Here is a 144,179-nt window from a genome sequence, read left to right as displayed (position 1 = left end):
TTTAGGTGCACAATGGCTCTTGCAAGCTCTTTTATCAAACACGCTAACGCTAGCTACGTAAATATGACGCTCTATGTATAAAAACAAACAAAACAAAATACCTTCTAATATCTTTCTCCACTTAAAATAACTTTCTTTCCTCTTGTTCGTTCTCTCTATGTCTGGTCATACATCAATCTGTTCCACGTAGCACACCCCCTAGAGGCCTGGAGCACTTCCGGAATGTTTTTTTTTTGTAATGTCTTTTTTTGTAATGTCTTTTTTCAGGGTTTGTTTGTTTTTCATTTCATTATTTGCAGGTGTTTCCTGCTTATGTGTGTGTTTTTGGCCGTTGTTTAGCGTTTGCACCTGCTGGCCACCCTACATCAGCGCTATAAACCAATTAGGTGACAGGAACCAAGCAAACATTAACACAAAGCAATTGAGCAATTTCCTTCACAGCATTTTAGAAGCCCACAAAGGAGATGTCACTTTGTTTTGGGGTAATTACTACTCTTTCAATTATCCTTGATGAAGGGAAATTATTTTATTTAATAAATTACTGTAAACAAGGCTGTAAGTGTATGCAAGCTTGTGAATATAAAATGCCTAATAAGTGGATTTATATATCTTGCCACTAATTGTTTTAAGTACTATCTCTGCTGTTGTATATTTAACGTTTCCACAGTTTGAACAGGCACATTGTCTTTTCAATCAATAGAAGTGATGAAAAGCAAAACATTAAGTGTGGTATTGCAACTTGCGTACTAAATGAGGTCAATACTACACTTTATATTTAGCCCTACAGAACTAAGTGAAGTTAAACATTTTCTTCTGTTTCTCTCTTTTTCTAAATGGAAGCTAGAGTACTCTGCACATTGTTGTCTTCATCCGGCTTCAGAAACTCCACAGCTGTCTGCCCATCAAAGTGCCATCACCATCTACAAGTCAACCTACTTTCCTTGAACAAAGCTGACATCTTACAGCAAACCACTGAGACACTTCTCCCACAGCTGTTTATACTCACACAGGGGATGTCATCTCCTGAAAGTTTTCAGTTGGCACTAGTCCCATGGGAAGTCACATTGTTGCTTTTTTTTTTTCCAAAACAAAACCAATTTTATATAACTCACAATCACTATTTGCCTCAATGAGGCTTTTCAATCTGTAGGGCATCCGATAGCTTTTGTCCTTAGACCCTTGGAGGGGACAAGGAAAAACTCCACCCCCACCTAAATAATGGCAGAAAAATTAGAAGACACTTCAGGGAGAGTAACTGAGGAGGGATCAGGACAGACATGCATATTTTGAGTAAAAAATAAACAATTTCACATCAAGGACCCACACATAGATCTTTGCCCTTGTTGTTCAATATCACTGTATAGAATTTACCGTCCTACGTGAAGTTTTTGGTTTGATGTGATTTAATATTCAATTTCATGTCCTTAAGAGCATGACAGTGATACAACTGTGCTATTAAATTGCCAGAGTGATACAGTTGAATGGACCTTTATTAAATAAATCTATTAGTCTCCAGTTTCTATTACAATGTTATTGTTCTTCCTGATTCAGTCAGTTTAATAGTAACATCAATATCAGAAAATAATAGCAAAATATTCCAGAAGGCCAGGTGTAATCCCAACAGCCTATCACAGTTTGAGTAAATGTTATTATCATTTAATTTGCACTGTGTCACAGTTCAGAATGAGGGATGATTGCCTACCCTAAGCTGAGAAAGATAATACTCCACCAACTTTCATATAATCTTCCTCAGTGTCAGAGTAACGTGAATATAGATAGATCATTACACTGTATGTGTTCCGGGTTAAAAATTGAATTATGTTGATACACAATATCCAAGTAATTTACATGTCAGATCAGGTCAGGTCAGTCAGAGAATGAAAAAAACACTTACACAGTGTATCAGCCAATAGCAGCCCATGGGGAACTGGCAGTTAATTGTGAAACATACAGAAAATAAGAGCAATACATACACTTTTAGATACAACCAAACCTCTGAATATAAATATTGAATTTATATTGTTAAAATATATTATATTTGTAATAAACCATTGTCCAAACGATAACACCAGGCATTAATGGTCAAAGGTTCACAGTCAACAACAATACATCATGGCATCCTGTGTGTGGAGGAACACCATTATCTATTAAATAAACTATATATACATTATAAAGTTTTCTGATGACACAGCCATACTTAGTCTACTGACTAGAGACTCAGACATAAACTTGAGATTGAAGAGGTCGTGAAGTGGTGTGAGGCACACAACCTGGTGTTAAATGTTAAAAAAACAAAGGAAATTATCTTTGACCCCAAGTCAGTAGATGATCACAGCCCCGTCCTTATCAACAGGGAGGGAGTTGAGCAGGTTTCACGTTTTAAATATTTGGGGATTTATTTTGATGCTCAGTTAGGCTGGGCCCATCAGGTGGATCAGGTATGCTCAAAGATAAGCCAGCGCCTGCATTTTCTGCGTAGGCTCAGGGTTCATGGAGTGGATACATGTATCATGTTAATGTTCTACAGAGCAGCAATTGAGTCTATTATTCGTTATGGCATCACAACATGGTTTGGTAACTTGTCAGTTAAATCTAAATCACAACTCCAGAGCTTGATAAAAAGGGCTGGAAAAATAATTGGCATGCTTCCACCATCCTCTCTTCAGGAGATATTTGAGGAGATGATGAGAAAGCAAGGCCGTAAAATCCCATGCGACCCCAAACACATCCTGTATAGAGAGTTTGAGTTGCTGCCCGAGCTCGGGCAGAAGGTAGATTACCAAACTGTAAATTGAACAGGTATAAGTTTTCCTTTGTTCCGCTGTCAATTAAGCTGCTGAACAGTCAGAAACAATTGTGATTATGCTGTGTTAGGAGTTGTTGGGAGGTGCAATGTTTACAGTGTAGTTTGTGCAATCGAGAAGGTTATATAGGGGAAGTGCATTATGTGTAAATAGGTATTGACACAATAGGGATATGCGCAATTTGACGGACACTATGCATAGGTGCAATAGGGAAAGTGCAATATTGATTTGTGTATGAATACAGTAGGGAAGGTGCAATATTTGATTTATGTATAAATGCAATAGGGAAAAGTGCAATATTTGATTATGTATGAATGCAATAGGGAAAGTGCAATTTGATTATGTATATGCAATAGGGATATGTGCAATAGGGAAAGTGCTGTACCTGTATGTTTCTTGTTTGTTTCTTTGCCATGTGATATGTGATCTCTGTTCTGTATCTATGACTGATTGACCTGAATGTTTTATGTGTATTATCTCGATGCCCAAGACACATTTCTCCTAAACAATAAAGCTCTATCTTATGTCAGAGCATACAGCAAAAATACATATAAATAATATAAATACATTATTATCTAGTAGGTTGTTAACAAAGTAAAACCATTGGCAGATGAAAACATACCTACCATAAACCAAGTTATCTATCCAGCCTGCAATCTTTATCCCAGCACACTCTGACAGAGATAAACATGTTTTGTTGCTCAGACAGCGCGCAGCGTGAGGCCTTCATTAGGCCCTGTGTAGCTGTGTCCATTGAAGCACTGGGATCTATGTAAGATTGATCGTAGCAGAGCACAGATCAGTTAGGAGACCTCCCCCACTTTCTGCCGCTGGTCCAAACCCAATAGTCCTTGCTATGGAGGAGCTGAGGGACCCCCACTCTACACAGAGGCAATATCGCCTGATAAATTGCCTTTCCTGGCACGATTACACACCGGGGTGTTCCCCACGGTCTTTGGCAGCAATGTTTTAGAGGTTCAGTATTGAGGGACAGTAGGGAAAGTGGGGCAATCTGTCATGAGAATGGACAAGCAATAAAAGGCTATACTCACATATAAAATGTAAGCACCAACACCATACATTATATAGTATATTATGTAAACATCATATGTCTGTATACCATGCCTGTGCTGGAGTGCATTTTCCTTTGTTGATATGTATACTGTTGGAAACCACGGAGGGTGCTCACTATTTTCCCAGACAATGCCCAAAGGAGCTGAAAGTATGTTTGGAGTGAGTTGAGGTGGAAATGTGTTTTTATAGATACAAATAGCCAAAAAAGCAAATCTGATACTGGTTTTTCTTGAAAGATGCCTATCTCATGTGGCCACCCAGATACTGTAGCATTACTTCAAAACATTGGACATGGTGTGCAGCTATCATTCAGTCTTTGAATGCTTCCTCACAGTGAACGTTGCAGTGTTTCTTTGCTTGGCATACTTTAAAAGAGAATACCCAGATTGTTTGAAACCAAACGTCCTGCTACAATGTGTTTTGCCCTCAGAACGGCTTGTCTTGTTTTTCCAAACCTGAAATAACTCAAGCCCTGAGCATGTGAACTCAAGCTGACATTCAGACCTTGGAGTATCTCGGAGGTTCTCCAAAGGGTTGGCCTGTACACTGGTTCACTGAGACAATGCAAAGTGATGTGGCTATGAGGGGAATGTCTGCCAAAACTGTTGGGTGCACTTTAATTATGGAGAGGGATTGTGTAACCCGCCTGACTGGCTTGACATTATTCAAAAGTAATTAGTTGCTTGTTATTTTAATTATGGATGAAAGGACACAAGAACAAAATTAACTCTGAAATAGAATTGCTGTGTGGCCAGACAGAGAGTCAGAGAGAAGAGAGAGGGGAGAGGGATTTTTGTGCACACTTCAGTATTTTCATATTTCGGTCGCAACCTGCATGAAACATGTCTTTGTTATGAAAGTCTCCCACGCTATTTTGTTCGAATCTATTATTGATTGACATTTGACAGGTAGGACAGGGAAGAAAGGATACATATGAGGGATGTTCTTGGTCCTGTGTGACTTACTTTGTTTTGATTGATTCGCTTGTAAATGTTGTGTTGCATCACGTCCAAATGTTGCTTTTGAGGTCACGTATGCAGATATTTCCCGCTCAATGTGACACAAATGTTTGATTGTTTAGGAATTGAATATAATTAGGTAAACATTTCACTGCAAATGTTACTCTATAGGGATTTGCAAGGTGTTTTTAACAAGCAGTATTCTCTCCTGGCTGAACATAATTGAACCCTGAGGGGACTGTATATAGACTTCCTGATGCTCCTGATACCACTGATCTTTCCAACAGCATCTTGATTCCCCTCTGGAGCTCCAGATAGATTGCGTTAATTAATCACCAACATACTCAATGTACACGTAACAAGTGCTAAGTACCGGCCAGGTCAACTGTTAAATGCTCCGGAGGGAAATATCTGGGGAAATCTTGGGACGACAGAGGTAGGCTTCACCCAAGGGAACATGAGCAATTGCTGATGGCTAATGCGCTAAATAAGCTTAGTGATGTACTTTCTGCTAACGACTATATGTGTGCGTGTGCATGTGTGTGTGCATTTGTCTATTATGATAAAGATGTGATGTAACAGTTTACTGCAGGAGTGACCAATACTTTTGTGACATTTTATCTATACGTTTTATAAGTCATACTTTCTCAATCAGGATATGCTAAAAGGAACACTTATTTTCTCTAAATAGAAGTCAAGTATGTTGTTAAATGAAAAGCAGGCTGAGCTAATGCAATATGTAATTAATGAGTTACTAATTAGAAGGAGATCAAATCATTGTAAGAAATGACTGAGTAACGTGTTACAAACCACCACTATAATCATAAGCAACAGCTAGTACTCCGATCTTATGAAGTAGTTCCTTGACAATGTAGCATATGCAGTAGCTTGACATGAGATTGCTAATGGTCTGCAGCGTTACTGTTTATCCATCTGTGTAGTAATGGATTTGTGTGTGTGTGTGTGTGTGTGTGTGTGTGTGTGTGTGTGTGTGTGTGTGTGTGTGTGTGTGTGTGTGTGTGTGTGTGTGTGTGTGTGTGTGTGTGTGTGTAAGCGTGTCTGGGTTTGTGTACATGTGGTCCCTCTGAGGCTCATGAAAGGATTGTCATTTGACCCACGCTGAGTTCTTTGCTACTGAGCCAATAATGGAAGTGTTTGAGAAAGTCATCGTTAATGGGCCTGATTATTTGCTCTGCCTGTTCAAGCATATGAAACACAGAAATCATACACAGACTAGAACACACACTCAACTATCACATACTCATTTGCACACGCATACGCAGAGTGGTTTAATTCGTCCTCAGCGTTAATCTTTTAGAAGGCAGCGGTTAAGGCATGACAGCTCCCCGGGGACCCTCAGTGCAACTCAGTGAGAGCTCTTCATGACTACAGATTACCTCTATTGCATTTCAACTCAGGTGACAGAGAGCCTATCTTCACATTGTCTCATTCTCATTTCTATAAATATGTCCATAACCACACAATTCTTATTCACCCTGTGGGAATTGCTCAGTCCAAAGATTTCTCCTCAAGCTACTGTTGACGTCTGGCATGAAGGCAATGAAGTCAATCCCCTATGCTTTGCCTGAAATAATTAGGACTTTCATTAGCATCGGGGAGCTCCATTCTTTACCTGCTTAGCAAAGGTTTCCCATAATTGGCATCTAGAGCTTGAGAGACTCACCTCCCCTGACACCAGTTTCGGAAAACTAGACGTCTTAGATGCCATGTTTTCCCAGGCCCCATCGAGCTTACACGGGAGAGCTGCTCTCCTTCATTCTGTCTTTTCCAGCTAGCATTTAAAAAAGGTTGATTCCACTCTCTCCTTCATCCTGCCACCCTGTCTCTCAGTACCATTTCCAGCAGCCACTCAGAAGGAAATCTACCTGATCTGTCTTTCGGTAGTCTATTCTGTCATTCAGCAGACATCGGTGTTAAAAAAAGAAAAAAAGGTACACCAAGTTTCTTTTTGACATGCTGCAAGTGAAGAACTTGAAACTTTGCAGGTGTTGAAAATAGAATAGAGATCCTTTCCCCGCTCATCCGGTTAGCTTTGTGTTATGGAGAAGTCACTAATATTATATTGTATGTTGAGTTGTTGGTAGAGGAAAATAATAAACAAATAGTTTCATCCCATAGTTGGAAATAGTTGAGTTGTTTTGATGTGTTGGTGTTGCAAGGATTCTAAAAATGGCTTTTTATTGCTGGTTTGACTTTATAATATAACAAGAGATGTCATACATTTTTGATTCGCAATGCGCCTTTGCAGCCTAGTAGCATTAAGAAACAGACAACATAGCCACAATGTCCACCAACCCAGTCTCACGGCATTTCGTGTTCACCAACACGATTTTTAATCTATTGATTCGTGTTCACCAACACGATTTGCCCCTTTTTTTCGTGTTGCACAGCACGATTTGAAAAGCAATGTATTTCTACTGGTAACGTGTTTCGTGCCTGCAGGCTGAAGCACGTCTTTTTCTCCGGTCGGGTCGTGGGAGACCGGAAGCTGTGTGGTTCATAAAAACATGTTCTTACTCAATATCAAGCCACAATTATTGCTTTTATTTTAAATCGTATAATTTCGGACTTTTGTTGCCGTCTGTGAGGAAAATAAATGGGGCTCAGAGCCTCAGGATACTGAAATCTGTATTTTTAAATATTTGTTTCCTTCTAATTTGTTATTATTTTCAAAATAACACACTGTTATTTACTCACCAATAACACACAATTATCCTTGCTTTTATCTATTGGTTTAATTCCATAATCTCTGGCTTTTTTGGTGTCCGTCAGGAACTGAATTTCAAAATAAAAATAACCGGAAACAGACGTAGGCATTTACCCAAGGTCCTCAGCTATGGTTTTAAGCTCGCTGATTGGATGTGTTAGCCGCAATGCATGCTGGGATTTGGTGTTTATATTATATGAAATCCGGAAAACATTTTAAAAGAATAAAATAATACTTAATTCCGAGTGCTCTTGCTTTTCTCTTTGAAAGTCATCACATAACGGCATTGTAATACACGGTTCGGCTGCATTACATATTACAGATCTGCCGTAGTTCTTTATTTAGAGAGCCCTGATGAGAAGACCTTTGGAAAAACTGGAAGAAATGCCGCCGAAACTGAATACTTGACGTGGATCATAAATATATCAACAATTAAACAACATCTTCAATTTCTCTTCACACAATACGTCTCCTTGCAGTATCAACACTAATTCGGCTGACTTTTACATTTGATCTAATTCATAGATAGGTTATATTTACACCATAACGGTGCACAGCTGATAGAAAAGGACTGTAGTTTTTAAAGATATTACTGATTTTCTTTGAATGTAAGAATGTAAATACTGAGTCTGAAATAGTATAGCAATATGCTGTAGAATGATGTGAAAGCATGCATAAAACTATACATCTTCAGATGTTGTACATACACACTAATAATACAAAGTTATTATGGCTGTGTGCACCTTGTGTGCACCTCCTAGTGGTTAAAGCACGTTATTGAATTATTGTTTTTATCTGTTATATTTGATTAAAAAAATATTAAGAGTACATACTTTCATAGGGGGAAAGTATAAATATAGAAATATAGAATATAAAAAATCAAGAAGATACTATAAGTGATCTCTACAATAAAACAGTTTAGTGCAGGATGTACAAAGATAGGAGGAGGTGCAAAACAGAAAAACGGATTAACCTTTATTTAAACATTAAATATTAAGCCTGACAAAGTAATTAACGTCTAATATATTGCTTTCCTGCAATGTTAACTATGTTGAAGCACTTATTTTAACTGATATTATACACATTAATTATACTCTTATGTATGTAGATAGAATAAGAAATGTGCAGAATATGACAGTTTAATGGTGGAGGTACACACATATTGATAGATGTCTTGTAATGCACTGTTGAGGAACCTGTGACCCAAGTTTTTCATTCATTGCATAACTACACCGTAGTTGTGTATATGATATGTCAATAAACCTTTGAACATTTTGAAAGGGATGTGCAAAATAGCCATAATATACAGTCTTTAAAGAACTATTAGTTGAGAATAACGAGTAATGAATATACTTTATTACTTGTTTCCATTCATGTCAATTGCAGATACATGTTTAGTCTTCTCAAGCACCAACTATCAACTATCTCTCCTGATTGTTGGCACTTGACAATCACCTTACCTGAATTTTACTCAGGTGTAACTAAAGTCTGATTTAAGGGTTGTTTATATTTCACATAATTAATCAGAATCTGCAAAGTAACTCAAATAAATGCAGTGGAGTAAAAATACCAGGTTAACCTCTGAATTGTAGTGGAGTAGAATTACAAAGTAGCAATGAGCTGTCATGTGGGTATATTAATGCTGCGCATTATGGACACAAGTGATTTTCACCCATTTATTAATTATATGTTTTACATTTGATAACACCAATGTGTTTAATAATGGCAACTTCTAATTGTGGGGAAAACGAAAACGTTCAGTAGAGACGTCCCATAGAACATTTTGCGAAACACAATAGCCAGCATGTGTAGTTCTGGGGGGGTGTTCGATTCCAGTTTTGGATAGTCTGGCGTGTTTTCGTTCCATTTCACACAGCTGTTTGACGCTCTGCGTAACCTTACGGGACTGTAGTCCTAAACGATAGCTGGGGATTATGGGTAGTGTAGTGTCTTCGGCCATCCTAAACTCAGAAATGTTGACAATCGCAATGATGCTCGAAATGTCCCTTATAGGCCTACGTCTGTTTCCGGTTATTTTTATTTTGAAATTCAGTTCCTGACGGACACCAAAAAAGCCCGAGATTATGGAATTAAACCAATAGATAAAAGCAAGGATAATTGTGTGTTATTGGTGAGTAAATAACAGTGTGTTATTTTGAAAAGAATAACAAATTAGAAGGAAAAAAATATTTAAAAATACAGATTTCAGTATCCTGAGGCTCTGAGCCCCATTTATTTTCCTCACAGACGGCAACAAAAGTCCGAAATTATACGATTTAAAATAAAAGCAATAATTGTGGCTTGATATTGAGTAAGAACATGTTTTTATGAACCACACAGCTTCCGGTCTTCCACGACCCGACCGGAGAAAAAGACGTGCTTCAGCCTGCAGGCACGAAACACGTTACCAGTAGAAATACATTGCTTTTCAAATCGTGCTGTGCAACACGAAAAAAAGGGGCAAATCGTAATGGTGAACACGAATCAATAGATTAAAAATCGTGTTGGTGAACACGAAATGCCGTGAGACTGGGTTGTGTCCACGGTTCAGTTCTCAGTCATACAGCGGTCTCTCTCCATATGTTGTGTATTATTTCACAGTGAGTGTCAAATAAAGCAACAATTATGTTGATTTGCATTTTTCAAGGCTTTTACAATGGACAATGATACAACTACTATAGTATGTGTTGGGAAACTCAATCTATAACAACAGCTACAGTGATCGACATTCTGTAAAAAGCTTCACTAGTTGTTTTACCATGATTTTGCCATCATCACACATTTGACAGATGCTATTCCTGTGCATATATCCTGTTAACAGTGTAGAGATGTATTCACTTATTCAGTATAATGTACAATGAACAAAAATATAAATGCAACACTTTTGTTTTTGCTCCCATTTTTCATGAGATGAACTCAAAGATCTAAAACATTTTCTATATACACAAAATAACCATTTCTCTCAAATATTGTTCACAAATCTGAAAAAATCTGTGATAGTGAGCACTTCTCCTTTGAAGAGATAATCCATCCCACCTCACATGTGTGGCATATCAAGATGCTGATTAGACAGCATGATTATTGCACAGGTGTGCCTTAGGCTGGCCACAATAAAAGGCCACTCTGAAACGTGCAGTTTTGCTTTATTGGGGTGGTCTGGGGGGGTCCGAAAACCAGTCAGTATCTGGTGTGACCACCATTTGCCTCACGCAGTGCAACACATCTCCTTCGCATAGAGTTGATCAGGTTGTTGATTGTGGCCTGTGGAATGTTGGTCCACTCCTCTTCAATGGCTGTGCGAAGTTGCTGGATATTGGCAGGAACTGGAACACGCTGTCGTATACGCCGATCCAGAGCATCCCAAACATGCTCAATGGGTGACATGTCCGGTAAGTATGCTGGCCATGCAAGAACTGGGATGTTTTCAGCCTCCAGGAATTGTGTACAGATCCTTGCAACATGGGTCCGTGCATTATCATGCTGCAACATGAGGTGATGGTCGTGGATGAATGGCACAACAATGGGCCTTAGGATCTCATCACGGTATCTCTGTGCATTCACAATGCCATCAATAAAATGCACCTGTGTTCGTCGTCCATAACATACGCCTGCCCATACCATAACCCCACCACCACCATGTGCCACTCGATTCACAACATTTACATCAGAAAAGCGCTCACCCACACGACGCCACACACGCTGTCCGCTCACTATCACAGATTTTTTCAGATTTGTGAACAATATTTGAGATAAATGGTTATTTTGTGTATATAGAAAATGTTTTAGATCTTTGAGTTCATCTCGTGAAAAATGCGAGCAAAAACAAAAGTGTTGCATTTATATTTTTGTTCAGTGTATTTGAAATGACCTATATAGAACGTGATAATTATGTTACAATTTGTTTATTTCTAATTCCCACTTTAAAATGCTGTAGGAACCCTTAATGGTGCTGGGTGTACCCATTGTCATCCACTTAAAACTTGTGTCTCAGTTGTTTGGTTTTGACATGGATGCTGCTGGTTCATGAACTGAGACTCACTGTTTCTTCCAATACCCATACGACCATATTTGGTATTACTGAAAGAAAAACAACTGTTTGTCCTTTTACAAAATATATCAAGTACATTAAGCTGAATATACCAAGCTTGTTGCTTCAGTGTCTGCTGCTCACTGTTTCACTCTTAACTGCCCCCCACCCAGCCCCTAGATCCTCGCAAAACCGCAGTAAATCAAATCAAACAAATAAACTCCCATGTCACCAAAAGTCCAAGTCCATCTGTCATCCAAGTTAATTGAATTTATAGTTGCTTGGGGTTGCTGGTTTCTGGCTGACCATCAGTCAACATCTTTTGTAATAAAAAGTATTTCTATGAACATCTAATATATAGCCACATCTGAATTCAGTCCAACAAATACATTGTGTGTTTTACACTCAAACACAATATCACGTTGCATCATTACATTATAAAAATATATATAATCCTACAATTCAAACCAAACTTTCTTACTCACCCTGTTGTGAAACAGTGAAGAGAGCGATCATGTATCACATGAAATCACATTGAGGACAGCTTTTTTTTTTACCAAAAGTCATTTCACGTTGGGTCTCTGAATTCTCAGTCCAGACAACCCATCAAACGTCTATCATTTATTAAAAACGAAAGAATGGGTGCTGTGAACAGAGGAAGAACAGCAGGCACTGGATCTGCACCATCATGCAGCCTAAACATTACAGCCTCCTATAATGTTCTTTCACATGGGGAAATTCAAACTGGGATGTTTTTTGTTTGACACATTCTAGCTGCAGTGCATTAGCTCATGATCTCTCTATATCGGCTACTGCTGAAGTGACTGCAGCTGAGGATCTTTCATGAATAGAATCATACTTAGAACATGGTGTGACTATCATTTCTATCACCATATGAAATAATTAGATGCACAGACTATCATTTCTCATTCAGTCTGATTGAGTGTTAAAACATGCACTGATTTGTTGAGATATATTCCGTCATTGCACATTGTGTATATTACATTACATTACATTACATTGCATTTAGCTGACGCTTTTATCCAAAGCGACTTACAATAAGTACATTCAACCAGGAAGACACAACCTTGCAGAAAACAGAATCATATAAGTACATCAGGTTTCATAGAGCCAAGCATTTCAAGTGCTACTCAACTGGCTATAGATAAGCCAGTCCTTTATTAGTATATAAGTGCTCTGTTAGCAGTTCTTTGTTAGTAATTATATCGCTCGAGGTGGAGTCGAAAGAGATGAGTTTTCAGTCTGCGCCGGAAGATGTGCAGGCTTTCTGCTGTCCTGATGTCAATCAATCAATCAATCAATGTTTATTTATATAGCCCAATATCACAAATGTTACATTTGTCTCAGTGGTCTTCACAGTTTATACAGAATATCAGTATGACAATACGACACCCTCTGTCCTTAGACCCTAACATCGTACAAGGAAAAACTTCCAAAGAAAACCCAGTTTAAAGGGAAACATGGGAGAAACCTCAGGGAGAGCAACAGAGGAGGGATCCCTCTCCCAGGACGGACAGACGTGCAATAGATGCCGTGTGTAAATTGAAAAGATAATACATTTGCAACATAGGTAGTCCAAATGTTTGGAAATGCATGTGTGTATAATAGGAAGATGAATCCACGAGGATATCCATCCAGGACCACAGCCACGACTCAAGATCCAGCGCTAGCGATCCAGGACACAGGACCGCAGGATCATCCATGACTCCGGATCCCAGCGTATATAGACACCAAAAAGAAAGACATTTGGGGAAGCTGGGTTAATCGGAACATGAGAGTACACAGGTATAGACAGAGAGAAGGAAGAAGTAAGATGTCCCCCGACAAACTAAGCCTATATCAGCAAAACTAGGGGCTGAATCTAATCAGCCCTAACTATAAGCTTTATCAAAAAGGAAGGTCTTAAGTGCACTCTTACAAACGGATAGGGTGTCTGCCGCCCGAACACAAACTGGAAGCTGATTCCACAAATGTGGAGCTTGATAAGAAAAGGCTCTGGCTCCCATTGTACTTTTAGAGATTCTAGGAACAACCAACAACCCTGCATTCTTGGAACGCAATGCCCTAGTAGGACAGTAGGGTATAATGAGTTCTTTAAGGTAAGATGGTGCCTGCCCATTAAGGGCTTTGTAGGCGAGAAGAAGAATTTTAAATTATATCCTGTGTTCTATAGGGAGCCAGTGTAAGGCAGCCAGAACAGGAGTAATGTGGTCCCTTTTCCTAACTCTGGTTAGTACACGAGCCGCAGCATTTTGAATCAGCTGAAGCGACTTGACTGACTTCTTGGTACTCCCTGATAATAAAGAGTTACAATAATCCAGCCTAGAAGTAACAAATGCATGGACTAGTTTCTCTGCATCGTTTTGAGGCAAGATATGCCTGATTTTTGCAATGTTACGTAGATGGAAGTAGGCGGTCCTTGAAATTGATTTTATGTGGGCATTAAAGGATAAATCCTGATCAAATATAACTCCAAGATTCCTTATAGTCTCACTGGAGGCCAAATTAATGCCATCCATAGTTATTATATCTTTAGATAATTTGTTTCGTAGATTCTTCGGGCCAAGTACAATAACTTCAGTTTTGGTCGTGTTTAACATCAAAAAGTTTAAGGTCATCCACGTTTTTAAGTCCTTAAGGCAGTCTTGAATTTTATTTAGATGATTAATTTCATCAGGCTTGATTGATAAATATAGTTGAGTATCATCCGCATAACAATGAAAGTTTACAGAATGATTCCTTATAATATTGCCTAACGGAAGCATATATAATGTGAACAAAATAGGTCCGAGCACTGAGCCCTGTGGCACTCCATGGCTAACTTTGGTTTGCGTGGAAGATTCATTGTTAACACGTACAAACTGAGAGCGTTCAAATAAATAGGACCTAAACCAGCCGAAAGCAGTTCCCTGTATGCCAACTAAGTGCTCTAGTCTTTGCAATAGGATATCATGGTCGATAGTATCAAATGCAGCACTGAGATCGAGCAAAACAAGAATAGAGACAAGTCCCTTGTCTGAGGCTATTAGAATATCATTTGTGACTTTAACCAGAGCTGTCTCTGTGCTATGATGTGTTCTAAAGCCAGACTGAAAATCTTCAAATAAATCATTGTTTTTTAAGTAATCACACAACTGTTTTGCGACCGCTTTCTCAAGAATTTTTGAGAGGAACGGAAGATTAGAAATAGGTCTATAGTTGGCTAAAACCTCTGGATCGAGGTTGTCCTTTTTAAGAAGCGGTTTTATCACTGCTACTTTGAATGATTGTGGAACATAGCCTGATAATAAAGACATATTCATAATATTTAATAAAGAAGTGCTAATTAATGGAAAAACTTCCTTCAACAGCTTAGTTGGAATTGGGTCTAACATGCACGTTGATGGTTTAGAAGAGAGAATCATTGAATGTAATTGTTCAAGGTTAATGGCTGAAAAGCATTCTAGTTTACTATCTAGTGTAATATTAGAACTTACGTTTCCGGGAGCTGTTGATAACACTATACTGGTCAAAGGCAAGAGGTCATTAATTTTGTTTCTAAGAGTAACAATTTTATCGTTAAAAAAGCACATACAATCATTACTACTGAGTGCTATGGGAATAGAAGGCTCAATCGAGCTGTGGCTCTCTGTCAGCCTGGCTAGAGTGCTGAAAAGAAATCTTGCATTATTCTTATTCTCATCTATTAATGAAGAGTAGTAGGCTGCTCTCGCTTTACGCAGTGCTTTCTTATATTCATTGAGAGTAATATGCCAAATTAAACGAGATTCTTCAAGTTTAGTGGAACGCCATATCCTTTCAAGTTGTCTAGACTTTTGCTTTATTTTTGCGGGTTTCGGCATTATGCCATGGAGCTAATCTATGTTGTTTTATTTTCTTCTTTTTCAAAGGAGCAACAGAGTCTAATTTTATTTGCAGCGCAACTATAGCACTATCAACAACATGATCAATTGTTGCTCAATGGGGAGCTCATTCCACCATTTTGGAGCCACGTGTTTTTGCTAATGGGAACTTGGGTCCCCCTCGCAGCGAGGGTGCAGCAAGTCGTTTGGCTGATGCAGAGCGTAGTGCACGCGCTGGGGTGTACAGTTTAACCATGTCCTGGATGTAAGAAGGGCCAGATCCATTCGCAGCATGGTATGCAAGTACCAGTGTCTTGAAGTGAATTCTAGCAGTTACCGGAAGCCAGTGAAGGGAGCGGAGGAGCGGAGTGGTGTGGGGAAATGTAGGAAGGTTGAAGACCAGACGAGCCGCTGCATTCTGGATGAGCTGCAGAGGTCGGATGGCACATGCAGGTAGACCAGCCAGGAGGGAGTTGCAGTAGTCTAGGCGTGAGATGACGAGAGCCTGGACCAGAAGCTGCGTCGCTTTCAGGGTCAGCTGGGGACGTATCTTCCTGATGTTGTAAAGCGTGTATCCGCAGCAACGGGTTGTAGCAGCGATGTTTGCAGTGAAGGACAGGTTGTTATCTAGGATCACACCCAGATTCCTTGCAGTCTGGGTCGGGGAAACAACAGAGGTGCCGATGTTGATAGTCAGGTCAAGAGTGGGACAATCTTTTCCCGGAAGGAAAAGCAGTTCAGTCTTGTCAAGGTTGAGCTTGAGGTGATGAGCGGACATCCACTGAGAGATGTCAGCTAGACAAGCACAGATGCGTGCGACGACCTGGGTCTCTAAGCGGGGAAAGGACAGAATTAATTGGGTGTCGTCAGCGTAGCAGTGGTATGAAAAACCATGCGGGCTAATGACAGATCCGAGCGAGTTTGTGTACAGGGAGAAGAGGAGGGGACCAATAACAGAGCCCTGAGGGACCCCTGTAGTTAATTGACAAGGGTCGGACTCGGACCCTCTCCAAGTTACCCTGTAGGTACGGTCTTTGAGGTATGAGGTGAGGAGGGAAAGTGCAGAGCCTGAAACTCCAAGTTCTTGGAGAGTGCGAAGGAGGATCTGATGGTTCACTGTGTCGAATGCAGCAGACAGGTCCAAAAGGATGATGACAGAGGAGAGGGATGCTGCTTTGGCAGTGTGCAGTTCCTCAGTGACAGCAATGAGAGCAGTTTCTGTGGAGTGACCTGCCTTGACACCAGACTGGTGCGGATCCAGAAGGTTGTTCTGATGGAGATAACAGGAGAGTTGTTTAAAGACAGCGCATTCAAGTGTTTTAGACAGGAACGGGAGTAGAGAGACAGGCCTGTAGTTTATAACATCAGACGGGTTGAGAGTGGGTTTCTTTAGGAGAGGGTTTACTCTTGCCTCCTTGAGACTGTTTGGAAAGTGACCAGAAGTTAGAGAAGTGTTGATGAAATGGGTGAGAAACGGTAGAATATCAGGAGTGATAGTCTGAAGGAGGTTTGAAGGGATAGGGTCCAGAGGACAGGTGGTAGGGCGGGCAGAGGTAATGAGGGTAAGAACCTCACTTGGCCTGAGAGGGGAAAAGGAGGTTAGTGTGCGGGTGAAAGGAGGGTCTGGTGACCCAGCGGTGAGTAAAGGTGAGTCAGAAAAAGAAGAGCGAATATCATCAACCTGTGGGGGGAGGGGCTTCGGGAGGGTCCAAGAGGGTGGAGAAGATGGAAAATAGTTTTTTGGGATTGGAATAGGAAGATTGGATCTTATCTTGAAAGAAAGAGCTTTTTGCCTGAGAGATCGAAGCAGAGAAAGAGGAGAGGAGAGCCTGATAGGTTAGGAGGTCGTCGCGGTGTTTGGATTTCCACCGTTTTCGCTCTGCTGCCCTAAGGACGGTTCTATTAGCACGCAGTGCGTCATTTAGCCAGGGAGCAGGAGGGGACTGACGAGCCTGCCGATATGTGAGAGGACAGAGAGAGGCCAGAGAGGATGAGAGAATAGAGAGGAGAGTTTCCGCAGCAGAGTTTGGAGGCAGGAGTTGGAACGAGTCAGAGGAAGGGAGGGCTGAGAGCACCGCTGAGGCAAAGGTAGAGGGGGAGAGGGAACAAAGGTTACGGCGGACAGGTGCAGGATGAGAAGAGATTAGTTTGTTATGTTTGGAAAGGGGTAGAGAGAATGAAATGAAGAAGTGATCAGATGTGTGGAGCGGGTTTACAGAGAGGTTAGAAGTAGTGCAGTTCCTTGAGAATATGAGATCAAGGACATTGCCAGCTTTATGAGTTGGTGGGGATGGAGACAGTGAGAAAGCAAAGGCGGTTAACAGAGATGTTAGTTCGTCTATCTTCCCTGTCTGGAGGTTGAAGTCTCCGAGAAGTACAGCGGGAGGACCAGTTTCAGGGATGTGTGAGAGGAGATTATCTAATTCCTCCAAGAAGTCCCCCAAGGCGTCTGGTGGACGGTAGAGAACAACAATGGTTAATTGTATCGGATGGGTTACTGTGATGGCATGGAATTCAAAGGTGGAAGGAGTGAAGTTAGGTAGCTTGAAGAGGGAAAAGCTCCATTTGGGAGAGAGCAGGAGACCAGTGCCACCTCCTCTGCCAGTGGGTCTGTATGGGAGAAGGAATATGCTGTGGAGAGAGCTGCTGGGGTGGATGTGTTGAATGGAGTAATCCAGGTCTCAGTGAGAGCAAGGAAATCCAGGGTCTGCAGGGAGGCGTAGCCAGAGATGAAGTCAGCCTTAGGAACAGCTAACTGGCAGTTCCACAGGCCACCTGAAACTAGATGTTGGATCTCAGTGGAGCACGTGGCATAGACGAGAGCAGGCCGGTTATAGCGATTAGGAGATACACAGGGCCAGTGATAATTGCGAGAAGACACATGAACAGGAATGGAGAAAATACACATGATTATAGCATGAGGGGCTAGAAAAGTAAAGAAAATAAAACACCATGCGGTAATTAGCTCAATCAGAGTAGGATTTGCCTCCTCTTTGCCACCCTCGTGACTCCAGCAGGACTCCAATGTCTTTATATGTGTAAGCGTGTGTGTGTATGTACATGTGTGAGTTGCAACGCACAAAAACTCTTGCACATCTTCTTGTTATGTAGTTACTATTTTTCTCTTTACTTACCACCACTAAAAATCACTTTTATCGGTGTATAATTTGCAGTTTGTAAGAACAGCTTTAGGGTTGTCCCATTGGGCTGATTTACTTGATATCCTCATGTTGGATGACTAGCTTTATATTTCTCTCTACCTCTTAACATTATCAAAAAGACCCATCAAATGGAAGCTTTGATCACTTACCTTTTGAAAAAGTGCTGCAGGGCTTTCATTCATCACAAAGAAAAAGTGTTTTCTGGTGTGTAATGAGCTCTCCAATCCCACAGTGTTGTTTCATTGTTAAAAATAGCAATAATTGGGGAAGAAATCATATGTAATTGCCCTTAGGACTAGCAACCTCGCACCTCTTCATCACACATGCAGTGTCTTGTGATAGCTCAAGGATATTTTGTTAGTGTTAAATAATTCATGATCAACTGTTCGATGATACCAAAAGCCAGGAGTCTCCATTTTAAATTGCATGTCTTCAAACTCAAACACTTGTCTGTACTGAAAATAAAATGGCTTCATACTAAACTAAACATACCAAGACATAACAGTCTTTTTGTGTTTTTGTTTGATATAGTTATGTCAAACTTGCTCAAAAGTTGTCTGATAGCCCTATTTCATTGAGTTGTTAGGAGATTTTTAGACTCCGATTTGAAATGACTTAGTTGTTCATGTAAAAGGCACCACACAATTGCACATCTTCTTGTCATAACAAGGTCCTAAGGCATGTTAATTTGGATAATGTAACACTTCTTAATTTAGAGCTGAACACTTGTTGGCCTCCCTGGCACGCAGCACACTGCCATATGGGCCTAATTCATTTTTGGGGCGATCTCAATTCTCACCTCACAAGATTTGGGACTCCAGGGCAATGCAGGGCCAACGTAATCAAACCTCTCTTTCACAAGATTTCTGGTCCTGATAACATGAAAACAAGATTAAGCATACATTAGGACACAGTCGGGTAGGAGTCTGAAACATGTAATGTAGTTAAATAAAACACATTTGCTTTAATGAAATAAAAAGCCAATTGGGTTCCTGTTTGTTAGCCAGAAAAACCTAAGCAATTGATTTAGACAATGTGTCTTTGGGAAGTTATAATAGTGCCCCAGAAATGGCACAATCCCTTACCACACAGTTTCTAACCACACCATGAATGTTAGCATGTTCCCTGTGAAAAAAAAAAAAAATCCCCCAGTAGAAAGGATTGAGTCAGAATGTCAATGCAATTGTAATGTATGTGTGCTTCTTGTAACCACATGTATTGCCTTTTAGTGTTCTAGTACCAGTCCCTATGCATTTATTTTCAATAATTCAGTGTTGAAGTAAAGGTTTTAGATGAAAAAGAAAATCAATAAACATGTTTGTTACATTAAAGAGCATTCCATGACATGCCTTTAGGGAAGAGACTGAAACATGAGCATGACACAACTACATGAGTTCCTCTCTGTACAGCTGGTGGAGAAGCAAAAACATAGTCAGAACTTCTGAAATGCTTCTTTTTTTATTATATAGAGACTTTCTCCGGGTATATTTCAAATGTATGGGGACTACCCAAAGAGATCAGTAGATAGATGGATTAGGTGTCACTATGATTATGCTGAATGGAGTAACCATGAGTTCATATACTGTGAGAGACTATGTTTGTACCCAGCTTCCCCTCATCAATCCAACCATAAGAGTGCTGGAGTTATTCATTCTCTCCTGGAGTGTTAGTCTTGTCTGCAAGGCTTTTGAAAGCGGATGTAGTGGAGGTGCATATCCACCACATGCTGAGCAAAGCTAGAATTTGGTTTCTCTCTAACTGTTTGATTTTCTTCGTCTTTAGGACATATTTTAGGCCTGGTATATTGCCTCAGCAGAGGGCTCATGAGGCTTTGGTTTACCCCTGATTTTACTTATTGGTTTGTCAGACAGAAAGGGCATTTGTGGGGGGTCTTTAGCTGATCCGGTAGTCTTCTAAATTGCTGAAGTCTACAGGTGCTCATAATCCAGTTAGGGACTGTGAGTTATGGACAACTATTTTTTAATTCGTGTTCATATTACCCTCCATGGGAGTGGCCTTTCCTTCACAATTCAGCTGGTATGTCTGTAACATTGACTGATGTGTATTCTCAGAAATGCTAAGCCCTCTGTAAATCCAGATAACCCCATTAGGACAGGCCAGGCTCTCTGGTAAGCACAGGTGTCTTTGTCATACTCACAAATGTTTGTGTCACCGTAAGAGAGCACATATCCAACTGTCACAAAAAAACACAACATGGGCTAATATCAAGAACTTCTCCTGTGATGTAGACTGGATAACTGTAAGAAAAGAGGAGAACGTAGGGGATAAAAACATTGTTTTAAGTGAAGTTAGTAAGAAAGTGTTTTTATTACATATTTGAAAAAAGCATGTTGCACTATAGAGGCCTTACAGGAAACATCATTTTGTTTCAATATTATTTACCTCTTATATATGACATACACCTACCTTCAAAATGATGTTATGTATGAACCTTATTTTATGCTATTTATTGCCAATAATAAGAGTTACCAATGTTAAATAGTGCCCAAATAAGGCAATCTCGTCATTAGGCATGGCACATATACTATCTACGAAGAAAGTTGAACATTCAAAGTCATCCAGGGTCCTGTATTGATTAGGAGGATTTCAGTTTACTGCTGCTCAACTATCTATCCATCCATCCATCCATTGTGTGTGACCGCTTATCCCTCTCAGTGCCACATTGGGCAGGAGGCGTGTACCACCTTGGGCAGGTCGACATTCAATCACAGGGCATGTTGCACCACTGGCCCTGGCTCTATCTAACCTTTGCAAAATTACTTTGTATATAGTGCTTGTGATATCCATTGTACCTTCCTCACTCTGGCATTAGGACTCCAGCCACAGCTCACTGCACTGCCAGCCCCTCCATTGATGTCCAACATGTCTGCCTTCTAACAGACAATGGCCAAATAAGGTCATCCATCTTTTAGCCAGGTTAGTGGCATCATTGACAACCAACAGGCTGCTCTATTTAGATAGATAGCACCAGGAGTTACTCTTTGATCTAACTTTCAAATCTGTAGGGTGGAGCAAGGCTTCTGACAGCTTGAATGAAAAGGCAGTATCTCTGTGCTTGCTGGCTCTATCTTCAAGCCAGGACAGGTGGAGTTTGAATGTGTGTCTTTATCTTAAAGGATTTTTAGGAACTCTCTGTTCTCTGATGTCTGGTCTTTCCAACCTAATATCTATCATTCTGCATAACCTAAGGTCTTATGAGATAACACTCAAAGATAGGTAAAAGTTTTGCTCGCTAAATGGAGCAAGCCAGACTACTGAAAAGAATAAGTACATCTGGTTCATTGGGGTCAATCATCTTTCAGCTCATCTGCACTATTTTCCCAAAATAGTTTGTACTAAAATCCTCACGAATCATGAAAAAAGGCAAAAATGAACCGCCAACACACACACACACAAGTTGTTTTCATTGAATAAGCAGGTTGTTTTGGTTAAAATATCTCGGTTACATAATGTGTTTTTGATTGGATGTTGTTTCCCTTGTTGCTTTCACACTTTCCACAATCAGAAATCATCCACTACAGATCCCATTAAACTTTCAAGGATTCTAAAGTGGTATCATTTCCAAATATACAAATTGATGTGAAATTCAGCCACATTTGTATCTATGAAAACATATTTTAATTATGTTTCTGTTGGTCAGAAGAATAGTCTGGTCAGAACAAGCTTTTTAGTGACCTATGGTACACATACTGTAGGTGAGGTTAGTTTAAGAGCTTTAAAGGACATACTGTTATTCAGTTTTCCCACACATCATGATACAGGACAATATAAGGTCAGCTTTAACAAGACTGTTGGCTTAGGTTAATCATCGTGTATTTTCCCAAATGCCCTTGCCTCAAGCAATAACACGTTGTTAACTCGGATACCTACCAGCAGCTGTAGCAATGGTAGCCCAAGAGCCGGAGTAGCAACAGCACTAAAAGGTGTATTACTCAGATAAGAGCCATAGCCCGCCTTTGGGTATGCTGAATGTCGTTCCCAGAGGGCCGGCTGTGAATGCTGGAAACAAATGCCCCTCCACATCTCCAGCCTTAGCTGCCAGCAAATGCATGAAACCATGATATCATAGATTTGGCGGCTTTCTAGGGGATTTAGTGTAAAGCTAGGCTATATATTGAAGGGATAAGGTGTACAATATTGCTGTTTGTAATTGCTCACTTTTTGTAGAAACCCACAGAGAGTTAGTGATGAATAAATCATCACTAGAAATATACTGTAGTGCGTAAGAAAATGAACGAGGTATTAGATGTAAGTAGCCATTAGCTGTTAGTGTTATGATATCATGTTTCAGATGCCAGTTTGTGATTTTTCCAACAATTTCAGATTGGTAAAGAACACTTGAAGTAAAATAACTTGATTTTCTTGAAATATGAGAGCTTTTTGATGACTTTTAAATAGTTTTTGCTTTTCCTTTGATATGAAGTACTTTATATTATATTTATATGAGAGAGTTTATAATCCAGACTCGCTTGCATGAGGACAAATATCCACCTCAATGTTGGCAGCAGCAACAAAGCAATGTATAACCAATTACAGCCAGAACAATGTGTATTCAATGTAGGGAGAGACACACTCCAGGTAAAACAAATCAAACCACTATTAGTGATTCCCACTGAGATAGAAAACGTTTTTTTAACAATCTCCTTTTTAATTAGTGTTAGTAAATGTTTCTGTGGAAAGTGTTTATGTTGTCACAGAAGGAGAAACACACAGAATGGGGTTCTTTGAGGATAAACAAATACAAAAAAAGAGTGTTTAATCACTGGCTTCACACTCCCTCCATTGAGAAAGTCAGCTGAATTCTTGTGTGAGAAATAAAAAGTCCATTGCTTCATCTCCCCACTTCAGTGTTCTCCTCCTCCTCAACACCAGAGATGAATAAGGCAAATAGAGAGGAGTAAAGTGGAGCTTTGACAGCCACCTGGAAACCAGCGGGCAATGTAATATATGTAAGGAACGAAAGGCGTTTAAGGTAATTAAATGGCATCCTCTACAGTATTACCCAAATGGTGTTCTTTACAGCTGACAGTTACTACTGCTTTTGTGCAGCATGTGAGCTGCATTGCTGCTTTGTTGTACATGAAAGCAATATGTTGGCAATCAATGTAGGGACATAGAACCATTAAAGAAGTTTAAATGAATTTCAAGTGACAAAAGCATTGTCCTGTTTGTTTTATCTATGACCATAAAGTAAAACATTTGTTCAGCTTTAGTTGTGCCCTTGGAAGAGCCATGTCATATATAATGCAGTGAGGCTTGTTAATATCTGCCAATAGAAGATATGTTTTCCATATTTTGTGTTATTGGTAGGTTATTGTTTAATGGCCTAGTTACTTTTAAGGACTGTCAACATGCTATTAAGCTCAAAAATATTTAATTTACATGCAAAAAAAGTCCACAAAGTCATTGGTAACACTGTATCAGTTTTCAGTATTTTCTTCACTGAAGTTGTTTTGGGTAGTAGGATAAAAGGTCGCTTTGAAAAGAGGAACAGGTCCGAAAAATATCAAAAGAGAAATCTACAGACTCCCCAGGAGAGGTAACATGTAAGTAGATGTGACAAAGGAAGAATTCAATGCCGAGAAGATTAAAAGGTATTTCAGTCTGCACCTAAGGGGCCAGAGTCCACCGTTACCATAAAGACTCGTGGTTGAAAAGGGAATGTGATGAGATAAAAGGGAGAGTCGTGTAGCATTGCAATGAGTCTTGCATAATTCCCCTTGCTCTGGGGATGACGAGGAGCTTGCACAGGTTATGATAAAAAAGCAATGCATCAACACACATGTCTGATTCCACAGTGATGCCTAACTTCAGTCTGAAATGTGCCATTTGACATCAGGTGTTGTGTTCATACTTTGCAATGTTACAGCGATGATTCTTTGTTGAAGCCTATAGTCAAACGATGAAGTCATTACTTAGTGTAGCAGTGCGTATTTCATTTAGATTTTTTTGTACATGCAGTGAATACTCGGTTTACTGTATCAGTCTGTGCAGTCAATTGAATTTGTCCTCTCTCCCACTCACTGAACGCAGCTGAATTGGGCTGCAGTTTCACTAAGTTTAATTGGGGACTTATGTCCAGCCAAAAATGGGTTTTATTTGTTACAACTGTAAGTTTATTTTTTGTTTTATCAAGTTGTTAAAGAGGTTGTCGATTCAGCAAATCTGGTGCCACAGTTGGAACTGTAAGCTGGCAAAATTGTCAAAACTGCCACACATGCCATTTTGAAATGTTCGCGAGCCAATCAGTCTTTGGCTTACATTTACTGTACTATGAAGATGCACAAGAAAAATATAAATAATTGAATATTATATTTGAAGGGTTGTACCTTTGAGCAAGGGATTTAACCATACATTGACAGTACATACATACTTAATTGCACTTTGCAACTGCTGGCAGGGAAATATAAATCCCAATTAAATATGAGGCTTTATATCTATACACATTAACCAACCTTCACTCCTACGCCTTGCCAAAATGAAATGAAAAACACATTGTAAACAGTGTGTTTTTCCCTGACAGGTGGGTAGTTTTTTCCCTCGAACAACTCTTAATTGCTGCTGCTGGACATTTCAGCATCTGATTATGTATTCACATAGTATCTTGCTGATTATATCTAGGTAGGAAGTCAATGTTTCAGGCGTCATTTTTACGAGGGGGTGAAGCAGGTCGGACTCAAATGCAGAATTTAAGGCGAGACACCCCAGGTGAATAGGATAATTTTTCTAACTTAAAAGTATCAGCTAGACATTTCTCCAGTTAATTACTTACAATAAGGCAATTTTTTTTTGTATTACAAGTTTTCTGAAATAGCATGTTTAAATATGCAAATGATCTATTATCTCATTAAATACGCACCCATTTTAACACATTTCAGGAATCGAAATCTGAACTTTGGATAAAGCCAGGTTCAAAATTCTTGTTTCATTTTGTAGTCATATTAGTATCTAAGGCTTTTACAGAAGGGATATTGGATATCTCTTTTTATCACTCCATAAATCAGAAAATACTGTCAACAGCCCTAAAATATCAATTTTCTCCATGTTTTTAGGTATACAATGTTGTATAATTCAGGCTATGAATGATATATGAACAAACCCTTCAGTAAAAGCCTTCATAATATTGATAGGAATATAACTGGAAGGTTTGGTGTATCTACGTGCTACTGAAGTTGACATTTCGAACTCAGAGTAGGAGAAAAAACTAATTTTGAGAAAACGACCTTTAAAGATTGCAGTGAGGCGCTAGCTAAACCCTCCTGTTCTTTGGATGACAGCTTGCGCCTCGACGCACTCCGTGAAGGTATTTCATGTTCGGGGTCATTTGTTTTTTGTATAACCTTGCTTCGTGCAAGTGACAATTGTTGTCGTCTTCTCTGTGAAAGTTTTTTTCGCCGTTCTTTTGCTATTTCAATTTCTAGCGGAAAGCTAACCAGGAAGTGTTTTAGCACACCACGTGACGCATCTGAACGAATCACGTTGTCAGAAATTGACACCAGCCAATCAGATTTCGTTTTTCTTGGTTTACAGTAAGACCCCTTTGTGCTTTCACGATTGGTTGATGATACAAAGGAAATAACCATATTTGGATCTGATGAGATTGTGCAGGAGAGACGGAGCTTTCCAGCGATACCTCTGATCACATGGTGCACACAGCGGTCGCGGTACTTTATGTTACGTTAGAATGCTAACTTTTGGTGAATTTAGGAGAAATCTACAGACGCAAATAGACAAACTATAGTAAAATAAACACTTAAATGTGTATTTTGTACGTTTTCCTTCCAAAAGCCTGAAAGAAAACATGTTATGGAATCAAAATAGCACAAAATCTCAAAATTGGCCAGTACTTGAAAAACAATGTTTTTGCCTGCCGTGTCTCGCCTTAACAAAAAGCGAGCTTTATTAAATAATAAAAGCTGTGTCAAAAAGGCAGTATTCAAAATATCCAAAAACAAACGAGCAGCACAAGGAACATGGACCGTGGAATAACATGGAGGGAAAACAATGGACCGACATGGAACACAGGGGAAGACTAGACTAAATACACAGAAGGGTAATCACAGGACAAGACACAGCTGGGCAGAAGAGGGAGAAACACAAGGGCAACATGTGAACACAATGAGACACACCAGGGAAACTAACGACAGGGAGGAGGACCAGACAAAACACTGAATGAACAGACTTACAAAACCCATAACCAGACAGACAACACTAAAACCATGACATAAACCTAGGAGTGTGACAGAACCCCCCCCTCAAGGGACGGATCCCAGACGTCCCAAAAAAAAAAGAGTCCAGCAGGGTGGGTGGAGGGGGACCGGAGGAGGGACACATAACTAGGGCCAAGAAAGGGTGGGTGGAGGGGGTCTGGAGGACGGGTCTCGGGCGGACGGCCCGGGGGCAAGGCAGAGACCAAGGAGGGGTTCTCGGGCGGAAGGCCCAGGGGCAAGGCAGAGTCCAAGGTGGGGAACTCGGGCGGACGGCCCGGGGGCAAGGCAGAGTCCAAGGTGGGGAACTCGGGCGGACGGCCCAGGGGCAAGGCAGAGACCATGGAGGGGCGAAGGCCACAGCGGGCGAACTCAGGGGGCCGAGCATGAGGGCGAAGGCAGCAGCAGGAAGAGTCAGGGGGCCGGGCACGAGGGCGACGACCACGGCTCTCAGGGGGCCGGGCTCGAGGGCGAAGACCGCAGCTCTCAGGGGGCTGGGCTCGAGGGCGAAGACCAGACAACTCCGGAGGCCGGGCAGAACCCGGTGTCGGCCGAACAGGAACCGGAGCCAGTGGGACAGGCTTCGGCAGGATCCCCCACGGAAGAGGACCAGGAGTTGGCAGGACCCCCCGGCGAGACAGGTGATGATGGGGCCTCCCACGGAACAGGACAAGGGGTAGGCAGGACCCCCGGCAGAAGAGTTGTCGGCGGGACCCCCAGAGGGACATAGGATTGGCAGGACCCCCGGCAGGAGAGTAGTCGGTGGGACCTCCGACGGGACTGTACGTAGGGTTGTCAGGACCCCCGGCAGAAGAGTAGTCGGCGGGACCTCAGACGGCACAGGACGTAGGGTTGGCAGGACCCCCGTCAGAAGAGTAGTCGACGGGACAGGACATAGGGTTGGCAGGACCCCCGGCAGGAGAGTAATTGGCCGGGCCTCCAATGGCACAGGACACAGGGTTGGCAGGACCCCCGGCAGAAGAGTAGTCGGCAGGGCCTCCAACGGGACAGGACATGGAGTTGGCAGGACCCCCAGCGGAACCTTCAACGGGACTTGAGTACGGACTTGAGTGGGGACTCGAGAGAGGGCTTGAGAGGGAACTCGAGAGGAAACTTGAGAGTTGACTGGAGAGGGGACTCGAGAGGAGACTCGAGAGAGGGCTCGAGAGGGAACTCGAGAGGTGACTCGAGAGGAGACTCGAGAGGAGACTCGAGAGGAGATTCGAGAGTGGACTCGAGAAGGGACTTGGGTAGGAACTTGTGGGGACTTGAGAGGGAACTTGAGATGGGACTTGAGAGAGGACTTGAGAGGGAACTTGAGAGGGGGCTTGAGAGGGGACTTGAGTCGGTCGGTACGCCGACAGGACACGGGGAGCTGGCGTCGGCTGGAGAGCCAACAAGAGACGAGGTGCTGAGTCGGCCGGTACGCCGACAGGACTCGGGGAGCTGGCGTTGGCCGGTACACCGACAGGACTCGGGGAGCTGGTGTTGGCTGGAGAGCCAACAGGAGATGAGGTGCTGGAGTCGGCCGGTATGCCGACAGGACTCGGGGAGCTGGCGTCGGCCGGTAAGCCAGTCCTGGAGCCGGAACTGGAGTCCGGACCATGGCTACTGGAGCCGGTACTGAAGCCGGGACCATGGCTACTGGGGCCGGTACTGTAGCCGGAACCATGGCTGCTGGGGCCGGTACTGAAGCCGGAACCATGGCTACTGGACCCGGTAATGGGACCTGAACCATGGTTGCTGGGGCCAGGACTGGGGCTGGAACCATGGCTGTGTGGGCCGGTTCTGTAGCAGGAACCATGGCTGCTGGGCACGGAACCGGAACACGGAACACGGAACCATGGCTGTGTGGGATGGTACTGGAGCACGGAACCATAGCTCTGCGGACCGGTACTGGTGCATGGATCCAGGGCTGTGGAAACCGGAACTGAAGCCGGGATCATGGCTGTTGGAGCACGGGCTGGAATCCTGGCCCTGCGTCTCCTAGAGGCTTTTTGGAGACTCCGTGGACCTCCAACAGGACAGTAGTCGGATCCCAGGAAAGGGTTAGAAGCTTGTGACAAGTCTTCAGGGCTACTTGAAAAAGTTTGTAGCCACTCAGGCAACAAGCTCCTGAGCCAGGGCTTGTGAGCAACCTCCCGGCGTGCCTCCTTCAGAGCAGCCTCTTTACCCCGTCTAGATGAGGCGTTCTTCCAGGTGTAAAAAATGTACTCCAGAGAGTACCCAAGACATTCCGCCTGTGAGGCCAAAACATTAAAATCTGCTGAGTCCAAATTTGGTCGGTCCATTCTGTTACGAGGGGGTGAAGCAGGTAGGACTCAAATGCAGAATTGAACAAAAAGCGAGCTTTATTAAATAATAAAAGCTGTCAAAAAGGCAGTATCCAAAATATCCCAAAACAAACGAGCAGCACAAGGAACATGGACCGTGGAATAACATGGAGGGAAAACAATGGACCGACATGGAACACAGGGGAAGACTAGACTAAATACACGGAAGGGTAATCACAGGACAAGACACAGCTGGGCAGGGGAGGGAGAAACACAAGGGCAACAGGTGAACACAATGAGACAATCAGACACACCAGGGAAACTAACGACAGGGAGGAGGACCAGACAAAACACAAGGAGGAAGACAAAACACCGAATGAACAGACTTACAAAACCCAGACAGACAACACTAAAACCGTGACATAAACCTAGGAGTGTGACAGTAATCAGACAAGTGCGCTTGTTAAAGTTGCAACATTATGGATGGCCTGGAAAACAAGTATGGGTTTCTAAAATGAATCACCCTCCCCTTTTTCAGTTTGCCCTTGAGTGGAGTACAAAAGCCCTAACTACTCCCACTGAGCTGTTCATCAACCGTATGAAAACTGCAGCTGTACTGGCAGCTTCCAGGTGTGGATGTGGACTTAGATGAATGTAAACAGAGTTGGCAGAAGAGCAAGCACGCTCTATGACTTTCAGCCGAATTATGTTACCCTCTCTTATATAATGTTGGCTGTTATATTCATTGCAGTTGTTCTAAGCAGTGCAAATATGAGCTGAAGTTTAATGCGTGTTGGTTGTGCATGACAAAACACGCTTTAACAGCTGGCTCAACTTCTTTTGGTTTAGTTGTCTTTCTCTTTCATTTTTATGCTTGCTTCCAGGCTATATTTTGTCATCACGCACATTTTCTTTTGTGATCATGTTTTATTGCATGAGGATAATTTGATTTATATGGGTTTAATGTCTGTGTTTGTATGTTCATTGTTTTATCTTACAAAGTTAATATTAGTACAGTCTAATGGGGAACAGCTGTTCCAAAGTCCAACGTTTTTTTTAGCACGCTTTGATGGATTTTTCACTCTTTTTCACATCCGAAAAAAACCCAGCAGATGGGCATATTGTAGAGCACTGATGTTACTTAATTAGACTTAGTCATGCTTAAGTCATAGCTCCATTGTTTTCAGACTTGTGTAATGCTTTTTTTGTTACATATAACAATTTCAATTTCCATCTGCCACTCAGTTTCAACAGGTGCAAAACAGCCCAGGTCTACCTATAATCTTTATTCCATCAGTTGTCACTGTTCATTTCTATTTTATTTTTTCCACTTGGCTCTTCTCAAAGTTCAAGGGACATTTATACTTTTGACATTGGGAGTGCCTGGCGTGTAATACAACACGAGGGGAAAAAATAATCACAGAAGAAATCAAAACAAATCTAAATGCTATCACATTAGCATCTAGAGGGATCTCATCGATCAATGCCACCTTGCTGGGCATACTCCTAAAGGCCATCTAATGCCCAAGGACCGTGGATTTAATTTCAGGCTGAAGGTAAATAATTAAATAAAAAAGCTCCCTAAACCCTTGACCTTTAGTCAATGCCTGTGATTTATCTACTGACTTGACACGGACAGTCATTTGAATTCAATGGCTGTTCTCATCCCATCATCTGTTGTGACATTTATATTTATAAGTGATTTTATGAGACAGTTGACAGCGTTTTTCACTCACATACTATACGTATGAGTGGGTTCAATATGATGCTATTTTAATGAGGATGACATTGCTTGTGATATGTTGGCCTTGATGTTGATGCTGTGTCATCATTTAGGCTTCACAAATGTTGGTCTTTGCCGCTCTTTTAGTACCAAGCCAAAAGTGGTATTAAAGGGCCACAAACACATGGACACATGGACACAAACTCATAACATAAGCACACATTGTTAGGTCAAAAATGGTTCAATGCTTCGATTATTATGTATTTCCTTCAGGCTCATGCTAATCTTAACCAGCTGACTCAATCATTAACCTTCTGCCAATGAAATAAATCCATCTATCCATCCATTTTCTGAACATTTCCAGTCAAAAAAGGGATTCATCTAACATGCATGTTTTATGACTTCAGGAAGAAACTGAAGCAGCCAAATTATGCAATCTTTCTTGCTGTTATTTGAAAAAGTTACTACTTAGCCACGTTAACACTCCAGAAAAGGTTAAACAAGATTAGCATTTTGCTGATAGAAATGCAACCAACACTTTGGATGGCAAAAATGGTGTCTATGTTTAGGCAAGCTGTTATCAACAGGCTTCTATTCTAAATCAGTCCCCATATGTCAGATTGTTCAGAATCAAACACACGTGACAAAAACTCACACTGATTCAACAAAGCAGGCTCAGTAGTGAATAGATGATCCAGCTGTTATATAAGGAGACAATGTTGCAGATGTCTTCCCACTCACATCTCTCCCTGCCAGGCCAAATGGAAGGACAGGAAATTCCTGGATGATTGGATGGATCCAGTCTACATTTAAACATCACATACTGTACAGTAGCATGCATCAGTGCTTTATTTATAGTTTGTGTGTGCATGTGTGTTCACGTACAGTACTGTGTATATGGGATTCATCCTTGGTTTATGGAGTGTGCTGTGCAGCCATAGATGATGTCCTCAATGTAATAGGAAAGCTGATCATTCACTATGTGATGCTCATTAGGAAATCCACAAATGGTCATACGTTACTGTGTGCATGTTTGTTTAAGCTAATGTACCGTATGAATTGTCCATATATCCATGTAGGATTGCCAGCAGTGTGTATAGTTGTCTTATCATTTCCCCTCCGGAAAGGGGCTGCACTGTTTCCCTTTCATGCGTTGATTATGCCTTTGCCAAAGCACTTTTGGGTTGGTTGGAACGGGTCCTTTTTTCATGCGAGGATTTCTGAGTTCCCCTTGAAAATACTGAGATCATTGATACAATGGGCTGAAATTAGTTTTCTTCATACGATGAGAGGATTGGAGTACAACTGCTGCCCCATAGGATTATAATAAATCATCTGAGGTGGATCCCTGTGGCGGGGCACAGAATGGATGGATTTTTATTTGCTAAGTCTGTTAAAGGGGATTTTAGTATATTCCTGCCAGAAACACCACAGGCATCAATAAGCCAGTGATACATCTATACATCTATAAAAGAGAAAATATCATGATAATATATAGAAACCTAACATCTCAAAGCTTTGTTCCTGATGTTGACATTACAATTCCATTCTGCCATCTCCCTTTTTGTTCATGTCTAACTCTGTTTTAGACTGTTATATCTGCACTGTTGCAAATACAGTGAGGCTACACTGATACATAGTAATATACAGTACTGTATAGAAATACAATGCAGTGGTGGCTGCATACAATTGTTTTACGAGGTGTCCAAATCAGTAATCCAAACCTGTATCTATACCTCCAGAGCATTTTCAAGTAAAATGTACTTCCAACCAACCCTGTCTCCTAAAAATTACGTTCCCACAGAACTAAACTGCATTCTCAATTACGTTTAGCTAGAAACGTATTTTCTCCCACGTTACGTTTCTTATGAACGTATCTTAACTACGTTTATTTTCTACATATCTTTGCCATTTATTGTCTTGCTTATAATAATGATAATAGTCATTTATAAATATAATTTTAGAGCACACATTTGAAATCAGTAGGCGAGGCTGTAACATGCCAAAAAGCTGCTGTGTCGTTTATTGCACCTCAAACATTAAAATAAATCCAGAGTTACGTGTTTCTGTACTTCCTCTAAGAAGAAAGGACAGTAACAGAAGATCTCTGTGACGCCAGATGTGGTGTTGTTAATGCGATATGATATCCAAAAAAAACATTCAGTTTAGGATGGCCGAAGACACTACACTACCCATAATCCCCAGCTATCGTTTAGGACTACTGTCCCTGTGATTAATCTTCAAGCTCTGGGATTGGATGTTGGAGTGGCAGTGCGCCAAGGTTACGCCGAGCGTCAAGCTCTTTGAAATGGAACGAAACCACGGCAGACTATTCAAAACTGGACTCGAACGCCCCCCGAGAACTACACATGCTGGCTATTGTGTTTCGCAACATGTTCTCTATGGCACGTGAGTCTCTACTGGGAATTGTAGTTTTAAAAGACGTTTTCTTTTTTCCCAAAATTAGAAGTTGACAGTATTAAACTGTGTACAGCCCTGGAGGTTTAGGCGATAGGAAACACATTGGTGTGTACACATTTAAAACATGTAATTACTAAATGGGTGAAAATCGCTTAATGGGCAGCATTAATATATACCCACATGACAGCTCATTGTTACTTTGTAATTCTACTCCACTACAATTCAGAGGTTAATCTGGTATTTTTACTCCACTACATTTATTTTAGTTACTTTGCAGATTCTGATTCATGATATAAACAACCCTTAAAGAGCCTGTGACACCATCCCAACAACTGTTGTGCAATGAAATATTGGGCTACTAGTAATCTCGAACCGTCAGTTTAAAAAAGAAAAAGCGATACCGTTTCGTTAAATATCAATAATTTCGAACATCGCGGGGAAATTCCTTCACTCATTTTGAAGTTTGGGGGAAGCCGGAAGTGACGTCAATGCGGGAACGCTTCGAGAGCCAAACACGGACAAAGTGTGTTGTGTCATGCGTAGAAATGGTGAATTACTGAGTTTAGGCACGTTAATAACGTTTTAATGAAGTTGACTACAGTATATTCATATTTGTCAGTGCTTTCATGTCAATTCGGCGACATAAATATACATGATCATGTTGAAGATGATGGTTACATTAGGATTACAAATCGGGAGTGAGAGCTGCTGAATTTCCTCCCATCGGATGTGATATAAAAACAAATCGATTATTTTTGTGGTTATAAACTCAAGTGGATGAAACTACATTTATTAGTGCTTTCATGTCAATTCGGCGAACATATGATACATTAAATGATGAGTGAGGATGATGATTAAAAATCGTTTGTTTGAGCCGGTCTGCATTTACTGATGAGAAAACAAACCGATGCTTTTTGTAGTTGTAGTACACCAACAACGTGGATTAAACGTGTGGTTTTTTACCACAATGTTGGGGAAATTAATGGATAAAATGCACGGATTATTATTATTATTCCCACTCCGATCGGGACACTAGGTCCACCGTTTCCCCGCAGCGAGGCTACCCCCGTTGACAGTTTACGTGGGCTGGGTGCAGTGGCGGACTGTGGATGCAGTGGCGGACTGGCCATCGGGACGAATCCCGATGGGCCGGTACCGAAGTGGGCCGGTCGGATAAGTAACTAGCACATCCCCCATAGGCGGCGCGTGAGGCTCAGGTTTGAGAAGGCTAAATAACTTCTTTTACCTGACGCTGCCCGCCTCCGGCGTCTATAGAAAAGAGATCCACTCAGTGTGCGGAGTTTAAATGTCTCAAGTCATATTACAGGATAAAGAAAATACAGTTTAAACTGCCGTATGCAGAGAAGACGTCGACGTGTCGCACTTATCATTCATATTACATCATCAATCAGATCATCGATCAGATAATATCATAATATATCATATATTTCCTTATCTGAGTCAGCTTCTCCAGCCTCATCTGGCCGTGCAACACTCACAGTGTCACAGACTCGATGCAGAAGTATTATTTAACACATTATGTTGACGAAACACTCGAGACAAATGTAATTAAAGTCAGATCCACTCGTGTCTTAGACGTGAACGCGCTCTCAGCTGGAGAGAGAAACCCTGGCTTGATTTACCGAGTTGATAACCAGCGTCGTAGGACCGCTTAGCGAGATCTCGTTTGTTAGTTTGTTGTTGTTAGTTTGTTTGTTACTCAAACATATCCAGGGTCTGTTGAACTGGCTTCGTAGTACAGGGCACAGGTGGCTAGCAGCGCTAATGTCAAAGACACAGACATTATACATTATATTTGTATTTTACATCCCCCGCTCCCCCCGTTGACAGCTCGGTACCGAAGTGGGCCGGTCGAGAGTCCCGGGATGATTTTTAGTCCCAGTCCACCACTGGCTACATGACCATATGATCGCCCATATTGACGCACCTCATTCTTAAACTTAGAAGATACAACATAAACCGATCCTTCAGCCTCATATGAGCTCTCAGACACGTTCAACATTAACCTGTCATCGCTGTCTGAGCTTGCTGCTGTGTGCGCCGTCGTGCGTTTACATCTGACTGTATATATATAAAGGTTTACATGCAGATGCTGGGATCCTGGACGGTGCAGCTGGAGCGCTGTGCCCGCAATGACGTCACCCATCATTTGGCGGGACTTGAAGAATCCGCGAGAAGATCCAGAAAATTGTCAACATTGAAGGCAGATTAATGGTTATCAAAGTACAAATATCCAAAATCAGTTCAGTAACGGTTTTCAAGGGGACAATATGTACTCAAATTGATGGGTTTGGATGATGGGGGAAAACCGTGTCACAGGCTCTTTAAAGCAGACTTTAGTTACACCGGAGTACAATTCAGGGAAGGTGATTGTCAAGTGCCAACAATCAGGAGAGATATTTGATAGTTGGTGCTTGAGAAGACTAAACATGTATCTGCAGATCTTTATAAAGTATATTAATTACTCGTTATTCTCTACTAATAGTTCATTAAAAACTGTATATATTTGCTATTTTGCACATCCCTTTCAAGATTTCAAGATTTTCTAAGGTTCATTGACATAATATACACAACTACGGTGTAGTTATGCAATGAATGAAAAACTTGGGTCACAGGTTCCTCAACAGTGCATTACAAGACATCTATCAATATGTGTGTATACCTCCACCATTAAACTGTCAAATTCTGCACATTTCTTATACTATCTACATACATAAGAGTATCATTAATGTGTATAATATCAGTTAAAATAAGTGCTTCAACATAGTTAACATTGCAGGAAGGCAATATATTGGACGTTAAGTACTTTGTCAGGCTTAATATTTATCTGTAGATAGATACCCCCAAAGCTTTTTTCTTATTTGAAAGAAGACCTTAACCTAAAGTATTCTTTAATGTGTTAATAAAGGTTAATTAGTTTGTCTGTTTTGCACATCCTCATATTAATATCTTTGTACATCCGGCACTAAACTGTTTTATTGTAGAGATCACTTACATTATCTTCTTGATTTTTTATATTCTATATTTCTGTCATTGACCTTCTACTTTTCCCCTATGAAAGTATGTACTCTTAATATTTTTTTTTCATCAAATAACATTATTCAACAAAAATAACATTATTCAACACAAATAATTCAATAACGTGCTTTAACCACTAGGCGGTGTGCACACAAGGTACACACAGCATACTAATAATAACTTTGTATTATTATTAGTGTAGGACACTTGTATGTATAACATCTGAAGATGTGTAGTTTTATTCATGTGTTTACATAATTGCACAGGATATTGCTATACTATTTCTCATGTTTTACTTCTACATATTAATATCTGATTTGTAAAACATCACAGACAGAAAGGTATATCAGTCATTTAATGGTAAGCTATTGAAATTGTGTGAATGAAGAAGCTGAAAAAGAAGGACAAATAATATGTTGTATTCGATTGGGATCTTTGGGGACCTTTTGTCAAAAGAACCCTATTTTATTGAGTCCTAATTATATTGGTTATAGCATTGGTTATTGGTATTTATGGTAAATAAGCTATACAGTACTGTAAAAAGGGTATGGTTAAGCATATAAAACAATTAATTGAAGTGATAGAATGGTCGATGGCATTGTTGGCATCAGATGTACACTGTGAAGTACTTAGTCGTCCAACATGGACATATCTTCGAGGGATAATGGGCTGGAAAGACATGGAAAAAGTGTTACATTGGTGCCATTGGTCAGTTGTACTCTCTCTACAGAACACTCTCTTTCTAAACATTGGAAATAACCTAAACCATTTTTTGTGATTTATTTTTGCTAAAATGCAGTTACATTGGGATGTTGTTAAGAATTCATGGACAAGCTGTCCAAGCATCTCAATTTGTGTAAACTGGCTATCAAGCTGCATGTCCTATAGGACGACATTTGGAAGGGTCAGTGCACCATGTTTACTATTGCAATTGTACACTTGTATCATCATCTTTTTTAATCAATGTGTGTGGTAGGGTGAATAAACAATCCTAATGCCTTCCCTGTCACAGCACATTTGACACTCCAACAATTTATATCCTAGCACAAAGTGATGAGGATTTGTTGGGGTTGTATGTGTGTGTAACATTAAGTCACTCCTGTTTGCACACTCCATCAATCCTGTCAAAGCTCATCACAAAACCAAACTGTGAAGCCGCCCCGGTAATGGTATTGGCTCGACTTATCAGGCTTTGATTGCGTCTGATAGTCGCTCGATGCAGAGCAAACAATGATGTGAGGGCCCTGGGTCTAATGTTCACTACAGTAAGTCTTATATTATTACTTGAATACTAAAATGTCCCTTTGTCTCTATGTCTGTCCTTATGATTTTCTCAACAACTCTTCATAAGATCAACTTTACATTTGGCAGGTGTAATGTTGAGGACCTAGGCAAGGAGAGTGTTGAGTGATACTCTTGAGATCTAGAGGAACTATTTATTAGAAAAGTAAATAGCTTGCAGTGTATTAATAGAGGACCCTGCTGTTACACCGCTGAATAGTGGGCTGAGTACATATCAAGCTCCATTACTTGCTCAGGGACAGATAAAGAAAGACTGGAGAGACTGGAGGTCTGTGTGACACTTTTGTACTTAGTATTTTTCTTGACAGCCCATCATCCGATCAACTTCACACTTAGTGAGTGTATCGCTCAGGACCAAAAAGAGTGCAGTGTCGAGTGTGAAGTTCTTTGGATGAGTGGTTCTCAAGAAATCTGCAAGCAGCAATCCCTAAGGCCAAACTATTGGCCCATCTGAACAGACATGAAAGGCACTGCACCAGTTAATATCGATGATACAGAAATGTAGTAAGCACAGGAAAACAACATGTGAGAATACCGACAAGAGCAGAGAGTCTACAGTAGGTGTAATGAAACACCAGAACAGGTGGCAGCCTCACAGGAACACCATGAGCTTATCTGTGTGCGCTGCATGTAAAGCGTATATCATTTGAAATCACAGCAACCTCTGAGTTCTTTCATCGTAGCTGTGGAATTATTTTTTAAATAGGGAATGGAAAGTTGTTGTAAAGAAAATAATTTTTTTAACTTTCAGCCAGACTTTACTGTTATCTGCAGAGTAACCCAAAGCATCACAGTGTCCTAATTTCACAGATTTAGTCACCAAGAAGAAGTCCGTGACTGTGAGAGATTAGAAATTTAAACATTTCTACACCTGCAGCCTTTCTCCCTGCAGTGGCAGCATGCTTAAAGGAACAGAGTAGAGGCTCAAAATAAGTGGAAAGACCTTTTAGTTTTGCCAGTATATGGTTACTAATCGTTTTATTGTGACCAAAGACAAAAATAATGGTTCGTCCCATTGTCTTTACTGTTTAGTCTCTGTAAATGTTGGTTGTTTGTACAGCAGGCAGATAGTGATTAAGAATCTGGATCTTAGATTGTTACAGTTTTGTGCAAACTATTTAGTTGTAAGCCCAACACCTTTAAAAACTCTGAACTGAGATTAGGTTTTGTGTATCCTCTCATCCCATCAGTCTGCTCAGCCCACAGCACTAACAGTAGAATTAGTGATGTGATATCTTACTCAATTGGTCCTTTTATCAATAGATTACGAGTCAAGATTTGTTATCATTTAAAACCCGAGAAGGACAACAACAAGCAACTGCCAATTTTTGACATAAATGTACTGTATATAAAAAATCCTACCTGACAGAGCTGCTATCTCTGTTATATACATACACATATACAGTATGTAGAGCTTGAAATCCCATCTGGGTGTTGGTCAAAGCGAGCCAACCATTCATCTGGTATAATCTGAAATAAATGCATGTTTTCCTGCATCTTGCCGCCGGTGTTTTTCTGTGTCAAAACAACACCTGAGGCTTCCTTGACAGAATTGATACATTTAACAGCCTTATTTTGTTCTGTATGTGAGATGGTGAATACTTACCCGCACCTCATACTTCAGATATGATGAATGTTTAATGACCCCTGAGGAGGAACTAGCTCAACTGCATCAGCAAATAGCAACAAGATCTAGCAAAGGAAGACTACAAATGGATAGAGTGATGATACATAGAAAGATAGCTATCTGCTGGAGGGAAGGCTATTAGATCTCGCTTCCTAAAAAGCTTACATTTTTAGAACCAAACTTTTCCGAGTGCCATACTGTGTGTTAAAGAAATATCCAATGCAAAGAACTTACAATGCTTGAATTGAAACTGTTATCTGGCAAAAGTGTGAAGCGGAATGTTGCGCCTGGGAGGTATGAGAAGCGTGACAAAGGTGACAGCTTTAGAAGGTGTGGGTGTTAGATACAATTCTGCTAGAATGGAGTACCTTGTTCTCACCTCTGTTGCTTTCTGCAGGATGGCTTTGTTTTGTGCCTCTATTTAATAAGTAAAACAGCAAATGTTTGCTGTAAGCAGATCTGTAACATTTGCTAAGAGAAAGCTGTTGGCATTTGGCTAAGCGCTAAGCGCTGGTGGTGTACTGGCCAATATTTATCTGCTTGGCTGTCGGTGACCAGATGCACATGACCTTGTTTTTCAGTGGTTGGGTGTTTACCAATTCAGCATGAAGTGTAAATGCTCTACTTCGAAAATTAGACACCTGCTTATAGCGTTGCTGGACCTGAAAGATCATATGACTTGCCATATGGCAGTGTTTTTTTTTAATTGCAATTTAAATATTTTTCTTAGAATTTACTCCAGTAATCCAACCCAAATGTAAACATGTCCAGAGATTTAGGAAGGTCAGATTAACATCAAGGTGTACTTTATCTGAAGGACTATAGGAAGCCTAGTTTGCAGCTCCAAGCACCAAGGGTCATTGAACTCAAGTTTCCCATAAAGCCTGTGCTTTATGGTGCTTTCACTATATGGTAAATGTACCTTGCCCACAAACACACATTGTTCAAAGAGGCCATACTGTGTTAGATCTTAGCTCTTACATTGAAAAGAACGGGATCAAATACTTTTTATGTGGATCCGATATGTGTTCAGCAAATGGGGAAATAGGAAGTCAAGTGCGTATGGTAATTTCTTAGTCTCAAACGATTGCATTTGTAATGCACTTCTGTGAAGACTTCAGCCGTTGTACACTTCAGATGATTTTTTTTAAAGGTACAAGTGCTTTCAATATGGCTTGTTTTTTCTTTACTCACCAGTTAGTCACCAGAGGCTCAATTAGCTGCTAAAAATAAAGTGATTTTCAAACCTGAAAACACAAAAGGGATTCTCTTTCAATTTAGAACACCTAGATGGCATTTGAGATTATCATTATACCAAAATAATAAGCAATGTAAAATAAAAACAAATATGCCTCAATGTTACAATATGACAATACTACTTTAGACACTTTTCCCTTTTGACACAGCATGTGCCTTAAATAGAGTTTTGCCAATACAATTTGCTGTTGTTTGAATGGGCAGGATGTTACAGAAAGCATATTTGTTGATTTACAAAGATAATGTTATCTTTTCAAGACAATTTAAAGGATATATATACACTGTAGAGTGGTTTGGGATAGGACATGAATACACTACTCTTTCATTACTGCAGAATAGTATAATAAACAAATATATTTTTAGATCTGTATTATCTGTAAGAAATCCCAGCTGGCATGTGTTTTTTATGAAGGAAACTGCAGGCAGCTGCAAAGGAACAAGCTGAGTGGGAATTTAGAAAGCACAAATGTCAGAGGTCTCTACAGACATGCTAATTACCAGAAATGAAAAAAAATGAAATATTCTTTTTTATCTTTTACATACCCTCAATGTCCTCTTATTTGGCATTTTGAATTTGGAGATATTTAACACACAAGACTAGGTATTTTACACTGGAACAGTCATTTAATAATGTTTGCATATCACATCTATTCAATTATAAACTTATATTATTGTTTTCAGAAGTAAATCGATAATATCAATGTTTAAATTATCTGATACTTTAAACTAAGTGTGTGTGTGTGTGTGTGTGTGTGTGTGTGTGTGTGTGTGTGTGTGTGTGTGTGTGTGTGTGTGTGTGTGTGTGTGTGTGTGTGTGTGTGTGTGTGTGTGTGTGTGTGTGTGTGTGTGTGTGTGTGTGTGTGTGTGTGTGTGTGTGTGTGTGTGTGTCTGTCTGTGTGTCCTAATAGCACTGATGCATTTAGGATCCTATTTATCTGCCTGTGATGATTGTGGTTTGGAGTATCTTGAAAGTAAACACTGATAATGAATCCCTGTTTATACATTGTCTTAGTCTAGGAAGAAGTTACACAACCATCCCTCTGTTACCCTGCTCACACTGTTACTGAGCCCAGGCACTTACAATTGAGTTGTTAATGAGTGGTGCAGGAAACCAGGCAGGCACAGTTTAATACACATGGGGAAACCTGAAAAACCTCAAAAAAACCTACTTGGACATGATTACTCCCACCAGCCCTCAGTGGCAACACGTTACATGAATGTGAAAGGTCAAACTATTTGATGACTGACATTTAACCACGTGAATCATTGATTGAACACTTCAAAAGTCCCTAAATGTCATCTCTAATGAAGTATGTGGTGTATTGATGTAATGGTTGTATTGTTACTGTCATGAGTAACATTTGAAAAAAGACATTAGAGAAATGAAGTGTCTTAGTGGCTGTAATGTATCTGATTGGTGTGAGGAAATCAACAAAGGTTTTTGTAAAATGCAATTTAACAGTAGGTTTATTAGAGGAGTTTTATGTTCTAACGCTAAGTCTAAGTGCTATAATGTTAATTGACAGAAGGTCTGCAGAGATGTATTTGTCCCTTTACTTGAACTCCTTTTTTAAATTCCCACAGTCAGTTACATTCATCTTTGTTTTGTCATTATGTCAGAGATGCCTGTATGATCTCCTCTGAGAGCCTGCTGTATATCAACTGCAGGTTAAATACATGTCAACCCTTGTCACGTACTGGACAGTATATTCATGAGGTATTTTTCATGCTTTTCCTTAATCAGTTTGAAATAATGGTTGAGAGAATTCATCCATCAATTTTCACCCGCTTTTCTGGGCCGGGTCGCGCAGGCAGCGGGCTAAACAAGGTATTCCAGACGTCCCTCTCCTAAGCAAATAGCTCTGTCTAGAAGCCCCTGAGCTGTTCCTATCCTGATGTGATATATTTATAATAGCACTGTGTAATAAGAAGGAGTCTTTAAATACATGTACTGCCAGAAACGGCAATTAAGTGCCTAGGGTAATTAGCAAGATCACAGTGTGTCTGGGTTCATGCTATATGCCTCTGCCAGCTGAACATGTGAAAATGTACTGTGCAAGTTATTAATTCATGTAACAACCATAGGGTCTTCGTCACAAAAAAATAAGCTATGTCAGGCATTGAAGACTCAGACAACAGGTTTATTAGGATCAAGTCATTGTTACTTTTTGGACTTTGTTGATGTTGTAAAGAGATTCTGAAAGTTTCAGGAAAAAGGATTGGCTCACTTTTTGTCCTGATCCATTTATATAAAAACCTGTCTGAAAATGAGGTGATCAGATTTTGGCCACTTTACGATGTCATAACGATTTGTTGGCTTGTGTAACCATTAGCCAATCAGCAACCAGGGTAACCCCCCCACCTTATCACCTGAATCTCCTCCTAGAGCACCATTGTGTTATTTTTAACCAAATATCTCTCGTTGGGAGTGGCACTTTAATTTTCATCTAAAGTAAAATACCCAGAATCAGCACTTTTGAAACAGGGCTGAAACAGAGGGGTTTATGGGATGCTGCAATGGGTGATCTGTTTGGTATTTTGAGCCAAACTCTTCAGAAACATGTTTTGTATATATCTGAGACCTATAATATATCGATGAAAAACAGTATAATAGGGGACCTTTAAGTATATTCTCACCTCTGTGCAGCATGTTGCAGAAAACATTTGATCTTTCCGTAGATAACCGTTTTGTAAGTCATCATTTTGAGTTTACTGATCTTTGTCAAGACCAAAACAGTACATTCTTACTTTATCGGAAATAAAGTAGCAGTCAGTGCATTCATATTCTGGACGTCTCATTGCTCACAGTGATGAAAGCAGTAGGGTGAAGTCCTAAGAAGCGAGCCATGTGCAGACTGCATTATTCATGCAGGACTCCCTGCACTCCCAGCTCAGTCCGCGCTGAAGAGCCTGCACCTCTGCTGATGAAAGGGCTGGCTGCGATGGCACGCTGCAGTGCTACATTGCAGACGGTTGTGTAATAATCAGAGGGATTCACATGGCTGTCCTCTGCAGCTGCCACACTGCCCTGTGGATGGGGGGGGGGGGGGGGGGGGGAAGAGCAGGGCTCCATCAGCCAACTGCCGCTCTGTTTGAAGTGCACTTTCCTGGAAGAAGACAGTCACAGGATGAGACGAGAGCAGGCTGTGATATATAACTACATGAAAACTGTCCTGAACAACTTGAAAACTATCTTCTGTCATGCCTAAACTAATGTCCTTTTTTCAGGTTAGAACTTAAATTGCCTTTGTTAATTCGTTCATCATATTTCTCGTTGACTCGGTTTGCAGTTGTGCTTAAAGATTTGAAGGGCTTTTCTGATATTTAACAATAGGTGCAGTACATTAATTCATTTTAACATCCACCATCTGCGTCCTTTATACATGTGCTGGCTGTATGGATGCTGCTTAGCCTTAACTAACATTTGCATTGTTCAAATTGCATTAAGATTTGTGCTTAGTGATGAAGCGTAATGTGGATATCCGAAACGAGGAGGACTGGATTATTAAAATCTTTTGCTTCAATAAGGATAATATCAAACCTTTGCTTGACTCGGCATGTGACTTGTAAGATGTAATTAAAGTGAATTATGGACAGCTTATCAAATGGCTGTTTATCCCAGTCTACTTGATTTACAATGTGTTCAAACACATTGCCTGAAAAAAGGATAACATATCAATTTTGTAATTGACCATAGTAGTGTAGGTGTAAACTCTCTGTTCTGCTATTATGGTGAATATTTTAGTATCCATGCCAGGAATTTTAATTGCTGCATATTTTGTTTAACCCTGCTTGATGAAATGAACAAATATAGCCATACCAGTGTGCACTGTTCTCACTGCAGAGGAGGATATTGTGTTATATGTGTTATATCTGCTTATCAGCAGTTGTTTGCCTTTAGGGAAGGCAATGAGTAATGCACTTTACTAATTATCACCACATTGTGTGGCGTACATCGATGTAGTTCTAAAATCCTAGTTTCCGCACTCTCAATATTTGGATTTCTATCTACTTTCAATCAATCTTCTATTTACTTAAACCTCGTCTTCTCATTGTACTCACAGACTGCAGTGCTAGACTCCTGACAGGTTGATGTGATCAGTCTATGGCTTGACCTTTTGAATTGCAGGTCAAACCAATTTACAATTACCGTTCATGGTGACGAAAGGATGGTCTGTTAATTGAAAGACTGTCTTCGTCCATTAGCTAAATGTAAAATGATATTGCTTCACATACAGTACAGCCCGGATTCCTTCTCGAATTCAAATGTTTTTAGTCTAATTACTTGGCAAGTTCTCTCCTGCTAAGCAACCTGAGTGTATGACGACAAGTTGTCAAAAAAGTGATGGGAAGAACATTTATTCGAGCGCTAAACTTAAATAAAATGGTGAGGCTCTTACTGTAGGAATTTAACTGTTTCCAGGAAATGAATCCACTACATTCACTTGAGATATTCAGCCACTGGATTCAACTGCATATACAATATTCAAAAGTTGCTCCACCTAAACAGTTAAATGTTTCCAACACATTGATAAATCAATCATAATTCAATACAATAGTATTATTACTTTAAGTACATTGGCTAATATTTCTACACCTTTAGCAACATATGACTTTAAAATAAATACTTGTCTGTGCGTAATATTACTTATCAAACAAGAGTACCCAAACATAATAATGAACTTATGCACACTGATAAATGCAACCATTTTATTGTAAAATTTCACAGCTATGTGCAATTTCCTTATGAAAAGGATTTTTTTCCAGTACATGTATAGCATATTATGCAGACCCTAACATAATTGATCAGTGCCCCTTTTATACAATACTCAAATATACATAAATGGCAAACAACAAACATAATGTATGAGGATCATATGACATTTATGTTGTTCTTGGATAGCTTGAGCTCTGTAATACCAGTGCATATTATTTTGTTTTCTGCAGTTTGACAAAATACATAACAATAGAAAATATCTACATGTGCTGTTCACATAAATGTCTCATGTGTGGGTCCAGACATAAATAAAAGTACTTTGTCAAATGTACAGTGTAATAAAAGTCCATTTCAATGCAGGCAAAAGACTGCAACCAGATGAAACATTGAATTAGTCCAAAATCTGAACACATATCCAACATGCACACTACTGAATATAACAGTGTCTCCCATACTCCTTTATACCTCTGCTTTTACAGTAGAGTGCACAAACAATAATGAACAGAAATGAAATAAGCTTTTAACATCATGGAGAAGTAAAATAGCATAAAGTATGTTGTTTTTTTGCACCACTGTTCAAACACAAGACATGCTTGGTTATTTACAAACCCAGCAATCTAATAAAGTCTGAGTCAGTCTGAGTCAGAAATGTTTAGCTGTTCATCCTGTTACAAAATGTATTTCTTATCAATCTGGTCTACATTCAAATAATTGTACTCATGCTTTTGGTTGTGTAACGTTTCCAAAAAGAACAAAAAAACATACAATATCTGAGAGAATAATGGTGTGTTCAACTGTCATCGTATAGCATTTCCTTCACGAAAACACTCACTTTCAGCACATGTTTTTTTTTCCATTTCTTCAAGGCATTAAAAGTGGATTCACAAATGATATTTCAGTTTGATATTCTCTATTGCATGTGTGTCACTTTGGCACTTGATAAGATGTAATCACTCTTTTACACTTCTTTAAACTACAGAACACAGATGATGACCCGTCTAAATTGCTATTGACACACTTGTGTCTCTAAAGATGTGAGAGATAGAGTATGTGCACACTGAAGACAGACTACTAAGTGGCAGCTTCGGAACACAACAGGACCACCGTTAAATACAAAAGGGAAGAAACTTCAGGAAATATGAGATAATCTGATAATAAATGCATATGGAAGTATCATCACTGATACTTTATTAAATATGGCAAATATGACCAATGACTTTGTGAAGGTGGACAAAGTGGAAATAACCAATAGTCACCGAGACAATGTTCTTCTCTTCTGGTGGCTTGGGAACGTTTTTTTTGTGTTTCCCCCCCCCCCTGAAAATATTCAAGTCTACTACTCAGAAGCTGCAAAACAGGTTATGTTGCAACTCACTAATTTAACAGATATAACAGTTTGACGGGCCCTTGTGAGAGTAGTGTACATCAATCACAACATAGAAAACACAAGATAAATAAGCTCAAGCTCCATTGACACATCAAACAAAAATGCATCTTTGATATAAATGACAGCATTCTATGTTCTTTTTTTTCAGGGACTATATGAACATAACATACTTTTTTTTCTCTCGATAAAATAAATAAATAAATACAATAAAGGGATAAATAAATAAATACCCCGTTACCCCCAAGTATTCTACATGGTCAGTCCAGCAATAGGTATAATATACAGTCGGATGATATACTGTAACAATGCTGAAATTACAAAATATATTCCCTTTTACAAAATCCCAAGGGCTTGACAAGTGTTTTCTTCCATTAATAATATATGTACATAAACAATGTGATTTACACCCATTCCTTGACAAATCATACTGAAGCACTGTCTCCATTTGTTGCATACTGGTGTCTATCAAAAATTGTAGTCTGTAGGGTTTGTAATTAATGTGTGTTACATGTTTATCATACATGACATTTACTCTTCAGATGCTTTCACTGTGTTCTCCGCTCTCTTCACACACTATGGCATTCAGAGCTAATTTAAATGGAAAAAATACAAAAACAAGGACATTTTGCCCAGCCAGTAAATCAGTTTCCTCACTAGGTAGTCATTTACATTCTCAACGTGTTTCTTCTCAAAGAGACAGGAAGTTAGATGCTTGATAATAAGGCTTGCACATCTCTTTCAACACAATGCTTTTTTCCCCCTTGAACAAAGCTCATTAGTTGATTTCATATAACATTTGTGTTGTATTTTGATATTCGTTTCAATCAGTTTGAATTTATATTTGAAACATCTGGTAATGTAGATGCCATTAACACTGTGTCTTGTAAAAGCTTGCGTAACCAAAACACAACAGGAGTGTGTCATTATGTATATGCATGCTTTTAAAAGCAAATATAGGAGAGGAAGAGAGGTCGGGGTTGTCAATACTGTTAGCTAATAGCTGTGAGGAAAATGACTAAACAAGCTGTCTGGCCTGTACGCAGAGATGATTCCACAAATTAAAAAGGATAAATCGGGCACATTTTTATAATTTCATTTTCCAATTTTCCTAGAAAATAGTATAATTCAATCTTGAATGATAATAAACAGTGCTTTTTTTTAATATTTCCATAGCCAACAATAGAAGACCATAAAATATGTTGATTTTTGGCCTGAAAGGTGCATGCAATAAATGTAAACCACTATGTAATAGTAAAATATATACAGTGTCTGTACAGTTGAGCATTGTCCATAAACAGCATTGTCTTTCTCTGACCGCACCTGAAAAATGCAATGTTTAATTGTGCCAACACTAAAGCTAAACAAACTAAAAATAAATTAGCATCACTGTCTAAAATAGCTCTATTAAAGTGCTTTAGATTGTGTGATATAGTAGGTTAAGTGAAAGGAAATAATGAAATTAATGTCATTTAGATTTTTCTGATGAGTGTTTGCTGTCAACTCAATTTCTATTTATTTGAGTTGCTTTATACATCAGGAAATTATTTATCAATTAGCAATTAGCTAAAGTCTAACTGAGAATTAATGAATGAAAAGAAAAAAGAACTAAACATAATTGGTCACACAATCTACAAACCTCCTCATACCAGTTAAATGTAATGCTACAACTTTTGCAATGTGTGTTAACGTTTTCAAATAAAATAAACTACAATTCAGCGGGACCAAATGTATGGATATAAAGGAAATGCATTGTATCGTTTTAGTGGGTCCCCTCCTTCATATTGTCCCTTGCTGGCACAGAGCTTATGTAGAATGTAATGAGCTGTATGATAGGGCTGGGCACACACCCAGGCCTAGAGATAGAGATATGACACCCAGTAGACCAGGTTGAATAGACCAAATGCAGTGGGGAAGAAGATGCGTGCATACGAGTCTATCTTTGCAACGTGGATGTGCAACCTGCCGTGCCGCCAGGCTCCGGAGCGGCAGTCCTCGAAACAGCAGAAGAAGCTGGTGCAGTCCTTCCCGTCCAGGCACTCGTAGCCGTACTCTTCGTCTCGCTCCTGCATGTGCGTGGCGTTGTTCATCTGGATGGCTGTGGCCGAGCGGGGGCGGATGTCAACCGTGGGTTTCTGCTTTTAACAGGACAAAAGAGTTAGTTAGCTATACCAGAGCCCCAGCATGCCGTAGCAAAGACCTCACTGACATTACAGGGGATCTAGTTTGAGCTGCCATGTTTTGGGTCGCTTGCTTCAGTTTAACTTTAGTCAGTGAAATGCAAATTGCACCTTCAACTCGCTAATGGACCCTTTTAATGCCAAGAAAACTCAAATTGACTCGTAGCTACCGACTGTGGTTGCATTAGTGAGGATTATAGTGACACCTTTGCCTGGGGATAAATTGGGCGCTGACCAAGTTATAAAATGTTTAGCACAGTAGTTCATATTTCTTTATTTTGCAGATATATAAAGCTAGTGCTGGGCAATGCCCCTCAATTTCATTTTGATTCTGACCATGACATCTAAAAGTGCAGTGAAAACACTGTAGCAAACACACGAGTGCCTCACTTATTCCATGTAGAAAAACAAGTTGAATGCTCAGTGACTGAACAACATGTCATCATTTGGACCTGTATTGATTTTGTAAGCATTGTTTTTTTTATATTGTTAATGGCTTATGATGCATCATAAAGCTAAGCTTGGGGAGGAGCATGCGTTGGCAGATGTTCAGCACACAGCTCAATCATTCTCCAGCCCACTCTCACTGTCACCAAATCCCAAAATAATTAAACCCCTTTTCAAACTGTGCTCACCACTCACTGGAGGGCACATGCTATTTATTTGTGAAGAGTCCCAAAATAGGACAGTGATATCAGTGAGTACGTGGTCCTGCCATTATACAGCGAGACGATTAGCATGCACTGTTTTCATCATGTTTTATCTTGAAATGCCACCTTTGCACAAATTGGAATATTGGCTTTATGGCAGATGAAATACTCTTCCCCCTTTGGCAGAGGTTATTTGACCTTGCTGATATATCCGGGTGTCAAGCTCATCATTTAAAAAAGACACCGCGATTCAAGCACACTCCAAAGCTGAACCTCTGAAGAATTGCACATTACTTCCGATTAAAAAAAGTGCCAGTAGCTGTCATTTAAATGTTCTTTATGCTTATTCGTTTAACATAGGAACACAAATCTATAAAAAAAAGACTTTGCTAGAACTCGCAATATGTTTTACAACTTATATGTATGCTCTGTGTCAATATGTTCTTTTTTAATTGCTTAATCCATCACAAAAGTGATGTTTTTTCTATCTACAATAGACATGCTTGCTGAAATAATACAAAAAATGGTCATTGCAGTTTTAGTTTGAACATAACACTATCTGCTGTGCACATGCATTCTCAAACAAGCTATAAATACATTAATTGAATTAAGCTGTTCATCCCCACAATTATAATCTTGCCCAGCACTAGTGCACAAACCTGCGGTCCCTTTGAAAACGATACATAACCACAAACAAAACAACATACGGGTTAGTTTCAGCCTATTTGTCCTTAATTATTAATGGGCAGTGTGTTGAGGTGGGGATAAGCAAAAAAGACAAAGGTTATGACTCAGTTCTCAAGGGGATTGGTTGCACTTGAGGAAGCGCAGAAGGAGCATTAACAGCATCCTGCCGCATGGCCTGGTCAAGCTGGGCTGTGCTGTGTCGGTGTTAGCAAAAACTAAATAAAAGAACAACAAAGAAACAACACAGTGGCATTGGCAACTTTAACTGGCTGAAATTAGACAACCTCTCATCGAAGGCAGACGGCGGAAACATTCATTAGAGGAGGATGCCCTTGTTATCTAGCCTAAGTTAAATATGTATTGGTTGTAGACTCATGTCTTTGCTGGAAATCCAACTGATAATATTATTCCCCCGAGTAAAATATCTGAGGACCACTATGTGAAAAATATAATCTTGTCTTGTGTGTTAGGTTACATTTAGACCTTTGACTGCTCCCACTCTACACATTTTATAGGTGTTTAAAGATTAGCATGTGTTAATGTTCTGAATGGACCTCCAAATCTAAATTTGACTCAGCACAGAGCAGGGGGTTGTCTGTTTCAGTCTGTTAAGGCTCTGCTGACTCTGTAGGAAGCGTCAGGTTGAGAAGCCCAACAAACACACAGGTATAGATTTACTGGCAGGAGAAGGGAAAAGACCGGAAGCTTTTGCAGCGGCTGCTGGGTCACTGTGGTTACAACAACAACAACAACAACAACAAAGAGTGAGACAGGACAGAGGGAGCCAGAATGAGTCCACACTGGACCTGTACTATAACATTCCTCTGGATGCTTATTTTCATTTTAAAAATGGAATAAGTACGTCTGGCTGGCTGCCTCCGCACTGTGCACTGCAGAGCGCCCCTTTTAATGTCATGTATGTACAGTTAGAATGCCGGTAGATACAGAGGGAATAGAGAGAGGCGTATCTGCTGTGGAACAGACAGAAAAGGCAGTGAGGTGCTCGGGGCTCAAAGAGGCAACATGCAGCAGACACATGCAGTCAGACACAGGCAATATACCTTTGAGGAAAAGAGCCGGAGGAGCTTTTGTCCAGACAGGATACAAAGAATATGTGAAATTGAAAGAGAGAAAACAAAGAAGTCATGTAAACAGAGGACACAAAAAACATAAACCATAAAATGAGAAATATACACAGGATAATGTGTGAAACTTACAATCACTCTATTGTCTAAATCAATAATGAAAAGAGAATACATATACAGTAGAACATGTTACAATTAGACATAGGAGGAGATGCATGGTGGGAAACATGTATCTCACATGATTATGCCAGCATTACCTTCGGATAAATAATACAGATACAAAACTATAATACAGTGTTCAAATACTCCTTGTGCTTGTGACATCATTACGTTTAAATTCGCCTTACATAGCAGCTCGTTGACAAATTTGGTTTGTGACAGGCGTTGTGGTAATATATGCTGGTAATATAAGAACATTAAAAAAAATCAAATCACATGGCTTAACAGAACAAAGAGAAACATTTCATGTATTTACATTTCCTCGATGACCTGTTCTTTCGAATGCACTTTAACAATTCATGAACAAAATAATTGCACTAAAAGAGCTCCTTCTTATAGCATACTTCCTCCTTACTGCATTTAGACCTACTTGTAAAAGCGCCTCTGAGATGGCAGACTGGCAAACACCTTCCACTTCATTACTCATTCATTCGTCCATTGGACAGTTTCACCATGTGCACATCCTTAGTTGCAGAGGCTGAAACTAGAGTGCTCCACTTTCCCCAACATTCCAGTTCAATACTGCGGTTTACCCGAGCACATCATACTTAGAGGTTTAATTTGATATCTTCCAAGTCCTTAGAAAAGTCATAACTTCAAAAAGAGATTTTAGTAATCCTAAACATTTTCTGACTTAAAACACTAAACTTTGTGCCATTAAGTAGACCTCAAGAAGTAGACTTAAAACAATTGTCATGCAGACATTCATATGTAGAAACATAAGCCACCTCTAGCTGATTAGGGACAACTGCTGGTCTTGCTGTTGAGGGTTAGCGTTCTCAGCTCATATGGCGAGGGATCATGGCTCTCCAACATAGCTGCCATGATCTCTTGAGGGATTTAAAAGCTCACTTGACTACTACTCTCCTGTCACGTGACATTGGTCTAAATTACAACTGTAATTGATATCTGGTGGATCAGGAAAAGGATGGAGCTGCACGCCTCGCTCATTGAGTAATTTGTGGGCTGGCCCCTTGGGAAAATGCTCCCTTAGGAAATCAGTGTTTCTCTTTTTCCCGAAGGCTTAATCCCTGTGCTGCTTTAAAGTGTGTGGGGGGGGGGTGGACAGATGCAGGACTTGACTTTTCACCTAAATAAAGGATACTGCTGTAAACACTGCAAATATATAATACACAGGATTAACCCCAAAACATGGTAAATACATTAAAATCACTTGTCTGTAGCTACATTGGGAAATTGAGCAATGTTTCTGTCACACTGAAACCTAAAGAAAAAAAATCCTCACTTTAATTACTTTTAGAAATAAACTCACCGGGTTTCTCTTCTTCCTGTCCTTTTTGGCGCTCTGCTTCCTGTTGCTGACAAAGTAGTGCAGCGTGCCATACTCTATAAGTGCGGCGAAGACGAAAATAAAGCAGACTGACACAAACAGGTCCATGGCGGTCACATAGGAAACTTTCGGAAGGGATTTCCTGGCTATGGTACTCAGCGTGGTCATGGTCAGCACCGTGGTGATGCCTGATAATGAGATTGAAGACAAGAGAGACAAATTAAATCAGCTCTGAATCAAGAAACATTAGAAATGCATGAATGAATGACACTGTACTCTTTTTGCACTGCTACATAGATCGCAATGGTTTGTCATATTCACAAGTTGCTTTCCTTTTTCTTATATAACAGTGAATGCAGTGCTTTATTTGATTGTGTCTAATCTGTAAACAGAAGCCTGATATATTTTGTATATTATAATGTCAAAAAATGCAATACAATTACATAATATACATAACATTTATACACGCATTTTACATACGCTCTTAAATCGGTCATGATGTTTTAATTGTTTTTAAAGATATGATTGAATAAATGTCACAATAAGGATATTCTCCTCAAAATAGTGTCATAAAGGAAGTAATCTGAAACTGGGAATAGATGTTTTTTAATATTTTGCATTGATTGCATCCTTTTTTGTTCAGTGTGTTAATACATTTTATAATTCATTCATCAATGTTCTCATACATTTTTCAGCCCAAAACCCCCTTAATGTTTTAGTGTAGAAGGTACATTTTACATTTTGGAAAATATAACAATTGCTGAATTAGAATTACAGCCTCATTCAAATTGAACTGAGTTGCATATGTGAAACTCCATGTGATGAAAGCTGTCAGATCTAAGATTAATTATAAAAAGTCATGCTAGAGGTTATCAACCAACTGATTATAACTATATATATTATAAATATATATATATAAATAAATAAAAGAGGATAAATGTTGGCTTTTGAACTGAAAGCTGTTGCTGTTGTTGCTCCATGCGGATGGAGTGAGCAGCTGTTTTTACTGTCCCTATGATCCACATACTTTACTGGTTTAGCTGCCATTGATCACCACCCTGACATACAACAATTCTTTATCCACCATCTGGTTACGCTCTCCCATTTTACCCGCTCTATTAGTCTCTAATGATGATGTAGTTCTAGGCTGGGTTATGGCACATGACTAGTAAATGCGTTTATAAGTAAGCTGATACACCAGACTGGAGACAGCACACAAACACACAAGACGAACAACAGCAAACAAGCATTAACAACGCAGCCTCTTTCCTTTTTAAATCGACCATACTTGATGATTTATGTCTAAAACACAGAGTGAAAGACATCAGTGTGCGTCATGATTAACATTGCAGTATTATGAGTGAATTGATATATTTCTGGTTGGCATTGAAGGATTAAGAAGTATGTCATCTGCATTAATCCGTTCCTAACCACCTGGCTTCCTGTACCTCCGACTTCATCTTTCAAAGGAAATTAAGATTTGTGACTCTTGGTACAATTTTAGCAATGATTTGATGTTGTTATTATTTCAGCCGGAAATCATGTCAGGAGCTGCATAGCAGGAGGAACAAAAAACAACCTATTTTGAGATGGATTAATGCTGGGCAAAGTGAGGATCATAGTGGGATAGAATATGGGCTTCTGCCTGCAGTGATTGCTTTACATTCAGTTATGCTCGCTAATGATCACATCACATTGACTTGAGGTCAGGGTTTAGAGCCTTAGGGGGCCGGAAGATAAGCTGACTAAGGAATATGTATGTTACTGCACCATGAGTGAACTTCTGAGGATGTCCACTGGATGCCAAGGGCAAGTTCAAAGCTGACAAATATCCTTCAAATCCTCAGTCTTGCCCACGTTTTCATTCAGTGTCCACTTATTGCATTCAGTGAAGAGGCCACCGACATCATTATTGTGCTGAGGCTGCATCTCTGCAACTTCCCTGCTGTACTGCATAATTAATGCCTCATTAGGGCATGCATGAAAACATATGTGCCAGGATAGGCTCTTCTAATCAAGATGGACTAGATTCCTAAGCAGCTGCCCTGTCTCAGAGGGGGTAGAGAGGAGGAAGATGAAGGGACGGCAAAACGAAAGGAGAGATCAGCAGGAAGCAGAAAACTTAAGCCGACTTATTTTGTGTAGTTTGGTGGTGTATGACCGCCACAGGGTGCTAGTTGTGTTTCTCAGCAGAGAGTAATCAGGGCTAGGCTGCCTAATGAACCTCAATGCAGCATAAGTGCGTTCGGGAAATGTAAAATTCTGTTTTAAAATGTGTTCCGCTAACTGACTTTTACATGATTCCAGCATGTACAACACATGGTCGACAGCTTGCAACAAAACAGGTTTACTTTATATTTACCCAATGATGTCCTGGCAGGTACTGCGTCCTTGTTGATCCAGAATGAGACCCATGAGAGGACAACAATGAGGGTGCATGGGATGTAGGTCTGAATGGTGAAGTATCCCATTCTTCTGCTCAGGTCAAAGAAAACGGTCAGCACCACATAGTCACCTGGAGAGAGAGAAATAACAGGAGAGAACATTGATAAATTAAGGGCATGTGTGACCAAACATAAGGGATAGAAGGTTTAAATGCAGGATATACATACACTGCATCGTACTTAGCCGTGAGTATTAATGTTCACAGTCCATAGTAGAAAATACAAATTATCAAACATGTAATGCACTGAGAAAGTCAGTGGCACATTCACTTCCTGAAACGAAAACAATTCTGTCAACACAGAAACACAGAGCTAAGCTAAAACAAACTGCTAAGTGATGGGCTGATCAATGCGTAATGTTGTGTAACCAAAAACTCCACAGCATGTTTGCCCAAGGCAACTGGAGATCTTAAATGAAACAGAGTGTTTCAGAGAGCCAGAGCAGGACTTGCTTGAACACACACACACACACACACACACACACACACACACACACACACACACACACACACACACACACACACACACACACACACACACACACACACACACACACACACACACACACACACACACACACACGTCTCCTGCCAGTAGTTAACTTGAGCATGAACACTAGCATCCAGCTGATGATGAGCCCTCCCTGGGCTTGGCTGTCTGACCCCAGCAGATGTTCGGTGTTAGGAGGTTGAGGTTAGCTGAGTCCAGATAGCCCTAACCCTGACAATACGGATCATTCAGCCTGCCTGTTTAAAATGCATTCTAATCATGAATGCGTGCACCTTCTTGTGCCACATGCAGACACAGTGTGCTTTCAAAACACTTGCAAGGAGAGGGAAATAAACAAGAACCAAACAGGAGGATTGACATGTACAAGAACAAACGCACAATTCCAGTCCTGACAGCTTGACAATGCAGACAAGCCTGCCAATAGTTACTGTCCTCTAAAGTGGTGTGCCCATGTACCTGCCTGTCTGTTTCCCTTTAATGGCAGCGCACTGCTGGCCTCCAGCTAAGTCAGTTGTCTGCTAATTGATTAACATCAGACTGTTAACAGTGTCGGAAACCTCCGCTGGCCTCTCAGTGTGGCACGTAACCTGCAGGGGGAAAACCTACTCTTGCATGTATTGGATGTGTGTGTGTGTGTGTGTGTGTGTGTGTGTGTGTGTGTGTGTGTGTGTGTGTGTGTGTGTGTGTGTGTGTGTGTGTGTGTGTGTGTGTGTGTGTGTGTGTGTGTGTGTGTGTGTGTGTGTGTGTGTGTGTGTGTGTGTGTGTGTGTGTGTGTGTGTGTGTGTGTGTGTGTGTGTGTGTGTATAGGCACCCACCACATAAGGAGTAGTCACTGCAGCTGTGGATTCAACAGCTGGCTAATAATCGTCCTCATGCGCACAACACATACTGCCGTTTATTGAAAAACAGCCAACATTTGTGTGTTTTTGTGTTAATCAGCGACAGAGAGGGAAAGAGATGAGACTGTCAGTGTGTATTATGTCTTTGAACATGTTCACTCCGTGTGTGTGTGTGTGAGCGAGTTCTCGTAGTGTCTGGAGAAGGACGAAGTATTTGTGATTCATCCGACCCAGCACCTCTGTTCACCCACCCATGCATAGCATCATTAAATAAAGTGCAATAACCACAGCAGCAGAACCATAACTGTTCATATCGCCATGTGTGTTTTCTGCTGATGCAGGCAGGTGCATAGTGAATTACAGTGTGCCGCCTTGGTTTGTACGAGTACGGAAAACACAAGCATGCTTCTCTCAGGGATCTCGCAGCCCACTATTTTGTTTTTATTAACATTACATTAGTGAGGGCCCAAAACTGAGACCCCTGACAGCTGAGAAACTGCCTGTTAATACACTTATTCCAGCTCGGTCAGCAGCACAAAGCCTTCTTCACATTTCCTCAAACCCTTAATGGTAATGGTTCCACCACAGGGGTGAGGTCGGATGGTGAAACACCCTCCTGCCGTACGCCTCTCTCAGTCCATTCTCTAGTTTCATTACAGGCCACAGCCCCTGCCAGGAAGACTCTTTGAGGATGTGTTATCGACCTCTGCCCTCCTGTCTGGCAGGCTGATGTATCTGCTTTGGCCCTGCCATTAGGAATCTGTAACGTATCAGTTTGTTAATGACTTCCTGATTACACTAAAACAAAATGGTTTCCAGTTCCCTTCCTGGTTTAACCGTGTGGTTGGGATATCACAACATAACTGCACGGGGGAGCAGGTTGGTAAATGATCCAGACAAGTAGTCCCACAACAATTAGTGTGAACATGTTACATTACAGTTTGTTTGCATGGTTATTTTTAGAAGATTGCCTGCTGGAGTGAATTTTTAAATCAATTTCTGATTGTGTTTTCGGCCACATTTTACATTATTCTAATGGAACATAATAAAAAGGTATACAATCCTGGTGAAAACTGACGCAGTCTTTGTTTCAGGGTGTAGCAGTATGTGCTCATTGCCACTGCTAAGAGATATGTTAATACCCTTCACATAGGAGCTTCAAATATTAATACAATTTATAAAAGCACATTATGGAGCTAGCAACTCTGAACAATATATACTGTTTCCTGTTAAATAAGAGTTGAACAAATACAAGTTGAATCTGATTGTTATTGCTTCAAACTTAACTTCTCTTGATATGTGTACATTTTGTTCAAGTAGCACTTTGTGTGGGTGTGTGTGTGTGTGTGTGTGTGTGTGTGTGTGTGTGTGTGTGTGTGTGTGTGTGTGTGTGTGTGTGTGTGTGTGTGTGTGTGTGTGTGTGTGTGTGTGTGTGTGTGTGTGTGTGTGTGTGTGTGTGTGTGCGTGTGTCAGTCGGTGTGTTGAAAGGTCACTGTTTATTTCTCATAGGACTGCAGCTGGAATACCAAAGCATCCACGCCTTCGTGCCAGCTTTCCTCCTGATGGGAGGCCTCAAACTAACCTCAGATAGAACTCCCCATCTGTCAACGCCAGCAGATGAGGGCGTGTTCGCAAGAGTGGTCACACATCTTCACAAGGTCTATATAAAGCTCTCTCTACAAACAACGTTAGCTCTGAACTGAAATGTACCTTGCTGTTTGTGGATGAACGAGGATTATAAAGAAGCTTTCATACATGAGATGCTATGATCTTACTGTAGTTTGCTTCTATCCATCAATGCCCACATCTTCTGTAATCCTACAGACAGCTTCAGTCATTACTCCTTCAATTCTACAAGTTCATTTCTCTGTTAAGGCTTCTCATTCAGCGTCTTATCTAGGGTTTACCGGAACATTTCCGGTACATTTCCATGGGAAGTTAAGCTTGGGAATTTTCCATGGGAATAACCCTTGTGTGGTGTTCGGGTCCCAATTTGACCCAATTTCCATTTTCAATGAATACAAAAATATATAAGGATATTTTTGTTCAACCTGAAACTCAATGGCTGGGGCTTATTTATTGTGAAGGACATTTCCACTTATGAAAAAAACACACAGAAACACACACACACACACACACACACACACACACACACACACACACACACACACACACACACACACACACACACACACACACACTTGTATGCATAGAGAAGCTGTTTGATCCTGTTTTCCCTTGATCTTTACCCTTTGTAGTGTGTACACAAAACTATCCTAGAACATTATAAACATTTTAGATCTTCCAGAAATGTATAAACATTTTACATTTTCTTGCACTGTCCCCCCTCGCACCTGCATGCCGGAGGAGGGACTAAACAGAGACATAACCTCAGTGTAGTAACAGTGTAGTGCAGAACTACAATTATCTACCAGCAAAATGGCCAAAACATATTCTGCTCAGAGCCTTGGAGCTAATGATGGATGAGAGTGAGTGGAATGCATTAGAGGAACACGGTGAAGTGGAACAGGAAGACATTTCTGAAGATGAGGATAATGTGGAGGTAAACTCAGAATTTGACAGCAAAATGGAAAATGAACTTGACTCATAGCCAGCTGCTGGAAGACCCCCACAGCCTCAAAGGACTCCAAGACACAGACTACATGCAGCAACTGCAACAAGTACACCTGTGCTATACACACGAAGAAGTTCTGCACATCATGTGTTTCCTAAACGGACTTGCCCATTGACTCACATGATGTTCTGCAGCGTCACTTCATCAATATAGTTTTCGGATGTATTTTATGAATAGTGACTGTTAATTGTTTTTATTTGCTTTGTGTTTATATCTGTTCTATGTCATTTATATGGATGTTTCATTCTCTCTATATTTCACAGCCAAATACTTTTGGATGTGTGGTTATTGTGTTCCAATTGCTGCTAAATTGCTTTATTTCCTTCAGGGCTTTCATTATTATATGAGTAAAAATAATAAACATTAATGAAAAAATGATTCATTTACATTTGTCCTAGAAAAGCATGAACAACATGTAAACCTAGTTTTTATTACAATGTATTTTTTTTAACATAAATTACATTTTTATCACAAAAAACGATGGACACTTCCATTGTTAAATTTGATCTAGCAAAGGGTATTTTCAAAAACTAATCATATATTTCATTTATATTGTTGGGGAATGAGTTATAAGACAATATATATAAGGAATTGTGCATGTTGAATTTATTTCTGTATTTTTTTTAAACCCTGAAATATGTCCCGGGTCTATTTGACCCAAACATTACCAAAGGGTGCGAAATGTGAACATAACACAAGGGATAATGGGAATGTATGGGAACTAACTGGGAATTGAGTGTAATGTAATCGAATTGTATCATATCCAAGCATAAATATAAACATTTTGTTTTGTCATAAGAAAACATTCACAATAATTTGTTTTCATTGAAGAACAAAAACATGAATGTTGAGTTAAATACTACTTCTAGAAATGATCTGTGCATGTGATGGACAGTGCCTATAGGGGGTGTGGTCTCAATAGCCATGCAGTAAGCAGTGTGCTATGTGCATGTGATTGAGGATTGGCATGGATTGGCATGGATATTCAAGTGTACTTGAATGGCATCTGTTTGTTTTAGTCAGATAGATTATGCTAACATATACTTTCCCCAACTATATTTAAGTTCCATATGAAGAGCCAACCTTCAATTTAGAACATTCCCAGTTTATTCCCATAAATTCCCGTTTATTCCCATAAATTCCCGTTAATTCTCATGTAAATGTTCCATCTTTGAAAATTCCCGGAATTTTGTAAGCATAGTCTTATCTTTCTACTTTGTTATTAAAATTCCTAAATGCTCAAATTTCTCAAATCCTATCATTCTATCTCTATAATTACTTTCTATTCAATCTGCTTCTTTTGTGTTTATCATTTGTGAATAAAGAATGCTGATGACACCGGGGTGACACATCAACTATGCAGACAACAGCTCAAAACTAATGTTTGCATTAAGATATGGTTTGAAGTATTTTTATTAGGATCACATATTTCCTCTGCAAAAGCGATTTGCTACAAGCTGATGTAATCTACAAAAAGCAATACAAACTTGGCGGGGATGATCATTCATCACAAAACAGTGTTGCTTTGTTATTAAAAGCCGCAGAGACAACACACTCAAAATAATTACACAATAACACAGCAGTAAGACCCTTGTACTCTAGAGGAAATACACAACATTGTGTTTTTTTATTATTATTATTATTATTATAATGCAGACATTGTTATAACATTCTGTATTTGCCAGGAGAGTAATGAACCTGAGAGAACCAATGTTGATCCGATGGGGCTCTACATTATTGCACAATCGGCACAGGGGAGTTCATAGGAAGGAAATGGGCTAATTCAGGATTGCTGACCATGAAGAAAAAGAAAAAAACCTGTCACTTGGGAATATCATTCTGCTGGCGGCTAGGCTGTAAATTGGTGTGGATATGGATGGGCAGGAGAGACCTGAGGCACATGCTGGCCTTCCAATGAAGGGAAACGAAGCAAACACATTGCAGAGCGGCTGACAGCCTGTCTCACTGAGCTCCTCTCCTGTCAAGGGTCATCTATATCAGAGGTGACAGCAGATGTAATTGTGCATGTGTGTCTATGTGTCAAAGACAGAAGCTTTGCTATCGACCATGGTCATGCCATGGCTGGGCTTCCGTAGGGTCAATCATACTTACAGAGGATGTTAACTCACCACTTTCTGTGACACGACTAGGGGCAATATGCCACTATTTTTAATTTATTTTTTGTCTCCACAGGCTGCTGCAGCTATTCCAGCCTGTTGGCGGGTGGCAAGATGATGTCAGAGGAAAAAATGCTCAACATTGTCTCGGTGAGTAACTGTGGGAACAAAGCAGCATGATTAAACCACAGACAGGAGTCTGCCGAGTTTGATTGCCTTGTTGTTAATGTTCTGTTGAATGTGACTCAGAAAGATGATTATCCCTCTCTCGGACGCACTAATGGCTCTCAAATTATTGAGAGCAAGGCAGTTTACAGGATTTATGACAGGTTGGAAGAAACTGTTTTCCTTGCCATTATTTTAAGAGTTTAGTAGACTGTGGAAAAGTTAGAAAACCACGTTTCAAATTGAAAATTGAAAGAGTTAAAAGGTGCCACTTTATGGCCCAATTTCAATTGTAATTTACTGATGCCTAAATTGAAATGGCCCTAGAGAGGAAAAAGGTTCCCCACCCCTGGTTTAGACCATGGAACTGTCCAATTCCCGGTCCAGCTACGACTACCATCCAAAAAAAACACCATGCTTTGTGATGTAACATCCTATTTCAGGCCACAAACAATTCTTGTTTATTTCTTGTCCTCACCTAAGCTGTTTTACTTGTCAACAGAAGTTTCAAGACAACATCATTAGTGAGTTTATTTCCACCCCGTTGGATAATTAAAAAAACGAGGCAAACGCATTCACAAGCTTTTTCAGTCTGTTCCAGCTTACCTTGTCTAAACATTGCTTCATTATTTCTTATTGACACGCTGAGGAGAGATGCTATTCACACTGGTTACATAAGCTCCAAGTTCTAAGAATCCACTCTCACCATCTATTCTCGCCATGTTTAATATATCTCCTCTTTTTCAGACCCATTTTCTGTTCCAACTATTTTGGCTGGGTGAGAGGAGTCTCTGAACAGTCACGTCAATGATAACTTGACCTATTTTAGCTTATTTAACAAGTACAGATAAGTTGCCTACAATTAAGATGGAATGCAGCTCAGTAAAAGTTAGGAGAGGAGAATGTAGTGCAGTGTGTGATCATCACGAATGTCCTGATAAACACAGAAGACAAAAAGCTTTCGAGGGGCCTCTTGGTAGTTAATATGTTAAGATGAGCAATCGAAGGAGAAGGATGGACAATATTTGCAATGGTTTTCAGTATTGAAGGATGAACATGAATTTGTTTGGAATACAAAGAAGAAGTGCTAACTACTTAGCTTACATTATAATAATCACACTTTCTCAGTTGAAAAGCCAGTAGAGTTCCAAACAGATAATCAAAGGGCTAGAATGTCACGCGTTGGCTAACTATATATTGTTTTTTGTAATAACTGAGTATCTATCATTTGCCACCACAGTCTATCATGCTTGAAACACATCCTCACCTGCCTCTCACATGCACCTTTAAGAATCACAACAACAGTATATCAACTTTGTGATTGAATGCTGTGATGTTCAGAAACAGTTGAACTGTTAATCAGATAAATCATACAGTAACATCAACTTTGTCCAATTTCATTATAATGCTACTTTAATTAATCAGAAATGCTGTCAGATTAAAAAGGGAATGTACAATTCCAAGATAACTCTGGGGTGATTTTCCAGTCCTAATAGCATACTGTAATGGTCTTTACAATAGCAACAATGTCATTTAAATCTAAATGTGATAGATGAGCTCAGACAAACGCTATGAGCCAAGACAATCAGTCCCCACTTCTCTGCCATGGCTTAGTGCTATTAAAGATTATATTTTTGGACCTTAGTTTTTTAAGCTTTGAAATCAAATTAATCATATTCAACTAAAAGAATGAATTTCCGCAAACTACAGCACTGACATAGGCCTGTGCATATTCAGAGTATGTTTTATTTTAAACACCTCAATAATAACAAAGCTTTTCCAAAACAGCACTCTCAGAAAAACACAGCCATGTACACTTAAATAAATAAGCCTTATAAATAAATGTACTGCTTTTTTCTTAAATTCATTCATGCATGATACTAGATATCAAGCATGAATATTAACAATGCATCTTCAACTAATATTAGATTACATGAAATGCCTTTTCCAAATAGGCCTCAGATGTATTAGCGTAACATGCACACATAAAATGCTATTTTAAAAGCTTCTCAAGGTAACAACATGTGCCAAACAGAACATATAGTTATGGAATCTGCAAAGTTGTAATATCACAATAAAACATGTTTGTTAAGTGCTTGCTAATGTGAAAGGTGATGTGTTGTAAGTTGTCATTATGTTTAACGGGAAACAGCGTTTTTTATTGGATTACTAAAATTCATCCTCTTACAGTATGCCATAACACACCAGACAAAGGATGTTCCACAACTACTCTCTCCATTGTTCTTATGGCTAATTACTTTGAAACCTTGGGTTGCAGAATATTACGTAAGGCCAATAAGCTGAGTGAGAACAGTATCTGGGATCAAACTTTATTATAATTGATTGAGCACTGAGGAATTGGCCCAGCAACAATTACTGCTCCACTGAGTGGTATCAACTTTGAGCACATGTAGCCTCTAAACCAGCTCTGTACGTCTCAACAGAGTACCAAGAAGAGGCTGTTTATTTTGCAAGGGCATGCAGAAGCGTAAATGAAGAAGAAGATGGACCTTTATTAATCCCCCGAGGGGGAAATTCAGTTTGGGGAAATGCCTTTTTTATACAGGTACACACAGTACACACTTTTTACATCATGCACATACACACACAGCTTTATGCACGCATGCAGTTGAGAGGTCAGAGCGGAGGCAGCCAGTCTAGCCGGTGCCAGTGAGCATTTGGGGGTTCGGTGCCTTGCTCAAGGGCACTTCGGCAGTGGCCCAGGAGGTGAACTGGCCCCTCTCCAGAACCAGTCAACACTTTGTATTTTTTGGTCTGATCGGGACGTGAACCGGCAACCCTTCGGTCCAAAGCCCAATCCCCTACAGACTGAACCACTGCCGCCACGGCAAAATTATTGGCACTTTGATCAATAATACTGTATACTTTCTAAGAGCTACTAGTTCTGCTACTAGGCTTACTACATTGTTTTCAGTGGTGGAATGTATTTCTGAGCAATACTGAAGCACTTTGTGAGGCAGCTGTGATTAACCTCAGCATATTGGTCATGCTTCAAAAGAAGATGTGTTTTTTTTATTTGACTTATCCATTATTTCACAGCTATACTGTAGGTACTTGTGTGCATATATTTTATCTGCAAAATATATGATAAATTAGTAAAATAGTACAACTTGTTATGAATACACTTTCAACAGCTGCAACAGCAGAAGTCAAGGACACTAAACGTCTAGAAACTTCATGTCTTAACAGCTTTGACCCGTTTTCTGTTTCGCTATTGGCAAAACAACCTCTAATGTCATTATTCTCTCCCTTCGTTCTTTTTAAATCCATTGCAGATGTCCACCCCATGCCCTCCATCTTTGCCTACCAGCATCAAAACGGAAAAACAGGAAGCAACAACATCCTCACTTATTTACGTCCACTCCCTCCTTTTTCACTCTCTTGCAAATTAGATGACTTTCATTTTGTAGTCAATGTATTCCAGTGTCCTAGTTTAACGTCCTCAAGCTCATGTAGAAACTACAGTTGTGCTTCGGAAAGGTTTGCTGCCATTAAGGATGATGGAGAAATACTCACCATGAGGACCGTTCTAAGGTGTAACACGGCTGCAGGAGTGGAGAAACGACACTGAATATTATTGACTGTATTGGACTTAACCCTCACAGACAAAACACAGAGCACTGACAACACTAACCAGAAGGACACAAACAAATAGTTGCTTCTTATAAGCATGTAGGGCTGTACCCGAATATTCGTTCGTTGGAGTACTATATTCGTTTTATCCCCGTTTAATTTATTGAAATCTCCAATATCAACGTACGAGCTTGTGCCTCTTTGGGGGGTGCTAACACTTAACCATAAACGTTATCGTTTACTTTCTCCGTCTTTATATATAGATATTACTTTTCTCCGTTAATCTCCTTGTTTCCAAAGCAACAACAACTTCCTGTCAACAGCGCTAACTCTCCTTCAAAATAAAAGCATGTCCATAAATAGGAAGCCAAGCCAAATGACACTTAAGACATATACAACTGTAATGAAAGTAACAAACACAATGCGATATCCTTTTCAATTTCGAAGAACACAAATTGGGTTACATTAACAAATAACTATAAAACAACAATACTGTAGAATAATATACGTGTTGAAGCTACCGCTAACCCCCCCCCCCCCCCCACCCCCACCCCCCCCCCCCCCCCCCCCCCCCCCCCGCGCGGGCCGAATATTTGCTGCCGATTACTACCGAATATCCGGAGCCCGAAAAAAATGGTATTCGGGACAGCCCTAATAAGCAGGTGCTGTCTTATTTTCCCAAAGCAATCTATTTTCCTAAGGTCTATCACTATTCTCTGTTTCCAGGTTTTAATTACCAGCTTATTAGACTGCCGATGGGCGAAGGCAGAGAAAAAAGAGGAGAGAGGGAGAGAAAGCAGGGGGAAGGGGGTTGTGAAAAGTAGGACACAGGAATGCAAGGCTGCGAAATACAAAAAATCATCCCCCTTGCGAGAGTAAGGAGGGAAGAAAGGAGAATGGCTTGTAAAGAGTAGACACTTGTTAGTGTATAAGGTGGGTTAGGATGTGTGTGTGAGGAGGGGAGAGGGGATGGGGAGGAGTGTACATTGGTATTTAACTTCACAAAAGGAGGATTCTGGCTGAGTCAGAGCATTTTTCCTCCCACTCCTGCCCATCATAACTATCACCCAGAAGCAAAGAGGGAGAATGCGCAGAGAGCGAGAGAGAAGGGGGGATGCAGGGGGGGAGAGATTAGAGAGAGTAGCTATTATAGAAACAGAGTTGCACCATGGCTAATGGATTGTTTCAGCGCTTCTTAACCTTTTTCCTTCAGCAAAGATGGAGTGATCCTCATCTGAAAAAAAAACTGCATGGATTATTACTGTGATTAAATTACTGTTTTTATATACAGCACATAGTCATGGTAACTGTGTTGCACCTACAGTATTGCACACCTATTATTAATACTTTCCAAAAATAAAAGGGATTTTTTTATGATAAACACTTTCTTAAAATAAATAATTTCGAAGAATCAAATCAAGACGTATTGTATAATAAAACCGGGGGAAATATATTAGAACATTTTCCTACTTTCTTATTATTATGGAAATAGGTGCTACTCGTAGAGCAATTTCCCTTGACCTTTCACCAGTGTTGATGCATTGTTTCAGATACAGTTGTAGAGAGAAACAAATAAAAAATAATATATTGGCATTTTGGTTTTATTGCTTTTTGTCTCCCTCCATCTTTTTTTGATTAAACCAGACAGGTGGTGACAAGCACCATTGCCTCTGAAGCATCATGTTTCAAGGAACGTGATAACATTTTCTCTTTAATTTGCTTTGGATTCCTGCTATTGAACTCATCATTTGTGGCGTGCCTGTTACAACACCACAGCTGCTGGATTTCACAAACCTCCAGAAGCCAAGACAATATTGTCACATGTCTGCCCAGGGTACAGCCTTTTTGTTTGGCAATGATATTTCAACACAACCTCAAAGAAACCCAAATAACCATCACATACTCCAGACAGAAAACTAAAATATTATCCAAGGACAAAACGATTTTCTTCTACAAAAACCCCTATATAAGATAAATAGACCTCAAATTGTCAGAATGAAGGATGTAAGAGATTGTGTTGCATCAGGAATGCATTTACTGTAGTAGTGTGTGAGAGTGTATTTTTGTAGCTGAGGATTATGGGATCCATTGGCAGAATGGAGCAACGATGCACTCTGCCATGCTAAAAGGGGAGTCCTTTGGCGTGTCAGCGAGTGACTGATCTTACACGAGTGTGTTTATATATACCGTGTGCATGGGCGTTCATGTGTTTGTTTGGCTGACTGTTTGCCTCTCGCTGGGCCACTTCCTTTCAACCACAATGCCTCAAGATTCGCCCCATCAAAGAATCATCTGCAAACTGTGGAGCTCCGTAATCGGGAGAGGGCCACTGATGTGTCCCTGGGCTTTCTCCACTCTAACTGAATCACACGGGCGGACGCACACAGACAACTGGGCTGCACGGCTTGGCTTTTGGAAGGTCACTCTAAGAATAGCATTCAATATATACAAAAATAAGACTTGGATCCAGTGGAGAGCACAACCTTAAATGTGCATGCAAGCAAATGGACAAATAGGAACATGCATTAATTCATGGGACCCGGGCGCACACCAAAGCACTCTGAATAATGTCTAACACACACATATATGTACCACAGGCTGATGCACATAGCGTACATTTGTGCTCACCGAAAAGGAAAGCAAATTAAGCACTTCACGTCCTGCTTAAACCATCCCATGATTCACTGCTGAGAAAAGTGAGGCTAATAGCAAAACCAGATAGATAGACCGTAAATAGCATTGATTCTCTTTATGCTTGAAAGGAAAGGCTTCTTGGCAAACCAAGCGATGGTCTTCTAAGCTAATTTGTTCCTCTAATGTGCTGGGAAGATGGTACACGCCCTCGGAGAGATCCCTGTATTTGATAGTTCATGGAAATGCATCACACTTAATCACCAGTTTCTTGATAAAACAAATGAGTCATTTGTCCTGGTTTTCTTTTCACAATCTATCTTATTTGACATCCTCTCTATCAATCAAACACTTGCACCACGTATCCACTAATGTAACCACAAAGCTGTTGTTGGATGCACATTCATGGCTATTGATTTTGACAAACTCTGAAAGTGTTTTGGTACATTTGAGTAAATACCTTTATCAACCAATAATAGAGTCAAAGCTATAGACAGAAAAATGGTAGTTCATATGTTGCTGCTCATAAAATATGTTCCATGTCATTTAGCTGACACTCCAGTCAAAACCACTTACATTTAGTTCAGTACCATATACTGTACATGCCTACGGATGCAATTTGAGGTATTTTGCTAGGGGCTGGGGATTGAACCACTGACCCGCTGATTGGTAGACGCCCATTTACTACCTAAGCCGGAGCTGTCCCAAATATAATAACCCCAATTACATTTATATAAATCCCCAACATATAGCCTCAAATGCAGTAGGTCAACACATTTCACTCTTGTAGACTAGTAAAATGTATTGTTTTATTTTATTTCCCTTTTGAAGGACCAAAAAAGCGCCATAACCATCATCCCTTTCCATGTTGGTCCCTTCTATAATCCCTATTTATGATTGGTCCGCTCCTCCTCTCCCCTGCTTTGTCGCCTCTCTGTCCTTGTCTGCACTCTGATGCTCATCCCTGAACTCCAGCCTGGCAGATGGATGAGAACACAGCTCCCAGCTTTAAGCATAGCCAATTCACTTAGGTGTAAACTTTGAGGTTAGCTTAACAGCAATGTTAGCTGTCTACCTAGTGCTTTGGCCTACCTTCAAAATCTTCTTTATGTCTTTTAGCTTCTCTCTATTCTATCCACTAGCATCCTTTCAAGGAGTCCTTGCTTGTCACAAGCATCAGTGAATATTTTGTTATTGGCCTAAAATAGTGTGCGTGCATGCAAATGTGTGTGCCTCTGTGTTTGTAAATGCAGGTATGAGCTTCCAGGCAGTACAGCTCTGATGTGAAGTGACATGTTGAGAGACCAAGCCCCTTGGACACTGGCTCAGAGAGGGAGGAGAATCAAAATAAAAACAGACATATCCTTTATAAAAAGCTACAGCACAACTGGATAAGAGCAGCAGATGGCGTGTCACAACACTGGCCTCCTTTCACTACGATGTCACTCAATCCTTCTTTAATCATGCATAACTTGTTATTATAAAAAAAGATACTCAGAGTATACAGATTCATTAAAGCTGGAATCCTGTGACAAGCTGAGCCCACAGAGACTAGCCTGTCTCCTAGAATGAGAGGACATCTCTTCCTCTGACTATTGCCTGGTCTTCATTGTCTGGATTTGGTCAATTCACCTGTCTGCTCAGCTTACCATTATGTGTCACTCTCTTGCCTCACCTGACCTATTTGTACTCAGTTGTAATTGAGGGTAATTCAGCAGAGTCCCTGAACTGGAATACTGTGAAAAGGTTTTATTTCCAAAGAATAACTATACCATATTAAACCTTTCAGGCAGGACAGAAACCCTTTAACCGGCAGGGATGCAGGGACTTGATGGTGACCAACACAGTGTGTTATAAAACAGAAGATGATGGAATGCAAATTTGAGTCCAAGGTCTTCACTGTAGGTCAATGTACCAACAACAACACAAATCCCTGTGATTATTCTTCTTATCAAACATATTAGAATGCTATGTTTAACAATATTGCTTTACACAACAAGATTAAAGCAATAGTGTCAATATACGTTTAAAAACATCTAAATCACCAGTACCTATTTACTCTCAAAATGTACAAAAGCTGCAGATTATAGCTATACCATAGGGAATATTTCTACATCTCGAACAAACCTTTAGGAGGCCTACCCACGCATGGCGAGAACATGAGATGACTGGGTAATTATAGGGCCCTAACTAACTGTTTTTTGAGACAGATGTTTGTGTTGTGAATCTTGAAGCAGGTCAGACACCCAAACTGACTGCAAAATGAGACAAGAGGTCTCTTAGCCACAGCCAAGGTTCTCTGCTCTGACAACAGAGCAGATGGCTGCTTGTGGAAAACCAGATCAGAGAGAGTCAGAGGGACGCTGCACATTCTCCACTCCGCTCATCCTCCTACGCAGATTGCCGTTCATGTTGCCACTAGACATATGTTTAGATTTGAACAGAAAGGTAACTTACTTAGAAGTTTTTTAACATATTAATCAATCACTTGCACCACTCATTTTGTCTTAAAAACGTGGTTATACTGTACACACCACAACATGCCTCTGTGTATGTGTGTCTGTTAGCATGATGTTGCAGTGACACTGTTGAACTGTGGTGGAGAACAGAACAAGTGGGTGAATTCAGTTATTCCCATACACTACTCTGTGTGGTAGTGCATACAAGTGGATTTTTTACACATGTCTGATTGAGCTTTTTTGTAAACTTATTTTATGGTATCGTGTTTCCAAATGAGCACAATAATGTAACACTAGTTCTTCATGGTGCTCTCTTGCAACTTGTTTCGATGCTGTTAGATTGGATACATCATAATGGAGTTGAGTCTTGGCTTGCCTGAAAAAAAAAACTGTTAAGATAAATGTAGTTGGTTCAGGAAATGGAGGGAATAATACATTTGTGGCACACTTCTTAAATAACATGATTTTACATGTGGTTGGCTATGGGTAAGATATTTTGTAAAGTTATTTTTTACTATGTTGAGTTTAAGTTATCTGATTGTGAATCCAAACCTCTGCGCTGTGTAAAATTCTGAGAGATCCTAAGATGCAAATGATCACAATATTAATGCTACCGTATAAAACAATGACTTTACTTTCTGTAGCCTTCCAGCCTATCGTAGTATATTCTAAACAGATGGAGCACAGCCAAAAAGAATGCATTCCCCTGATGAATACTCACACAGCAGGACAGAGTAGGATAAATGTAATATTTCATCAAAAGAAGATCGAGTTGAATCTTAGAAAAAAAGATTCACATTGGCGATGCCTTCATAGGGAACTTGTAATCACCTCTAAAGCTGCACCTTTAGTTGAATACTTGCTGAAATGGTTATTTATTTCTGATCGATTAACAGTTTATATTCATGTGGGAATGTTTTACTTATACATAAAATATAATACACCCTTATTTAATTGTTTAACATAAGTTCTCCAGGATGCTGAGCTGATCCAATGAGAATAAACTCTCCTCGGGCTGAAGCACATTTTTGCTTGCAGGCTTTCTTTAAATCACACCAGAGACCAGCGTTAAGAATACATATAATTCCTTGCAGAATATTACATACATTACTTACCGACAGCTCATGAATATAAACATGGACAAACAAGCATATGCATGCAAACATAGAGGCTCTCCTCTCAAACATCAACACGGTATGGGGAAAGCAGCTGTTTTCCTCAAGCAAACATTCATATTCCTGCATCAATCTGAATGGAGTCTGGCTGGTAAACCATGAATATACTGTTGAATGTCAGTGAATTACTTCACATGTGGGATGGGATGAGTCTCTAGAAAAAACCTATTTTTTAAAATAAATATATATACAGTATATTGTATTTTTTCGGTACTGTATCTCCACTATTACGCTCTACCTAAGTTGGTTTAAACAATGACCGGCAATTGTAATTGTTTTCAATTGATTAATGATTGATAAACCTTCCAACAGGCATCTGCACCTGCCAATTTTGGAGTAGCAACCATACACTGTAGATCAGCTCATGTTTCGCTAAGAAAGAGTTGAATATGAATTGCTGGAGCAGTGAAACTAAGGAGGTTCACAGTCACCACACACTGACGTATGGTCCATAAAATGAATGCAATGAATGGAACGCCATCCGTGATGTATTGTTCTTACAATACATCACACTCTGCAAGCAGCATCTGTATGCCCATGGCACACAGGAGCTGATATATGAAGGAGGTGCATTTATGGACCCTTATGGATTTTACTTCAGGCAGTGTGAACTAAAAGTGGATAAAAACATCCTGAGTCTCTGTTTCTATAAAGTTTATGTTATAACCCCCTAGCAACAGATACGAACCAATAGCAGAATGGGAAATCTGATTCAGCGTGAAAGTTGAAGAGTCACCGGCATTCGTGGTTAGGCTGGATACAATTAATACCCCTCATATTTTCATTATGAGATTGCAACAATATCATCATATTATTGTGATGTTGAAGTCACGCTCGCGACTCCATCAGATTAAATCTATCATGCCCAACATGAATATTGTGTCGTGCAGCGCCTGTGGAATCCCTATTCTGCTGCAACATGTTCAAGAAATCACTTCTGTCACACACACGACATAATCAAATGACACCAATCTGGCAAATAACGTGAATATTCAGTCAGCCTTTACAAAGTGAGTAAGGAAGAATAGCAGCGACTTGGTTTAAAACAATTAAAGAAGTTTTCTTACCTGAGACAGTCCTGACAATCTCAGAAGTGTTCCTCAGCCCACAAAGGAGAACTGGTAGAGCCTCCAGAGCGAATGTCCCCAACCTCCACTGAGCTCCTCTTCCACTTGTACACAATCTCCTCCCTGGGGTAGCCATCTGAACAGATAAGAGCACAGTTACAGTGAGCTCTGTTCAAACAAGCACAGGAGTGGAGTTTGGAGCCAAAAAAACACACCACCTTTTCAACATGTATCTCTTTAAGGAAATATGTTGAGACTTGACCCCTTAAATAAGCACCGAGTGCTGGAAAGCCACATTTTAAGTGGGAGTAATCCATGCACAAACGCCAGCTAGCTTGCAAACAAACTGTTCCAGGAAAGAAACATTATATAACAACTTCTTACAATAAATGTAGTGATCAGTGGCTTGGGAAAAATCCAATATTGATCTACTTCTTTCCACAAGTTGGATTCCAGTAATCCTATCACCTCAAGAGGGAGTTCTCCAGTTGTTTGAATCACAATAACACTCTTGCTAGCCTTACCCTATTCACTTAGACGATGCAGATGCATTATCAACATTGAATTATATTGAATGAATTTCTTGTATCCACATTTGTATTAAATAGGTACAGTTATTTTCCTTTAAAAGTATGTTAATTTGAAACCGGGCTATCTGATGTAATGCTGTCTTCAGTGTAGTGATGATATGTGTACAGCTGATTGAAGAGTAGCTTGAATAATGCACATAAACTTCCCTCAGTTCGAACTTTAAATGGCTTTATTACTAAAGTGCTCTCAGACATCCAGTAATGAGGAGCAGCGATGGAGGGCTCTGGCCATTTGCCACATTACAGCCCGGCAGGCTGGCAGTATGCTTTCTGCTTGCAATGCATCCAGGACAAATGATTGATTCAGTGTACTGTTGGGAAGCCAGAACAACAATGCTCCTGCAGCTCAATGTCGTACATTCTAATTTGAAAGTGTTCGTCTTGTTGAATCAGTTGCTGTGATTAACATACTACTGAGAATGCAATTTTGAAAGAACCTAAAATGATATAGTGCATCGTGTGTGCCGATAACACATTCTCAGAAACCACTGCGGAAGAGTTTGAACTAGAAAAGCTACAATGTTTTGTAGCATTTTGGCACATGTTGAGAAAATTGCTGCAAACTGCTCCGCCTGCTGCCTCTGAGATTGAGCTCATGTAATGTACATCAAGCGATTTTCAAAGTTCTGAAAACATCCATGGCTTTCATCAAATTTAAATGAATGCTACTGTTCCATTTTTAGGCCTGCTACCCCCTCACTTCCTCTTTCTTGTTGCTCTGGAGCTATTTAGGAAGCGTTCTCTCCGGAGAGTACCCCATGGTGCATTTCTATGTAGATCTGAGTGGCCTCATTAGCATAACTTACCCACACCGTCTTCTAACATACAGGAACTGACTCATTTGTCACGTTGAACTGTATTGACAGAGTGCAGGAAATCAATCAGTACTTTGCCTCCGGTCATTTAGCAATAAGACATCTAATATGAGATCCCTTTACCAAATGCCAGTACATACAATAGAAGTATGAAATAGTTTGCCCAATGTTAGTATTTTTCTTCATATTGTGACACTTATGCACACACTGTACAGTACATCCATTCATTGTTTTTCATGCATATTAGGGCTGTCCCGAATACCATTTTTCGGGCTCCAGATATTCGGTAGTAATCAGCAGCAAATATTCGGCCCTCGCGGGGGGTCGACGTGGCTATCAATACCTCCCTCAGAATAATAACTGGATGCTTAAAGCCTACCCCTGTGTCCCTCTTGCCAGTCCTCGCGGGAATAGCACCGGCCGGCCTCCGACGGGAGGCTGCCCACCCTCGCCCTGGCCAGGAAGGCACAAAAGTATGACTGGCACATCCTGCACCACACCACAATAACTCCAGCACCTCCAAACAGACTCAAGTCCGGCAACCCCTACAACATAGCAGCTCAAGAGATGCTCAACTCCACCTCTGAGGACATCTCCAGAGATGCATGGTTGGCAGCAGCTTGGAAGCAGGAGTGGGTGTCAGCCGGGCCCTCCCGAATCCACCGTTACATCTGGGACCCAGGAGATGGCACCATTGGAGGAGACGACCTACCGCGCCGGCAGTGGTCCACTCTAAACCGTCTACGAACTGGGGTCGGTCGCTTTAAAACCTCGATGAAGACGTGGGGCTTGGCGGACAGTGCGGCATGCGAGTGCGGTGACCTGAGCAGACCGCTGTCCATATAATCACCATCTGCCCCTTATATAGACCACCCTCGGAAGCCAGCCTCTTCGACCTAGGACCAGAGATGCGGGCATGGCTACACGACACCGAGTTGGACATATAACGTTATACGAAAGAAGAAGAAGGGGGGATATTGAAAAGGATATTGCATTGTGTTTGTTACTTTCGTCGCAGTTGTATGTCGTGTAATTTGGCTTGGCTTCCTATTTTGTATGGACATGCTTTTATTTTGAAGGAGAGTTAGCGCTGTTGACAGGAAGTTGTTGTTGCTATGGAAACAACGTAACAGAGATGAATGGAGAAAAAGTAATATCTACATATAAAAACGTAGAAAGTAAACGATAACGTTTATGGTTAAGTGTTAGCACCCCCCCGAAGAGACACAAGCTCTTCCGTTGATATTGGAGTTTTTCAATAATAAAAAAAAACGGAAAAAATAAACGAATATCCGAATAACGAAATTCAAACCCGAATGGTACTCCAACGAACGAATATTCGGATATGCGGGTACAACCCTAATGCATACGTCTATTATATTCACACATGACTCGTATTTTTATTTATTTTTATAGTGGTCTGATGGAATTCAAGAGCTTGGATTGGTTGTTTTGGCTTGTTAGTTAATTATCCCGTAAATGATGTTTTTGTTAGGCTCATATGTTGCCTGTTCATTGCCACAGCGTGTGTGTGTTTGAGATGAAACAGAGGAAGAGGTAAAACAGTAGGGGAACAGCATATGGCCAAACTTACAGCTTGAGAACTCCAGGGGACACGAGTGCTCATCCATTGGGAAGTTGTTCAGTTTAAGCTGGCATTCTGCATCAATGGTCAACCTGCCAAGACACAATATTTGCATCCACTTAGTTACTATAGAATGGTGAATATACTGTACATTTTAAATACAAATAAAAACATTATATTACAAACTATAATTTACATGTGTTAGAAATGCAGGCACTAGCCTTATTATGATCAACAGAAGGAATTATTCATCAGAATTGTGCTAAACCAAATTGATGTTTTGCAAGGGAACACACGCTTCTCTTCTTTTCACACTTGAGGGAGTTTGCAGGTTTTCCTAAGGTCTATCACTATTCTCTGTTTCCAGGTTTTAATTACCAGCTTATTAGACTGCCGATGGGCGAAGGCAGAGAAAAAAGAGGAGAGAGGGAGAGAAGCAGGGGGAAGGGGGTTGTGAAAAGTAGGACACAGGAATGCAAGGCTGCGAAATACAAAAAATCATCCCCCTTGCGAGAGTAAGGAGGGAAGAAAGGAGAATGGCTTGTAAAGAGTAGACACTTGTTAGTGTATAAGGTGGGTTAGGATGTGTGTGAGGAGGGGAGAGGGGAGGGGAGGAGTGTACATTGGTATTTAACTTCACAAAAGGAGGATTCTGGCTGAGTCAGAGCATTTTTCCTCCCACTCCTGCCCATCATAACTATCACCCAGAAGCAAAGAGGGAGAATGCGCAGAGAGCGAGAGAGAAGGGGGGATGCAGGGGGGGAGAGATTAGAGGAGTAGCTATTATAGAAACAGAGTTGCACCATGGCTAATGGATTGTTTCAGCGCTTCTTAACCTTTTTCCTTCAGCAAAGATGGAGTGATCCTCATCTGAAAAAAACTGCATGGATTATTACTGTGATTAAATTACTGTTTTTATATACAGCACATAGTCATGGTAACTGTGTTGCACCTACAGTATTGCACACCTATTATTAATACTTTCCAAAAATAAAAGGGATTTTTTTATGATAAACACTTTCTTAAAATAAATAATTTCGAAGAATCAAATCAAGACGTATTGTATAATAAAACCGGGGGAAATATATTAGAACATTTTCCTACTTTCTTATTATTATGGAAATAGGTGCTACTCGTAGAGCAATTTCCCTTGACCTTTCACCAGTGTTGATGCATTGTTTCAGATACAGTTGTAGAGAGAAACAAATAAAAAATAATATATTGGCATTTTGGTTTTATTGCTTTTTGTCTCCCTCCATCTTTTTTGATTAAACCAGACAGGTGGTGACAAGCACCATTGCCTCTGAAGCATCATGTTTCAAGGAACGTGATAACATTTTCTCTTTAATTTGCTTTGGATTCCTGCTATTGAACTCATCATTTGTGGCGTGCCTGTTACAACACCACAGCTGCTGGATTTCACAAACCTCCAGAAGCCAAGACAATATTGTCACATGTCTGCCCAGGGTACAGCCTTTTTGTTTGGCAATGATATTTCAACACAACCTCAAAGAAACCCAAATAACCATCACATACTCCAGACAGAAAACTAAAATATTATCCAAGGACAAAACGATTTTCTTCTACAAAAACCCCTATATAAGATAAATAGACCTCAAATTGTCAGAATGAAGGATGTAAGAGATTGTGTTGCATCAGGAATGCATTTACTGTAGTAGTGTGTGAGAGTGTATTTTTGTAGCTGAGGATTATGGGATCCATTGGCAGAATGGAGCAACGATGCACTCTGCCATGCTAAAAGGGGAGTCCTTTGGCGTGTCAGCGAGTGACTGATCTTACACGAGTGTGTTTATATATACCGTGTGCATGGGCGTTCATGTGTTTGTTTGGCTGACTGTTTGCCTCTCGCTGGGCCACTTCCTTTCAACCACAATGCCTCAAGATTCGCCCCATCAAAGAATCATCTGCAAACTGTGGAGCTCCGTAATCGGGAGAGGGCCACTGATGTGTCCCTGGGCTTTCTCCACTCTAACTGAATCACACGGGCGGACGCACACAGACAACTGGGCTGCACGGCTTGGCTTTTGGAAGGTCACTCTAAGAATAGCATTCAATATATACAAAAATAAGACTTGGATCCAGTGGAGAGCACAACCTTAAATGTGCATGCAAGCAAATGGACAAATAGGAACATGCATTAATTCATGGGACCCGGGCGCACACCAAAGCACTCTGAATAATGTCTAACACACACATATATGTACCACAGGCTGATGCACATAGCGTACATTTGTGCTCACCGAAAAGGAAAGCAAATTAAGCACTTCACGTCCTGCTTAAACCATCCCATGATTCACTGCTGAGAAAAGTGAGGCTAATAGCAAAACCAGATAGATAGACCGTAAATAGCATTGATTCTCTTTATGCTTGAAAGGAAAGGCTTCTTGGCAAACCAAGCGATGGTCTTCTAAGCTAATTTGTTCCTCTAATGTGCTGGGAAGATGGTACACGCCCTCGGAGAGATCCCTGTATTTGATAGTTCATGGAAATGCATCACACTTAATCACCAGTTTCTTGATAAAACAAATGAGTCATTTGTCCTGGTTTTCTTTTCACAATCTATCTTATTTGACATCCTCTCTATCAATCAAACACTTGCACCACGTATCCACTAATGTAACCACAAAGCTGTTGTTGGATGCACATTCATGGCTATTGATTTTGACAAACTCTGAAAGTGTTTTGGTACATTTGAGTAAATACCTTTATCAACCAATAATAGAGTCAAAGCTATAGACAGAAAAATGGTAGTTCATATGTTGCTGCTCATAAAATATGTTCCATGTCATTTAGCTGACACTCCAGTCAAAACCACTTACATTTAGTTCAGTACCATATACTGTACATGCCTACGGATGCAATTTGAGGTATTTTGCTAGGGGCTGGGGATTGAACCACTGACCCGCTGATTGGTAGACGCCCATTTACTACCTAAGCCGGAGCTGTCCCAAATATAATAACCCCAATTACATTTATATAAATCCCCAACATATAGCCTCAAATGCAGTAGGTCAACACATTTCACTCTTGTAGACTAGTAAAATGTATTGTTTTATTTTATTTCCCTTTTGAAGGACCAAAAAAGCGCCATAACCATCATCCCTTTCCATGTTGGTCCCTTCTATAATCCCTATTTATGATTGGTCCGCTCCTCCTCTCCCCTGCTTTGTCGCCTCTCTGTCCTTGTCTGCACTCTGATGCTCATCCCTGAACTCCAGCCTGGCAGATGGATGAGAACACAGCTCCCAGCTTTAAGCATAGCCAATTCACTTAGGTGTAAACTTTGAGGTTAGCTTAACAGCAATGTTAGCTGTCTACCTAGTGCTTTGGCCTACCTTCAAAATCTTCTTTATGTCTTTTAGCTTCTCTCTATATCCACTAGCATCCTTTCAAGGAGTCCTTGCTTGTCACAAGCATCAGTGAATATTTTGTTATTGGCCTAAAATAGTGTGCGTGCATGCAAATGTGTGTGCCTCTGTGTTGTAAATGCAGGTATGAGCTTCCAGGCAGTACAGCTCTGATGTGAAGTGACATGTTGAGAGACCAAGCCCCTTGGACACTGGCTCAGAGAGGGAGGAGAATCAAAATAAAAACAGACATATCCTTTATAAAAAGCTACAGCACAACTGGATAAGAGCAGCAGATGGCGTGTCACAACACTGGCCTCCTTTCACTACGATGTCACTCAATCCTTCTTTAATCATGCATAACTTGTTATTAAAAAAAGATACTCAGAGTATACAGATTCATTAAAGCTGGAATCCTGTGACAAGCTGAGCCCACAGAGACTAGCCTGTCTCCTAGAATGAGAGGACATCTCTTCCTCTGACTATTGCCTGGTCTTCATTGTCTGGATTTGGTCAATTCACCTGTCTGCTCAGCTTACCATTATGTGTCACTCTCTTGCCTCACCTGACCTATTTGTACTCAGTTGTAATTGAGGGTAATTCAGCAGAGTCCCTGAACTGGAATACTGTGAAAAGGTTTTATTTCCAAAGAATAACTATACCATATTAAACCTTTCAGGCAGGACAGAAACCCTTTAACCGGCAGGGATGCAGGGACTTGATGGTGACCAACACAGTGTGTTATAAAACAGAAGATGATGGAATGCAAATTTGAGTCCAAGGTCTTCACTGTAGGTCAATGTACCAACAACAACACAAATCCCTGTGATTATTCTTCTTATCAAACATATTAGAATGCTATGTTTAACAATATTGCTTTACACAACAAGATTAAAGCAATAGTGTCAATATACGTTTAAAAACATCTAAATCACCAGTACCTATTTACTCTCAAAATGTACAAAAGCTGCAGATTATAGCTATACCATAGGGAATATTTCTACATCTCGAACAAACCTTTAGGAGGCCTACCCACGCATGGCGAGAACATGAGATGACTGGGTAATTATAGGGCCCTAACTAACTGTTTTTTGAGACAGATGTTGTGTTTGTGAATCTTGAAGCAGGTCAGACACCCAAACTGACTGCAAAATGAGACAAGAGGTCTCTTAGCCACAGCCAAGGTTCTCTGCTCTGACAACAGAGCAGATGGCTGCTTGTGGAAAACCAGATCAGAGAGAGTCAGAGGACGCTGCACATTCTCCACTCCGCTCATCCTCCTACGCAGATTGCCGTTTCATGTTGCCACTAGACATATGTTTAGATTTGAACAGAAAGGTAACTTACTTAGAAGTTTTTTAACATATTAATCAATTCACTTGCACCACTCATTTTGTCTTAAAACGTGGTTATACTGTACACACCACAACATGCCTCTGTGTATGTGTGTCTGTTAGCATGATGTTGCAGTGACACTGTTGAACTGTGGTGGAGAACAGAACAAGTGGGTGAATTCAGTTATTCCCATACACTACTCTGTGTGGTAGTGCATACAAGTGGATTTTTTACACATGTCTGATTGAGCTTTTTTGTAAACTTATTTTATGGTATCGTGTTTCCAAATGGAGCACAATAATGTAACACTAGTTCTTCATGGTGCTCTCTTGCAACTTGTTTCGATGCTGTTAGATTGGATACATCATAATGGAGTTGAGTCTTGGCTTGCCTGAAAAAAAACTGTTAACGATAAATGTAGTTGGTTCAGGAAATGGAGGGAAATAATACATTTGTGGCACACTTCTTAAATAACATGATTTTACATGTGTTGGCTATGGGTAAGATATTTGTAAAGTTATTTTTTACTATGTTGAGTTTTAAGTTATCTGATTTGTGAATCCAAACCTCTGCGCTGTGTAAAATTCTGAGAGATCCTAAGATGCAAATGATCACAATATTAATGCTACCGTATAAAACAATGACTTTACTTTCTGTAGCCTTCCAGCCTATCGTAGTATATTCTAAACAGATGGAGCACAGCCAAAAAGAATGCATTCCCCTGATGAATACTCACACAGCAGACAGAGTAGGATAAATGTAATATTTCATCAAAAGAAGATCGAGTTGAATCTTAGAAAAAAAGATTCACATTGGCGATGCCTTCATAGGGAAACTTGTAATCACCTCTAAAGCTGCACCTTTAGTTGAATACTTGCTGAAATGGTTATTTATTTCTGATCGATTTAACAGTTTATATTCATGTGGGAATGTTTTACTTATACATAAAATATAATACACCCTTATTTAATTGTTTAACATAAGTTCTCCAGGATGCTGAGCTGATCCAATGAGAATAAACTCTCCTCGGGCTGAAGCACATTTTTGCTTGCAGGCTTTCTTTAAATCACACCAGAGACCAGCGTTAAGAATACATATAATTCCTTGCAGAATATTACATACATTACTTACCGACAGCTCATGAATATAAACATGGACAAACAAGCATATGCATGCAAACATAGAGGCTCTCCTCTCAAACATCAACACGGTATGGGGAAAGCAGCTGTTTTTCCTCAAGCAAACATTCATATTCCTGCATCAATCTGAATGGAGTCTGGCTGGTAAACCATGAATATACTGTTGAATGTCAGTGAATTACTTCACATGTGGGATGGGATGAGTCTCTAGAAAAAACCTATTTTTTAAAATAAATATATATACAGTATATTGTATTTTTTCGGTACTGTATCTCCACTATTACGCTCTACCTAAGTTGGTTTAAACAATGACCGGCAATTGTAATTGTTTTCAATTGATTAATGATTGATAAACCTTCCAACAGGCATCTGCACCTGCCAATTTTGGAGTAGCAACCATACACTGTAGATCAGCTCATGTTTCGCTAAGAAAGAGTTGAATATGAATTGCTGGAGCAGTGAAACTAAGGAGGTTCACAGTCACCACACACTGACGTATGGTCCATAAAATGAATGCAATGAATGGAACGCCATCCGTGATGTATTGTTCTTACAATACATCACACTCTGCAAGCAGCATCTGTATGCCCATGGCACACAGGAGCTGATATATGAAGGAGGTGCATTTATGGACCCTTATGGATTTTACTTCAGGCAGTGTGAACTAAAAGTGGATAAAAACATCCTGAGTCTCTGTTTCTATAAAAGTTTATGTTATAACCCCTAGCAACAGATACGAACCAATAGCAGAATGGGAAATCTGATTCAGCGTGAAAGTTGAAGAGTCACCGGCATTCGTGGTTAGGCTGGATACAATTAATACCCCTCATATTTTCATTATGAGATTGCACAATATCATCATATTATTGTGATGTTGAAGTCACGCTCGCGACTCCATCAGATTAAATCTATCATGCCCAACATGAATATTGTGTCGTGCAGCGCCTGTGGAATCCCTATTCTGCTGCAACATGTTCAAGAAATCACTTCTGTCACACACACGACATATCAAATGACACCATCTGGCAAATAACGTGAATATTCAGTCAGCCTTTACAAAGTGAGTAAGGAAGAAATAGCAGAGACTTGTTAAAACAATTAAAGATAGTTTTCTTACCTGAGACAGTCCTGACAATCTCAGAAGTGTTCCTCAGGCCCACAAAGGAGAACTGGTAGAGCCTCCAGGAGCGAATGTCCCCAACCTCCACTGAGCTCCTCTTCCACTTGTACACAATCTCCTCCCTGGGGTAGCCATCTGAACAGATAAGAGCACAGTTACAGTGAGCTCTGTTCAAACAAGCACAGGAGTGGAGTTTGGAGCCAAAAAAACACACCACCTTTTCAACATGTATCTCTTTAAGGAAATATGTTGAGACTTGACCCCTTAAATAAGCACCGAGTGCTGGAAAGCCACATTTTAAGTGGGAGTAATCCATGCACAAAACGCCAGCTAGCTTGCAAACAAACTGTTCCAGGAAAGAAACATTATATAACAAACTTCTTACAATAAATGTAGTTGATCAGTGGCTTGGGAAAAATCCAATATTGATCTACTTCTTTCCACAAGTTGGATTCCAGTAATCCTATCACCTCAAGAGGGAGTTCTCCAGTTGTTTGAATCACAATAACACTCTTGCTAGCCTTACCCTATTCACTTAGACGATGCAGATGCATTATCAACATTGAATTATATTGAATGAATTTCTTGTATCCACATTTGTATTAAATAGGTACAGTTATTTTCCTTTAAAAGTATGTTTAATTTGAAACCGGGCTATCTGATGTAATGCTGTCTTCAGTGTAGTGATGATATGTGTACAGCTGATTGAAGAGTAGCTTGAATAATGCACATAAAACTTCCCTCAGTTCGAACTTTAAATGGCTTTATTACTAAAGTGCTCTCAGACATCCAGTAATGAGGAGCAGCGATGGAGGGCTCTGGCCATTTGCCACATTACAGCCCGGCAGGCTGGCAGTATGCTTTCTGCTTGCAATGCATCCAGGACAAATGATTGATTCAGTGTACTGTTGGGAAGCCAGAACAACAATGCTCCTGCAGCTCAATGTCGTACATTCTAATTTGAAAGTGTTCGTCTTGTTGAATCAGTTGCTGTGATTAACATACTACTGAGAATGCAATTTTGAAAGAACTAAAATGATATAGTGCATCGTGTGTGCCGATAACACATTCTCAGAAACCACTGCGGAAGAGTTTGAACTAGAAAAGCTACAATGTTTTGTAGCATTTTGGCACATGTTGAGAAAATTGCTGCAAACTGCTCCGCCTGCTGCCTCTGAGATTGAGCTCATGTAATGTACATCAAGCGATTTTCAAAGTTCTGAAAACATCCATGGCTTTCATCAAATTTAAATGAATGCTACTGTTCCATTTTTAGGCCTGCTACCCCCTCACTTCCTCTTTCTTGTTGCTCTGGAGCTATTTAGGAAGCGTTCTCTCCGGATAGTACCCCATGGTGCATTTCTCTGTAGATCTGAGTGGCCTCATTAGCATAACTTACCCACACCGTCTTCTAACATACAGGAACTGACTCATTTGTCACGTTGAACTGTATTGACAGAGTGCAGGAAATCAATCAGTACTTTGCCTCCGGTCATTTAGCAATAAGACATCTAATATGAGATCCCTTTACCAAATGCCAGTACATACAATAGAAGTATGAAATAGTTTGCCCAATGTTAGTATTTTTCTTCATATTGTGACACTTATGCACACACTGTACAGTACATCCATTCATTGTTTTTCATGCATATTAGGGCTGTCCCGAATACCATTTTTCGGGCTCCAGATATTCGGTAGTAATCAGCAGCAAATATTCGGCCCTCGCGGGGGGGTCGACGTGGCTATCAATACCTCCCTCAGAATAATAACTGGATGCTTAAAGCCTACCCCTGTGTCCCTCTTGCCAGTCCTCGCGGGAATAGCACCGGCCGGCCTCCGACGGGAGGCTGCCACCCTCGCCCTGGCCAGGAAGGCACAAAAGTATGACTGGCACATCCTGCACCACACCACAATAACTCCAGCACCTCCAAACAGACTCAAGTCCCGGCACCCCTACAACATAGCAGCTCAAGAGATGCTCAACTCCACCTCTGAGGACATCTCCAGAGATGCATGGTTGGCAGCAGCTTGGAAGCAGGAGTGGGTGTCAGCCGGGCCCTCCCGAATCCACCGTTACATCTGGGACCCAGGAGATGGCACCATTGGAGGAGACGACCTACCGCGCCGGCAGTGGTCCACTCTAAACCGTCTACGAACTGGGGTCGGTCGCTTTAAAACCTCGATGAAGACGTGGGGCTTGGCGGACAGTGCGGCATGCGAGTGCGGTGACCCTGAGCAGACCGCTGTCCATATAATCACCATCTGCCCCTTATATAGACCACCCTCGGAAGCCAGCCTCTTCGACCTAGGACCAGAGATGCGGGCATGGCTACACGACACCGAGTTGGACATATAACGTTATACGAAAGAAGAAGAAGGGGGGATATTGAAAAGGATATTGCATTGTGTTTGTTACTTTCGTCGCAGTTGTATGTCGTGTAATTTGGCTTGGCTTCCTATTTTGTATGGACATGCTTTTATTTTGAAGGAGAGTTAGCGCTGTTGACAGGAAGTTGTTGTTGCTATGGAAACAACGTAACAGAGATGAATGGAGAAAAAGTAATATCTACATATAAAAACGTAGAAAGTAAACGATAACGTTTATGGTTAAGTGTTAGCACCCCCCGAAGAGACACAAGCTCTTCCGTTGATATTGGAGTTTTCAATAAATAAAAAAAAAACGGAAAAAATAAACGAATATCCGAATAACGAAATTCAAACCCGAATGGTACTCCAACGAACGAATATTCGGATATGCGGGTACAACCCTAATGCATACGTCTATTATATTCACACATGACTCGTATTTTTATTTATTTTTTTATAGTGGTCTGATGGAATTCAAGAGCTTGGATTGGTTGTTTTGGCTTGTTAGTTTAATTATCCCGTAAATGATGTTTTTGTTAGGCTCATATGTTGCCTGTTCATTGCCACAGCGTGTGTGTGTTTGAGATGAAACAGAGGAAGAGGTAAAACAGTAGGGGAACAGCATATGGCCAAACTTACAGCTTGAGAACTCCAGGGGACACGAGTGCTCATCCATTGGGAAGTTGTTCAGTTTAAGCTGGCATTCTGCATCAATGGTCAACCTGCCAAGACACAATATTTGCATCCACTTAGTTACTATAGAATGGTGAATATACTGTACATTTTAAATACAAATAAAAACATTATATTACAAACTATAATTTACATGTGTTAGAAATGCAGGCACTAGCCTTATTATGATCAACAGAAGGAATTATTCATCAGAATTGTGCTAAACCAAATTGATGTTTTGCAAGGGAACACACGCTTCTCTTCTTTTTCACACTTGAGGGAGTTTGCAGGCAAAGTCATTAAACTTCCCCTTAATGAGAGAATGACCTTAAATGACTTTACCCATCCATTAACGTGCTATTGTCATGTATCATTGTCCTCCCAATCACAGCGGTCATCCTAATTAACCAGTGGTTACATTCTGAGTTCCTTATCTAATTAATAAAGTGAAGGGGTAGTGTGCTGCCAAGTAGAACATCCATCACGGCTTGATTGAGTCCAGAATATTGCACTTTCTCTCTTATTATCACTGATGATACATTGTGCTGTCAGTCTAAACATCCGCTCTATTTATGATGCAAAACATGATAATAAGCACAATCAATATTTGCCTCCATTCTGTCCTCCTATCCTGTTTCACACCTTTTACGTAGTTCTTGTTAGTTATTTTGGTTTACGATCACAAACAGTGTGTTGTCATATTAGTATTAAGCATGAACTAATTTCAATCTGGGTCGCTAAAAAGCAAACATTGTCTAGTACTTTCACTCCAGAAGAGCTGTAACTTCATGGTTATGATGTCAAATCTCCTTTTCTTCAGGCAAACAAGGTCATATAGCAATATCTTTAATAAGCAAAATATCTATATGACAACAAAAACCTCCCCAAACATATCAGCAACTAAGGAAGATAAACAATAGCATAAATAGTGTTGCCTTTAAATCCATATGCTAGCCTAATGAGGAAAGTGTGCCTATAAACATCTGTTTTGGGCAATGCAGGTTTTTCTGTTGTCACTAACAGCACCTCATTCAGTAGGATAGATTTCTTGCCCACAAATGAATATCAGATTTCAAATATTACAATTTGAAATTGCCCTGGGTCTATTCAGGATAACCAATACAATGAAGCATTAATAAAGTGAGGCCATAAATGCTGGGGTACTTTAGAATACCTTCCCAAGTACTCGTATAGCTTGTGATGAATACTAGGAACTAGGGGTGGGCGATATTGAAAAATATGTTATCACGATATTTTCAGGCAGTATCACGATAGACGATATATATCACGATATTTTTTCATGTCGGTTATTATGGTTATTTTTCAAGTTACTTAACAGTACAAGCACCTACAAGGTAACAGAAACTAAAACAAAAAGGAGTAACAGACCAAAATAGCATTTCAAGCTGGTTTTATTTCAGAAATGAAACCCTGAATGAACAAGTGAGCAGTGAACATCAATAAACATGAAAAGGAGGGTAAAACATAACTAAGTAAAACATAAAACATCAATGAGGAAAAGTCAGTGCCAAACAATTAAAATGTAAACTTTAGAGTAGACTTGAAGTGTAATAAAAGACTTTAGCATAACTGAAGGGAAAAACATAAAACGCCACAGCGTCAGTTATGTCTTTCCACCGTTTGCTAGTCTTTTCATAAGGAGCCCCTTTTTTTGGGAGCGTGTCAAACAACTCGGACTGAACGAAAGCAGAGGTGCGCTGACATTGTGAAATCGATCGGGCTTGATATATGGTGAAATAAAAATCAGTAGGTGAGGCTGGGGGAGCGGGAGGGGAAGAGGCTCTCCGTCCGCTGTCATAGCCCCCTGCGCCGCACACGGAGAGCCTCTTCCCCTCCCTTTTTTTTTTTGTTCAAATTTTTTTTTCAATTTTTTTTTTTTTTACCACGATAGGACGATATCTCTGAAAAAGCATATCGTGGAGACCTAATATCGTCACGACGATATATATCGTCATATCGCCCACCCCTACTAGGAACAGCAGGAATCACCTCAGTGGCAACAAATTGATGATAATTAAAATCAACAATTAAATGCTGCACATCTATGATCAGTTCTTAGTCCAGTTGTAATGCTCCTTTTATTGAGTTATTGAATTGTTGAGTCAAGACTTGTTTCCATGTATTTTCACTTTAATCTATTATGTCTTATTTATTCAGCTGTGACCACTACAATTAAGTACTTATGTAAATAGATTCTGAACTCCCCATCATCTTAGCTATCATTTCAATATTGAACTACTCCCACCATTTAAAGCACCATGTATGAGTGCTACAGAATATACAAATCACTTATTTGTATAAATATCTAATCTCAGGCATCCCTAACATTTTACCTGAGGGTGTAGAGTATCCGACCGTCATTCCAGATTCTAAGCATGCGATTGGGCGTGGTGATCCAGTGGGCATCAGCCTTCTTCGAGTTGCGGAAGAAAGTGTCAGGGATCCAGATCTTCCCCACCATGTTGCTGTTGAGACGCAGAACCTTCATCGTGCTGTTGAATTTCAACCTCCTGTCGTACCAGGTCTGAGCAAAAAAGATGTCGATGGTGTATTCCTGATGAAGGATAGAACACAGTTTTACCAGGATGTTGTGTTTAACTTTTAGCTTAGAAGCTGACCAGATTTTATGTTTTACTAGATGAAAGTTTCAGTTTGTCAGGAAATCCTTGCAAACAGTATTGTTTGCAACCAGTGCTGTCAATTATGTGGCTTTTGCAATGAGATCAAACCAAACTGTGGGCTGCCAAAACACGACTCTTTTTCTTTTTTCTTTTGGCAGTGGAAACTTAATAGTGGAACACATTTGCATGCACTATTTTCTCAGAAAAGATGGTTTCTATTCAGGCCAATACGTTCTTTTGTCCCTACTAGAGACTTCTGTTGAAAAAGACCATCTTAACGCCCTCAACCTGAACATTAAATGTTCATCCGGGCAATTAATAATTCCCCTTGTTTGGCTCAAATATTACCTAACCTCTTAACCTGCTGCCTTGGCAGCACTTTGTCCTGAGCTTGACAAAACCAGTTCCCTATTCAGCCCCTGAGAGCTGTGTTAGAACGCACATATGAGCGATGAAAAGAGGCAAGTGCCGTTGCATCAGTTGAAGAGCTAAGAGCAAATATGTGATGTGGTCTGATGTGAGAGGCAAAAGAGATGCTGTGAGAGGGGGTTATCAGTCTCTTATTTATTTTGTTATTTGGATGGTTGAACCCTTAGGTTCAAAGAGAAGTACAGCAGTCGAGAAAAAAAGAAATCTGAGGATTTGTGTGCAAGAGGGCATAGAGGCATTAACTTTCTGACAAAGCTTAGCCCAACAATAAAGCCTAAATCCATGCCAAAGAGCACTAAACGAGATTTGAAAAACAACATTTTCACCAGGCAACATTCCCATCCTTTGAACATCCTTTTTTGTACGGAGGAAAGGCAGACAGGTCAAATCCAATGATGAGAGAGAGATTGAATGCCTTAGGATCTTCATCTGGGCCCTGCTGAGTCGGATGAACATATTTCTTTCCCCTTCAACAATATATTCTCTCGGATCTTTCGCAAAGCCACACTTCTTTCAAAAAGCTAAACGCATCCAAGAAAAGCTAAGAACTCTGAGCTCTAGTGGCTAAAAGCATACATTTATTATTCTTTCTCTTCTTCAAATCTCTCCCACTCTTTCTCTCTGTTCATCTGTCCAATCCCTTCCCCCCTATCTAACATGAGTTGCAATTTCGCTTTAGTTCAAATAACTCTGCATGATTAAAAATAATGTTCATGCTTTGATGCTCTTTAGAAAATGTACCTACCACACTATATTTGTCACATCATAGTGGCCCGACCGCGCTTATGACATACGAAGGTGAAGCAATCAGTCATTATTTCAGTTCAGCGTGATGCCCTCGTCACACACACACACATACACACACACACACACACACACACACACACACACACGACACATTTTCTAACTGATCCCATTCCCATCAATGCTTCTCTTCCACCATCACAGTGACTGCAGATATTGCGAGTGGGTGTTTTAGCTAAGACTCAGTGAAATGGAACGCCACCACCATGTAGAGCAGACTGCTCCGCAGAATTACAATTGAAGAGGGTTCTCAGCGGGACGTGCCACAGAAAACAATGACACATAAAACAACCTCGAAGTGGGATTTGCAAGAGACTCTCATTTTGTAATCCTTTTTTCTCTCCACTCCCCTATCAGATGAACAATGATGTTATTCTTCACTGCAGGGTGACAGCTGTACATTCTATTATTATTCCTCAGTCTTCAAATATAGCAATAATTAGTTGTGTATTGTAACACACATAACACTGCTCATCACAAACATAATGTAGGGTCCTCCTACCTTTATGAACTTGTTGGCTGAAATTCAGCATTTCAAACCCTTCCAACTGTGCAATTATTGTTTGTATTAATAGAAATGTACTGATGTGTTTTTTTGGAATCTGCTATTGTACAAACAAGCAGTCCTCCCACTCATATTGGCTCAAACTGATCATCGGTTGAAAGAGTAATATAACAAAGAAACAGACTTGGCTAAGCAGACATAACAAGCTTCTTACATCTAACGGTACGTCCACACAGCAGCTTTTCAAAGATCTTGAAAATCTTGGAGCTGGTCGTGTCTGAAAGCTTGGGGATTTTTTGCGAGCAATGCGACCAACAACCAATCACATGAATCTCCCGCCCCCGACATACAAAGCAAAAAACCCCGGGGATTTTATGCGAGCAATATATATATATATATATATATATAAACTCCCCAAACAGGCGAAAACCTACCAGTTTCACCCACGGTCTCTGCCACCTCCCTCCATGCCTGGTTCCTCCGGTTTGTATCCCGTTAATAGTTCTGGTCGTAAAGAACCGGGTGATTTGCTACCGTAATATCTCGTTTGGAATATGAGGAAATTAACTGCGGTCTGGTTCTCCCTTCTTACACGCGGTTTGATTGGCTAGCGCTTCTACTGTCAGATGGAATATTCGTCTAAAGCTGCTGTGTGGACGTACTGTTAGACGAATCTTCCACCGCTTCTCTGCCCATTGACTTTGAATGGGGATGACGTCACTTTGCCTCGCTTTTCGCCGAACTGCATTGTGGGGGAGCGAAGCGAAGATTTCCAGGATTTCCAGGATTCAAAAGTTGAGCAATGTTCAACTTTTGAAGCTGATCAAACACGTTTATGAAAATCTGACAGTAGAAACGCTAGCCAATCAAACCGCGTGTAAGCAGGGAGAACCAGACCGCAGTTCCTTTCCTCATATTCCAAACGAGAAATTACAGCAGCAAATCACCCGGTTCTTTACAAACAGAACTATTAACGGGATACAAACCGGAGGAACCAGGCATGGAGGGAGGTGGCAGAGACAGTGGGTGAAACTGGTAGGTTTTCGCCTGTTTGGGGAGTTTATATATATATATTGCTCGCATAAAATCCCCGGGGTTTTTTGCTTTGTATGTCGGGGGCGGGAGATTCATGTGATTGGTTGTTGGTCGCGTTGCTCGCAAAAAATCCCCAAGTTGTCAGACACGCCCAGCTCCAAGATTTTCAAGATTTTTGAAAAGCTGCTGTGTGGACGTACCATAATGAGAAATGGTGTCAAGTTAACAAATTCTTACTAGGTTAATTTTAATGTTACTTCAACAGTTGTACAATATTAACACTTGTGTGAATTTGTTCATCATCAAGGTTAACCTATACACAACCTGATTTCCAACGTTACAAATAATAAATAACCAATGGTATGGTCATGTTAAAATTACTTAAATATTAGATAATAAAAAAAAGGTATCTGGACATAATAATTAAAGAACTGACTGTAATATAATAGTAATATAATATAAACAGTATTTCTGTTGGTGAACATATTGACTTTCCATCATTTCAATGTCTCACTCCTATCATAACAACAGATCTGTATCAAAAGAATAATCACAAACTGCAAAAAGAAAATGTAAGACACAATGAGCTTTAACAGGTGACGTGTCATATTGTCGCTGATGCAATTCTTGGCAACTAGAGAGTGCAAACATCTTGGGATTTGTCAATTCATGCAGCCATTTGCAAATATGCTGCTTTGAGATCTGGCCTGTGTGTTGAGCGACACAATTGCTCAACTGTTAATCAGGATGTTATAAGTGTCTGAAGCAACGCAGATGCAGAGGCCAGTGCAGTGGTTAAGTAGCAGATTGACACCTGCATTGTGTTGCAACACTACAAGGGCAGTGGGGCAACATAGTGATTAGATGGACCCACCAATCCAGCGTGACAGAAAGCATCTGCCCTGCTGAAGTGTGCTTGATCAAGACACTGCAACTCTACCAGAGAAGAGAGCTACTCTCCGGATCATTATACGCTCAGCTCCCTGAGGAAAGAGTTAGGCTGAACTCACATTTTTATAATACAGATAAACTCCTTTAGTTATACATGCCATGTCATCACATGTCATTATTGTCAACAATTACACAATCACATTACCTCCATATTTCAGTATTACTCACCATATTGATGGCATTTACCGGCCCGATGCTGTTGACAAACATGTCTGTGTGGATCACTGTTGGTTTGACTGCAAAAAAAGCACAGAAAATACATTTTAGAGATGATTTATCATACAGTTGCACAACAAGTTTCAGAAGTTTTGTCTTTCATCATTATCAGTGAACAAAAGAGTGACATGATAATGCCTTGAATACGGAGCTGCTGTAAAAACATCACTGCTCAGCTAGCTTTCAGTTTAATGCCATGTTAAAATCTAATATACAGCTATATGATTAAATCATCTAAAAGAAGGTTTGAATTATTGCAAGCTGTCTGCAGTAAGGTCAGTAAAATGCAATGTGTTATCATGGAAATGGACATCAATTTCACAATATGAAACATCATTCTAATTTTGCTACAGGCAAAAGCAACCAACTGATTTTAATCATTTTATATAACATATCAAGCCAATATTTTAATGCCAAATGTAAAAGTAAAACAAAACTGAAAATTGTTTTTTTTGGTTTAAGAAATAATGATGTTCTAACTGTCTCCTGTGATTGGCGGTTGAACTTTTCAATCCGTTGTTGCTGCCTGTGGCTACAGTATAACAAAGGTTGGAGGATTCATATTTTTATAATATCTGGCTCTATTCATGTAAGGTCCACTGTACAAGCTAATGACATTAGGTTCACCCGGACATAAACTTAAATTAAATTGTCCAACTTTAATTTGACCACCCCATTACATTATCATCATTCTACCACGTCTAGGATACATCAGATAGTGCTGATGAAATAGAAACCCTTGTTCTTTTGAGTGCAAGCAGACTACATCAGAGCCTACAGGGCCAACTTCATCTTCAAAAAGGCTTCCTGCCGACGTGAGAGAATCACACGCTATGTCTGTATTCAGGGCCTGACTCCCGTCACATTTACCACAGTACCTTTGTGCCTTCTGCTACATCCCATCCATCCCTTTCCTACTCTTCAATGCCTCAGGCCTGTGAGCACCTCTTGATAACAAATCAGTTACTGTCTGTTCTTACGGACCTGCTGAGACGCGCATTTAGGTTAGAAGTGCCCTGACATCTTGACAAAGATTGCAGGAAAGATTACAATTCTTAGCTCCCAAGAACACATATGTCAGATAACATTACAGCAGCAGTTACATCACAAACTGTTAAATGTTGCAAATGTATCTTTTCGTCATGTATTCACTGTCAAATGAATGCGCTGTCAGATGCTCTAGTCAGCCTTGATCAGTTATTTGCTGTGTAATGCGTATGTTTATGGATGACTGGAGTGGAGAGTAAGGTTGAGAGATAGCTATTAGTGTGTGTGAGAGATATACAGACGGAGTGAGTGCAGTTTTACATCCATTTTTCATGTCAGTCACAGGCAAACATACATAAATACATGCATTGCAACCCGTCCAAACTCACAAACACACACATGATATATCAGTGAGTGGCATGGAAAACGAGTGTATGTTATTGAGTTGACATACTAAGAATGTATGTGATGCAGAAACGATGTAACACTGGACTGGATTATTAGTACATCACATACTACAGTCATGGCATGAATAGGACACTAATTCGCAAAAAGACATGGCAAGTGGATGTCTTTCATAAATGCAATAACGAGTGACTAAGAAACATCTTTTTAAGAGGCCAGTGAACACAGTGGATGTGCTAAGATTTCTAACTTGCAGTAAGAGACAACATATTACATCCCAACATAACCACTACACATGAATATTGGTAATACCTGATCTAATTAACTCATATTGTCCAAATACTGCACCATGCATGAGTTATCTAGACCTATTAGTTAATATTTGTGAGTTATATGGAACATTTTCTTTTAAAAGGCACTGTCCTTCATCAGCACCATGTGTGTATTTTGATTTAAGAATACACGTTTTCTCTCTCTCTGTCCTATTTACTTCAGTGTTTATACATACAGTAGACTCTGTGGGCATTACAATTGAATGCGCATCACGATGGACTTTAAAGGGAGGCTGTGGCACAATCAGCAGTGGATCTAAATCCACAGCATTGCATCGCTGTGAGGAGTGGAGCAGCATCTTCACTTTGCTTCAGTATAGTTTGTTGATTGGTTGGTGGATCAGATGACAGTATAGCCAGCTAATTATAACCCCTCTGTAGCTGTGTTACTTGGCAGCAGCTGGAATACCAGCACTGAGTGAGCGAGAGTGTTTGAAGATGATGGTTAAGACGGTGGCAGCCAGCCGCCCAGCTTCTCGGCGGCTCTCTGGGCTGAAGACGCACCTCAAAGCACATCTGAGCTGCTCTTCAATGTATAGCACAAGCCCAATTCTAAAGACTTCAGTATAATGATGCTGCTCTTCATGAAATGTGTCACCTCATATGTAGCATTGTACATACTGGAGAGAACATGAGGGAAACATAAAAGCCAGTTTGAACATCCATGTTACTTGGCTGCTTTCATCTACATCATTTCAGTCAATTCATTAGTCATGTTTTAAAGCTGCATCCTGTCAATTCTCTGCAGTTGTTCATCTGTCTTGGTCCTTTGTCTCCCTACTTGTAAAGATTAGCCATGTTTACAATAGGCTAGCAATTGGGTAATTGTACCCTTGTGTTGCACTTGAGATGCTTTCTAATAATAATAATAATAATAATAATAATAATAATACATGGGACTTTTATAGCGCTTTTCATGAAACTCAAAGACGCTTTGAGAGAGAGTTAAGGAAAAAAAAGACAAGAGAAAAAAAAAAAAAAAAGATAACAAAGAAATACAAAAAGAGATAAACAAAACAGAAAATAGGGGGGGAGGGGGGTGGTCAGTGGTTGAATGCAGTGTTGAACAGGTGGGTTTTGAGTGATGTTTTGAATGCTGTGAGGGAGGAAGAATCTCTGATGGATTGGGGTAGTGAGTTCCAGAGGGTGGGTGCAGCAACGGAGAAGGCTCTGTCGCCCCAGGACTTGAGGTTGGTCCGGGTGGGGAGGGACAGGAGGTTGGCAGTAGCAGAGCGGAGGGAGAGAGTGGGAGTGTGTCTGTGGAGGAGGTCAGTCAGGTAGGATGGGGCCAGGTTATGGAGGGCTTTGTATGTCATCAGGAGGATCTTGTACTGAATTCTCTGGGGGATGGGGAGCCAGTGGAGCTTGATGAGGATGGGTGTAATATGGTCACGGATTCGGGTGTGGGTGAGTAGACGGGCGGCGGAGTTCTGGATATATTGAAGTTTTTTGAGGATTTTTGCAGGTGAACCGTAGAGGAGGCTGTTGCAATAGTCCAGATGGGAGTTGATGAAGGCGTGGATGAGGGTTTCGGCAGCAGTGGGAGAGAGGGATGGACGTAGACGGGCGATGTTTTTGAGGTGGAAGAAGGCTGTCTTTGTGATCTGTTTGATGTATTTGTTGTAGGAGAGGGTTTGGTCAAATATGATGCCTAGGTTCCGGATGTGAGGTGAGGTTTGAACTGGGAAGCCGTCTATGTTGAGGGTGAAGTTATGGATAGGTGTGGTGAGCTTGTTTTGTCCAATGATTATTATTTCATTTTTATCGCAGTTGAGTTTCAGGAAGTTAAGTTGCAGCCAGGATTTTATTTCAGTGATGCAGTTTGTCAGGATGGAGTGGGTAGCAGTGGAGATGGACTTGGTGGAGATGAGAAGCTGGACGTCGTCGGCAAAGCAGTGGAATTGAAGTCCATGACGGCGGATTATGTGACCAAGGGGAAGCAGGTAAAGGATGAAGAGGAGGGGGCCGAGAACTGAACCTTGAGGGACACCTTGGGGGAGAGGAGTGGTGGGGGATTTGCAGTTATTGATGTAGATGAACTGGTTTCTGTCAGAGAGGTATGAAGTGAACCAAGAGAGGGCAGTGCCGGTGATGTTGAAGGTGGTTTCAAGACGGGTGAGGAGGATGGAGTGATTGATGGTGTCGAAGGCAGCGCTGAGGTCAAGGAGGATGAGGATGTGGAGGTTACCAGCATCGGAGGAGAGGAGAAGGTCATTTGTAATTTTGAGGAGTGTGGTTTCGGTACTGTGGTTTGAGCGGAATCCGGATTGAAAAGTTTCATAGAGGTTATTGGCAGAAAGATGATGCTTAAGTTGTGACGCGACAGCGCGTTCCAGAACTTTTGACAGAAAGGGTAGGTTTGAGATTGGTCTGAAGTTATTAGGGTTGTCAGGGTTTAGTCCGGGTTTTTTCAGAATAGGGGTGATAGCAGCTATTTTGAGGGACGGTGGGATGGTGCCAGAAGACAGGGAGGAGTTTATTTCTGTAGTGATGAGTGAAGAGAGAGTAGGAAGGCAGGCCTTAACAAAGCTGGAGGGAATGGGGTCCAGGGTGCAGGTGGCAGTTTTCATTCCTGTGAGGAGATCAGAGAGGTCAGTAGGGGAGACAGGGGATAACTGGGATAGGGGTTGGCAGGATAAGGGGGGGCAGGTGGCTTGAGGGAGAGCTGGTGTGGTAGTGGTTAAGCTGCTGTAAATGTTGTCTATTTTGCTTTGAAAAAATGTGAGAAAAGAGCTGCATTTGTCTACTGTGAATGACTGAGTGGTCGTGTCCAGGGGGCTGAGGAGTTTGTTTATTGTGGAGAAGAGTGTTTTGGGGTTTCCGGAGCCAGAGTGGATTAACTGATAGTAGTTTGGACTACCTATGTTGCAAATGTATTATCTTTTCAATGTACACACGGCATCTATTGCACGTCTGTCCGTCCTGGGAGAGGGATCGCTCCTCTGTTGCTCTCCCTGAGGTTTCTCCCATTTTTCCCTTTAAACTGTGGGTTTTCTTCGGAAGTTTTTCCTTGTACGATGTGAGGGTCTAAGGACAGAGGGTGTCGTATTGTCATACTGATATTCTGTACACACTGTGAAGACCACTGAGACAAAGGTAACATTTGTGATATTGGGCTATATAAATAAACATTGATTGATTGATTGATTGATTGATTGATTGATTGATTGATTGATTGATTGATTGATTGATTGATTGATTGATTGATTGATAGGTGGTGCGGGCATGGGAGAGGGCATCTTTATATTGCTGTAGGTGGTCTTTGTAGGTTTGAGAATGAATTGTGAGACCTGTTTTATTGCGGAGTCTTTCAAGTTGCCGGGCACGGGTTTTCATCAGACGGAGTTTAGGGGTGAACCAGGGAGCAGAGTGGGTGAAGGAAACTGTTTTGGTTTTTATGGGTGCAAGTTGGTCAAGGCAGGAGGACAGAATGTTGTTGTAGTAGTCAGTGAGATCAGAGGGGCTATGGAGGTCCACAAAAGGAGTGGTGGATATTTTTTCAGAGAGGGAGGATGAGAGTGAGGTATTAAGCTTAATTTACGGAAGTTGATTTTGCGTTTTTGCTTTGGTGGTGGGGTGGGAATGTTGATGGTCATGGTGATGCTAAGTGGTCGGAGAGGAAGAGGTCTGAGCCAGACAGATGGTGAAGGTTTAGTCCAGTCGAGCAAACAAGATCCAGAATGTGGCCACGGTTATGGGTCGGAAAGTTGACATGTTGAATGAGGTTGAAGCAGTTAAGCATGTCCGTGAAGTCTGTAGTTATTGTAGAATCAGTGGAGTCCATGTGGATGTTGAAATCACCAAGTAGGAGGACTGAGGTGGAGAAAGAACAGAGCTGGGTCAGACATTCAGAGAAATCAGAGAGGAATGATGGGTTTGGTTTGGGAGGGCGGTAGACAACTGCCAGGACCGACTGTGTGTGACCAGAGAGTTTAAAAGCCAGGTGTTCAAATGAAGGAGCAGATGAGATGGGGATGAGGCTGGTTTTAATGTCCTGTCGGTGTATTACGGCAATTCCACCACCTCGGCCCTCCGAGCGTGGCTTATTTATGAGTATCCATTGGGTGTAGTGAGGTTGAGTGAGAGATAATCCAGAGGTTGTTGCCAGGTTTCTGTCAGACAGAGAAAGTCCAGTTCATTGTCCAGAATGAATTCGTTGAGAATGTGGCTTTGTTGAGGGACCGGGTATTAAACAGAGTGAGCTTCATATTGCTTTGTGTGGTGAGGATTGACTCAGGTGTCATTGCCAGGGCTTGCAGACTGGGGGCGCGCACGTCTGTATTGTTGTGATGATGTAGTCGAAAGGTGGGTGTGCGCTCAGCTGACCAGAGTACGGGGATGGAGTGACCTGTGTGAAAGTAAACAAACTTGCGACCGGAGCTTCTATGGATGTATCTGGTTCGTTTTAGAAGTTCGTGGTTTTTGATGGCAGAGATGCATAACGGTGTGCAATGGTTGTTGAGTTGTAGAAGTCTCGCAGCGGAGTACCTCAATGCCATGCCAGGCAGGAGAGACGGAGCGTTGAGTGGACAGGTGAGCCGGGCAGCCGCTAGCATTAGCAGCTAGCGGGTATCCTGCAGCTTGATGACTGCAGAGATGCAGGCAGCTAGCTCCAGGTAGTCCACGGAAGAGGGGTCCAGGCCAGCCAAAGGCAGGACACGTTTTGAAAAGTCCAGGGAATGGGGTGGAGGCAGCGTTGGAGGAGCAAGGCAGGTGAAGCCGGGAGGATCAGAAGGAGAGCAGGTGGAGCGGCGAAACGGAGCCGGTGTTTTCAGGTAGGAAAACACGGACACTTTCACACATCTCAGTGATCCAGGCAGTGGAAGATTGACATAGATCTTAACCGGACTGGTCAGCCAAAAAGCTGCTAAGAAATGTTGAGGAAAGAGTAAAAAAAAATCCAGACAGAGAAGCAGCGAGCAAACGACGCCAGCGTCCTCTCACATCCGGGGAGATTGGCTGGTTCCATCAAGGAAGGTGAAGAAACCTTGGGGGAGGAGAGCAATAACCTCTCAGTGGCAGTTTTGAAGAATCACCTTAGGTCAGCAGTGGAGAGAGCAGTGGCGGACCGCAGCTCATTCCAAATGAGAAGAAAGCATGAACAATTCCCAAAAAATGGATAATCGTTAAATATAAGGCAAGTTCAGAACTCCTTGGTTATGCCAAATGCCACAAAACCTCAATGTGACAAATGAAATTCCAGCAATGAGGCCTTTGCGTGTAGTATCCCTTTCTTTATCGTCACCATATCCAGTCTGCCTCTGCATGGGCATCGATCTAATAAGGGTCCAAATGCAATGAATTGTTTTGTTAATAGGTAAGTCTAACTGTTGGTGAATCCAAAAGGTAAACACCTAATTTTTTCAGAAAAATCAAGCATCAACCTCTTATAAATGAGTCAGTTAACTGCAAAGAATACTATATAAAGCTTTTCAGTCGAAGACCACTTGTTTGGCCAAAGTTACAACATATTGGTCATTGTTTTTATCTTTGAAAGGTGTATTCTGCAGAGGGGGGAGTAAGTCCTACATGTGCAAGTCATGAGCAAGTCTCACGTCTTAACCTGCAAGTCCCAAGTCACTGTGGTGAGAGTCAAGCAAGTCAAGTCATTGCTCAGATCAAGCAAGTCACAAGTCAAGTCATACGAAATTCCCCCAGTTTCCGCATTTAAATCAGTTAAAATATTGTGGTTATGAAAAGTTTAGTTTTATCTTCAACATAAACAGCAATGGAGAGTGGGGCGCTGAAATGATAACCCTATAAGTTCTCAAAGGGCTCTAAAGTGATAACAGGAGTAACACAAATATTTTACATCAACATGTTGAGCCTCCTGCCCTGGCTCCCCTTCAGCAGGGTCACAGCATTTCTCCATTGTCTGTCTAAGGTGCTCCCATATGACACTGTCTCATTGTTCTCCTAACTGTGTCCGTGCACAAAGAAATATTGCATCAAAGCCAATACAACGGAATAGTGGATGTACCAGGGCGCATGATATGTGTGTTTGTGTGCAGACAGTGCGACATTAAGATTAAACACATTTCTTTCATTTGGGAACACCCACATATGGAGTTGGCCAGATGTGTGTACATTACTGTTCATGGTCATTTGAAAACAAATGCTGTTGTCGAACACACACAAACACCGAACACACACACACACAGAGCAGAGCTGAGCAGAGCACAAACACACACGCCTTAGTGACCGGCAGTGTTCAGTGTGCGAAAAAGTACACGTCCCACCGTCCGGGACGTGTTATTTACAATATCGGACAAGTAGATCCTTCAATTGACTTGTCCGGCGGACAAGTGACGCTTTTCGGCCTGATTTATTGACAAATTATTGATACATTCAGTTTACAAAAGGCAGAACTCATTCGCAAATTGTACGTGCCCGCCATTGTTCGTTTAGAAATGTTAGTTTCGGTTCTGCTTGTCGATTCCTAAGGAAATGCATCTCGCCGCTTTCTGTACAGTTAGACGGGGGCGGGGCGGAGCGGGGTGGGAACAAATAACAATTGTCCGGTACCGGGATTAATAAGAGTTGTGAGGACAGGAGGCGAGGCCGAGCCCCGCGGACCGCAGCTCTCTCTCTCTATGCTCCGTATCAGCTGATCGCTGCGCGGTGCAGCTCAGCGTCTTTCTCTCTCTTTCTACACACACTCTTTCTGCCCGTTTAACAGCCTAATCTTTGTCAAACTTTCTTATGTTCTTTCTCTAACACATAATGAAGGTTATTAAGCGTTTTAACTCCTATGTTGTTAATATTGCCCGCCATTTCCTTTATGAAGTAGCCTCCCTGTCTGTGTCCTCGCCCTGTCCTCACATTCCCGGACCCCCAGACTCGGAGGAGCACAGGGATGTCAGTATTGTTTATGAAGCAGGGTATAGAAAGTACATTATTGAAATGAAAATACTATTTATTTACTTTTACAAACAGTGAGCAGCTGCAGCATGTGTATTGCAGGCAGGGCCGCCCCTGGCCAACTTGGGGCCCCAAGTGACATTGTGAGATGAGGCCCCCCCCCCCCCCCCAACCGACAGGAGTTAACTTTTTTTTTTTTCTTCGAAACAAAGTAGGCTAATATAATAATATAAATATAATTCCTGTTTATTATTATTATCAACACTTTTTTATGCAGTGAGGTAAATGGTTGTGCATGTATGTCGTTCAGTATGCGTTTACAGGTGAATACGTCTGCATTTCCTGCCAAATACTATTCTCAAAAAGATTAAAATATAATTAATGCAAATAAACAACTTCTATTAATAATAGCGGCCCTGATTGCAGTACATGTGTAAGCGTGCAAGCGTCTTTGAGTTGTAGAAAAGCACTAGGCCTCTAGGCTATACATCTAATGTGTCATTATTATTATTATTATTATATGTCCTATGTGTTGGACATGTGTGGTTGGACTCTGTCTCACAGGCAGGTTGCAGTGTAACATCAGAGGAGACTGGGCCAACTGTACATTCTCAAACTGCACCACTTAGAACTAACTAAACAATGCAGAGATTATTTTTATATAATTGTATTCAATAACCGAAAGAAATTAAACAGTATGAAGTGATTTGTAAATAGGAATACAGATTTTACTTAATGCTTTCATAAATATATTTTTCTCCCAGTTTGTCATGGGACTTATTTTTACCCTCTCAAAGAACCGGAATCGAGAAACAAAAATAACCGGAATCGAAAAGCAGAACCGGAATCGTTAAAATCCAAACGATACCCAACCCTATGTGTGATGCATTAAAAGCTTACCGCTCACTTACGTTAGCGGTGTCGTAAAAACCGTGGGAAAATGTAAAATACGATGGCGAAGAAGAAGATTCCAGTGGCCCCACATTTTTGTCCATTCTGGACAAGTGAAAAATGTATTCGGACAAGTAAATTGCCAAACTCACTTGTCCATGGACAAGTACTCTGTAAAAACTTTTTCTCACACTGGTGTTGGGACTAACGCGTTACAAAGTAACGCGTTACTGTAACGCGTTACTGTAACGCCGTTATTTTTGGCAGTAACTAGTACTCTAACGCATTACTTTTTAAATTCAGTAACTCAGTTACCGTTACTACATGGTGCGTTACTCCGTTACTGCGTTCGTTTTTTTATATAGTCAACAGCCAGGCAAACAGAGATGAGAACTGTACAGTACTTGAGTAAATGTACTTAAATACTTCCTGTGTCACATGCGGAGACGGGCTGTCTCTGTTAAATGTAAGTTGTGTCCTGGCGGGTCAAAGAGCCTATCTACTGCCCAAAACAGAAATTCAAATCTCTTAAAACATCTGCAAAAACAACATGCTGGGACGAAGCTAGTAACTAAGACCGGCACAGACCCAGACTCATCCAACGCCACTCCACCTCCACCTACGTAAGCAACAGCGGCTGGATTTTAACCAAGGGACTGCTAGCCAGGGAAAAGTCGATAAAGCCATTGCACGGTATGTTGTGGAAAACATGCAGGCTATTGCTACAGTGGAGTCACCCGCTTTCAGGGAGCTAGTTGGCATGATAGCATGTCCGGGCGGCACACCGCATATGGGACGGAACACTTTTTCCAACTACCTGGAGAAAGAATATACAAAAATGGAAAGCCAGCTAATATCGATGCAATCCAGATTGCATATAATGCATGTCAAGTTGATCAACAGATTGTATTATTCTCCAATGCAATAACAGTACTGAAATGAAGGCTATAAGGGCATTAATGGGAGCCCTTTTTTTAAGTAACTAAAAAGTTACGCATTACTTTTTGGTGTAAGTAATCAGTAACGTAACTGAGTTACTTTTTAAATGAAGTAACTAGTAATGGTAACTAGTTACTGGTTTTCAGTAACTAGCACAACACTGGTGACCGGACATCTCCTTCATAAAACGAGTAATAGGGGGATTAATCGGGCAGTTCGATGTGTGTAGAGCAGGGTTTCCGCTAGGATTTTTTCTCGCCGGTCAAATGTCCGGGCAGAATTTATTTTACCGGACTAATTTGAAACTTACCGGTCATATTTCAATAATAATAATAGTTGTGTAGCAGAGTTTCCGTTAGCAGGTAATTACCGGACTATGAGCAGATATGCTTCAGTTTAAAACTCAGTTCACGGGGCTCATTTTTATATTGCTTCAGTTTATAATCGTAACAGATCGAAAAATTCAGATTCATTTTTCAATAAATGATTCCACAAACAACAAACAACATAATTATTACATTCAAACAAACTACTTGTAGTAGATAACGTACATTATTCAGAAGTTTACATCAACTTTGAATAATAACACGGGAGAAACGGATCCTCTCCCTCCCTCTCTCTCTCCTGACAGCACGTCAGTTTCTCATGCAGCTCGCTAAACAGAGGGCGGGGCTTCAGGTGATCCTGCAGAGCTGCGTGTCTCGGTCAGACTTAGCAGCTGATCTGATCTCTCTCTCGCTCCGGTTACACTTCACTTGCGTTTATGTCCATATCGATCAGATCCAGCTCTCCTGGTCGGCCTTTAAAGAGAGCACCGATCAAACTATTAAGAGTGAATATCGGCCGATAATGACCGGCGGCCGATCGATCGGAGCCTCCCTAATTATTACCAGACATTTTGACCGTCAGGTTTTGAATTTACCGGTTTTTTATAAATGTTACCAGCTAAAAACCGGTAATTACCGGCTAACGGAAACCCTGGTGTAGAGGTGTGTGTGGTTAAACGTAGCAGCCTGCGGTCGCTCTTCAGCTGTTCTAATGAAAGTAAACACAGTGAAGGCGTTGCGTAAAAGGCACAGCTCTTTGCACGCTGGTGCTGCACTTCTCATGCCCCTTTCACACCAGCGCCTTTTCAGCTCCGGCTCGGAGCTAGAGCCTGAAAAGCGCCGGGTTTTCCAGTTCACACCGGAGCTGCGCCGGCTCTTAGCTCCGGAATCCGCTTCATTTCCAGCTCCAAAAAATTGTCGGTCCAGAGGCAAGAGCTTTGGAGCTAAGAGGTGACGTCGCTTACGTCTCTCTTACGTCGAGGCGTGCAGGAAACTAAACCCACCTCCCATGGGTTTACTGTTACGCCTGCCTACAAGCAGTAGTGCCTATAAACACACTTTATAAAGTCAGGCAACACTAACCAGGCTTCGTGTGATTCTGTTTATTTGTACCTTACTTTGACCATCCGTTCGCTGTTATCGATCATTGTGGAGAGAGGCAGACGTGTTGTTTTGTTGCAGCTATCGGATGCAAGTAGTCAGTTTAGCTTCGGTTGCTATGCTAACATCACCCGTTTTATACCAGAGAAACTTTCATAACAGCGTTGTGATACCAAACAGTGTCAATTCAGACTGACACACATTCACTTAGGCTAAGGGGAACTGGGGATATGCATCAGCTGCTTGTGTGAGTCGGACAGTGAATACTTTAGAGCGGCCGCTGCAGTGTGAGCTAACCGGGAGCTAACGGGAGAATACACTCCCGTGGAAGAGCAGCACTGCAGCGGTCGGTAAATGCTGCAGAAACACATTAATAAACAATGAACCACGGCACTCTGGAGCAAAGTATAAGGTTGGAGAAGTTGTTATTCAATTTATTCTGGCTTCGTGTGATTAAAAGCAACACGATCATCGACCCGACGCAGTTGTTGTTGTTGTTGTTGTTGTTGTGAGCTGCCGTTGGGGGGCAAATCAGCGATGTAAACGGTGACGTCATGACGCAGCAGGGGCAGCTCTGGGGCGCCAGTGGGCGGTGTGCACAGAGCGGGAGCTGAAAAGGGAAACCGGAGCTGAATCAGAAAAGCTCCCGCTCGGAGCTAGAAACTGAAAAGCGCTGGTGTGAAAGCCGCATCAGAGGCGGAGTTACACGTCGCACTGCCTCCTGGTGCTGTAGCGATTTCATGAAGAGAATGAGAGTCTGAGTTTGACATATATCTAAAATAATGTATGCACTGCCATTTCCCAACATAAACATTACAGTCTGCAATTAAACGGTTGTCTCCTGTGTGCTCCACTTCCTACTTAGCTCCGGTAACTTTCTCGTGCGAACGAGATACAGTATCTTTTTTTTCATTGCCCTTTAGGGGCTCCGTACAATACAAAAACAAATGCAAATATTTAATTTTAAAAAGTAAAGTCCTTTCGAGTCATCTGTCTCAAGTCAAGTCAAGTCTCAATCCATACCAAGTCAAAGTCAAGTCAAGTCTTTTATCAATGTAAGTCTCAAGTCCAAAAATCATGTGACTCGAGTCCCCCACCTCTGGTATTGTGTTTTAATGGTGTGTGTTTCAAATGACAGTTGCTGTTTCCCACTTCAAGTTTGTGTACACTACCGCAAGACAAAACACTGCATTTGAGCAAACAAATGGTAAGAGTCTCAGCTGCAACTCTATGACATAAACTGATAAGACGATTTGTTCCAAACCATTCTTGCCATTTCCTACTTTAATACAGCACTACCCTTTGCCCCTACAGAGGTAGGGGTGAAGCAACTCACTGCTAGCATATAGAGTGATACATCTGTATCTTTCTGTAAGAGTAACATATTCTGACTTGAACCCGTTTTCCCAGGAATACCGATCCATGAATCAAGTATTCAAGGGTACTGAATAGCTCCATATTCTGTTCCTGCAGATGGACGTGACAGGCTTTAGGATACATGTGCACTTGACAAGGGAGCCCTGCCCAGCTGTCTGTCAAAGTGAAGGGAGTAAGCTACTTGTCTACTTCTCACATCGACAAGACAAGGCTTGCAGCGCCATGACGGACTGCTCTCCCAACCATAATGCATGTATGTACACAAACACGCGTACACATTCTTTATAAAGAGCCCCGCTGCCTGTTATCACACAACACACAAACACACACATACAGTGGAGCAAAAAAGTATTTAGTCAGCCACCAATTCTGCAAGTTCTCCCACTTAAAAATATGAGAGAGGCCTGTAATTTTCATCCTAGGTATGCCTCAACTATGAGAGACAGAATGAGAAGAAAAAAAATCCAGAAAATCACATTGTAGGATTTTTAATGAATTAATTGGTAAATTCCTCGGTAAAATAAGTATTTGGTCACCTACAAACAAACACGATGTCTGGCTCTCACAGACCTGTAACTTCTTCTTTAAGAGCCTCCTCTGTCCTCCACTTGTTAACTGTATTAATGGCACCTGTTTGAACTCGTTATCAGTATAAAAGACACCTGTCCACAACCTCAAACAGTCACACTCCAAACTCCACTATGGCCAAGACCAAAGAGCTGTCAAAGGACACCAGAAACACAATTGTAGAACTGCACCAGGCTGGGAAGACTGAATCTGCAATAGGTAAGCAGCTTGGTGTGAAGAAATCAACTGTGGGAGCAATTATTAGAAAATGGAAGACATACAAGACCACTGATAATCTCCCTCGATCTGGGGCTCCACGCAAGATCTCACCCCGTGGGGTCAAAATGATCACAAGCACGGTGAGCACAAATCCCTGAACCACACGGGGGGACCTAGTCAATGACCTGCAGAGAGCTGGGACCAAAGTAACAAAGGCTACCATCAGTAACACACTACGCCGCCAGGGACTCAAATCCTGCAGTGCCAGACGTGTCCCCCTGCTTAAGCCAGTACATGTCCAGGCCCGTCTGAAGTTTGCTAGAGAGCATTTAGATGATCCAGAAGAGGATTGGGAGAATGTCATATGGTCAGATGAAACCAAAATAGAACTTTTGGGTAAAAACTCAACTAGACGTGTTTGGAGGAGAAAGAATGCTGAGTTGCATCCAAAGAACACCATACCTACTGTGAAACATGGGGGTGGAAACATCATGCTTTGGGGCTGTTTTTCTGCAAAGGGACCAGGACGACTGACCCGTGTAAAGGAAAGAATGAATGGGGCCATGTATCGTGAGATTTTGAGTGACAACCTCCTTCCATCAGCAAGGGCATTGAAGATGAAACGTGGCTGGGTCTTTCAGCATGACAATGATCCCAAACACACCGCCCGGGCAACGAAGGAGTGGCTTCGTAAGAAGCATTTCAAGGTCCTGGAGTGGCCTAGCCAGTCTCCAGATCTCAACCCCATAGAAAATCTTTGGAGGGAGTTGAAAGTCCGTGTTGCCCAGCGACAGCTCCAAAACATCACTGCTCTAGAGGAGATCTGCATGGAGGAATGGGCCAAAATACCAGCAACAGTGTGTGAAAACCTTGTGAAGACTTACAGAAAACGTTTGACCTCTGTCATTGCCAACAAAGGGTATATAACAAAGTATTGAGATGAACTTTTGTTATTGACCAAATACTTATTTTCCACCATAATTTGCAAATAAATTCTTTAAAAATCAGACAATGTGATTTTCTGGATTTTCTTTTCTCATTTTGTCTCTCATAGTTGAGGTGTACCTAGGATGACAATTACAGGCCTCTCTCATCTTTTTAAGTGGGAGAACTTGCACAATTGGTGGCTTACTAAATACTTTTTTGCCCCACTGTCGAATGGACCCAGGCAAACACACAAGTGTGAGGAATTGCGGTATCTCCTTCTCCTTTTTTCTGTTTGTTTGTCTATCTGTTTGTCTGTCTTCCTGGCTGGGCGTGGTTGACCTACTTTCCGTTTTCCGCCAACTCACCTCCGCTCCTGTTTCTCATCATCACTGATTACCACCACTCACCTGCTGCTGCTTAAAACTCCGGTTCGATCATCAGACTTCGCCAGTTCTTCGTATACTCACAGTGGTAAACTCCAGTTCCGGCTGACTAGATTTTCTAGTTATTTTGTATACTCTTCTTGTTGGATTTTTTCGTATGCTAATCCTGTTCTGTTTTGTGCCTGTTCCAGAAACTCCACATTCCATTCCGTCCTGCCTGCCACGTCCAGCCCAACCTCCGTCTCAGCCCTGCTCCACATTCTCCCCACTCTGTTCAGAGTTTGCTTTGTCCCCTGCCTGTTTTTTTGTGGACTTATTAAATCCAGTCTTTTTGACACTTCACCTAAGTCTCCGTCCCAGTGTTCTTGCATAGCGGGTTCAAGTTTTGTGTCTCTTTACGAGGAGATTAACACAAGGACACAGTGTACTAACCAGCATGGCGTAATAATTAACTCAATTATGTGCATATTAAACACTCAAGTGTTTAATTTTAACAGCCAGTGATTAGATCATACTGTATGGCGTACCATTTTCCTTTGGTGCCTTTATGCAGCAAGATTCAAATATGTATTACATATGTATACATATTAGGGCTGTTCAATTAATCGTTTTGTAATTGCAATTACGATTTTGGCTTGCAACGATTATGAAAACAACAACATCGAAATAAAACGATTATTTATTTATTTATTTTAATTTTTGAAATTATTTTTTTTATTGGTTTTTCAGTTGAATTATACTTCAAGTTCAGGGTAATCAACTGTTAAAAACATACTGTTCACATCTTTTTTTTTATAAATGGATGTTTTCAAAGTAAATGGATAATCGTTTTTAATAATCGTGATATCAATTATTAACCCAAATTATCGAGATTATGATTTTTGCCATAATCGAGCAGCCCTAATACATATGTATATGTATCAAGTCACAAGAAGGTCACAAGTCTGAGCTACAGTATCCAATCCTTGACTTTGTGTTTTTAGTCGCTATCAAGTCAGTTTTCCATTTAGATTTAATGCCATGTTAAAACAGAGTCAAAATAAAGTAGACTAAAATAAACGTCTTGACATGTTTTCCTGTGATTAAGATTGATGTTCGCAATGTGAATTTAGTTTCAAATGCAAACAACAGCATAGATTCATTTTTGCTTTTCCTGAATAATGGCCCAAAAGCATTTTCAACATTACATGTTAGACGCTTTTATCGAAATCGACGTACATACTCTATAGCAATTTTGGGGTGAAGTGTCTTACCCAGGGACACAATGACTTGCTGACTGCAGTGGGGTTTGAACCTGTGACCCCCTAATCCGAACACCAAGGCGCTATCCACTGCGCCACACGCCTCAACCTTCCTACACAACACTGTTGTGTCAGGTTCTTAAAAGTCAATGTGTTTTATTTACTAAAAATGCTCTCTTTAAGTATGTGTCACTAGATAAGCTTGTCTAAAGTGTCTCCACTCAGTTTGTGTCTGCAGATCATGGATAGTCTTCAATGAATGACAACATGGCAGGTTCCTAGTGTTGTCACGATACCAACATTTTGGTTTCGATACCGATACCATGTCAAGAATTGCGATTCCGATAATTTTTCGATACTTTTCTTTTATTATTTTCATGATCAATACAATTGTAATTTCATTTAAGTGTTTTCTTACAACATGGTCTCTTCTTTATACTTGAGTTTATGTGATTTCTTTGATAGTTAACTTTATATTTTATGAACATGTAATAGTACAGTAATATAAATAATTATTGACAAAATGTATATTGCAGATGTTAGCCACATTGGTAAGTTAGCTAAAAAGATAGCCATATTAGACAGTTATCATTGCCATTAATTGCCTCGTCAAACTACGAAAACGTTCGTTTGTCACAAAATAAATTACACTTGTTTGACTTAGATTTGAGGGCATGGGCTTGAGCATGATGTAATTATGTTATCTATCACATTCGCTAACCTGTCTGTCTTTAAAATATTTGCAGCTCTGGATGCCGGTCGGCGAGGTGCTTAGCCAAGTTTGATGTGTTGGCTCCCTTGGTTTGCAGGGATCTAAACATGTCTCACAGACAGGCCTCGTGGTGTCCGTAGGCTTGCCCTCACTGTCAGAGATATAGCTAAAATACTTCCAAATGTCGCTTCCGGCGTCTTTTTTGTCAACAAGCCGAGGCGCAGCGGCAGTTGCACTCCCACTTGCAGCCATGCTTCTCCTTTTCTCACATGCTCTGGCAGCTAGCGCGTGCACGAGAGAGGGGAGGAACTTAGAGCAGTGGTTCTCAACTGGTCAGGCCTCGGGACCCACTTTTTACTTGGTCAATAAATCGCGACCCAACATTTTTAAGCACTCAAATCTATTCAACAAAAAATCGTGCTGTAATATACGCTTTTCAGCATACAATACTAATGCAAGTGAAGTACAGTGCATATATCCCTTGTATCCCTTCACAGAACTAAAGTATGCTTTTAAAAAAGGTGTATGAGTTAATGGAATCAAAGCTGAACTGTATAAAAAGGCACACATGCTGAAAACCCATCCCCAGAAGGGGGGTTTGGGGGGATTCTCCCCCAGGAGATTTTTAGAAATACTAACATAAACTACACATTCTGGTACACTCTGAGAAGAAAATAAATAAATGTATTACAACCTTACATATTAATAATATTTTATGCCATTGTTTGTTTGTCACTTTGTTCTGACAGCTTGCTGCTCCACACAGAGAGAAGAGCAAAGAGGAGATAGTCTGTGTGAAACGGGTCCGCGACCCACCAGTTGAGAACCACTGACTTAGAGCGTGCTTGAGAGGGGAAGGATTAAAACAGCGCTTTCTCACCGGAGTACTTTTCCCTGTCATTCTTAAAGTACCGATACTAATGAAACGTAGGAATCGTAACTTTTTTAACGGCAGAGTATCGTGGTACCTTTCTATTGGTACACCGTGCAACACTACCAGGCACTCATTCAGGTGAATGAGTGCTCAATTGCAAATGTAGCAATGCACGTAGGTGTATTTCTTTATGATTCTGCGACTAAACAGATCAGCACCAACCTCCAATGTCAGGCCTTAGCTTGTTGTCATATCCGTCTAGTAGGCTGTTTAGGATGTGTGTGACGTCACTCTCGATCACTTTGGGAGTCAGCACCCACGTCTTGTTAGCAGACTCATCATCTTCCTCAGTCTGGAAGGAGCTGCAGGAAGGAGAGAGAAAATAAATCAAGCAATCAATATATTCTTTTTTAAACGGAGCAAGTGTGTTCAGCCACGTGTCTTAGAAAAAAGCAACACAGTGAGAAAAATGTCTGAATTATTGATATGATTTATCGTGAAACAGAATAACTCCAAGCACACGGAACACAACACCTTGGATAGACAAGCATCACAATCTAACTGTCAGCCTACCGCATTAGAGGTACTTGACTACTGTATAACTGACTTGGCCAGACCTGACCAATGAGAACAAGCTTGCACCACCATATTATGTCCTTGTAATGCTTTTTCGACATGATTTCCTTATAAGATAGTTCCTTGATCATTTGGTAAATATATGGTGCACATTTAGTGCTACATTTGTAATGCAAAACATGCAATTTCTTAAAATGCTCACACTGTAAGGTTGTTCAGAATCAGATATTAATTTTTGGTCTACCCCTATTTCAATTCTTGTTTTCTCCATCATGTAAAGTACTAGTCTACAACATCATTTCCCCCCTGTAATATAGTTTCATTCTTGCAGCAATGTCATCTCAAGGCGATTTGTATCATGTATTTGTACCATATCAGGTGAGACTTGCCTCAGGTCTTTGCATCATATTTGTTAATTGTTTCGTAATCCCCTTGTTCTCAGTTTATCTGTGCGATAGAACAATGTCAAGATGTGCAGAAATGATGTAATAGAGACCAATCATGGCCTAAAAAGGACATTATGCTCAGACATATGCTCAGTAAAGAGGACATAACAGATATATAGAGAGTTTATGGCCATTGGGAATTATGCTGTCTCCTAGGGTTAGATCATTTGGAGAATATATATCAAATCATGTTTATTTTCAATAGAACCTACATCACTACAATTGTGTTGGTAATGCTTAATTTAGCTAACGTGGTTGCATAGTCAGCAACTTTATTAGAATCAGTCATGCACACTCCCATCAGTTTAGACAGCTAATGTTAGCATTAGTGTGTAGAGTACATTTGACATAGTTTAAATGCCTCATCATGAAGATGATTATATTCCTCTGTTAAGAATAAAGTTTAATTATGGTCACACTTTTGAGTTGTGTTGGCTTTCTTCAAAGCAGCCAGCTGGGATTTGTGTAATGAAGGCCTATACATTTCTAGGTTTTACTACTACAATAAGTCAAATGTAACTAACATGACTTTAGCAATGTGGGATTACAGTCTTCACACTGCTTCGCAAAATGGCCGGCCCTTCATTGCATAAACATGACAGGAAAGTCTAAACAAATGTTAGAAATGCATATACTACTGTGAGGCCCATAGTTGAAGAATTGACAGCCTCAGCTCCATTCATTTGAATAACTTCTTTGTTTTGAAAAACTCTAAGATGTCAGTGTTGAGGAACTTGACGTCACATTTGTTTTGGTGAATCATAAGTGTCACTCGTAGAACCCCCCAAGCTTCTGTGAGGCTAGAAAAGACAATCCAATTGTGCTAAGTTTACTTGATAAGTTCAGAAGTCTCAAACTGAAAAGATAATGATGCTTCAAAAGCCCCTGGCCACAAATACCACCCTGACGAAGCCGTGAAACTTGTTCCAGTTTTATCCTACAGACAAGTGGGATTTTAGAAAAGTATACTTCTGGAATAAAGGTGTTGTCTCTGTTACATAGACATTTCTTGAGACCAGAATAGACATGAAGGCATAAGGGCTAATTAATATGCTGACAACAACATGTCGCCAGGTGTTACTCTTAATATTAATACACCAGCATTCAACCATGCTCTTTTTAGGGGGCTTTTTTTGTTGTTATGTTAGCTTATGAAATACAAAAATATGTAATGGAATATGGCTGAAACACATGTTTTACAGCTCCTTCAATGTGTGCAAATTCCTTTTTTATGCCTTAAATAGAAGCCTACTTCACTTGTTACAAGGACATGTACCTCAGGTGACCAAAAACGTTGACAAATAACACAGACATCAGAGACAACTTAACAAGACAGAAGGGAGAGACTCAAATTAAGAAAGATGTGGAGAATTTGCCAGTAGCACAAAAGAGCAACAGTGAAAAAGTTGGGATCTTTCGGCTTTAGAGAATTGAGAGGTAAAAATACTGTATCAAATAATAAAGAACCAGTAATGGTAAAGCAGAAGGAGAGAGGCTGTGATAGCTTTCTCATGTTCTTAGGCTGAGTGCAAGGAATAATGTTTTGACCAGTGCTCTTTCTGAGACTGCATTAAATGCCATTAAGTGCCACCCATCTCCCCTATAACACTAATGCCCAACACATTAAATCTTAATGTTCCTTCTCAGGTGGAACCTTTTAGATAGGCCTTACTGGATGTTATACACAGATACATATCCAGGGAGTATATCTCTCTGTCAAAAACAGTCCAGATGTATTTATATAAAGATGGATAGACACAAATATAGAGATAGGTGGATATATGGGTAGATCGATAAACAGGCCATAGAAGGGTGTATGATTTTTAACGTCTGTGTTTTTCTTTTTTAGGCTACCGCATTAGCCTCATCTATATTCATCTCGCAGTATATGGAAATGCTCCAAAGACAAGCGGATCAAAGGGAGAGCCATGTGTTCTCCACTGCAGTCAGATCTGAAGTTCTGCCGACTAATTTGGTACCTGAAGATCCACAGAGAGCTATGCCAGTGTGCGTATGTGTGCATGCTGTTATGCGTCTGTGAGCTTATTAGTGTTTGTTTTTCACGCATATGTCAGCCAGTGGCTGTGTATATAATGATAGAGAGCACTGCAGTTAAGTGTTGTGCTCACAGACACTTTCATTGAGGACAATCTGATATATTCGCACATACTAACCCTGCACATTCAGTGCTGTCATCAAAAAACACTCTTACATCCCGTTTAAAACATGCCCGATCGGAACAGGCCCATTAGTTGCCCTCCAGGTATTGCTACTAGCAGCTTTGTGGAGCAACGATCACACAGACAACTTCTTCACACTCGACACTGCATTTCCTGGGGTTCTCAGCAATACCCGGCAAGTGTGAAGTTGATCTAATGGATGGTTGTTGAGGGAAAATAGGGAAAAACTGTGTATTTAGATACATACACAGTGTGCGAAAAAGTACACGTCCCACCGTCCGGGACGTGTTATTTACAATATCGGACAAGTAGATCTTTCAATTGACTTGTCCGGCGGACAAGTGACGTTTTTCGCCCCGATTTATTGACAAATTATTGATACATTGAGTTTACAAAAGGCAGAACTCATTCGCAAATTGTCCGTGTCCGCCATTGTTCGTTTAGAAGTGTTAGTTTTGGTTCTGCTTGTCGATTCCTAAGGAAATGCATCTCGCCGCTTTCTGTACAGTTAGACGGGGCGGGAAGTGTAGCACAGTGGCCGGGCTGGGAAGCAAAACTCGGTTCCGAGTAGGAACAAATAACAATTGTCCGGTCCCGGGATTAATAAGAGTTGTGAGGACAGGAGGAGAGGCCGAGCCCCGCGGACTGCAGCTCTCTCTCTCTATGCTCCGTATCAGCTGATCGCTGCACGGTGCAGCTCAGCGTCTCTCTCTCTTTCTACACACAGCGGATCCGCTGCCCGTTTAACAGCCTCATCTTTGTCAAACTTATGTTCTCTCTCTAACACGTAATGAAGGTTATTAAGCGTTTGAGCTCCTGTGTTAATATTGACCGCCATTTCCTTTATGAAGTGAAGCAGCCTCCCTGTCTGTGTCCTCACATCCCCGGACCCCCAGACTCGGAGGAGCAGGGATGTCAGTATTGTTTATGAAGCAGGGTATATAAAGTACAATATTAAAATGCTATTTATACTATTTATTAACTTTTACAAACAGTGAGTAGCTGGGCAGCTGCCAGCATGTGTATTACAGGACATGTGTAAGCGTGCAAGTGTCTTTGAGTTGTAGAAAAGCGCTAGGCCTATAGGCTATAAATATAATAATGATAATAATAACTTTATTTGTATAGCACCTTTCATACAGGGGATTGCAGTTCAAAGTGCTTTACATCAGTAACAAATAAGACATAAAATCAGTGTAAAACAAGCAGCAAGAGCAAAGCATAAAGTGGGATAAAATAATTAAAAATAAAAACATGGGGAATAAAACATAGAGAAATAGTGCAATGTCAATCACAGAGAATAGTGCAGTATAATAGTGTAAAATCAGTAAAATGCTTTGGTAAAGAGAGGTTTTAAGCTGCCTTTTAAAAATGCCTAATGTATTGGCTTTCCTAATATTGTTGGGTAACGTGTTCCACAGTTTTGGGACGTAGTTTACAAAGGCTGCATCACCGATCTTCTTAGGACTCTTTCTGGTGACCTCTAGTAGACCTGCATCTGATGATCGCAGTGTTCTGGCGGGTGTGTAGTTCATTAGAGAGTCAGCCATGTAGCTGGGTCCTTGTCCATTTAGAGCTTTGTATGTGAGGAGAAGCACCTTCAAATCAATTCTAAGAGTTACAGGAAGCCAGTGTAGAGTAGCTAAGACAGGACTAACGTGTTTCCTCCTTTTGATATTCGTTAGTAGTCTAGCTGCAGAGTTTTGAATGAGCTGGAGTCTTTGTACATTCTCAAACTGCACCACTTAGGACTAACTAAACAATGCAGAGATTATTTTTATATAATTGTATTCAATAACCGTAAGAAATTCAACAGTATGAAGTGATTCGTAAATAGGAATACAGATTTGACTTAATGTTTTCATAAATATATTTTTCTCCCAGTTTGTCATGGGACTGATTTACCCTCTCCAAGAACCGGAATCGAGAACCGAAAATAACCAGAATCGAAAAGCAGAACCGGAATCGTTAAAATCCAAACGATACCCAACCCTATGTGTGATACAGTAAAATGTTACCGCTCACTTACGTTAGCGGTGTCGTAAAAACCGTGGGAAAATGTAAAAAATACGATGACGAAGAAGAAGATTCCAGTGGCCCCAATTGTTGTCAATTCTGGACAAGTGAAAAATGTATTCGGACAAGTAGATTGCCAAACTCACTTGTCCATGGACAAGTACTCTCTACGCTACTTTTTACTAGTTAATAAACTGTAGTCATTCAAAGTGGATTCAAATGGTGTTTCTGCTTATTTACTCAAGCTGTCAATATCGGAAAAAACATCTGCAGTTATGGTTCTCACATCACCTGGACCCTCAGCATGTTTGCTTAACTGACCCCTGTCAATGAGAACCAGTTTAGAACTCAGTCCAATCTAAACCAGATCCTATAGACAAGATGACATTGGCTTGCGATGTTGACTTGTTTCTGCCAGTGATGAAATACAATGAAGTAAACTAGGTTGAAGTTATGTATCGCGATTAAAGGGCCAATCAGAAATACCTTCTTGAACTATTTAAAAGTGAGGTTTCACTTAACGATGATGTAAAGAAACCCTGAGCGGCAGCATCATGAAAAGATGAATGTGTAGTAAAGATGCTGTCTAACATTGGTAGAATGAAGAGGCTTGTAAATCATTAGGGGAGTGGCAGCTGGGTTCAATTGTTGGTGGGGTAAGCTGCATGTAAATGCTGTTGCTTCGAGCATCTTGTAAACTGGAATATTACAGTGTGTCTAAATATAATGCAACATGTAGTGTTTAGTCGTAAAGTCTTCCATGCATGCTTCTGTGGACTAGTTTTAAAAGTATCCTCTCTCTACCGTAGTATCCTCGTTCACCGGCTGTGTACCTGTGGGCTTAAAATAGAAATGGACAAACCCTTTTGGACTTCGGGTAGTAAAACTATATTTATCAACAGGATGCCTTAGAATAAAGACAGAACTAGTAAAAGCTAAAGTGAAAATACTTCAGAAAGGCCACCTGGAAATAACAAGGCATGTTATGGACTAATATCCATGACCCTACTTCAGGGCTCTTGTTGTACTGACTGGGTTGGGTGATTGGGGTTAATCACAAGTGTTTTTAATTCATAAAACTCTATCCTGGAAATATAAAATCACTCTGACCTTAAGACCTCCTGGGAGTGCATGTGACAGCTGTCTACAAGTGTAAACTAGAGACAGCTATGAGCTTGGACTGTCATCTTCTACTGTTCTGTCAAAATGTCTTAAATCCACATAGGAACACATACGACTGCCATCTGTGGGCTGTCAACAACTTTTGTAGGAATTCTGAGGCATAAATACATATGGTCGTCATTATAGACATACATGACAGATTGACAGTTTCATCCCATGCCTTCCTGAGTAATGGCAAGAGGCGACAATGAGGGAGGTTTTGGCTGAATCCAATACACTATAAGTTTCCCTTTTAAATGTATGGACTTTTAAAGGAGCTGCACTTACTTATGAAGTGTACCTGAATGAGGTATAACTGGAATGCAAAAGTGGCTTGCTGGACTGTTCTATACATTTGGCATACCATGTGTACTCTTCTGAAATGTGTCTGACATCAGCCACACTCCTCCCAGCTCAAAATAATGTTGTTGTTTGTGTAATTGTACGTAATAATTCAATCTCATTATCTTGCACGGCAATGTTAGCTAGAAATCAACAGTGCAAATCTAGTAGTTGTTTAACAGCTGAAGACTTACGTTTCTTTATTGTTAATTGTCTTAAATACACATAATGCAAACAACAGGTAACTACAGTATATGGGTGAGTGTGTTGTTGGCAAGGTATGCGTTTGGTTCTCGTTGTTAAGCAAGATGACCTTTGGTTAGGTTGCTGTTGGAGGTTTTTCTTAAGCACAACTACATTATATATTGTATTGCTTACACCTTTTTGTAATCTTGTATTGCTGGCATTGATACATGGCATTATCTGTATTTTCAACATTGACATTTCAAGTATACAGTAGTTCACAAGACTAAATCAGCAAATAAGATAATTGTTATGGTGTGACATTGTAAAACCCTAAAATGTAGCGTTTGTACTACTATCTATTGAGAACATACATTGTTGACATCTAGTAATAGCCTGCTAACCCTTCTAAAAGCATGTTGTGTATTTCCTTTCTTTGTCAGATTATGGTAGGCATTACATTTCATTAGCTCCTATAATCAAACAATTATTTCCACTAACAACATTCCTGAAATCTGACATGTTCTATTGTCCCATACGTATGTGTATGTCCATTAAACCAAAATCAGTCTTAATCCATGACCCATTTACATTAGTATATGTTCTGGTGTGGTTATGGTTAGGTAACTAAAAACAGATGTTATTTTTCGATTCACAACATGTTATTATATTCTAATCGTTTCCCTCTCAAAATGCTCAAGGGGAGTTTGCAGAAGAGTAAACACCACTTAGCAAAAGAAAAGAAAACACCAGCATGCTTCCTCACTCTGACATCACTTCCTCCTATCATGGCCATATCCTAGTGGATCCTGGGCCTTCATATGAAGTCTAATTATAAGACGATGGATCATAATCCCAACACATTAGTATGTTATCTGTAAATGTATTGTACTATTCTACTTGAGGCTGTACAGGGAGGCTAATGTATGGTGGTGCGATCAGACATCACTACACATAGTAACTGTCGATGAGTCACAAAGTAGCATAGATTACTGCAACATGCCAGAGGCCTTGAGAGATGTCTTATGTAACAAGTCCCATACATGAATCACAAATGATGTCCAATGCAATCTTCCCAAGCAATAGATGTCTAATTAGCTCATTATTAAACAGGACTTGCATGACAATTCGAAAAGACAACATATCTTGCTGACATTGGGGCATAGCAAGGTGTTAGCAACACATAATGAATGAGTGTTTACATAAACAGCTGTGATTTGGCCTTGTCATGTTTATCTAAGGAGCACCCGAATGTTACATCTTAGTTCATTAGGTTTGAAACACCCATGCAATGCATACAATCCATAACTTGTCTATACATCTCAATTGTGGTTCTAAATGAATGGGGAAAGGTGTAGTGTTTACTCATGCATAATGTGAACATTACTTGTGCATACAATTAGAAAAATACACAGGCCTGGCAATGGAGGCTGGGCAGGGGAGCCCTGAGGTTGCGATCAGTATGACGGTGATTGAACGTCGTCTGATTTATTTGCCTCCATTTTTCACCCTCAAGCAGCACAAGAAGAGAGCGAAGCGAGGAGCCTTGCCACCCTTCCCCTTGGCTTCTCTCTCCTTAGTAAACGGGAATGATGTCTTGACAGGGACAACCGAACAGCTTCTCTCAATAAACCCGAGTATGCACCTCAGTAAAGCTGAAATGGCAGTCCTTTGCTTGTGTGTGTCTGTGTGCAAGACAAGGATGAGTCCATATGTGTTCTCCTTGTCCTTATTGTGCCTTTACACTTGCATTTTCTGTGTGATTGTCTGCCATTTTGAAATGCTTTTTTATCTCAAATACGTGGGATGAAATGTACCCTCAGTCATACTCAAGTTGTCTTTATAACAAGCGATTTTTTAGTAAATAGCTGTTCGAGTTCGGCCACATCCAGCACCTGCGTTTAATAATGAGGCTTTAGTGTCTTAGCATAGACGTGATCCTTAAAGACAGCTTAGCAGAGACTATATGCAGCCTTAGCTTCAAGCACATTAGCCTGCCACTATGCTATTTCTAACGCTGGACAGATTGTGTGAGATACTGGTCTGCTCATATATTCGCTTATCTGCAAAATGCCCGGTATTAAATTATTTATTTCAACATCCGAGTAATAAAGGCAGCTTGTATCCGTTGTTCGCCTAAATGTTATGTGAACAAAATAACCCACGGCGTCTCCAAGTAACGCGATGCATGTGTCGCTGTGGAAATCTAAAAGATCACACGTCCATGTCGAACCACAATTAAACGTGCAGTATTTACACTACAGTATTCCTTGATTTGTTCAATTACACCTAGCTCGTCCAGGATCCCTCTGAATAGCAGGGCTGCGTTGGCATTGTATGGGAAGAACCGCAACACGATGTGTTTTAAAATAAGACACGCTACACATCAAAGCCGACAAAGAATCATGATTTGGAGAGGAAATATCACTCATGAATAGCTTACCTTGTCGGGAGATTAACGACAATAAACACCCAGAGAAACAGCTTCAATGGGAGGGAAGGCTTCGCCATTGCTGTCGAGCATTTGGAGGCTAAATTTGGTGAAGCCATCGTCACCATCTTCGTTTCCTCTTTATTGCAGATGGACGTGTCCGTCTATTTACTGGGTTCCTCTCTACGATACATTACGCACGTTAGAAGTAGCGGGTCTGCAAATCTAGACCCGAGGCGGACGTACGGTGAAGTGAAATCAGCCAAAACAAAATAGATGCGAGTCTTGATTTCGCGTCGCTCGGTTTTTTGTTGCGTGTCTGTTTGCCGAATCGTCAGCCTGGCAGGGCCCTAAAAAATTGCCACAGACGGCAAAGCCCCCCCCCCCCAGTAATATGCTTCTCTAAAATCAGCTGCTGAAAAAAGCAGTGGAGCCACAGTCTGGATGCAGATTAACAGTGGGGTCAGAGAAGAGCTGATGCACGTTGCTGCAGCACGGAACAACACATGCGTGGTTTCACCGAGCGGAAGCAGGGCTACACTGAATGGGAAAATAACCTTAGCTTGCTGCTACAGAAAAAAATGGTGATTTTATTTCTCACCACCGGCACAGTTTTTATATAATCTTTTTTAATGACAAAATCATATTTTGCAGTTATGATGTAATTACTGGCTGCTGGTGTAGCTGCTGCCCAATAATGTGAAGCAGTTAACATAATGTAATGTGGGGGCTTACACAATGAGATCTAAGGTGACATCCTGTGGTCCCTAACATACTAATGAAGAGCAAGTATTCCCTTTTATGCAGTGTCAGTGACCACAATGAGGTTACATAGAAGACTGATAGTTGTAATCATGTTTCACTTGCACTTTTCCTACATACAATGCAGACAAAGAAACTCGTGTATAAAGTAATTATACAAATAGTTTTAGGTGTGTGTGTGTGTGTGTGTGTGTGTGTGTGTGTGTGTGTGTGTGTGTGTGTGTGTGTGTGTGTGTGTGTGTGTGTGTGTGTGTGTGTGTGTGTGTGTGTGTGTGTGTGTGTGTGTGTGTGTGTGTGTGTGTGTGTGTGTGTGTGTGTGTGTGTGTGTGTGTGTGTGTGTGTGTGTGTGTGTGTGTGTGTGTGTGTGTGTGTGTGTGTGTGTTCATACAGAGCTATTTAGAATCCTAAACGACCCACCGGCCTGAGTGGAATGCAGTCACGCTTTGAGCACCTTGGACAGCTCTATTAGTTTCATCTGCAAAACAAACCACCAATCAGCACCAAGGACAGCTACTGTCAGTTTGTTGCTGCTTGAACACTGGCTCTCAGGGCCCAGTTGATTTGACAATATCAAAAAAAAATACTGTCAAATCCAAAAATGGAACTTATTCATTGTTTTTTTCTGCTAATTTAGTACATAAATTGATTGTTTGTCTGAATAGGGTAGAAGCAGCCTGTGCCAGATGATATATTTACATTCTCATATCTGCTTTTTTAAGTCTTTGAGATATTTTGAAACCGATCCAGAAAAGGCATCCCAAGGTTTACAATTGTCCTTTGTAAGGTGCTCTAGTACCCATGTCAATGTCCTTATGTAAGTATACTAATGCTCCCCCCTTGGAGGGGTGTAACTTCTTACCAAGGACTCCTTGAGGTGGCGTTTGTGAAAAAAAAGTGTTCATAATCTAAAATAGAAAATTGTAGCCTATCACAGACTGTCTCATGCATTACTTTGATAATGCTGTTACACTGCAATATATATCCCTCTCTCTCTCTCTCTATCTCACTCTCTCACTCTCTCTCTCTCTCCCTCTCTCTCTCTCACTCTCTCTCTCTCTCTCTCTCTCTCTCTCTCTCTCTCGCTCTTATATTGTGCTAGTAGTACGTGTTTTTAAATGCAGACAATAAAACATTAAGCAACAGTATTGACAATATGTTGTGATGTAGATGTCACCAAAATTAAGCTAAACATAGCAAATAACACGCATATTATATTCCCTTCTGAACAGTTTTTCGACAAGCATGCAGGCAGTGAACATGCTGCATCATCACTGTTTTAGTCCCATGAGGTGACAGCCAAAGTGAACTGCACTGTTCTTTGCACATAATCTGCGTACTTAGAAACTAATTTACTCGAAAGACAACCAGACGTTTCCTTATTTTTTTAAAACACAAGATATTAAAATTCAACTGTGGCAATCAAAGTTGATTGTAGCTGTTTCCGCCTAGGTGTGACATGCATGGAAGATGAGCTGTGTCTGATTTGAAACACCGTCATGTGTTTATTTGTGGCAAGTGAGGCTCAGTGTAGGTTAATCATCTTGAGGAAATTGACAGATGCTTCATCAGGCAGGATGCACGAACCAGCAGCCACTCACCAATACAGTGAACAATTACGAGATGAAGTCTAGTCATTTTTTATTAATATTCTTACAGTATAACCATTTTTTCAATTCCCTGGCCACACCTCCCAATAATAAAATGTGGATAAGGGCTTCAAAAGCCAAAAACGCAATGCAGTTTTTTAAAGCAAAAAAGGCTGTAATACTTACAAAACACATTGCATTTAACTGTTATTTGTTTTGTTTTTTATGCAGGTAAAACTCTACGTTTACTAGTACTATTAGTTAAGAGAAATAGTAGAGAATAGTAATCTCCATTGCCCATACAGTATTTTAAATGTTGTATTTCTACATATCTACGGTTTGGGAAAATTCAAAGGAAAGACAGGCCATCCATATCATGAATTATACATTACACTGGTAACACAGGCACACACACACACACACACACACACACACACACACACACACACACACACACACACACACACACACACACACACCCACACACACACAATGACCCAAACACCAGCGTCATGGATACTGGTTAGCAGTAGGAAGTATTGATCTAACCAAGACGAAAGAAGTCATTTAGAGAAATGCAACACAGGAGACTAAATCGCAACAGTTAATGAACCCATGTCGATGTATTATGTTTGTGGGAGACACTCACTGTTGGGTGATAATTAGATGTGTCTACTTTTAATCTAAATGCCTTATACCAAATGTTTATTCTGGTTATACAAGGCAACACACACACACACACACACACACACACACACACACACACACACACTCCCAAATGAGATGAGGTTAGATCCACTTTGTTCAATAATAACAGCAACACTTTGACCCATATTGGCGCGTTCACATCATAGATGCACCTGGGCTCTGTCCAATTCAGATATATATATATAGCACAAATACATGTAGTAATCTAAACTGTGTATTTGACTATAGTGTCAGGGTGAGTGGATGAAGATATTGAGCACAGTCGAAGGCTGATATTAGAAATTACAAAGCATCCAGGGTTTTCATGTCTGTAATCAAACAGATTGGTTGCATGGTGGGCAGTGAGAGGACTGGCATTTGAAGACTTGGTTTAGTGACATGTCTGCTCAAAAAACATTTCAAGAATGACTTCATCATGTATGACCCCCGTTCTTTCTGCGGACAGGATGGCACATGTGGGGCTAGTTGTTTTGATATGTTGTGCCATCTGTAGATATGAGCTGAGGAATGCATAGTCTTCTATAATGGCACCATTGGACACACAGATGCCCAGTTTCACTATCATTCCAGTTTTACAACCCACACATATGCTGTCACAGCCCCGCTCTGTTAGCATCAAGCTGTGGGAGCAGAATGATCTACTGCAAGCACTATTGGATATGAGAAACATGCTGGCATTCAGACCACAGTTACGCAACATCAGAATCAAAAATCCACAAAGAAGGTAAACATACACAACAACAAAAAACTTCCTGAGAGGATTGTACTGCAGCAAAGACACGACCTAAAAAAACAAGAGCAGTGAAACTGGAGTGGACGAATGCAGTCTAAGGCCAGGTGGCCTGTTTATTCAACATAGCAAATGTGCAAACACATCCCTTCTCACTGAGAGCTTTCGGACTTGAACATGAGAAAGCACTTTCTGTGGTCTGAAATAACTAACATTTTTAAACCACATCTGAAATGCCATTGTAGGTTTAATGCACTTTGTCTCTAACTTGTTCTTAGTCCAACAGACTCGTTTGTGCATTCTGCCAAGCCTGTTGTAAAGCACTACTTTCTTTCAAATCTGTCTTTATTCAAGGCCGCATTTAGAAATGGTTCCTTGTTCTCACAACATGTCATGCTGAGTCATTCAGTTCTCTCAGCTAAATGAATGAGGGCCCAAATTAAGAGTAACATCAATGCGTCTCTTGATTTGCTGCTCTGTGTTTTTCCTACAAGATGATAATGAATCCTGTTCTACTTGAGAGACAAAGTCAACTACAAGAAGAATTTTGTTAAGGAAGAAACTCGTGGGCATTCTCGTAAGGTAGTGGCTTTGGAAATAGAGAGGCGAAGTCCCGCCCATCTACTTCCGACCCATGGGACCTTATTTCGGAAAAAGTATGTATTGAAGTCAATGGGGAGAGAAAACGTATATATTTCGATCCCGTTTGAATTGTGCCACGAATTACACATATGATGTTTGTCAATCTTAAAAAATCATTTCCATGTCAAAAAAGTCACAGTTTGTCTTAAAACTGCTGAAATATAAGACTATGAAAAATACGCAACTAGAAAGACTACAAATCCCAGAATCCCGTCCCGCATGCTGGCTCTTACGGTACCGACTAACTCCCCTTGTGTGTATGTACAGCTCTCAACGTGCCCAGACTTTTAGTGATTTTCACCTCTTTTAATACTTTTCACTTCATTCTGAAAGAAAGAAGTGAAATGTGCCAACGTGGCGGCCATCTTGGTGTGTGGTGCGAGACGGGAGTTGTAGTTCATTGAGCTTCACAGTTTTACGACACATTTTTATTTTTTTGACTTGTAAAATTATCTTTTTTAATTGACAAACATCATATGTGTAATTCGTGGCACAATTCAAACGGGATCGGAAGATAATCTTTCTCTCTCCATTGACTTCAATGCATAACTTTTCCGAAATAAGGTCCCATGGAGCTTCCCCGGAAGGGGAGGGACTTCGCCACTCGATAAGTATATTTTCTCATCGTTTTCTACTCACGAGCATTTTCTCCCAGGATATTAACGATCAATTGGACCCTACTATTTCCCCCAAAAAACGAACTGCACCCAAGTATCTCAAGTACCTTATGTAAACACTGTATTGTTCTTACTTATTTAATTTGTACTATTGTATTTTTATTGGCTTCTCTTTTGAAAATATCATGTTACAGCCTGAGCACCTGGAGGTTATCAGCTGAATAACAACCACCTTATCACCATGGAGGATAATGTTACTAGAATAGGATTGATGTGAGATGCCAACAACCTCCTCACTGCGAACAGTCGGCTGCAGAGGGTGTGAACTGTTTGAGACGTGAGGGCATTTTGATTAGTCAACCTGAAGGGTGCACACACCACCAAATCAAGCTCCTCTCAGGCTCTCATTCTCCCACTGTTTGCATGTCACCTGGATAACTATGTGGACTGTGTTAGATTCTGGGTGGATCTCACTTTAAGTAAGCATATATGCTGAACGATGGACATATTAGGGGGAGGGAATGTGCACTTAAGCAGGATGCTGTACTGTAAAGCGGTGTCATACAGATTGTAGCTGCTTGTTAAGCTGAATCTGCCAATAAAGTACAATGGAATGGAGACCAGTCCAATCTTTAATGTGAAGGTTTGAAAGCTACTTTGACAAAGTACATGAATAATGAAGCATCACATTCCTAAACATAACCCTGTTTGACTCAGACATCATTATGTCAACTTTGTGTGGTCTAAAACCATGCCTTTTATTTGTAGATTACAATCATTGTATACACAATATACATTGTTCACAGCTAAGCAATGCCCTTAACATTAATCACATTTGAAAATATATTAAATCAAAATGAAATAATATTCATGTAAACTAATATTGTAATTCATTTTGTTTACTTTTACAGTTGTTTCAACTTATTTGAATGAGTGGAAATCAGGTTGAAAAGGACATTTTCTGTGGCTCTATCTAAATTGGTCTGATCCAGTAAACCATGCATTGTATCTGGATTGAACAAACCATAAGGATTATTTGGATATTCAGTTTGCTCTAAACCTGTATCAGTCAAGCTTATTGGTCTGCTCTCCATGAGGCACGCACACATGCTCCTGAATGGTGGCTGAGGCGCCTGCCAGCATCTAACCTCTCCACTGTGATCAGGGGGAAATTCAGCTGGTTGATTTCATGGCCTCTTTATATGGTGTTTGGTCTGCTTGACGCTAAGCAGGTATAATCTCCACTCCCAAAGGTAGATCACAGGGACTTTCTGCTTTCAGCTCTGGTATTATTTCTGAGGCTGTTATGTTCTCTTCAGGGTCACGGCTTTATCCAAAAAACAAACCACAATAGAGCCCAAAGTCACGGATGCAGAAACCACAGATTGCATGTGAAGGAGAACATGCCAGAACGAAAGAGTGGTGCAATTTGCAGACTGCCAAGTTAAAAGATGGATGGTGGAATATGTGGAGAGGATTTGTTTAGACTATGTATGTGTCACACCCTCAGGAATTTGTCTACTTTTTTTTCTAAAGCCTTTTGTGCGAGGGGGAAATAACTGAAGCGTGAGAAAACTGCAACAAAAAAACGCTTCGACACCGCGGGTGCCAATTCCAAAGTATGTATCTGCTTTGGGATGTACTTACTGTATGATGCATTGTTCTATCAACAGTAAATCTCCCTCATCATCACCATCAAGATTAGCTGTTCCATTGGCTGAATGCTAACCCCTTGAACATGTCAGCAATGCTTCTGGAGCTGTAGGGAACAACTTGATACTGCAATCCCAATGCTTGTCTGCCTGTGGCCGTGATGCACCCCGATGTTTTCAAAATAAAGTTGTTCCCTTCAACACTGCATGCGTTGCTGGTATTTTCCCCTTGAGGGTGGCCTCTCTGTTTTCATTTACCTTGCTTTATAGTTGAAGATGTACCAGAGCCCCACTTTGTCATCTGAAGAACACCAATGCCCTGTCCTCCCCCATTCATCATGGGCTGGAGTTTCCAAAGAAACTTCAAAAACATAGTTTGGAAATGATCTTGTTGGCCCGTTCTTTGTCGGGAGATTGAAATAGCTGTTAAGACGCATATTTACCTTGATTACAAAGCTCTAATGTTGCCTGATGCATGTGTCGGAAAAGAGAAGAGGATGCTAGCAATGGCTGTCACTAAATGGACAGTCCCGAGGGAACTCTTCAGCATCACATTAGAAAACTAGACACTAGAAAAGGAGCCATTTCATCGGTGTTCTACTATCCACTTAACATCCCTTCAGATGGAGAGCATGTCTCTTAAATCATCTAGAAACCAGCAGCGACATTCATTCTGAAGCTCATATTTTGTCTTTATGTCTCATTTTGGGAATATGAAAAGGCTCTCCTAATGGCGACGCACACTTCTGCAGAATTGTAAAGAGAGCACCACTGTTTCTTCAATTGATCATTAACAACATCATCACCAGCTTCTCATGGAATACGGCAGCTTGATTGGGCTGTAATTGTGGAAGTGTGTGTCGTAATAATACGAGAACAAGAGATTTCAACCACTAGCGATTAAATAACAGGATGTCCGCGGGGTCTTAAAAAGTATTAAAAGTTGATCAATTTAGCGAAAATTAAGGCTATTAAAAAGTATTAAACGGCATTTTCCAAGGTATTACATTTTGTAGCTTGTTTTCAATAAGTATATAAATGGTCCAAAGAGGTTGTGTTCTAAAGTGTGCCTGAATGTAATCGGTGTGTAGTGTGATTCTGTAGTTTATTTATGGCATCCCGTTGGGTTTGACGTCATCTGAACAGGACATCGCGCGCTCACTGCTTGATAGCGCGCGAAGCTCCGTTTATGCCGGTTGTTAAACATCGTTATGGGGAAATGCAAGTTTGCGTCCAAATCGTTGGAAGACCAGGAGGAAGGACAATCAATACTGTATATAGTCAATGTGAGGTGAAGTGTGTCGCCAAGGTAACCGGTTAAAACTCCAAGTGGCGATGGGGTCTTAAAATGTATGGAAAGGGTCTTAAAAAAGGTCTTAAAAGGTCTTACATTTGACTTCAGGATTCCTGCTTATACCCTGAATAAAAAAGAAAAGACTGCCTGAGATGAGCTATAGAATACTATGTATCATTCCTGTCAGGAATACAGATGATCCTGGCTTTCACTGAACACAATATGTTCACAATGTAAAACAACACATCCCTTCTACCTACCTTGACATGTAAATGGGTTGGAGGAGAAATACACATCTTAATTCCACACAAAAGTTTTATTTGTATGAATATGGGGTCTATCTCACATAATCAGTGCAGTACGTCTTCACACACCTCAGTGAGTTGTAATGCTTTTGAATTCCATTCAGTGCGTAGGCGTAGCTTTATCCCGAGCTCATCACTCTGTCCTGTGTCTCTAACAGGATGCTACGCAACATCTTGTTCAACGCAAGGCCGTCGCACTCTGGCCCATTGTGCATGGCAGGCATATTGGTTACTCACAACAACCGTTGATGATTTACTCGGCCTCGTTGTGCTCATGGTGGAGGGGCCTCCTATGTTGTCTCTGACTAAGGGGATACACAACAGCCATGGTTGACGTTTCCATAGAGTTTCGAGCATCGAACTGCAAACACCTTTCAATGTCGTTTATTGAGGTTTCTATGACAAGTAACAACACAGAGTACTTTTTTCCTTTATAAATTACACAGCAAATGTGTCCACAATTTGTATACGATGGAAACTCTTCCTCCTAAGGCTTGAAAGATGTTGGCATCTGTAGTAAGCTTGGATTCAGAACTATTGCTGAATTCATTTAAATGGCAACATGATGACGGACAGTAATGATCATGTATACAAGCTTCTCAAACTGCAACACACTTCACTTCTCCTTTGTCTATCCGAATGTTAAAGAGGTTCCAAATAAGTTGCCAGTTGCATTTCTTGGTATTTAAAGGATTAACATGAATGTCCTTTTTTTAGGATGGGATCGCCCAACCGGATCAGTATATCTGCACACCTCCCTAAAGGCGTGAATGACTCTAAATAGCAGTCAGCAATTCGGGATAGAACCTCCCTCACCCAAGCATCCATCACTCTCGAGTATTTAAATACTCTACATATACAACCAAATATTTGCATTGTCAATTACTTTTGGTGGGAAGTTCATTTTGTCTCGCATTATGGTTACTATTTGAAAATATGGTCAACTGAAACCAACACTTTTTTTTCTTTTCCATGATTGAAGTAATGTACAGTTAAAAGAGTGAACGTCACCTTTGGATTTCAAACACAACACCGGCCACAACAATCAGTTGAAGCCTGTCTTTTTGTACCCATTCATCCACTCAAACCTGCTACAGGGACCTTTTTGCTGAACTGTGATTGGATGATTGTTGGCGACATATTGATACAAGTGTAATCGGGAAACAATATGTTTCCCTGAAATGTGTTTTCACAGAGTTAGGGTTATGTCCAACATGAACTTTCCTTTGAGCTCTGTGTTGGTCTCCTCCATCTCCCGAGGGAAATCTCAGGCTCATTAGCTACTAATCGCTCTGCTGTGTTCACTGGCTGCTTAATGGGGTGCAGGAGGCATACTGTCCGTTAATCCAATCTTTTATTGACATTACACTACATGCAGAATCAGCAGCAGGGTTTATACAACCTACAAGTGCCTCATCTCACACCTGTATTTATGTATCCTGAGATTAGGCTATTAACCTGATGTGAAGTGCAAGTGATCTGTGTGTGTTTACCCCTCTCCACTCAGCAGTGAGTGGCCTCTGGAAACATATCCTTTTTTGTTTTTCTGATCAACGGCTTGTAAAGACCCCGGTGGGAACCCCAGTGCCGACTCAGCTCGCTGTCTGTAATTGGACAGCAACGCTATATGTGTGTCTCTACGGGTGGATATCCTTGAGACTTTTACACATAAATACCTGCTGTAAAGTTGACAGAAGGAAAGTGACTGTAGAGACAACCTAATAGCTTAATGAAAGAAGTGAACATAAACCAAAGTTTGTGTTTGTCGATCCCGCCTGACAATTCGAGATCACATGCATGGACAGAAATCATACTGTGACACGTCTGATAAACCACGGGTTCACAGAGAGTGCATTGTTTATAAAGCAGCCAATGCTTTCTGGATCAGCAGGAGTGTCGTTGAGTCTGTTGCCTAACCTGAGGCGAGATACTATACCTGGGGAGCTGAAACATGCTTTGCATCTCATTCAGAACGTAAAGTGCCTTTGGCTGGAAGCAGTGCACTTGCTGAAAACGTGTTGAGGACTCCGCTTCGGGAGTGTGCTTCAGTTCACAGTGATACCCCTGGTAATGTTTTATTTTGATAAGCTTTTGGAAATGAGCTGCCGTTTTCTCAAAGCCTCCTTACTGTCGTAGTGCATGTGGCAATATGTCTCTCTCACTCAGGGTTGTAAAGTTTGTTTGAGACATTTTCCAAACAGACAACTATTATCCATACCAGCACTTTACTTCCCAGAACCGCAAACTGCAACATTCATCTGTACAACTTTACTAAAATGTTAATGAATATTACAAATCACTGTATCTACAAAATGGTAACATATACAGTAGAGCTGCAGATGTACAGCTGCCCCAATTGTTACTCTCGCTACAGCTTGTGCAACTCTTAGTAATTACACTTCAAGTCATATGTTAATTCAAAGTGAGATTGGGCATAATATTGTGAAGGAAATGTCACATGCAGTGCAATTATTATTTATGAATATGAATACATATACCCCGAAGCTAAAATCCAGGCAACCTATGTAATTAGAATTCTATTTCTGCAGCTGCTCTCATGTCAAAGAAATAAGGGTCGACTCTGGTTACTGTCAGAGAATATTTTAAGGATATCTCTTTGTGTTTTAAGATTCTCAGTTCTTCTTGTATGTGCTCTGTCTGTAACTTGAGGAGGACAAAGGTCAAAGAGGTCTTCTGCTTTCCTGTGGGTGAGGGGTTTTGAGGCACATGCAGAGTTGCATATAGAGACGTCTTTGTTCCTAATGTCTGGTATTGATTAGATGGAGGAGACGACCTACCGCGCCGGCAGTGGACCACTCTGAACCGTCTACGAACTGGGGTCGGTCGCTTTAAAACCTCGATGAAGACGTGGGGCTTGGCGGACAGTGCGGCATGCGAGTGCGGTGACCCTGAGCAGACCGCTGTCCATATAATCACCATCTGCCCCTTATATAGACCACCCTCGGAAGCCAGCCTCTTCGACCTAGGACCAGAGATGCGGGCATGGCTACACGACACCGAGTTGGACATCTAACGTTATACGAAAGAAGAAGATTGATTAGATGGAAGCGCGGGGAAATAGGCCACTCCTTATGGATATACAGACCATGTCTTTTATCTTATGTCTTCAGAGATTGCTAGGTTGCCCCACCTGCAAGTGTGGCTATGCTGTGTAATCTCCCCAGCTGTATTTGACTTGTAATAAATATCAGTGTTTGACATTCAGAACTCGTGCTCATCCCGTGTCTCTCTGAGTCCTGACTTTCCATTGCAACAGAAGTGTTCCTTACAGTTACTATAGAATAACTGTTGAAAGTCTTTTACACCCAAATGGGCTTTCATTTCCTAAAAGAGCTAGGGGCTCTGAACCAAACAATGTGCCTTTATATAAGACATAGCCACGGGCGCTTTTACACTGTTCACGTTTGGCACATGTACGGTGAATGGAACAGCTCCAGGAAGTGTTGTTTGATGACATCAAAGATTATTCATCACTCTTTTTTGTATGAAGAGTTGTTCATGTTTTCAGAGGTAGACTGAATGAGCCAAGGTCAGAGAGACAAAGTGTGCAGTTTGAGTTAAACACTTAACTTTGGAAAGGCGAGTTTATTTAAAAAGCACATTTCAAGGAAATTCAAAGTGCTTACAAGTAAAAACATTAAGAGATTAAGATATAGTGCAACAGAAACACACACTAAATGAAGTAGTAGTGCAATGTAAGATATGAATAGTCATTGGGTTTAATCCAAAGCAGTCTTCAGTCTTACGTAAGGAGAGTTGCAGCGGACCTGCGGTTTACTGGTAGTTTATTCCAGACACATTGTGAGGCGTGTTGATGCTGCAGAGGAGTTACAGTTAGGTTTGTTGTATCTATGTTACATCTGACAACAAAAACGTGAAAGTGTGCATTTAGCAATGCTAAGCAAGGTACAAAACATTTTTCTACGAAGAGCCTTAAAGCCCCTGTCACACTGTCCCGAAATTGACACCCGATGGACACACGATAAAGGAAATGTTCAAATTCGGCTGTGATCGTAGCAACATCGGGCCATTCGTGAGGGCATCTAAGCCATCGTATGACCGCCGGTGGAGTTTCTCAGGCTCCGGCAGCAACTTCGTGAGCGGCAACTTCGTAAGGCACTCGTGAGTTCATCTTGTCAAATCGTGTCATCTTCGTGTTATCATCGGTGCATTCACACTCACTCTGATCGGGGCGAATGCCTGATGGCACCGAGGATAACAAGATGCCCTCACGATGGCCTTACGAAGGGCAAAATTGACACACGAATTCAACACGAAAATTAACCTTCGCAAGGTCCTTCGTCAATTTTTTGGCATGCCAAAGATTTTGCCACCGCTCACGAAGTTGCTGCCGGAGCCTGAGAAACTCCACCGGCGGTCATACGATGGCTTAAGATGCCCTCACGAACGGCCCGATGTTGCTACGATCACAGCCGAATTTGAACATTTCCTTTATCGTGTGTCCATCGGGTTGTTTTATTGCACAACAAAATCATGTAAACATATTATGTAAATAACCCAATTTGTGTTCTGTGAAACTAAAAAGGATATAATATATTATTTTGAAGGACAGTTGACAGGAAGTTGTTGTTGTTATGGAAACAACATTACGGAGAAAAGGTAATATTTTCTACATATAAAGACGGATAAAGTAAAGAACAAAGTCTGAAGATATCAGTACAGTATCATAGTACTGTAACATAATTGTTTTGGGTACTTTCATTGCAGTTGTATGTCTTAAATGTAATGTAAATGTTGCCTTCGTGTGTGGTTCGGGGCCATCTTCGTGCGAAATTCACAATTCAATATTCGTGTGTCCATCGGGTGTCAATTTCGGGACAGTGTGACAGGGGCTTACAGGAATTTTTCGGCCAGAAATGTAACAATATCCTGGCCGAAAAGGACTGGGTGGGCGAAGCGTGTGTGTGGTGGGGGAGGAATTGATATTCAAATCACAATTTCTGGGTGAAGTACAAAAATCTATCAAGCCAAAGAACTGGACTGAACTCAAAGCGCAGAAACGGAACATGAGTTCGCTCCTGTTGATGTTCTACATTGAAAGTTGATGAGATTCAGTGTCCATTGATATTTCAAAGATTTTCAATTATGCGATGCACCCCTTTGATGGCCACCGTGTAAAGGTCAAGTTGGGCTTCACGCATTGAAGGTTTGAGTAATTCATTTGCTGTGGCACACTCATTTTTCTTACTTGCTGCAAAACGAATGAGGACTAATGTGGTCTGGCTGCAGTGTGTTGCAAAATCTGATTGGGTGTTAGTCTGTTATACGCTATAAGAGTTCCTAATTGATGCATCAAGCCATATTAACAAACATTTATTTGAGTTGGAATTATGTCCAATAGAAGATACACTTTCACGCTAACTATTAGCTGTCATCTGGTTATAACTGAGCAAACGGCTTTTGGTTGAAAGCCCCAGATAAAACGACTTAAATGACATTGAAACAATACAAATAAAACAAATCAAAAACAACAATAAGCCAAAATACATCTACACAGATAAACTGAAGACATCTCTTTTACACAATCATTGTATGTTAAGATTACGCATTTGTTTATTCCACACAATATACAAGTTAGTGCCTGGATAGTATAATGAATGAATATTGTACTACCTTAGAAAGAGCGATGTATAATTCCTTTCTTATATTTGTTGCATCTGGTGGATTTGTGGCAAGGTGAGTTTGTCTGAGCGACCTCTGACTGAAGCAGTTCAACTCACTTTATTTTCGTAGCTGCCAACACAGAAGGTCATTGAAAATGTCTTCTGCAGTTGTTCTGACAACTTGACCTCATCCATCCTTTGCAGTGGCCAGTGGCGCTACTCAGCAGACGAATGGCATTGCACATTGGAGCCTCCAAGTATCACAGTGTGTATCTGCGAAACAGTGACAGGCATAATCACTAAACCACTTATAAAGAGGCGTAATCACATCATCATCATTATCACCACCATAACCATCCTTTTCCTCTTTGTTATCAGCGTTATTGTTCCCGCTTCATTTGACTTAATTTAGGTTCATAACAAACCATTTTTGTGAAACTGTCTTCAAATTGTTTATTGTATCATCAATATTATAACCATTGCCCATTTCAGATAGATGGTTCAGGGTGAGTGAGCATGCAGGGGATGAAAGCAGGATGTGGTTTTCTCTAATGTGGGAACAATTACCTGGATACAAAATTTGATTTAGAGTAGACACATCACGAGACACATCCTGTGAAGCATAATGGATTAAGCTAAGTGACTCCTTAATGCCCTTTCTGGAAAGCATTCAAAACCATATTGGATTCCTTTTCAGACCTCCCCCCGTCTCTAACATTCCCTCCATCCCTCCACTCCTCACCCTGTGTCTCTTCCTCTGGCTCTCTGTCCCTCTCTCTACCCCTTCCCCTGGTGTCATGGTGCCACTCAGGTTGAGTATGAAACTCGCTTGGACAGCTGCAAGACAGCGTGGAAGTGTCACTAGAGATTGCAGAGAGAAAGAGTATATGAGATAACAGTGGTCTTGCTACGCCCTGCCAGTCGTATGTATTATAATCTGTCAATCACATTTTAACCTGCCATGCAACCGTACTTGATATTCAGTGCATAAAGTATTGGACCTACGGAATACAAAACAATGGATATTTTGTTTTCCAGTTTGAATGTTTTTATTTTTTTATTTCAGGATAGTTTCTTGTATCTTTCTGCAAACTATTATATCATAATACAATTGAGTATAACAAGCAGGGGACTGAAATGCAAGTCGTTGAGTAACAGGCACATTTACATCAGGACATTATGCAGGGAGGCAACAAGTCCAGAAAGGCTGAAATATGACTAGACAGTTTGACGGAGAACAATGCCTCAAGAGCATATAGCAGGTTTACTTTATTGTATGAACATACTTATTCCAAAACCGAAAAGCTTTAATGCTGTGATTATGACTTAAAATGTGTTCTTCACTTTCCTCAAAACTATCCCATAGAAAGGGGCCTTATTATGCTTGTTAGGGTTTCCCCTTTCCTTGGGTGTTTTATATGTTTTTGTACGGGTACATAGTTTTCAATTTATAGAGTTTCTCCAACATACCCAACATTAAAATATGAACCTGAAAATGAGCTTAACGGGCCCCTTTAAGACAACTGCAGGCAGAAAGTACAGAGAGTGCTCAGATCAAATGTTTTATTTATTCTAGGACCCACTCAAGAGGCTAATTAATAGTGAGAAAATATGCAGGAAAATATACAGAAGTTCAAAATAGTGAATCACATGTAATGTTAAAGCGTGAAGTGGCCATCTGGATTAGAGGGAGAAAGACATGCAGCCATGCGGAAGGGTTGCGCATTATCAAGGTGGGGAAATATATGAAGGAACAGCTGTTGTCTTGCTTTGTTGTAGTGTAACGCTCACCTATCGTAGAAACGCGTTCAGACGAGTTTCCAAACCAATCAAGCAATGCTAAATATATATAAAATGACTACAGTTTTGAACTTATGATTTGATGGTCGGTGTTGAAAAAAACGTTGTTGTTGTCTTGAGTTGAGTAGACGTCATAGAACCAGAGTTTCAGGAGCACACCTGTACACCTGTAGGAAGATGAATTGCTCTGCAAGCCTGAACACAAACTGACATTTCTATCATCACAACTGGCCTTTTATTTCAACAGACATTTTGTCAGGTGTGTTCCCTGTTTTTACAATTCTTCATCAAGAGCCTATTTTACATCTGGCTACACATTTGCAACAGATAATAAAGTACAGCGTGTATTGACTTGCATGGTGAAAGGACCTAAAGAGTTACCCAAACACATTATACAAAAGAAAAACAGGAATCTGGTTCAGTGGCCGTAAATTGAATTTGTCACCTTCAATTGAGTTAATTGTCACTTTGAATCAATACAAATATGAATATGTTAACAAACACCCATCTGTTCAGACATTTGGTTGCCCAGCATGTTTAGGAAACACAATTAGCTTCCTTCACCTAATTTAATTTAAGCAGTTGAATTAGGGGGAGCAATTTCTCACAGGACAGGAAAAATGTAAATGAATGTTTTCTGAGTTTGGCTCTGAGACGTAGAATAGCAAAAATAAATAAGAGGAGAGGTTTGTCAATGTCAGGCTTGAAATACAACAATGATTTATTCAGTGCTAAGAAACCACGACCATACATGTGGCCATTCGCAGGATGAATAATAGCTGGCACCCAAGGCACTTCAAGTTCTGGCTGTGCGTGTGCCCGTGTTAATAATGTAGCAGAAAATGAGACTTCTTCTCAAAATTGCCACCCGTATCTGATGCTTGTTTGTTGTGATGTTGGCTTTATGACACAGGAAAAAGTAAGACTATCATTTGTTAAATCTTTTGGCAAAATAATTTTTTCGTTTGTTATTTGTCAAAACAACCTCCTAACTTACCCAGAATGGGATAAAGAATTGTGTTAAAAACAGTTAGAAACTTTTGATAGCTAATACATGCAAAACATAGACACTATTCAGATAAATGGGAGGCTCATCAGGGGGCTATAAATCAGTTTTGCCCAAGGGACCCCTATCGGCTTAGTGTGGCCCTGACGCCATTAGAGTCCTCTTCTTTAGAACGTAAGTCTCGTATTCACTGGCCCGCTGTGATCCGACAGTTCCAGCGAAAGTAGCAAGGTCTCATTAGCTTGGCAGGACAGGTGTGTAACAACCTTTGTTTTGACATGTTCCACTTGCAATTCAAAAGCCCATAAACACACCTAAAACTGTCTGAGAGCTTCATGCGTAGGGAGACCAGGTTGTGGAGCTGCAGTCCAAAGGCATACAGAAATATCCTAGCAGTGTCACGTAGGAAAGACACCTTGTGTGTACGCAAATGAAATCGAAAGAATAGACTTGTGTGTGGATGTGACAGGAAACCATAATCCCAGACCTTCCATTATTCTTTTGTTTTGTGATAATGTCCACCTACTGAACGCGACACTCACATTGTGTGTGAGAGAGAGAGAGATCCAACTCTCCTCTGTGTCTGGGTTCATCCAATAATCCTGCTCTCATTCACTTTCTCTCTCTCTGTTTCTCTTACACCCCTTCTCTCTTTTTCACTTTCACTGACTTCAATACGGACAAAACCTGAGAAGCTTCCCTAGTGAGGGGAGACATTTCATGGTTTCAAACAGCTCTTCTCCACCCTACATTTCCTCCAACCAAGTGAGTGAAGGGGGAGAAGAGAGAGAGTAACAAATACATATTTGAAGAAAAACATTGGACATAAAAACAATTCAACTGTCTATTCGATATCAAAGCAAACTCACATTTTTGACCTTGTACACTTTTTTTATTTATTTTAAATGTTTTATAATGTGAGTCTGATTGTGTGTTTAGTTGGGTTTTTGCAATGGACGGCCAGCACTCAACCAAATATTGCAACACCTCCCCCTGCTGGATCTACTGCAGTGAGATGAGCTGATGAATAATGGAAACACTCTCTCTATCTCTCTCTATCTCTCTCTCCCTATCTCTCTGTCTTACTCTCTTACTAGAGCTTTATTTCTCTACTCTATCAAGCATCTATCTATCTATCTATCTATCTATCCATCAATCTATCTACAGTATCTGTCTGTCAGTCTGTCTGTCTATTATCCATCTATCACCTCTCCTTTGGTGATGTTGTTTACATGGTAGGCGGGGTCAGAATGCCAGATGACACAAAAAAGGGTGGAGGAAGTGGGAAAATGCATTGCCTGAGGGTGGAACAAATGTCAACAATAACAAATTACATCTGCATCAGCAGCGTGTGAGTACTGTATGTGTGGGTACTTGTATGTTTGTGTGTGAAAGACCGGAGGAGTAACAACAAGTTTTCCATAAGGATTTTGAAATAACGTATATGGCAATGTCTATATGGTAATCAACCACACAATTATACACTGGATTCAATTATGATGGATATTGGATTTATGTCCCCTAAAGGTGTGTGTGTGTGTGTGTGTGTGTGTGTGTGTGTGTGTGTGTGTGTGTGTGTGTGTGTGTGTGTGTGTGTGTGTGTGTGTGTGTGTGTGTGTGTGTGTGTGTGTGTGTGTGTGTGTGTGTGTGTGTGTGTGTGTGTGTGTGTGTGTGTGTGTGTGTGTGTGTGTGTGTGTGTGTGTGTGTGTGTGTGTGTGTGCGCCATATGGGTCCATGTACGCTAAGACATCTGCAGGGTTTTTATGAGACAGAGAAACTCAGGCAAATCCTAATGTAATATGAAATTGTTGCCCAAAAATAACAGTTGTGCAATAGTTATTTATAGACAGAATTACACAATGCCGCACAGCACCATACTGTAAACAAAAAGTCCGGATGCTCTTTCGTAATCCTGGGGTCTTAGACATTACTTTAACAGATCTGAATATTTTACATTATTACATTTACACACTGACCAACCAATGTATGTATTGGAATGTATTTATGTACACATTTGCACACACACATATAACGTATAATATAACTATTATGAAGTATGTTACAGGTTCAACAGTCTCTAAACAAATTGCAATATGAAAGGTCATTTGACTAGTGTTTGTACACAGCTGAGTCCAGCATTAACAATGGTGGCTGGGAGAGTTAAGGAGCATTTAAAAAGACAAAAGATAAATACAAATAACAATGCATGGTCTTATACAACAAATACAAGGCAAAGCTTCACCAACATTTGTATATACAACAAAAACAAAAACGAATGTCTTTCTTAGAAACCTAATAGAGTATATTGGCTTAGTTTATACTCTGACGTGCTAAAAGCCATTATGATTATTGAGTGAACGATAATTTGTTTTTCAATAAAATGCATTTAACCATGTCAGATTCATCTTGTTCAATATGTTCGTTTAAAACATGATGCGTGAAAGAAAAAAGCAAATAATGTCGTATGGCAATTGAGTGTCGAGTCAGTTCTCAAGTCATGCATTTTGAGGCTCGGATGAATTGTTCTGGGTAAATCTAAATGCGCAGGTTTTTCTTATGTTGCCATGTCATGTCCCTGTTAACACGCTGCGTTTTTCACTCGCACTTAACATCAGTTGACTTCACTTTGTAGCAACTGCTATTAGGCCTGTTAAGAAGCACTCTGAAAGAAAGCACCACAGGTTTTCATTTGCTTCTCATCTGATCAGGATCCATTTGCCTTCCCGACCATTTGCATTTAACCTGCTAACTGTTGATTGATGCCTTAGTCTCCCATGCATCCCTAGGGAGGATATGTGAGAGATGTGTCGATTCAGTGTACAAAGTCTACCAAGGTTTGATTTATGGTTCAACTCACTGCAGTACGTGCTGCCTACCCTCACAGACCAGCAGATTGAGATCCAACCCATACATCTAAAGATAAAGGCTTTGTGCAGGTCCATGTTGTTGAACTGAAATGGAGTGAAGAAGCATTTCTTGGATTGATTCCCCTCACAATCCATTGCAGAAACATGATGTATCTTTACTTTACATTCAATCAGTATTTTAACCTGTGCTTCCTTGGTCACAAACCATGTTCTCAGTTCTTTATTGATTTATGCTGTTGACACTGGGAAACCACTGGCCCCCGGAGGAAATCATATGTTGTGCGTGTACAAGCCAATACATTTATTAAGGTTACAGTTGACAATGTGTCAAGGTAGTCAGTTTAGCAGGGCAATACCAAGTAGAACACAGCACAACCCTCTTTCAATCAGGAGAGACGGTTTTGATGTGATGATACATATTTAATGCGCAGATACACAAATCAATGTGACAGTAGTTTTGGCGATTAGGCCCCGTTGTGCAGGAAGTATCATTCGGGAGGGTAGAACCGATCCGATGAAACCCCCCGGGGTCTAGACACTGGTGGTGGTGAATGGGTAGTTGGGTCGGTCTGAAGAGGAGTGGTTTAGCTTGACCCTGGACTCGGAGTGACGGGAGGTGAAAAGGGGCGGAGGAGGGTTGCGTTGAGTCACCTGAAATGACAGCTGTCGGAGGGGAAAGAGCAGAGTTTAAAGGGTTTGACGGCACGCTATGATAGGCTCTTGGGAATAGAGCGAAGTGATTGGCTAAGCTGAAGAGTGACGCCCCCAGTCACTTATTGAGAGGAGAGAGAGTAGAAACATGGAGATAGAAATACACGAATGAGTAAAGACGGTCTTCCTGGTTGAACTTGCGCTAAGCTTCATTTCTGAGAGTCCATAGTAAAATGATCTGCAATACAAACATGTGCTCGGCAGTAAAAGACAAAAGTGATGCTCTTGTGATTGATCCGATACAACTTCTACCCTTTGAAAGGCTAATCTCCAACCCATAACAGATGGTTTGGAAGGGGCATTGCATGGAAACACGACATGATTGAATGCCAATGTCTGGCTGAGCAGAAGTGATCTTCACACAACCTGATCTCACCAGAATGCGTGACTCCACCACGACTCCTTAACACCACAATGCGTGGTGGAGTGACGAACTTTGTTACATTTGCGTGTCGGCACCACGCAAACAACCCCAATGTAAAGTGAATGAGGCTCCATTGTCGTGGTGCACACACGCATTTCTACAACGTGCATTGTGTGTAATGCAACTGTTAATTTTATTAAATTAGTTTGTTTTTAAGGAAGGCCAGAGCTTCAGCTGTGTCAAATAGATTGTTCCCTTTAGTTAACGTTATTTAAAAGATAATGATCATGTCTTGTATTACGAGCGTCCATTCCCATTGGATAACGGAGAATTTTACACCCGGAAGTAAGTAGCCTATTCTCCTTACTGTCGATTGATTTTACAGTGATATCTGCACTACTCATCGACTAAAAAACACCAAATTGTCCTTGTTAATTACACAACATTGATTGGTTTGAATTGTGTGCAATGCTTTTGTATTTTCCCCCTTCGATTCGGAGAAACAAATATTTTTTCGGAGTTTTTGGACGGAGTTTTTGGACAGCAGAAGACACTACACTACCCAGAATCCTCAGCTATCGTTTGGGACTACACCATGAACCCCGTGATCAGTCCTCAAGTTCTTTGATTGGTTGACCTCCAACTGCATTCCATATTAAAAAAAAACGTTTCGTAAAAGAGAAAATCATACTTTATTCAGCAGTGCTTGCTTTACTCTTTGATAGTCATCACATGAATGCATTGTAATAAATGGTTTGGCTGCATTAAATATTACACATCTGTTTTAGTTCTTTATTTATCTACAGAGATCGGGCATCAGAATACACCGGAAACTATTCTTTTACCGTTCTGTTTTAATTTCACAATAAAGTTAGTAGTAATATTTTGTTTTGATATTATTGTTTTTTATTAACTACTAGACGACTGGGTCATGTTAAGACCATCTTTTTTTGGTTGCTATGGGTTTTTTCCATCGCTTTTGTGTTACAAATATCAAAACAATAACAAAATAATATTCGTCGTAAACTAAACCAGAAACAGCAGTATATTTTATTTTGTTAACACTGTAAATTTGACAGCCTTTTAACCCAAACCACCTACTGGTTAAAGCACGTTATTGCACGTTTAGAGTAATTGCAATGCAGGAAGATTGTGTTGCTTTTTAATGACTGTTTAAAATGCCTTTTTCTTAATGTCTTTCATTTTTGTAACGCACTTTTGAATGCGTTATATTTTATGAAAACATTCAAATATTAAGAGTACATAGTGGGAAAAGTAGAAGGTCAATTATATAAATATAGAATAGAAAATATCAAGAAGATACTCAAATGATATCTAGAGTAAAACAGTTTAGTGCCTGATAGGAGGATGTGCTAACTAATAAGGCTTTATTTAAAGAAATGTGCAGAATACGACAGTGTAATGGTGGAAGTAAGTATACACACATTGATAGATGTCTTGTAATGCACTGTTGATGAACCTGTGACCCAAGTTGTTCATTCATTGCATAACTACATTGTTGTGTATATGATATGTCAATAAACCTTAGAAAATCTTGAAAGGGATGTGCAAAATAGCAATTATATACAGTCTTTAATGAACTATTAGAGAATAACGAGTAATGAATATGCTTTAAACGGATCTGCAGATAAATATTTAGTCTTCTCAAGCAACCAACTATCAAATATCTCGCCTGATTGTTGGCACTTGACAATCACCTTCACTGAATTTCATTCAGGTGTAACTAAAGTCTGATTTAAGGGTTGTTTATATTTCACATCATTAATCCAAATCTGTAAAGTAACTAAAATAAATGTAGTGGATTAAAAATACCAGGTTAACCTTAAAGAAAGCCCTCAGGATTATAAAAGACCACCATCACCCCAGCCACAAACGGTTCTGTCTGCTGCAGTCTGGCAGGCGGTACCACAGCATTCGGACTAAAACCACCAGACACAGAGACAGCTTCATCCCACAGGCCAGAAGACTATTAAACACCTGAATTTAGAAATAACATTCATCTGGCTGCTACTTAGAAATTATTTATCTAATATATCATATTCCAATCACTTGTATATAGACTCTTATTGCACTATTTCACTATTTTTCTGTGCATCTGTTTTATTGCGTAGCACTGTTGGAGGAGCCTGTGACCTAAGGGGGGGAGGGGGGTAGGACACGTTCGATTCCTGTTTGAATAGTGTGCCGTCGATGGGTTTCATTCCATTTCAAAGTCCTTTTGGACGCTCTGTGTAAACGTCGCGCATCCAATCACAGAGGTTGAGGACTGATCACGGGGGTTTGTCAAGCTAAGCACATGGTGTAGTCCCAAACGATAGCTGAGGATTCTGGGTAGTGTAGTGTCTTCTGCCGTCCAAAAACTCCGAAAATATATTTGTTTCTCCGAATCGAAGGGGGAAAATACAAAAGCATTGTACACAATTCAAACCAATCAATGTTGTGTAATTAACAAGGACAATTTGGTGTTTTTTAGTCGATGAGTAGTGCAGATATCACTGTAAAACCAATCGACAGTAAGGAGAATAGGCTACTTACTTCCGGGTGTAAAATTCTCCGTTATCCAATGGGAATGGACGCTCGTAATACAATACAGGGGACATGATCATTATCTTTTAAATAACGTTAACTGAAGGGAACAATCTATTTGACACAGCTGAAGCTCTGGCCTTCCTTAAAAACAAACTAATTTAATAAAATTAACAGTTGCATTACACACAATGCACGTTGTAGAAATGCGTGTGTGCACCACGACAAAGGAGCCTCATTCACTTTACATTGGGGTTGTTTGCGTGGTGCCGACACGCAAATGTAACAAAGTTCGTCACTCCACCACGCATTGTGGTGTTAAGGAGTCGTGGTGGAGTCACGCATTCTGGTGAGATCAGGTTGTCTTCACAGCATGTTAAACTGCAGAGCTTGTTAGTGAGTGGTATGCGTTGCAACTATTACGTTTGACAAAGACAATCTGGAAGGCCTTGGAGAGGGAAGAACAATTCAGAGGAATCACAACAGATGAAAAGAAAGGAAAAATAATAAAAGATTCAATTATATTACAAGGACAGAATGAACACAGGTGATCCTCTGAATCCCTAAAGGGGGAAACTGTGCTCATGTTGAACAGGGCATATGATTTAGACAAACCTTAACCAGGTGATGCGTGTGCTGACCGTGGTAAATGTGGGTTTACACTTTGATTTATAGCAGTGAAAATGAGAGGAACACAGCTCTAGGTGGTACACACATTAACCCACACACAATCACACACACACACACACACACACACACACACACACACACACACACACACACACACACACACACACACACACACACACACACACACACACACACACACACACACACACACACACACACACACACACACACACACACACACACACATGTGTGTATGAAGAACATACCGTATAAGTACAGTATGTGCAGACACAGAACATTAAAACCAAATCACACTGGCCAAGTTGAAGCAATACATGTATTGTTAGTCAGCTTAATACTTATACCTGTGGGCAAATGCATTTGTGCCTGGGTCAATACTGAGCAGCGTACTGGAGCTTACATTATTACAAGACAGCTGACAGCACATTGTATGCTGCAGATATGGTCACTGAATACAGCACAGTCTGATAATACCCTGTAAAGAAAGTCCTTTCAGAACAAATAGAAAGGTCCAAATAGCCTTGCATTGAAACATTCAAACACATTGTCCACTATGGATCCAAGACTGTTTATGCTTTGACCTTCAATAATTAGGCAGTGTTTACTGACTGTGTAGCCAACTAGCTTACTGCAGCACAAATTGAAGCAGGGCCATTGTCTGGAATAAAATAATTCAAAACCGCAAGCGAGTCAAATTTGTTCCACATAAATCCAGTTGTATTACAACAAAGAGTGGATTGTATGCTGCAGATATGGTCACTGAATACACAAGCAGCACCTCACTGCTGCGCAAAAAGAAAAGGTACGCCACAATTAGACTTTTATTATTATACCTCTATAATTCAAAATGTATTTATATTTACTGGTAGAGTTGAATTGGTGTTTCTTTAAGCATTCAGAAAACTAG

At 40.6% G+C, this 144,179-nt stretch overlaps 1 protein-coding gene across 2 annotated transcripts; it reads right to left on the bottom strand.

Annotated features, from left to right (window-relative positions):
- Positions 1–45,182: 45,182 nt before the first annotated feature.
- gabrg2 (gamma-aminobutyric acid type A receptor subunit gamma2) lies at positions 45,183–119,939 on the bottom strand. 2 transcript variants are annotated; one of them, XM_034099424.1, is made up of 10 exons: positions 119,398–119,939; positions 110,273–110,412; positions 91,861–91,928; positions 87,681–87,901; positions 85,294–85,376; positions 82,285–82,422; positions 55,062–55,214; positions 52,682–52,887; positions 51,166–51,189; positions 45,183–48,725 (listed from the first exon to the last, which is right to left on the bottom strand). In XM_034099424.1, the coding sequence occupies exons 1-10, from the start codon at positions 119,511–119,513 to the stop codon at positions 48,444–48,446; spliced, it is 1,431 nt and encodes a 476-aa protein (XP_033955315.1). In that variant the 5' UTR covers positions 119,514–119,939; the 3' UTR covers positions 45,183–48,443. The 2 variants fall into 2 exon arrangements, with proteins under 2 accessions (XP_033955315.1, XP_033955316.1); XM_034099425.2 differs by having other exon boundaries at positions 45,183–48,722; positions 119,398–119,938.
- Positions 119,940–144,179: the final 24,240 nt, after the last annotated feature.

This window comes from Pseudochaenichthys georgianus, chromosome 14 (assembly GCF_902827115.2).
Source record: "Pseudochaenichthys georgianus chromosome 14, fPseGeo1.2, whole genome shotgun sequence".
Lineage (NCBI taxonomy): Eukaryota > Metazoa > Chordata > Actinopteri > Perciformes > Channichthyidae > Pseudochaenichthys > Pseudochaenichthys georgianus.
Note: the sequence above shows the minus strand (reverse complement) of the source record. Positions and strands in the feature narration are given on the sequence as shown.

Bases quoted from the DNA above. Each gene is read 5' to 3' on its own strand.
- gabrg2 (XM_034099424.1), bottom strand. From the start codon at position 119,513: ATGGTGACGATGGCTTCACCAAATTTAGCCTCCAAATGCTCGACAGCA. The intron at 87,902-91,860 runs GTGAGTAATACT...ATCCTTCATCAG, and splicing joins CGGTAAATGCCATCAATATG to GAATACACCATCGACATCTT. The intron at 48,726-51,165 runs GTATATTGCCTG...TCCTGTTAAAAG, and splicing joins TCCGGCTCTTTTCCTCAAAG to CAGAAACCCACGGTTGACAT.